The following is a 137,865-nucleotide window of genomic DNA, read 5'->3' as shown; positions in this document are numbered from 1 at the left end:
TTGCCAGTTCTGAGGACATTTCCTTTAGATGGAAAAGGAATATAAGAAGAAAATGGCCTTTCATTTTTGAATCTCCTTGTCCCAGTCAGACCATCCATAAGAAGAGAAGTCTAACCCTCAGGTAAAGGTGATAGCACTATTTATTATAAATAATAAATTTAATTCAGTCTAAAATTATAAGATCTGTAATGGTATTTGCATGTCTCATTTTATGACCTTTTCTACAGATGAAGAAAACCTTTCTGAAAAAGAAGGTTGCGAAAGAATCAATACCTGCTCTCCTAGGATCCCTTCCAGTTATCTACCTGCAGGATGCTGCACTGAACTGCGACTTTTCTTCAATGGTGTCAAGTATTGACAAGAGCAAGCTGTCCCATTGAACCTTTTCTCTAAAATCACCTTATAATTCTGATCTACACTGGAATTCATACCCCATCCAATAACACAGCCAAAATACACTCTAGAGCAGGGGACTGAGCTGCTGTGCAACAGCCCTGCAGGTGCACCAGCCACCAGACCAATGTTTGGACATTTGTGAACGTCTTGAGGAATTTCACTTTGCCATAAGAGGGGACAGAAGACTATGAGTGGAAAAAGACTGAGTCATACAAAAGTGGAGGAAGGTCCCTTCTCATGGAAAATGTTCGTCATTGCTGCCCTGCTCATTACAGGCAGTGAGGGATGACAGAACACGGCTGCTGCACGCTGGCAGAGACACAGAGATGCCTCAGCACCCAGGTCATGTGCTTTTAGTCACAAAGTTTCATTCACACACAGGAAAATAGAGCCTTCCTTGGGGCACTATCCAGATATTTGCCATTATTTTTCCTCTTGCTCTCCTCAACTCCAAAAATAAAACGTCACAGACAGCAGAAATCCTTCTAGCTCTGGCACTGCTGTGGGTCGGGGTAATAGGCTAACTTTCTTTTTGTATTAAGAAAATGAGAAGTTGGTAAAGGGGAATAAAAAAAAAAAATATGAGGGAAAGACGCCATTAGCCTAGATGTCTCTTGAGCCTGGAGACTTACATGCCAGTAATAAAAAGGGAAATTAGGCATTGACACAGACCTCAAAACACTGAGACAATAAAGAAAATGGGAGTTGAGATTAATTATGAGAGATGATAGTCTATTATTAAACCAAACTAATATATTTTATGGATGGATTATATAAATGAGACTATCCACCATTTGAACAGGAATTGCCCTTACACAATAGAATGATGCAGCAGGGGAGTAGACCCTGTTTGACTTTGGACCTAGATGAAATAGTTGCAGTGAAACTCAGCATGGTATGAGGTACTGAAGCACTATTGAAGATTCTGTCAATATTTTGACACATGCCACTTTTCATTGCCACAAGCCCTGGTCCCACAGATGCTGAGGGTTTCGCCACGGGTGGAAGGTCTTTGAATCCAGGCAGAGCTTTGCCTAAGACAGCAGAATGGGGTATGATATTCCTATTAGCTCTGCCTCACCTAGGTAGGCTGTATGAGACAGCAGCAACAGCTTCACTTCCCTCCACTGCCCTTCGCACTGTGCCCAGCCCTGCAGGTGTCTGTGCAAGAAGCAGCTTCTCCTGAAGCCATGACTGGGGACATCTCCATGCAGAGAAAAATATCGCTGAGCTTCAGAGCTGCCCAAGAAGGGAAGGGAGGGGGCTCAGCGAGGGCTATAGGGGAGACGTGAAGGTGTGTTCCTGGCGCCGCGGTGTCTCGTCATGGCTCTGCGCCTGACAGCTCAATGCATCTGCTTCCACTTCAGAACAATTTTCTGTCAGGTCGCTCCGCACCATTTCAGTGATAGCACAAACAGAGAGCACGTACGCCGCACTTGCCTGATCCCAGCTGATCCATAGAGGGCCTTCCCGCAGAGCCCCCAGCGCTGCCTCCCTGCCCGCGCTGCGCTGTGCCACCTGCGCCCTGCGCGCTTTCATCTCCTTAATTCTGCTCGCAGGCACTGTCTGCTCTACCAGATACAGGGCTAACAGCATTTCACGTGACAAAGTGCATGTCATTTCATACATCAAGATGCTACCTCACGTGATTCAGTTTGTTTACCTTTTAATCCTTTTATTGATTATTACTGGAAATTGCTACCAGAGCAAGGGTCTTACCAGGGTTCCCACAGAGTGCTGTTTGGGAAAGGGAGGCATTGGCACAAGTTTGCAGCAGCTTGAGTGGTTCATACAGGTGTTAGGACAGTTTTGTTTTATTTTTGTTGGAGTAGGCACCAAGACTTTCTCATTGTAAGCATGGCTTTGAGTTACAGGGTTGTATGTCATCTGTGTTTATTAATCCAGCTTTATCTTTTTAGTAGGAAAGATCAGTCTATTGCTATTATAAAAACTTTATTTTCACAATGAAAAACAAAATAAGTAATTTGAAAAAAAATAGAATTTTGACTGTATCATAAATTTAGCTCCATATTTTAGGGATTCTCTAAAAATTATGAAGTGATATTTTCATACTTGATGTACTGACCTGTCTTGGTCATCAGAGAAGCATTCTGGAATGTTAATGTGACTATTTCACTAGCTGGATCCCCTACAAGAAATGTTTTAGGTCTTTTCTTGTAATTAAAATCAAAAATCAAAATGGTTGGAGAGGAAATCATAAATATAATAACAAATATTTGTGCATAATTTTCATTGCTGTTCTAGTCTGACAGAAAATTTCAGCAGATAAAAAAATTTAAAAAGCTATATTCTATTGCTAATATTTTATTTTGATGGAAATCAGTCCTGTACAGAGAATTTTACTGTTCCATACTTCTTGAACTTTCCCTGACACAGTCCATATAGCAATATTGTAAAATCTGTGCTCCTTGTTCAGAATAAAAGCATAAATTTCACCATTCTTCCTAGTAAGTTCTCCAAAACAGCCAAAGACTTTTTCCAGTTTTCCCCAAAAGCATTTTCCCCTAGCACACAGGAGACAAGCACAGACTACCTTTCTGAAATACTTTAGTGTGTTACTAATATAAATTTGTAAAAAAGTCTAGTATTTCCATTAGAAAAAGGAAGGAATTTTCTGGGCAATATCAGGAGGAGAGATGGCTCCTCTTGACATCTGCTGCTGTATGGGAATCTCAATTACAGAAGGAAAGCCTGTGCCCATAGTGCAAGCAACCATGGTGCTCCTGGAGTTAAGTGAAAACACACATCAAAGAGGGGACACAGATTTTTCTTTTTACTTGTTTAGAATTAGCCTCATTGAAGATTTAAGGATTATAAACATGCTTGACTAAGAGTGGTTTTCTCTAGGAGTGGGGGGTGGTCACTCACCTACATGCATTATGGTAACAATCATTCCTCAAAACCAATTCCTTTAGGGGTTAGACTCTTTTATAAAGGCTGTGTCATCAGGGCCTTGGCTGAATAACTCTGTCTCTAAATCCATTAATTAGTGAATTAATCTCTCAAATATCAAATGATTTATTATCTGAAATCAACAGTCCATTGAGGATGCGTTTTTCCACAAACCTTTCCAGGGCTGCTTAGCAACCATCCCCATAACCCAGGTCCACCAGAGGCATTATACCTTGCTCGTGTGGGCACTTTAATGGCAGCAATTTAGCTCTGCAGGCCTGAACTTTGGTTATCCATTTTAAGGCCTTTGCTCTGTTAGCAGTTGTGTCTGCACAACTCGTTTGATTTAACTGGAAAGAGTGGAGAAAGGGGACAGGTACCATCAGCCATCTAATATTCCAGGACTCCAGGAATGGTAGAAGAAGCAGATTAGATAGATGCAGAACATGAGGGATGGAGCATAACTACTTTTTTTTAACCTCCAAAAGCAGCCCCATAAATGAAGTGCTGAATTCAGAGTGATGAGCTCTTCTTTTCTGGTGTTTCCTTAGGCCACACTCAGCAGCAGCCACAGCACCAGTCACAGTTATTCCAGTGTGAAGCCCTGAGGGAGCAACACGTTGCTGCTTCTGTGGATTACAGGCAACCACCTCCCAAAAGCCAGGACTAATCTGGGTATCAGAGTAATTGCACCCATGTGAACACTCTTCCAAAGACTTTTCCTAAAGCTTTCCCCAGCCAGCAGGTGTGTACACAGCACTCTGCTCACCATGAGTAAGCATCTCCAGCAGATCCAGCCAGGAAGCTCTGGAGAGCCTTTTGTGCCTCACACCAAATAACAGAGAGGTTTTAGCAGCACTGCAGGGCATCAGAATTAAATATCATCCCAAAGAACAAAAAAAGGAGCTGTCACAAACTACTGCAGGAGGGCTAAGTGATGTTTTTAGCTCCGGAGGGACATATATAACCCAGGAAGACTAATAAGCCATGAAATTAATTTCTGCTATTGCTTCAAAGTGAAGTGCCCTTCTGTTCATAAGACAGGCAAAATCAAGAAGAGTCACCCAGAGAGTGATTGTACTGTTTTTCCTTTTAGTACTTCTGTTTCAGGCAATCCGGATATCACTGAAAAATTACATTGTTGGGCACATTTGCTGAAAGTCTAGAATTCAATATGACAGGCTGGTCTCCTTCTCTTAAGTCTTAGAACAATCTAATTGCTTAATAGCTAAGCAACATGTTTAATGTTTAAACAGTAAATCCCCTCTTTAGCTCACTCTGCACCAGGACACTTAGTCATTGAATGATTTCTGAGGCTGTGTCCCCATGCTGGCTGTCAAAAGTAGCCACTGTTCTCAAGCTCAGCACCTGTCACTGCCATGAATACAGAAATACTAATTTAAATGTTTAACTTCGGGGGCAAAAAAAGTTAATGACTAAAAGAACACTTCCAGTGTTCTTAAAATGCCATCAACAACAATGAGAATTTTCCTTTGAAAGCAGAGTTTGATAGATTATGGCAGATATGATAAACATATTTCCTAACTCTTTCCCATGAGTTCAAGTTGGAGGGCTGAAGCTGGAGGGTGAAGTGATTCCTTTAGTGCTGTAACCCATATTTACAACTCTGACAACCTTTGAAGCATAGAGGTGTAGCCTCTGTTTGCAAAGGGCAAGGTAAAGACTGACCCAAAGCCACATTTCTGACTCACTCTTTGCCACTAGATTAATGGCACCAGTGTAGTGTGTTGGCCAAGTGTGGCTTTCAAAAATGCTGAGGAGTTGTGGATTTCTTCCCTGAAAAAGTTTCATTTACAAATAAACGCTACAATGTTTCCCAAGCAGTTCTGAATCACGCAAAAAATGTGTCCAGGCTGTGCTCAGTCTTGTAGGAAATCAACCACCACCTTTGTCTCAGCTAAGCACACAGCCTAACCTCTGCTTCCCTTTCACCAACAATGAGCTGGCTTGAAAAGGTATCGTAGGTCACATTTGGGCCCTTGATAAAGACTTCTCTGAGAAGACTCAGATCTTAAGCAGGAGTCTAGAAATGTCTTCTGGGATGCCTACAGAATACCACCCTGTAGCCATGATGAAGGTCGGTTGACAGCAGTGGCTGGAACAGCAATAAAATGGTGTAGGGAGCTGTTCATCTCATGGCCCCTTTCTCATCTGTACCTTGTTTCTGACATGCTCTTGTTTCTCCTCCTTATCCCAAAAACCCACCTGCAATATACAAATAAATGCACCCAGTGCTTCCTCCGGTCATCACTAGCTACAAGGAGCCATCCTTTAGCAAAAGCATAAAAAAATACCTTAGATTCTCTATCAACCTCAAAGCTGACTCTGTCTTGAGTGATGCTGTGTGTATCCCACTGAAGCCAGGGAAGAGTTCCTGACAGCTGAAGTAGCCCCAATACAAAGAAGGTGTTTTGAATTTTGAATTGCACTGAAAGGTAGTGTATGAATTGCTGCACTGGGCTGCCAATTAATTCTACACACTAATACTGTGTATGCAGGATTTAAATAGTAAGCATTTGTTATCTTGAAAAAAATTAACCTAGAATAGCTGGTTATTTTTATAGGCTGTATATAACTTTTCTGTTAGGATTCAGAAGGTTGCATTTCAAGAGTTGATTAATTCTTCTTTCCACTGGTTTGTGTTTTGTTTATCTCTACTCAATTTTCCATTACTTATTTCTCTTTATGCAGCCTACCCCATGAAGTAATTTAGCTGTCTTTTATGTTACCATATTTTCACTGCAGAAGGTTCATAAACCCTTGCAGAATCTGTAAGGGCTTATCTCAACTTCTTGGCTCTATGACCAATAGGCAGCTGGTGTGAACATAGGTTTTCCACTTGACTTGGTGGAGTTTGGTTTTAAGTTTTTTACAGAATGTTATGTGTGGTTTGTTTTCAAGAAAAATTAGTCCAGTTCATTGTTCCTATGATTCATGTGAAAAAATAAATCTTTTTCACCTCTTCACATAATCCTGTCCTTGGGAAAGCTAGCACAAAACAATCAGGTAAGAAACTAAAGAAAATCATTCATTCATTCAAGAAGACATATCATGGGAAAATCCATCCTTCCCACTGCTTTGGGAAGAGGAGGTGTGTTTGGTAGGAGAGCCAGTGAGTCTGTGAGAGTTAGAAGAAAGCCTCTGATTTGAAGACACCCTAAATTTAGTCAAAAGGACTACAGCTGTTAAATTCTGCCTCTGCACTCAAGAGACAAAGGTACAACATTAAGCTGCACGAGAAACCCTCCCCAGCCTGCAGCCTGCATTTTAGCACTTGTGAAGTGGAACAGCATCAGCCTGTGGGCTTAAGAGAGCAAAGCTGCAGTGCTTAGAGCACGCAGCAGCCAGGCAGCAAAATCTTCTATTTCCTAGAAAGAGGCTTCTCATTATTTCAAAGATGGTATTATTGGACCCTATGACTCATTTAACATTCCAAAAGAGTATCAAGAAATAGGTACAACATTTTCATTATCAGAGTTTCCCAAATGAAAAAAAAAAAGAAAAGTAATAGCAAAAAATATTTATTATCTTTTTAATATTATTTCTTTATTATTCTAAAACTTCTAAAAGAATTTATATGGCATTTTAAACTGGGAAGATGCATAAAGGAGCTTTCAGGAATGGAAAATATGGACCCTTCTTTGGAAAGCTTTGAGAAGAGTGGAAATTTTTGTTAATAAACTAATGATTGCTCACTGGTATAGAAACAAATTGGATACATTGGCATAATGAGGAAGATGTCAGATTTTCTTTGCCTCAGTGAAAGTATTTCAGTTTACCTTCTCAGCATTTGACAAACTTTTTAAATGCAAGATATACATAACATACCACTGAAAAGATCTGATGAACATTTTCAGTATTGGCAATCCTTTTGTAATCACAGTATCACAGTCTCCCATACCCTCTTCATCTCTCCATACCCTGGTTTTGATTATACTCAAATGCTAATAGTTTAGTAGAGAACAAATTTACTGCTTCTTCAATGACTAACAGACAGCCTCTTTTCCTTTTATATATATTTATTATCTATATCAATACATTTACACACAAGCACACATGCACATATACTTGCACATATATATGAGTATGATTTTATTTATATATCTTCCATGTAATTAGCTCTAATAAGCTGTCTCATGTTTGAAACTACTTTTCCCCTTTTCCATGAATGCAAATCTTGCAAATAGAATCAGCTGCTGTATTTATAAATCATTTCAGCTGGCATCAATACTTAAATGTTAGAGTTCTCAACTTAATTGCAAGCATTTAAAAGTGATAGAATACCAGTAGGATTTGATCCCACAATTAATTGCATATGGGCACCAAAATGTAAACAAACTTTTTGATCAGAGAAAAGGCTGCACAGGGAAAAAAACAGCAAACAAGCAAACAAACAAAAAAAAAAAAACTAGAAAGAAAAAAACTAAAAAAAAACAACAACAACAAAAAAAAACCCCTGTACCCTGAAGAAAACCATCCTAAGCACCCTAACAGAAAAGTGCAGAGGAATGGTAAAGTGTGTCCAATGCCAACAACAAACAAATCTGCTCACAGAAGCCATGTTAGGATAGCATTACTTTATTGAGAAGATTGTATCCATTTCCTTGTAATTTAACCTGCCTCTGATTACTTTCTTATGCAACAGTCTCTCCTGGAGCATTGCGTCATGGAAAAAAAAGGTGGAGCAGTTATATTCATAGTCATTAACTACCAGTATTTTTTTTAACTCCTCCTGCCTGACACTCCATCTATACCTTCTGAGGAAGGAACACCCTGCCAAAATATAGAATTAGCAAAATTTCTAACATGATTTGCAACAAGGTTTGTCACTTCTTGATACATAGGAATAAGTAAATCCTCTTTTCCATTTGCAGGTGTCTTGGGAAATGCCAGTTCTGAGGAGAGGAGCAGAGGCTGTGTATCTGTCCTGTGCAATTAACATTGGCTTGTCCTGTGGTGAAGTTGGCATTTGGTTCTCATCTCAACTAGACCAGCATGCTGGTGCCAGTCCTGTAATTGGCAGCAAACACCATCCCACAGTGTTTGAAATAAACCAGAGGAGTTGTTTAACCTTAGAGAGGGGAAAGAGAAATCTGTCTGACCTGTGTTTTCTACTGCAGAAGTCAAAAATCTTGAAACTCAAAGCCACATGAAGTCCAGTAGTGAAGAGCTAACAAATTTTTGATCCTGCATGCAGTCCAGTCCCAGCAGCAGGATTCCCAGACTGGCTCAGTACCACACAGTTGTGAGCAGATGCATTCCTAAGGCAAAATAGATGGGCTTCTTACATGAACATAGAGATGGAGCTCATGATAGAGATGATGATACAGCTGCTCTGATTCTAGATGCTCCTTTCTTAGAGCCCATGCAGGTATCTTGGTACAGAACCAGACTAAAAAGTATCAGCATGTTTTTTAGCAACTGCTCTCAAGTTCAGCCCTAGCAACACATGAAATGTGTTCAGATGCTGGTCTAAAAAAGACAAAAATCTCTTAGACTCCCTTAAATTCCTCAAAAAAATGTAATCATAATTTTATTTTTAGGGTGCCCTCATCTGTCCTGTAGCACGGGCATCTTGGGATCTATTTAGGGCTCCTGGAAAGCAGCAGGCACTTCAAAAAGGCCTTCTTCTTGCTACCCAGACCCATCAATCACTGCCTGCAAATGCTGCCTTAGAGAGCTGAGCACAAAAAACACCCCACCTTGATAAGCTGGGCACACATCTGAAGCCAAATGTGGTGAATTCAAATCCCACATTTGCCCTGAGCTACTATTAAAATGTCACAGGCTGGCCTAGGCAGGGTGCCTCCTCCTTCATGGCTCATTGCAAGTACCTCTTTTCCTGAAGTTTTTTTTTTACAGTGCTGGGATGGAATAGGAGTTTTGACCCTTGCTAAGAAACTTGTAGGTGTGTGCATTCTCCAGGTATTTTCCAATTTACTACTCACTAGAGGGGAGTCCTGGATGAGGGTTTGGAGTAGATGACCTCCAGAGGTCCCATCCCAACCATTCTGTGATTCTGGATGTTACCCATCACCTCTGTAGGAATTGCCTCTCTGTGAGGATTAGAGGAAGCCTTCTCTCCTGGGTTTGAGGCTCAGGATTCTCTCACCTGTATCACACAAAAATAGGATGAACAGAGAGATACAAATTGCCAAAATCACAAGGGTCAAAAGAATGGCAGGTTCAGATGCAGTTTTTGGAAACGGACATAATTGTTATGATTCAGAGCTGGCACTGAGCAGAGCAGTTGGCTTCCAACTCAGAAGGTCACTCAAATTCTGGGTTTGAACTGTCCAGTTTACCCTGAGAAATCATACCCAAATGCTTCTGTGTAAGGCCAAAACCAGAAAGTATGTAAGTCTGTTCACTACAGAAAATCAAGCAATTGACCAAACCAGCAATTACTGCAGGATCCAGATAATCTTTACATACAGAGAGGAGAAGTTTGGGGCTTTTTGAAGAGAAAATCCTGCTTTTTTGAACTCAGTTGCAAGAAAAAATCCAAAGCTAGATATGATTTCACCCTACATTATGCTCTTGCCAGTGTGGAGGTTTTTTGGTTATAGATAAGGATCAGCCAGGGTTTATTGCGAAGTTTATTTTGTAGTAAGCCTGTAGCAGCAATTAAAGTTCCAAAACAGTTTTCACATACTAGTAATTTAAAGAAAAGTACATCTCTGAAGATGTAATTTTCCATTTTTAATCTCTATCCAAAGATATTCATTAACTTTGAGCAAATTCCTGTCAAACAGTTATAATTGTATGAAAAAGATACTTTTGCAGATATAAAAAAAGATGACTGCTGACTTTTTCCTTTTTCTTCTATAAGATAAGCCAAGAGAGATGACCTCTAAAGACTGGTACATAAATAACAGCTCAGAAACTTGTTCATAAATGCACTATAAAATTAAAATGGAAAAGAACTAAATTATAAATCCTGAATGCTGGGTAATAAGAATGCACAGTTGAAAGCAGCAATAAGATATTTTGATTCCTTTCAAGTCATAACCTGCTTCCTAAAATGATATCTGAGGTCACAAAACTAATACATGTGAAAATGGAGCTCAGTGTTAGCTCAGATGTCAGAACATAGGTGATTTCAGCCTCAGTGCAAAAGTTGTAGCTATGCACAATATTACAAAAGTTCCTTTTATAATTATGTCAAGCAACATTAAAAAATTTCATATCACAAGGTAGGATAACAATTAGAGAAAAAAATAATTCTTTATATGGAATGGTTCTATGTGCTATTCTAACACAGAATTTATTTACTTAATATGTAAACTCTTCCAGGAATAGTCTTTTCTTGGTTTATATTTAGCATGGTGAGTGGGAATTTGTTGTCCTTTAACATGTAGAGGTCTGTGTAGGATGATAATATATTGAGGAAAATAAATCTTTGATCTAACCTAGCACCCAGGTATACCTCATATCCTGACTACTGTGAACAAAAATTTGTCATACTCATGCAGAGACAATATACAGACATAATTTCCCAGCAGCCAATTAAGATCTTCACCAGAATAATTAATTATATATAGAAGACACATCAATATTTCCTTCATGCCCGGCAGCATGTAGTTCTTAAAGAAGCAGCTATGAATATTTGGTTTTACTCTGAAATTTGTATAAAGACGCCATAATGTTTATGACCTCTATAACAAATGCAAACTGGGATAGGTTTTAATTCTTTACACTTTTTGTACCTTGATATTTTTAGACTGACAGACCAAGTAAACAATATCTAGTTAATGATATCCTATCATAGTGCATTGATCTATTATTTTGGGGGTTATATTTATCTATATCAAAATAAGATATTTCATTATGTAGCTTTTCTAGTATTTTTTATAAAAACCAGAATGAACTTGTATTTTTCCCTCCTTACACATGCAGAAATTATTCTCTACAAATCTTGAATGAGAATACCATAGTAGATACCAGTAAAAAGTTATTAGCAATATCCTTCTTGTGAGAAGGATGTTTTAGGCCCAGCAGTGGTTCTGTGAAGTATACTAAATAAAAAAAACTTCTCAGGCTTTGGTGGAGGCATTATCAAACTGAAATACCTGAACTGGGAAGAATTCCATCTTGGTGATGATGGCCAGACCTACCATAACACCTGACACTGCAGGAAACCGATACCAGTTTCTATCCCTGTGGCTCCTGGAGAAGACAAATAGTGTGGGCATCAATTGTTTACTGGGAAGTTTGGAAACATAAAATAATTTCAACAGCAGCAAGCCCTGCCCCTCAATTATGCCTCTGTTTAATACTGAGTAGTCCTTAGCAAAGGCCCAAGTCTGAAAAAATTAAGGACATACTACTCCTATTTCCACAAACCACTTAGCTCTTAATGGAAGCTTTCTCATTGATTTCAATAACTTTATTCATATGGGATGAATCCTTACATGTTTGGCTCTAATGAGACTCCTCCAAACCTTGAAGTTAAGCATTAAAGTCCAGATCCTTGTGGGTATTTACGTGTTTAATTATTTTCCTGTATCAGAACTAGCCCGTAAAGACACGTTCCAAATTCTTGGTCATAAAGGCATGACAGTTCCTAGATATTTCTTTCTGCCACAGGCAGCCTGCCAGCTGGGAAGCTTCTTTGCCTCAAAACTTCAAGAATACCGTGTGTCAGTCTGGCATGGGGAACTGGTCACTAAATTAAGATCACGTAATACATAGAGGCACAATGTTTTCTTTTGGTGATGTAAACTCCTGGAATGCACTATAGCACTGCAAAACCCCCACATCTCCCTTCTGTGCTACGCCCTCTGTCTTTATGCCAGTGGTTTTTAATCCCACACAAAAACAAAAAACCACTGAACAAATTTTCTAAAAATAATTTTAAAAAGGCGACTACTTTGACAGGGTTTCTGACTTCAGTGGGTGTTAATTGTGCATGTCAATCTTTTTCATATCCAGCCTGACAGTTGTTTCTTCTAAGCACAGTTGCTTTTTGTTCTCTTGATTTACAGCAGAGGATTTGAATGTGTCGCCTTTCCTTTTTTGGCTCTTTAAACACATTGCTTAATTCCATCAACAGAGGTCACTGCAGCTCCTTTCCTCTTTGGTGAAAGTGTTCCTCTTCCAGCAGATAAAGCATAATTAATGCTGTCATCTAGCAAAAGTTTAGTTTATCCATTATTTTAGAGACAGAAAAATTACTACAGGAAAATTTGCACATAGTGGAAGGCTAAAGCCCAACAAAATCAAAACAAACTAAAACAAAACCCCACCAATAACAACAACAACAATAATAAAATGAGCTCATTTGAGCTTTGAAACTTAACCTATTTATGGGAACTTGTTTATATGAAGTTTTGTGCTTGGTCACTACAGCTATCCTTCCTTACATTACCCAGGAACAAGACATGTAAATCTGATCTTGGCACAAGCTGTTCTATCTGCTCTGCAGCTCTTGGTAAAGCAGTATCAGGCATTTCTATACTATGGAAAAATAAGAAAAAAGCTCCTTTAAATTGCCAGGACTTTTGTCAGCAGTCATCACTTTCATTTGAATCTGTCTGCATACTTATGAAAATGATGAGGAATGATTTTGGAATATTTATCATTAAGCGGAGTTCAAGCCAAAGGGTCCATCTGAAGCTGCAGTAATGTGAGCCTTGCAATTTTCTATCACTAAAGGCATTGCAGCTGACAGAGCCAAACACACTTGCAGAAAAAGTCTTTTAGAAATTAAGAGAATATGGGAGTTGCACACAGTGAGACCCTGTTAAAGATATATATATGTATATCTACATATGTATATATGTATATCTATATCTGAGTATATGTGCTCTGTGTGTACATGGAGAAATAGCTTAATTTATTGAGGAGCAAAAGAAGATTTGTCTCAAAGATCAAGCAGTCATAATTCCTTTCTTTGAAAGGATGCTTTTCTTTCATGGGTGCCAAAAGGATCAGGTCAGTGGAATACTAATTCAGGCACAGTAAGCTGCATTCACATGTTCACCACTGAGGTGTCTAAGCAGTCACTGGAGTCAGTGGAGGCAGAACTGTTTTTCAGGTAGTGACCAAGGTAGCCACCCACATGTTCAATCTATTTATGCCCTAAATGCCTTTGGCTGCCTCGAGCAGATCCCCACAAATTTCAGTCCCAGGGGTTCTGTCCAGCTGCCCTAAAGGTGCCTAAAGGGGCCTCTCTAAGCTCTGGCTGCTGATCCAGGGAGCAAAGAGCTTCTGTGGTTCCTCTACCAAATGTGGCCAAAGATGGCTTGTGGCATCTGTATATGCCTTAGCCCTGAGTTTCTTTAGCCCTAAGAGATTTGTCCTAGTTCTAACACCTGTGCCAAACATCTCCAGCTTCCCACCTTATCAGAAGAAAGGGAAGAGGAGCAGCTTCCAAGAGTTTCTGTTCCATTTTCCAAGAAAAAAGTCTGTTTGCCATAGTATATTCACTTCCTACCCTGTCACCAGATTTTGGAACTAAGCAAAACATGCAGAACATACACAGTTTTTTGAAAGGAACAACAGTGAATGTACAAGGGAAAAATAAGTGGCAAATAATTTTTTTACATTACTTATATATTTTGTACATGGTTCTTAAGTATGGCAAAATTTTATGACATGTTTTAGGACATTGGGTGTTTGTAAGCAGCAAGTCCTCATGTCTGGCTTGAAGCAGTGCACAAACAATTTCTGTGTGAATTGTTTCCTTTTTTTTGTCGTGTGAGATGAATGAAAACCTTCAGCCTGTTCTTTTGTTCCGTTCTGTAGGTTTCAGTCATCTGAAAACCAAAGGGAAGTAAAGATAGACTTGGAGTCAAGGAGCCAAAGTTAGAGTAAGAAGAAAATGGTCCTAGGCTTAGTACCAAATAATGACTCTAAAAACTGGGACAGGTGCCAGCAGTTTAACTTCAAGCATCTTTTATGATAATTTTATATTTAGCAGAATGGGGTACTGATGAGAAAGCATTGAGCAGATGTCTGATAATCTGACCTGTGTTTGCACATGTAAAAGGGATGTTGCAGTTGACTAATATCTGTGCCCATAGCTCACTGTGGCTATTCATGACAGATCCTTCTTTTTATCTATGTTTCTCCCACAAGGATAGTTGAAAAATAAGTAAGGTATGATGTTCAGTTTGGATGTCTACTCCTGTACACTGCTGGTGTGGCTGCAAATCTGCCCTGCCACAGAAAACTCTGAGAATCAGAACTTGACATTGTTTTCTTCAGTCCATGTCACTTTTCTTATGATTGAAAGGTAGTCAAAATTTTCCATAAGGATGGGTGGACTAGAAATAAACAAGAATCAATATTAGCTTTTGAAATTTAACACCTGTGAAACCAAAGAAGGAAAGAATTGTGATTAACACTGAGACAGATTCTCAAAATGAAATTAACTAGGCAACTTATCTCAATAGACTTCAGTCATTTTAACTGGTTCTGAATATTACTCATAAACCTAATATCTTTAATTTTAAGGTTCTTAAGTATAGTGAGTTTGGCTAAACAGTAAATATAATTGTTCTACCTAAAAAGCAAACAAAATACAGAGATAAGGTAATCTGCTTTTCCACTCTCAGTGTTTGTGTTTTATGCACATATGTAAATAGAAAATTTTAAAAAGATTATATATGAAAAAGGAAGCCTACAAATATTTTTTTTCTATTTTCCAGTCACCCTCAGGCTTTTAAATAGTTTCCACTCATATATGACAATAAAATGTGAGGGTTTGGGATGTAAGTTTTTGGGCTGCAGAAAAATACCTTGAAAGTGTTGGTTCTCAAAACTGACACACCAGCAAGAAAATAAGGAACATTTCACAATTGTTTCATCTTCTGTTACTTATAAGTTGTGTTTTGCATCCACAGCCATTTGATGGTTTCCCCTACAGATATCACTGGTCCTCTCTCTTTGACTACCTCTCTCATAAATATGAATTTTATCCTTCTCACACTAAACATGATCATTATAAGCCTCTCCAGCCTTAAACTCTGACCTACTTTCCTGAATCTCATATAGCTTTCCTTTGCTGCTCTGAGCACATCTGAACTCTTGTCATTTAAGCCAGTGTACTTCCTTGGCACACACAGAGCACTAAATCAGTCCACCCAGAACTCCCACCAGGACATTTGCTATTTTCCTTCTGCTGCAGCTTCTTCTCTCTGGCTTCAATAGACACATGCCTGCTCCATGCACTGGGGTTTTGAGCTGAGCTACAAGGGAAGTTGCCTCCCCCAGTCCCTGGTTCTGCATCCTTTGCCAGTGTCCTCCTCTGGTTTGACTCAGAAACTCTTTTGGGTCTTTCACAGCATCCTTCCCTATCCTGCTTGCTGGCATTCTCCTGTAAGTAGCAGTTTTCCCTGTGGGTGCTGTACAGATGGCAGCATCCCTGACTGCTCTGGGGTGGGCACCACTGTCCCTTGAAGAGAGACCACAGCAATGCCTTCTTCCAGTGCACCCTGCTAACTTGGATGTAACATCCATCACAACGTGGATGCTCCCTGCACAAGCTGCTATCTTGTCCTGATTGCTGCCACCACTGCACTTGCTGCTGCATCCTTCTTGCTGAGTTCTCTAAGGGGGAGATTCTTCTTTTACTGCACATTCTTACTTGCCAGGGATATTAATTGAAAGGCAATATCTGCAGCAAGAGCAACAAGATCTAATAGTTAATTACACTGCACAATAAACACGAAAGTACTGCCAGCTCCTCACAACATATCACTGACCTCAGTAAATCCCTCCCTTTTTCTGCAATATTCTGTTTGAACATTGTTGCTTTTGCTCCTAAAATATGTTCTCATTATGATTGTTCTTGGCTTATTTTTCTCATTGATTAACAAGTTTTGTTCAGGTGTGAGGTGCTTTAGGCTGGGATAGAGTTAATTTTCTTCGTAGTAGCTCACATGGGCCTGTATTTTTGATTTGTGCTGGAAACAGTGTTGATAACAGGACGTTTTTGTTATTGCTGAGCTGTGCTTACACAGAGCTCTGTGTACACAGAACACAGAGCTGTTCTGCCTCTCACCCCACCAATGAACAGGCTGGGGGTGCCAAGACAGCTGACCAGGTGACCAGAGGGATATCCCACACTGTGTGGTGTCATGCTCAGCAACAAAACTGGGGAAATAGGAAGGAAGGGGAGGACAGTCAGAGTGATGGTGCTTGCCTTCACAAGTCACTGTTGTGTGTGGGAGCCTGGTTTTCCTGGAGATGTCTGAACCCCTGCCTGTCCATTGGAAGTGGTGAATGAATTTCTTGTTTTCTTTTTCTTGTGTGTGTGTGTGACTTTTTCTTTACTTACTAAACTGCCTTTATCTCAACCCACAAGGTTTTCCTCCACTTCTCTCCCCCATCCCATCACAGGGGAGTGAAGGAGTGATTGCATGGGGTTGAGCTGTAAGCTGGGCTTTAACCACCACATTACCACATTATCTCCTGTTTTTTCTACTGTGAAAGGTAAAGGCCATTAATTATTATTCCTTCCTGAAACTCACCTGTCCTGCCAAGGAAACAGTCCTAATTTTCTGAGCTCTTATTTCCTCTCTGGATTTTGAATAATATTCTTCACCTTCTGGGCATGGGTTTCCTGTGCCAGTTTACCTTAAATAAGTGTGGAATTTAAATTCCTGAGTAAACAGCACTCTACCAGCCTTAAAAAAAAAAATAAATAAATAAAAGAAAGAGGTCTTGAATTAACTCACCTTTGTAAATTATCAGCACAAGGTTCCTGGATGTGACCCAGGTTCAAGAGCTTAAGAATGCCCACACACTGGATTTAAATTCACACCCTAAACCATTTCAGCTTTCTTTATGGTGAGGCCTGAAAGCCTATAGACATGAATTAAGTTACTTGTAATAAGATATTGCTGTAGTTATTGCTATTTAAAATACAAGTAATGTGCTTCTTTCAGGAGAACTGTTTTGTCCACAAGAAATAACTATGACAAAAAATAAAATGTGCAACATTATATTTTGGAACATATTTTATATAGGCATCTGCAGCATTGCTTCTTGGCTGATGGCCAGCAAAGCCATTAACAGCAACTAATGGCACAGTAGGAAATTTTCTTCCAGTACTATTTACTAATTGCTAGGAATGAAAACTAAAAATAGCCTGTACAAGTTTAGGAGCTAGACTGCAAAATCTGAGAGCGCTCTTTTAACTTCTAGCTTCTCTACAGCTTTACACTCTCTGAAGTTCTGGGTCACTGATTTCACCAACAGGAAGATTAGGAATGAAGCAAAGGAGGGAGATTTGACTCCATCGATGCACTAATTCTCTTAGTATTTTATTATTTTTCTTTAGTCCTAATATAAGCCCATAATTAGAAACTGAATATTTTGCTCCCTGCTTCTGATGGTCAATTATACAATGCTCCACAACTTGTACAATATTTAAGGAATTTAGGAGTCAGTTTTGAGCATATCTGTCAAATATACACTGGCCAAAATGCACAGACTCCTCTTTCTCATGATGTATGCCTAGTCCCTTCCCACGCCATTCCTGACATCCCGTTAATCCTTGTCTCACAGAGTTTGTCTCTGTCCAGTTCCCCCAGACAATTCGTTGATTAAATCTTCTTAAAGATGAAATGCTGAATTTGCAGCTCACAGTAATTCCTCCATTAGAGCTGTCTCTTGTGAGCCTCCCTTGGAAGATGAGACACAATCCCTTCTTCATCTTTCTTTCAGATTTCCTCAGCTTTTCTGTCCCCAGGGATTGCCAGCAGTTCCTATCCCCCCACCAGCCAGTTTCAGAGATCCTAATCCCCACAACTCTGTGATGCAGAAGCAGGTTTCACACCTCTGTTGCCCTACTCCATGCACCTCTGTGGCCTCAGACCACATCATTTGGGTCGAATTTTGCCCTCAATTAAATATCATGTGGCAACTGTGTGGCTCACAGTGCAATTTAAGACCTGAGTTTGTATAATAACTCTTCCCCTTAATATCATGTTTTAATTTAGATTTATGATATGTCAATATAACTTACTGTAGGACTCAGATCTCGTGCAAGGCTTTTGTTTGAAAAAATCTGTGGAGCACTTCCTCCTTTGGTGGAGCTGGGTTTATTTGTTGATTTTCAGGTACAGAGCTGTATTTCATTGCTAATTCGGTATCGGTACAGAAGAAAAATCCTACCCTGTTTTAATAATGTACCACTGTTTTCATAAAAGGAAGTCATTTAATTTCTCTGGCACAGTAAGGAAATACAAACAAAACTCAAGTTTCATAAAGCTTTCTTCAGTTTCAGTGCATATGATTCATTATAACCTGCTAAGCATACAAAGAGCTGCAAACATGAGAAAATGGGGAAAAGGGCTTGTAGGGATCTCTTCCTCTGGCAGTACTTTTCAAGTTTTTTAGTTTAGATTCTACCTGTCCTGAATCAGAAAGCCTTTGTAAGAAATGTGAAATCATAACTTACAGAAATAGGTTCTTTTATGGACCAGGACATACAAGCAATAGTGGCAATATAAAAAAGAGGAACGTGCAAGTAGCACTGCTATCTCTGACTCTTAGAGTAGCATTTACAGACCTTGAGTTGGGCAGCTAAGCAAGGTCTGAGTGGAGGAGACAGGAGGAAACTTGACAAAAACGTGACTGAACTTGGTACATTTCTTAACCATAGATTTGACTTCAGTCCAGCTGTAAGGGTGGGTTTATGGACTTTTGGATTCATCCCTTTGGATAAAATCAGCTCAGCTACAGTGCTGAGACACAGAAGACAGTGGCAATGCTGCTTCTATTTTACAGAAGGGAACTTTTTCAGAGAAACTTGGTGTCTGGGACTTGACTAAAATTACTAAAGACCATACTTCTTGCTTCTCCTGCTGCTAGGGAGACCCACCATTGGGAGTGGAGCATGGGCACCTAGAGCCACTTGAAAGGGAGCTCCATAGAAAGGCTGGGAGTTCAAGTGCTGTAGTGCACATCCCTCTGATTATTTCTGCTTTCTTTTGGAGAAAATCTTCCCTGTACAACATATGGGAGGCAAACACTAGGCTTTTCTTTCCTGCTACACTGCAGGCTACAGGATTAGGCTCCCTCTACCTTTAATCCCAGTTTCTTGCTTCCCATCTGCATAGCTGGTCCAGGTGGAAAAGGGTGCATGCATTTGGGCACACAAGGTGGAAGTGGGGAATGGAGAAGTCAGATACTTCACAAGGAAGCCTCCCGCTTGCTGAATCACAAAAATACTGTGTATGTTCTTGCCATTCCATGCTTACAAATAAAATTCTGATGGCATTCCTGCCTGAAGACTCCTCTGGATTTGTACATACAAGGATACCTCCTTTATTAATCCAAAACAACTGTAGGTGAGTGATAGGAGCCTACATATAGAAATTGATTTAAGTAGCTGGAGCCATGGATCATCACAGTGGATGACTTTACACACTTTTGCAGAGCCAAAACCTGAGTTACCAAGAGGTTCCCAAGTGCTTAAAATGTTCACTGAAAATCCTTTTGACTTAAGGTCTTGCTTAGGCATCTTCAGTGACATTTACATGCCCTAAAAAATGCCTCTCTGTTTTTAACTCTTTCCTGGAATGCAGCTGATTCTGATCTGAAATCAAAAGCTCTATGCAAGTTGAGGTAATCAATGTCAGAGAAGCCTTTAGATATTTCTGGATGCAGACCATAGTATGAAACAAAGGCAGTGTCAGCTTCCAGCCACAGCACTTCAAGCACCCAACTACTGCTGTTTAAATCCACGTCCAAACCCCTACAAATATCACATTCTTTTCTTTCCTGCAGTGTTTTTTTTTTTGGAAAGAAAGCTTGATATTAGCACATAAGAATTTGAGTCTTCTCTGAGCCACTAAGTACCTTAATACAACTCTTGAAAGTAATACGAGAGCAAGCACACTGGTCCCCAGAGGAAAATCATAGCTTGGTTCATATAAAAGCTTTGTTATTTCTTTTGAAGCAGTGCACCAGGGGCCCTAGAGATGCAAACTCTGCTCCTCATATGACTAATGGCCTGGCTGGTGCCATTGTTTCTGTCTCTTCTTCTGATTCATACTGCTCCAGTTCTCTGACAGGGAAGCGAGCCTTTGGCATTGGAGCTGGCTTGTGTGCCCTGGTGAAACGATGAGGCCTGGCTGAATTTCCTCTGTGAGCTGGCAGGGTGGATGGAGCAGCTCGTCTGCCCAGGTGTGCCATTGGAATCAGCTCCTGGCCCTGCTTTGCTTCCAGTGGCCGTGGTCGGGGCTGGGACCTCGATGTTAATGGCAAGGCAGCATCAGAGCCACTCCTATGCTGATCTAAAGATAAACAGACAAATAATTCCTTTTCTTAAAGAAGAGAAGAGAGAAATGCCATGGTGTTGGAAAGGGTATAAAGGGTATTCAATACAATACCTTGGAACTGAAGCATTTTAAATAATTACTATAGAATAAGGAAGCAGTCAATAGCCCTATTTTTAATTTTCATCTCAAAGCTGATGTTTAAAAGATTTTCTTTACCTCATCTCAGCTCTGAAACTCCAGAATATGAGCACATTCACTTACCTTTTAGTGTCTCACAGAGCTGCCCAATGCCTTCACTGCAAGGATGAAGGGCAAGGGTGAAACGCAAGAGTGTTCCTTTATGTAATTGAGATTTTCCTCAAATTTCACAAGTGTACCTAGTACCATGGTTTAAAAGCATTTTTAAACCTACAGCACAAAACAAAAATGTGAAAAAGGATAAAATTCTGGTCCATCAAAAATCAAGTTTGTCAGTGACCTGTGACTAACAAGTGGGAAGAGAACGTTTTCATCTGAAACCAGGGGTGCTTTGATTACTTTGGGTGTGTCAGATCTGCTCCTACCAGCTTGCTTTGCCACAAGCACATTGTAAAAATTTGCCTGCAAGAGGCCAATAACTGGCATTCTCATCCTGCTGAGTTTATAGAATATGCTTTTTCACTTTCCTAAAGCCACTTGTAGTCTAACGACACAGTAGGAAAGTAGTTAATCCAAGAAACAACTCCTAACAATCTAAGCTAGGAGGGTCTGGGATATAAAGACAAAGGTCTATGAACAGTAAAATTAGTCCAAATCCTGCTACAATTAAAGTACATATGTATTGACTATGGTCACAGTTTCAAAATTTAAGAAATTATTGCAGATCCATAACTATTAAATTATTTTAAGCTAATGTTTATTTCACAGGTGGCACAGTGAAGCACTGCTGCTCATAGGCTACATGGACATACCACACCCCTAGCAGGATAGGATTTCTCAGATTTCCAGGGCTTCTACTCAGCCCTTTGGGAGCATCACTGCTACAAAGTATGAATGATAACCAAATAAATAATTCATAAAATCATAGACTTGTTAGGGTTGGCAGGGACCTTTAAGATCCCTTACTTCTGCCCCCCTTCCATGAACAGGGAACCTTCCACTAGACCAGGCTGGTCAGCCCCATCCACTTGCTCATGAACACCTTCAGGGATGGGGAGTCCACAATTTGTCTGGGCAACAATAACCTCTCTGGCCAGTTCATTTATATGAGAAAGAGCTGATAAGTGACTTAAGGATCTATTTAAGGTTATTTCTGAGCTTTATTTACTAAAATTTCTGCACATGATAATATATAAGACCTAAATCAAGCTTTCTGGAAGACATTTTTTCCAGAAGATCTTCCAGACATAGACAGAAGAGATGACATTTATCTCTGAAAATGCATGTGTGCAAATATGAGGTTGTCACTCTAATTCCCTACATACTGAGTACTTCTCTTCTTAGTTTCCAAGTGCAATTCATCTCATCCCAACAGTTTATGAGAGGACTTTAGTGTGGCTTTTTCCTGCTGAAGACACTTAAAATGGTGTTAATGCTACACAATGTCCCTAAGGTGGGGCCAGAGGCTGGACCAAAAAGTTTACTTATTTGGAGAGATTACAAGACAGGGCTTAAATTCAGGCCTATCTAATAGAAAAAAAAGTACTTGCATTCACTGCTTCAGGATTTAGCTCTCTTCCCACTAAAACAATACACCTACCTCCTATAGCAGCATTTGGTTCCTCCAAAGTGTCTGCAGTGCTTTTAGATCTGAGACTGCTCTGTGCAATACTTTAACTCTTTTAGAAAGATACATATCTCTTGTGATAATATCCTGATAAACAGGACCAAAAAAATCCCCTTGAGTAACATTTATTTTCCTCTCTGAGTAGATCCTATGGGTTTCCACTTTGCTGTCATCATGTGTGGATGCCCAAACAGGACTTTGAATGGAGTGTTTAGAGCAGGAACCAAAGACAGTGAAAGGAAGAGACTTGAGAAATCCAGGGAGAAACAAGTGCAGGAAAATACAGGAAAAAGAGGATTAAAAGGGCCAGTCAGTACATATGCCCAGTAATGCCCTGCACTTGAACAACACAGTCTATCTTGCTTTTTCATTTGACTACACTTCTGACTGCATTCCTCTATCAGCAGCTCCCCATACTGTGTGCTTGTGTGTGGGGGGGCCTGAGTGCCAGCAGATGGAGGGACTGGGGTGCATCTGTCAGTGCAAAATTGCTGGTAACCATCAAGCCAGAGTAGCCATTAAGTAAGGTAAGAGGCTTGGGAACTGCCTCTTGGATCAACAATAAGCCAGGAACAAAGACTGAGGAGGGCAGAAGGTCTGCAGGTTGAGTACTGGAGGGAGCAGGAGGTCCAGAGCAGTGGCTGAAGAGACCCTGGGATCTGTGGCTGGTTACTAGTAAGGCCATAATGTGGACTGGACACCAAAGAGACAGGGTTGCATGTGTGTGTCCCAGTGTGTGAAGCAAGAGGAGACCAGGGGATTCAGGAAGTTGCTCCAGGGAAGACTGGCTGTCCAAGGCCAGCTACTGGAGGGTCTTACTATACATGAGGTGGAGTGTAAGACCAAGTCTCAGTGTGTGTGCATGCATGCAGGTCTGTGTACCAGCAGCTGCTAGGGAGCTGTGTCCCCTAGTGCCCAAGTGCCACCAAATGTGCAGATGGAAGGTCCAGGGCCAGCTACTGAGCAGAGCATGTATCTCAGGCCAGCTACTGAAGATTCAGATAGCATGTATGTATTTATAATTTTTCCCTAACACTCTATCAGTCTCATCAGCCAGAGAGGGAACAAGGATGAGGCCATTGGTGCTGTTTGCGTTTGTGTGAGCCCTGTGCCATGGCTGTGCTACTCTCTGGGTCTGGCTGTGTGTACACAGGCACTGAATTTTGGTGCGGGGCTGCCTGTTGGGAATACCTGCTCAGTCTTGGTAAATGCAGGACCTGGGGGCACGGAGCTCCATCAGTCTCTGGGCTGGCTACAGGTTCAGCAAGTCATAATAATTTTGCATACAGCTCTGTCTGTGGGGCTGCAGGAAATGACTAATTTTTGTTCTTGAGCTTGGCCAGGTGAAGCTGCAGGGATCACAGGACTATTTGTTCAAGAGGGAAAAAGAGAAAAGCGGGAGGTGCAGGAACAAAAACAGAAACTGCTGCAGTAATGATCATATAAACAACATAGATAAAACAGAAAGGAGAGAAGGGTGTAGCTCATTTAAAGAGGCTGTAGACTTCCATGGGACTGTGCTTGTAGTACTGTTAAATCCACCAAACAACTGGCCAAGTTTCTTTTGCTACTGGAATAGGATACAGAGTAAAGCACTTCTATTACCTGTAAAAGTAACATGCCTGGTTTTTCTTCTAGTGGGCTGGCGTGGACCCTGAGGCAAGGAGAGGTAGCGTATTTCATTGGTGTTAACCTGTGTAGGAGACAGAAGTGTGTCCAGTGCCTGTGATTGCCTCCACTTGGCAGTTACTTTGTGAAACAGTAAAGAGTCATGGCAATATGCTGCACCTTAACAGCCAAATTTTGATAGGCATGAATAAGATCAATGCTTGGTTTGGATGGTTGAACTCGACATCAGCTCCAGTGAGAATATCTGTCTGATATGACAGCCAAAGGGTTTTTACCATCACCAGAGAAAAACATGTTCCTCTAAGGTTCACCTTTCTTATTTCAGGTGAAAAATTTGAATACAGCTAATCTATCCAACAAAAACTTTTTTTTCTTCCTTAACCATGATTTTCTCAGCTATAAATGTCTGTGCTGTTCAATGCCTCCCTTCAGTCAGACAAATCTCTTACTGATTGAGAACCCAAATCATCAACATGCCAGAGGCTTTGCATCAGGCCTTTGTTGATCACATTATACTTTGCACATGCAAAATCAATGCAAGTTACATTATTTTACTACACACAGCCAGAGTAGCTGATTCCTGACCAATGCATAGAGATGGGACACAAAAACTTTGCTGCTTACATACTAAGTGAAGCTCTTTCTTCGTAAGAGCTGCATGAACACACCAGGGAAATATCCATTTAAATTACAGCGAAGAGCACATTAAAGCTACTGTCTTGCCACATTTACAGAGAAGCAGAGGCATTTTTACATAAATGGTAGATGGATAACAGGTACCGGTCTACCCCAAGGCAAGCTGTTTCCCTTCCTGAAACTTTGCCTCAGGCTGTGTTCCCGACGGATGAGGATTTCTTGCGCTTGTTTCTCACTTGTCTCAGTAGGAAGATTGTGCCTGTTGTATGCTGGTGCCTGAAACACAAAATGCAGCCAGCTCACTCCCAGTGCATTTGCAATGTTAATCAGCCTGATCTACCACAGGGCCGAGGGGACATCCGCCTCAGCCCGGTCACCAACGCAGCTCGCTTTGGTATCACGTGGCAAAATGCAGCAGCACACAAATCTCACTGCTGCAGAGCAAGACGGGAGGAAGCTGAACACAGCTGTAAGTCTCAGGCCTCAAGGGCTGTGTTTTGATGCCAATTTTGATGGACTCTTACCTGCTCAAAGTGCAGGTGTATAAAATATACCTACCTAAGAAGGCTTAACATCTCTGGGCTTGTCCTGTCTTTGTCATCTCTTTTTTCATCTCATCAAGTGTAGTTGGGAGCTACAGATATGAGGCAGGTCCCAAGAAAGAGATAACTGGTTAACTCAGCTCTGAGCTTTGGTACTAACATGGAGTAAGCTGGAACAAGCTTCAGATGCACTCAGGAACAAAGAATATATCTCCAGAATGAGATGCACAACTGAGTTTCCTTTCCATATTTGGATAAACTACAAATTAATATTACCCTTAAACCGAGCATCAATTAAGACAAGCTTTTTAGTTTATCACATACATCTAGTGAAATAAAGGAAATAATTATCTGCCTTTAAGAGAAAAATTTACTGAAATTGATAGTCCCTCTTAAAAAGTAGAATCTCATCTCAGTTTCATTCGCAAGGGTCCTTGTAAAACTGGTCTGGGGAGCAAGAGCTTTTCAGAGCTGAAAAGGAGTATTAGAAGTGGCATTACTTTCCATCCAATCTTTCATTTCCAAAAGCACACCATTCTCAAAACTACATAGGAAATGACTAGCACAAATAGTCATTACTGTAATTGATTTTGAAGAGAGAGAGTTCATTTCAGTAAGCTAAGAGATAACTATATATGCAAATTGTTGCTGGTAAGATAAGAAATGAATATCATAAGGATAATTAGCCATGGCAAATCAAACAACGTTAGGAATGAATAACATATTAATAATGCCACATTTAAATGAGCAGGCCCTAGCATTTTCTAGTACATGTGTGTTACATGAGTTAGCCTTGTTTATCGGCATAATTTCAAGGTTACTGTAATGTATTCTCTCCCACTCATTGCTGTGGGCGAGCTCTCAATTGTCTATTCAGTGCCCGAGACTGGATTAAGCTGATACCATACCCTGGGTCACTACATCAGGGTCACTACAAATTCCCGCAAAACAAATCCCCGCTGAGGTATTATCACACCACTTTCACGGCGAAACAAACCACCTAAATGTGTAAAATGAAGCTCGGAGGACGTGGAAATTTTTTTCCTTTCTTTTTTTTTCCTCCTGCGGTGCGGGTAAATGCCGCTCCCACGCAGGGCTGCGCGGTGTTTGCCCGCCCGCCCCCGCAGCGCAGTTTCGCTGCTGCTGCTGCTGCTGCCGGAGCCCTGCCAGGGCCGGGCTGCGCTCCCGGGAGCCGCGGCAAAGCGGCTTCCCGGCCAGACAGCCGAGCGGCGAGGGAAGCCTGACCTCTACAGCTCACTCACAGGTTTTGCCCGGCTTTTCGCGCTGCCGTCAGCGTGAAAAGCTGATGGGAAAAAAAAAAAAAAAAAAAAAAAAAAAAAAAAAAAAAAAAAAAAAAAAAAAAAAAAGGCGCAAACGCAGCTTATTCCACCCTGATCAGTGCCCAAGAAGCCCGGGGCTCTTCCCTCCCTGCCCTCCCCGCAGGTGCCCCGGGGCCGCGGTACGGGGTGGGCAAACGAGGGCTGCGGCTCCGCGAAGAGCGCGGCCGCGGCTCGGCTCGGCTCGGCTCGGCTCGGCTCGGCTCGGCTCGGCTCGGCTCGGCTCGGCTCACACACCCTCTGTCGCACTTGGTACAGGTTGTGTGCCAGGACATCTCTCATGGCCTCCACTTCTGCCGGGGACAGCTTGTGTGATCGCTGGTTCCTGCCGCTCCTGTAAATAAAAGGGGAAATTAAATATGATATTAATGAGCTGATTAAATACTAATCCCATTAAATAATGCACGGACTATTTTTAGTGTTAGAACAGAAGGCTATGTAGAGCCTTTCAGTGTTCAGCAACACCTGCAAATCATCCAAAGATGAATTTAAAAAGGTCAAATTTTGTTCTTTCAATGGTTTTATCCATGTAGTGGGTAAGTCAAATTGGGCCCTAAGCCCTCATACAACTGGCAGCAAAATTCTTCTTTCTTAACCCTCCAGAAGGAAGTTCCTATTAAAGGATTAGATTAGGCCATAACCAGCTCAGGAAAGCATTGCAAGTTTCCTCCTCCGTCTGAACAAAAACCTCAGCAAGGCCTGGGCCTTGCCATCTTACTGTTTTTTACTCCTTTGAGAAAGTGAAGAAAATCCTTAAGAGCAAAGGAGTATATTAATTATGAAGTCTGAGAGACCTGCCCTGTGGTGAGGAGAACATATAGAGTTTCCTTGCTACTCAACCTGTTTCTCCATTTGAAATTAAAGAACCACCTAGAAGATAATCATCTTTGTGTCTTTAAAATCTTTGACAAGCCCACAGTCACTTGTAGCTGCCTGGCTTTTTCACTAGCAAAACAGTGGAGGAGGGCTGCTGTGAAATGTTATCAGGTTTCACTACATCAGTCAATCACTGTGAGAGTTAGTGTTCAGATGAATTCCCAGGAAAAGAAAGGGTAATAGATAGTGATCATCCAGGATGAATCAGTCTGAGTTTGTCTTCTTGTTTCTGAATTTTTCCTTTCTCCATTTTGCTTTCTTGCCTCTTAAAAAAAAAAAAAGAAAAGAAAAGAAAAAGTGATTGCAAGTGGTGTTTTTCAGTTAAGTGATGTCCTTAAAGTTGTCTGTAAATTTTGCAATTAAAAAATCAATTTTGATCTATGTACAGTATTGCCAGAGTTTTGTGTGCATCTATCTCACACTTCCTCTAAAATAAATTTAAAAATTTTAATGGCAAAGGACAATGTATTCAAGCTAAACTGTGATTATGATGTAAACATAGGAAAAAGGTTGGAATTTGCAGTTACATCTAGTTTAACAATATTACTATTGTTTTGTTCTATAATGTTTTGTTCTATAATCTACCATGAACATCTTGAAACCTTGTAGGACCAACATGAACTGCCTGGATTCTATATTTTACTGCCTCTTTCCATAAAGTAGAGAGTGATCCCTGGTGCCCTGGCCCCTGTCCAAAGCCCCTGGAATAAAAGAATTAATTCCTAATATATTTCAAGGTTTTGGAATGTGTTTTCATTCTTCTATCAGACTAAAACAGAGACCTGACTTTTTTTCTGTGAAATTAAGAGGGAAATTAGCAACAGGTTAAGGGTAGTATTAGAGCTAGGACTGGGACAAGCAGCAGGGTAAGGACCTCACTGAAGCATGAGTGACCCATCAGTCTGCCACTGAGGTGCTGGCAAGTAAGTGTGACAGAAAAGGGCTGCCTTTCTGGATTTGACCAGAAATCTCATCTTGTCCCTGATAAATCCTTCCCATCAAATGTATAAGTGACATCCATCAATTCTCAACAACTTCAGTAACAACATAGTTATTTACCATTAGGGAAAAAAGACCTTCGCCTTCACCCAATTCCTGGGCTGAGTGGGTGGGAGCATTGGTTGGTTGGTTCCTTTTTCCCTTGCTTTCAGCTCTCAGAGGTGCACTGAGAGGATCTGGGGATGCTACCAGTTTTTCAAGCTTGGGTGCTCTGCACCTTTACTCCCTACTGGGTGTGGTGTGTCTCAGACTGGGGCACAGCCCACGAGTGCTGCCCTCCACACAGGGAAACCAGACTCCTTGCTGCCAGCAGCCCCTACCTGATGTCCCTTTGGACAACAGGGAGACCCTAGGTACACCTGGGGATATATACACAAGCACAAGCCCTGGGGACTGTCATCAAGTATTGGTCTCTAAAATACAGGCTTGGCTCATTTGTGTAATGCAAATGGAACTGGAAGAGTTGCTGCAGGTGGCTTTGACATCACAGGGAAGAACTGCCTCCCTGCTTTGTGCATCACTGAATGTGTCCACAGGGTCTTTATACCTAACAGTTGGGAATAAACTGGGGAAAGCATCTGAACAGGGAAAAACTTGACTCCACAGGGGAGATAATCAGATTATCTCTACTTTTCCAGCTGCATACCTCCACATGCCAGCACAGAAGTATCCAGTTCTAAGTAGTCTCAAATCTTATTATTTTGCTCTTTAAGTGAATTAAATACAGTAAATAAAACTGTTTGAGTCTCAGTTGAGCTGGGGTAGCAAGAGAAAAAATAGCATGAATATAATCTATATTGTTCTGGAGCACAAATAAAACACATCATTCTTTTCATGGGATTGAAAATAACCCTACCCAACAGATAACAATGCATGTATATGGCAATAAGGAACAGATTGCTTTCACATTTTGCAGTACCTTGAGAAAGGGCTTTCAAAACACCCCAAACATGTACAGTATGTTACCAAACCCATAAAGTAATCCTTATTGAAACTATTTCTTTGTTCTTATTGAATCTTCCAACATGTCACAACAAAGAACAGCACAGGATATATATTTGTGAAGAAAAAGGTTATATTATGATATGCCATGAAAACTGTCTCTCTGTAATGACTGCCATGACATTATTTCTTTCTTCCATAGATATGGAGATACTTGATATTTGACACATTGATACTTGCACAATCTGTGTAAATTTTTTTTATATATTATATCTACAATTTTGAACTTTGTAAATTCTCCATTAATCTTCTCTTTTCCTGTGAATGAATAATATTATTGGGACACAACTTTCTCATAACTGTACCACCACAAATGACAACACAGCAGTTGGTTCTGATCTGTACTGTATTGATATATTCTAAGATTTACCAAAGTCAGTATTGCAGCAATATGAAGCCAGCATTAAGTAAACTCAGTACCAAACCATCTTTCTCTCTAATGGTCATATTTCTTACAAAAACCAGCCATAAACCCACAGTTTTGATAATATCTCTAGACTCCATTTTTGCCATTTCCATCCTTATTTATGAGGCTTATATTTTCCAAAATATCATAACCTAATGCTCTGCTTTCATTCCAGTGTGGATTCTTTTTGCACAATCCATGGGCAAATTTTCTCCCTCCACACTGAAAATACTTACTGTAAATTGGACACCCACTCCACCTGCAGGAATCACACCAGCATGAATGCAATTCTCTAATGCACAGCACTGGAGATCTGCTTTAGTTCATATAAAGTAAATCTCCTTGTGTGCATAAAGGGTGAAAAAACTGATCAGAAGTGTGAGCAAGAGTTTTCTCACTACTCTGGCACTGCTAATATTGATTTACACACCATACATTGGAATTTTATTTCAAATCTCCTCTTGTTCATGGCCAGAGTTTTGTATCTTCACTGAAGACAGGGACTTTGGGTACATGCTGAATCAATGAGAGCAATCAGACAATTTATAAATACATTTAGAAACCTTTTACACAGGTCCATTTAATTGCTGTGGGGAAAGACAGCTGTATTGGCTCAGACCAAAGATCCACCAACTAGCTCAATATCCTGTCTCCTGCAGTCCTCAACAGCAGACTCTTATCAATGAACAGAGGTGGGGAAACGTGTATTTTCCTAGAACACTCTCACATTAAGAAAGATCATAATGGTTTTGAGCCAGAGGCTGTTTTTCTGAAGTTGACACTTCATTTTTAAAAAGGCTTTCTCATCAGAGGATGATGCACAGCAAAATTCAATTATAGCCAGGGTAGAGATGGCAAAAATTAGTCCATCATATCAGCTGTTTATTAAAGAATATTTTTCAATCTAAATTCTCAGCTCAGGAGAAAATTTCTGAACCATGCTGGAACAATTTGTCTTATTTTCTCATTCCCTCAGGAAAAGAAGAGGGATGTGGTTTGATTGCCATGGATTGTCTATCAACCTTGCACATTTTCTCTTGGCTCAGAATGGTTAAGGGATTACAGCAGACAGAAAGGAGCCTGACATACATGCAGTCTTTTTGAATATCATCCATTCAGCAAAGAATAATTTGGAGAGAAAAGGGCTAGGTCTTACTGCATGCTGACATCAGTACAAGAAAGCAGATTGATCTTGACATGATTAAGCCAGAGTTTCAAGCAAGATTTTAATTTAACATCCAGTTGATATTTGAATTTTCTGTTATCGGGAGTGATCATCATTCAAAAAAGGTTAATATGCTGGACCCTACCTGGAGCTGCTGCAGAATGGAGAGTGGTTTAAGGATGCAACAGGAAAGAGCAGCAACAGTGGTCAGCAAGAACCCAGGAAAGAAATTTTGGAGGCAAGTGTCTGCAGCAGTACCTGTGCTCTGGACAGTGTGTTGCAAGGCAGGGATAAATACATGCATATCAATAACAGTATGCAGGATGAAAGATTTGTGCAACTTTTCTCCTAGAGGGTTGTTTCCTCAGTTCCCTCTGGAGATCCCATCTGTTTTTTCCCCTGGTCTGTCTGATGCTGAGTTACTGTTTGATAGAATCATAGAATGCCTTGCATCTGGTTCCAAACCCCCACAATGAGCAAGGGACATCCTCAGCTCTGTCAGGCTGCTCAGAGCCACATTACACCCGACTTTGAATGTTTCCTGGGATGAGGCATCTGCCACCTCCCAGAGCAACCTGTTCCAGAGTTTCACCACCCTCATCATAAAAAAATTCTTGTACCTAGTCTGAACCTACCTTCTCCTAGTCCTACTGCTACAAGTCCACTAAAACGTCTATCCTTATCTTTCTTGTAAGCCTTCTTTAAGTACTGAAAAGCTGCAAACAAGTGTTCCCAGAGCCTTCTCTGTCTCCTTGGAGAGGTGCTTAAGCCTTCTGATCATCTTTGTGGTACTCCTCTGGACCAGCTCTAACAGGTCCCTGTACTGAGGACCCCAGAGTTGGACTGAGCACTGTATGGTCTCACAAGGGCAGAGTAGCAGGGGAGAATCTCCTCCCCCAGCCTGCTGGCCATGCTACTTTTGATGCAGGAGGTGTTTATCTTTCTGGGCTGTGAGTGCACATTGACAGTTTATGTCCAGCATTTCCACCACAAGTATCCTCAAGTCATTCTTGGCAGGCTGCTCTCAGTGTTTAATTGCACAAATTTGTTTGTTTTGGAAATACCAAAATATGGCAAGGTGGTTTGAGGGATTGCAAACCGGACCAGCAAAAATTGCAAATGCTACAAAGAAATCTGCTCTCAGCAAAAATTCATGATTGGGACAATGGAGTCAGGACCTGTATGCTAAGCCATCCTGCAGGGATGGCAGGGACCTGGCAGGGATTAACAAAACCCACTGGCCAGGTAAATGATAAGTGCATCTGTCTTGAGCCACTACTGTGATTTAAAGCAACCAGAGTGGCTTCTATACGTGACTCATGATTCCTTTTCAGGACTGCCCATCATGGAAAAGAAACAGGAAATGTCTGTGATTTCAATTTTCACTCTGAGAAAAGGGCAATTATGATGAACACCAAATTGCACCTTCTCTTTTCATAACTGTCTTCTTTTTTCTTGCATTTCAATTAAGTCATGGAATACCTTAGGTACTTCCTCATTTTTGTTCCTGTCCTCCTGTCCCTACTCTGCAGAGGGTCAGGAGGCTGGTACTCACTGTAAAGAAGCAGTGGATGGTTTTGAAATTTTCATGCCACTCTCAGCCATCTCGATGGCCAATTTTATCTCCATCTTTTTGTACAATGACACAAGGCTGGATTTGGGCTGGTGTTCCCGAATTAAAATTTTCTTCAAGTACTTATTATCAAACTTCTTAAATCTGCAAAAGAGATACCAAAATCAAAGTGTAGAAAAGGAAGTATGTTTTCATTTCTGTACTACAAGCTGATCTTCATTCAAATGCATATATCTACAATTCAAAACTGAATACAAATTAGAGGCACCTGTGGACTCCTGAAGGCCTGGTGAGCAGAGACCTTTAGGGGGATATTTGGCATAGTCTACTGGTCCACAGAGATTGCAGAGCCCGCTAGACAAAAGAAAGAAACAAGCTGCAATCAGAGCAAAAAAGAGGGCTGCGTGTATGTTTGCATATTACACTGCCACATTTGTCAGAAAAGAATACGGCCAGTCTCCATGCTTTTGTACAAATGTTGCATTATAGAAGGACATAACAGCAGCAGCTGCTCTTACTGTAATCCTGGCCTATTCAGCCAGCCACCAATGAGGCTCTAAGTGGCCCAGCAGTTACAGTAGTTAGGGCCCATTACATTGCTGATAATTTTGAATCCTGACAATTAGAGCAGAGAAAATACATTTCTTTGTATTCTGAATAACAGAGAAATTGAAAGGACCCCAAAATACTATGTGCTTGCGAGCTGCAGATTGTAAAATATTGCTAATGTGTGGCATAATTTGAATGTGAATGTGTGTGGGTGCCTTGGAACAGGTACATGCTTTCAGGCAGACATTTAGCAGAACAACAGCAGATCTTCAGCAGAGCAACAGTTCTGTTTCTTTCAAAGGAACAGTTTACCACAGCCAGGTAAGGTAAGGTGCTCCACGATGCTGGGAACAGCACTACAGGGTTTGTATCTTTTTTTCCTTAGCAAAAGCCGTTTTTTATTCATTAATAACAGAGGAAGGTACACAAATATTTGCATGGGGATTACAGCTCTTTATGTTTTTCTGTGTAATAAAAAGCTTCCTGGATTTTCATTACTTAGGTAATTAATTCTGTACACAACTTTAAAGCTGCATACAAAAGTTTAGGGAATACTTTTTAATACAATCTTCTTATATTAAATGTCCTCAGACTCAGTGTGTTTTTTGAAGCTGTCCATGAACCAAAACACTATATTTATGACTAGTTCAGGGAAAGTTCTCTTTTCAGAGCTATCAGGGAGATATGGAACAAATGGATGGCATTTACTCAGAGATTTGTGTAAATGCAGCTATTTAAATGGATTTACTGCTCCAACAGAGATTTGTTCAGTTTGTTGACTGGACAGACAGTGGTGTGGTCCCAGCAGATGGATGTCCTAAAGCTATCTCTGTACTTAGAACCAAGAAGACATTTTAGATTCTGGGTATGTCCTAGTACATTATATCATTGCTTCCCACTGGGACAAGAATTGGATGCAAACCAGTCATCTTCTTCCCCCTCTGATTTCTGGTTTCCATAGGGAAGGACTTGCCACATGTCCCAGCAGACACCCTTGGCTGCATTACTGGAGTCCAATGCTGAAGGGTCAGACAGGATTCCAGCACAGAAGCCTAGGCATAACTAGGGATAACTTTTAGCCCATGGCATCACAATAAGATGTTTGGGGAAAGAAAAATCAGTCTTTTCCCTACTTGCCTTCACACACTGTGGTGGTGGCCAGCATGTCCACAGGACTCCCTTAAGGAAAAGGTAAAGGGAGCAGGAGATCTATCTCTTCTGGGCAGAGTTTGGAAGAGCTACAAAGCTTCCCAAAACCACCTCATCCTGCTTGTGGAAGGGACAATGCGGGTCCTGCATTTCTGAGTAAAGACTAGCTCTGCTCAGGCTACTGGCTGTTTAAATTCAAACACTCCCTTCAGCACTCTTATTTTAGATGTTTCTGAATGCAAAGACCTGTAAAGATAGGTGACTAATTATTACTACTACCAGCAAGGGATCCTTTTTGCTGTGGAGGCTCACAGCAAAAGCCAGCAAAGCACTGAGACCATGTATAGCTTATGTTCTAAATCCAGAGTTAAATAAGCATTTCCTGGGATCTCAGATTTATACCAAGGCTATGCACAGGCTGATATCTGCAGTGTGAGTTCCCATGCTATGTTTTTCTTTCTGAAGGCTTATCTTTTCTGCTTGTGCAGATCCAATTTAGCAGGCAATGTATGAGCATTGCACTCTCAAGAGTTAATGGTTACTCAGGAGTTCTGTGTCTAAAAAGAGATACAGCACATGACCCCAGCCTTTTGATTTCCTCTTCTATTTACCTACTATATTTTACCTGATAGATAGGTTATTTTATTATATTAGACTGCAATGAGACATACTTACTTATCTCTCAGCTGATAATGACTCCAGTGTCCACATATGTCTTCAATACCAGCCTTCAAGTGATCCATCAACTACAGAAAAAAACATGGAAACATTTTAAGTGGCCATTATGAAATGTTACCACAAATATGCACTAAGTGACATGATTTTGAGTTTTTTTTTTTTTTTTTTTTTAATTGGAGCATGTAAGTTAATTCTGAAAGCACTTACTTTTCTCTAAACTCAAGGCAAAGATGCCACTGTGGCAGCTTGGCTGCAGTGGCAGTGTTTCGATGGAGGCAAAAAATTGTTGGGTCCTTCTGGTCTATATTGAACCCAAAATATAAATTATTGGTTCTGTTTCCCCTCCAGGTTTCCCCTCCTCATGTGTGGCCTTCCTGGGAGAGGCAAAAGACCACGTAACAACACCTTCACCTTGACAGGTAAATTCTCTGAGGATTTTGCAGAATGACATACGACTGGGCACTGTTACCTTCTATTACTTTCAGTCTTTTTTTTTGCTTGTCCAGCACTATAGAGACAGAAAAAGGCCAATTCTTACAGACACATTGTCATAAGGGGTGGTTTAAAATGCAAGTTCTCTTCAAGGTTAAGTGTAAAGGTTCAGATAGTAAGAATAAAATTCACTTTAAATTCAAAATCAGTTCAGATGTTCTAATTTTGCTAATATCTCTTCAGCTTATATCTGTGTGTGTGTTTCATTTTAAGACTCAGTGTTTCTGTTGTTTTCAAATGTATTCCCTATTGTGAAATGAAAAAAACATACATAGGTTTTCTGTAATGTTAAATCAGATTGAACAACTTCCTGTTATTTTATGTAACAGTAATTTGGGAACTGAAGTAAATGTTTGAGAGGATAAAAGATCACTACTCAGAATAAATTGAATCTAAGTTTGCAGTTCAATGGTTCAACTCAGTTCAATAAATCTGGATTAAAGACTTTTAAGACTTCAGTGTCTGGATCTGGTCAAAGATGGCAACAAGTGTTTCTGACTAATCTAGCTAGGAAGGAAGACAAGTGCTTTGGCAAACATGACCTTTCTCTTTCTGTCCTCCCATGGTAAAAGTACCAATAAACAAGGGACCCAATACACCATGACACTTGTGGATGATAGTATAATATGATACTAAATATTAATATAAATGAGATGCAAGATCTTAGAAAATCATGCCTAAGTTACCTCCATACATTCTTAAAAGCATTGAGCATCCAAATGCACCAAATGCCAGGTTTCCAAGTGCCTCCCTCTTTCCAGCTCTTTTAGAATACCTGTTCCTTTCTTTTTGGGTTACTGATACAAAAAACTTACTCGCACATGAATTTCTTCATTGATAGATTCCTTTTTGTTCGTCTTTTTAACATCCAGATATCTGACCAATGGTCCAATTGTGATTCCCTGCATTTGGAATAATGAGTTGAATTGTTAATTATCTTTTCAGCAAAAGTGGAAAGAAAGCAAAAGGGGATAATTTTAATCAGTTAGGAAAGCTTGTCTTAGCACAGAAATGAACCATTATTTGTATGGAGAGCTACAGAAGAGAATTTAAAATCAAAACCTTTTTTAAAAGGGGGTCTTTTAAAGAGATTCTATTTATTGGCATATTCTAATAATGTAAAGTAACTGACTCATTGGCAATCATCTTCAAAAGAGGGTTCTTTTGAAAAAAATAATATCTTTGTGAGGTCTTGAAGTCTTAAAACCATTTACTTCAACATTTTCAGAATTAAATATTCCTACGCACCTTGCTTATCACAAGTGCATAGTGCTCCATTGGCACCCTAGAGGATCTGAGACCTTGGTATTGGAAAATGCAAAATATGGGATGCAGAGTTCTCTAGAAGTTTCAGTTCTTCCAGGTACAGCAGTAAGCAAGGTGGAATAACTCAAATATCTAAAGTAAACACCTATACTTACAAATGTGACTTATTCACTTTATTTTTTTAAATATTCTTTGACAAAGGATTTAAAAATATTTGTATTTGGTCTCCAAGACAGACAAAGATAAAAGTATAAAATTCAAAATCTGTCACAGAACAGACGTAATGTTTTCTGATCAGTTTGCAATACATCACTAATAAAGAATGAATCAGTACTGAAAAGTAAAGCTAAAAGACTTCTTAAATTGGAAGCACCATGAAATGCATGTGGAATGAACATAAATAATTTTCAATACCAAGTGCCCTCTCCCCTGAATATTTTAAAAGATATGTTTTCCATACAGAATTTTTGTATTACCTAAAACCTCTAAAAAAGTCTAATTACACAGTACATTGCTAAATCTGGCCCTAAAATGCAATAACTTGTCCTAGCCTAAGAGTGAATTCAATGCAATTTTCACTATGAAGCTTTCAGTCACCTCTAGTACATGAAAGTTGTCCATTAGGAAATATACATACTTGGATGAACACAGTGAAATATATAACCACAATGGTCGCAGTGATGAATAGGTTTTTCCTGGGGAAAAGATTCACTGGAAGCAAGAATGCAAGAGAAAAGCTGCTGGCTCCTCGGAGGCCGCTGTAAGAAATAATGAGTTGGTCTTTGAAGGTGAAGGGATATGTTCGGAACTTGTTACTGATGAAGAAGAGAGCAAACACACCTAGGAAGGGAAAAAAAACCCCACAGCTATTATTAATCAAGGAGGAAAAGAAAATATTAAATATTAAAAGCAAAACAATTGTTGTTTTGGGGAACTGTTGACAGGCACTTTTTTCTTTTTTGGTTTCTTGTAGCTTCTCCTTGACCAACTGCTAAATTTGGCTGGTGTGAAATATCTCCTATAAAATACTGCGGTTCCTAACAGCTTCAGGATTTAAATTCATTAACACAGTTTAGCAGAGAGATTAGGGGAAAATATTTACTTCCTATACTTATGTTGCATAGTTTCCTCCAAAGTGTTCTGGAGAAAAGAAAAACAATTGGATGAGAGTTTTCCCTGTGCCTTCCTTTGCAACATTTCCTGCTTTCTGCACAGTATCTGCCTAGAGTGTTTGAACAGTGCTTTACCAATAAGTCCTGTGGACAGGTTCACTGAAAGACAAAGAATAATAGCATTTTAAATTTTAATCCTTAGGCTTATTGTGACTCTAATTCTTTGTTTATTTCTCAAACTTCATTTTATTTTAATAAAATTTAAAATTAATAAGATAATCTGCACCTGTGTATGGACTGCAACTTGTCTTTATAGTGTAATTTTAGCAATTTGTTTGATTCACTTCTTCATCCTCCACAATATATATGCTATATTTTATGTGGAAACCATTAAATTACTGACATAAAAGCTGACAAATGCTGATAAGTGGTGTTATTTTACACAGCTGTCACTGATACACTCAGATTATTAGAGGTAAAGCTGGTAACAGCATCCTTTTATGTAGGTTGCTGGATATCACTTTATGCAAAACCTTTCTTGGCTACTTATAATTATGCTAGGCATCAGGTACTCAGAGTGAAACAGCCTATGTGAGGTATCAACCTAAGGCCACTTCTCTTTACTTTATTCAAGCTTCATAGAAAATGATATAATCATTTTAACACACAAATTTAGCAGAGAATGTTTTGTCCTTCCTCTGGAAAGCTCTAGCACTCCCCTTGGTGTCTGAGAGAAGGATGGACATGTGGCTGGAAAACAGCTTTTATACCAGGAGAGCAATTGTTTCTGTCTTAATTAGAAGGATATTTCAAAATGGAAAGCAAGCCTTTAAAATTTTAGAGACCACATTTGGTCCAGATATAGGAAGAAAATATGTAATTACTTCCTTTTTGCTACCACGTCCAGAACACCAACCAGCAGCCGTCTTATTCCTTCTCCCTTTTCAGCATTACTTTCAACCCATCGAAACTGTGTCTCACAATTTGTCTGACATTATCTATAAAATGCCCTGCCCATGCCAGAGGAATCTGTCCCACAGGTCAGGGAGTAGGATACCTTTGCAGGAATGGGACATACCATGTGCAAAAATTGAGTAATTTCATATGGGCACTACTTTTTAGCAGTTTAAAACTAGACTTGACTTGTGATTAGTAGCAGCGTAGTGCAGTCGGCCCACATGTGGTATAAGTCCCTGTTCAGGTATCTATCAGTGCTAATTTTCACTTTTCCTCTTTTCCTATGCCTCCAGCACTCCCAGCCCAGGACCTGTAGTGTTATAGCACTGGAAGTGTGATGATATACATTACCTAATTAATAAGTTAATGACAGTGTGTTGTGAAATCATTATGAGGCCCACTTACCCAAGGGACATATAGTAAATTAAGATATAAATATCTCTATAAGCATAATCATGACAATATTTTAATTTTGCTTTAAAAAAAAAATCCATTTTCACCCATATGTAAAGTCTGTACTTGGAGACTGGCATACAGATTTGTGTGAGGCTTTTTCCCCCTTTTTCTCTGTGTGTAGATTTGTGAAATTTGCTTGTCACTAATATAAACTAGTAAATTTGTTGTTAAACCAGTTGTGCCAGTCCCCACAGACTTTTCTAACAAAATTTTGTGCCAAAGATTTTTTCTCATAGATGAAGAGAAGGTTGTCTGCAGAAGTTTACTTACTCAGTGTCCGCCAAATGAGGCAGAAGAACAGAGTGAAGCAAATGAAGGCCCAGTTCCATTCATGGTTTTTCCCCACTGTGGACACTCCCATGAACACAAAAATCAGGGTCTCACTGATGCTGCTTAGCATCTTCATGAAATATTTTATTGTGGTATAAGAATTCTGGGAAACATTCTCCTCCACGTATTTTTTCATTGTCACTGCACATGCTGTCATCCTGTATCAAGCAAAACACAAGAAATCAGCCACGACCTGTTCTTCTTTTCAGTTCAGGACAACATCAGCCATCATTACCTGTACTCTCCACCACCAGGTTCTGACCTTCATCAAAACAAGCATTTTATTTCTTCAGTAACATCGGCTATTTCATTAGATAAAAAAGGATCTTCATTCAGATTTACAAATCTGTTTTACTTATAGGATAAAGGAAGCAAACTAGTCAGTCTTTCTGACAAGGAAGGGAGGGTATCACATTCCAGCTCAAAGTCCATTTTATCCTGAATGCCTAGCATGGAGCCACCAAGCACCAAATGTTTGTCTCAAACAACAGGCAGGTCAGTTTTGTGCCAGCCTGCAGGGGGATCAGTTAGAGAGACATAACCTGCCTCTTGGTGACATTCTCCCTTGAGGTGGCATGCAGATCATGATAGCCCCATGCCAGGGCCGAAGCTGCCATGGCTCCCTGGCAGCTGGCTGGCAGATCAGCAGTGCCAGGGCAAGCTTCAGGGCTCTCCAACCACAGCAGCCTATTGTGGCACAGCAGGAGAAAATTCAATTATCCTACAGAGGTGTCCTCCTCCCTCTAGTTACTTAGGGTGTGTGGAATGTGCCTAAGGAAGCAAGGAGATGTTTTCTGCTTCTTCTGATGCTTGTGTCAGAGGCATCAGCAGCCACCCAGCACAGACTGGGTGACAATCACATGGAGCAGCAGACTTTGATCAGCCCTACTGAAGGGGATTTCCTTTTCCCCTTTGCATTTTCTGTAGGTAACACACAGATTGAGTGCTATGCTAGTAACATATTCCATCACCTATCTAGTTTCTACTGATATGATTTTAGTCTCTGGGGGCCTCTTGTAATGATATTTTTCCAAACTTGTGAATTCAGAGAATGATGACTGTTCATTAGATAACCTTCCTCTAGTTTCAGTTCATTTAATTTCCACTGAAGAAATCTCAAGGGTATCCTGGTGGAGCTGAGTCATTTAACATGTCCAAGGACACTCCAAGACAAGGCCATTAGGCATTAATGATTAATACTGTTGACTTTCAGATACACATACATAATAGACTTTCATGATCCAAGTGAAAAATGAATGAATCCTCAATAATTCAGAAAGGTGGCAATGTTTCCATCTCTAAAACAAGCAATAATTTCCTTAATGAAGCAGTAAGAATAATAAATTCAAATTATATTACCATTCCTAAATTGCTAATAATTTCAGAACTCTAATGAAAATAAGAAGTGAAAGAAATAAAGAGCTATGTAGTCTTGTGCAAGGAGTAGGTGGGGAAGCAGTATTTTGGGCAATGCAGGTAGGAAGGGGTCCATATGGTTTTACTGTTCACTGCACAGTACATCTAATCCTGCTCAACTAAAGATGCCAGTCACCTCAATCTGAGAATATGTGTTGGGTATACAAAACATAGCACAAGACTCATATTCTTTGTCTAATTGCTCAAGATAATCAATATCCAGTTGAACTACTAATTTCATATGTTTAAATATTCAAATACTGCTTCCCAGGACCATCCTGCAAAGGTTATTTTTATAAAGGCAATTCTGGTGTGAAGCTGAATAACCCAGGGTTCTTCACCTGCAGAAGAGCAATTTCAGGAGCACCTTATTTCAGTCTTTTGACATTTAAAAGAGGCCTATAAGAAAGACAGGGACAAACTTTTTAGTTCCACCTATTGCAATATGACTGGGGATAATAGTTTTAGACTAAAAGATTTAGGTAGATTTAGACTAGATGTAAGGAAAAACTATTTTACAACGAGAGTGGTGAAGCACTGGAAGAGGTTGCTCAGAATGGTGGCAGATATCCCACCTGTGAAAACATTAAAGGTCAGTTTGGATGGGGCTCTGAGCAACCTGATCTAGCTGAAGATATCCCTGCTCATTGCCAGGGCATTGGACTAGATGGCCTTTAAATGTCCCTTCCAACCCAAACCATTCTGTGATTCTGTGAAATCAGAGCTTCACAAGTTGAGTTCAGTAAATGCACCTGTCTGGATATCAGCAGCCATATGTTTGCATTTGTTAAGTTAAACTGGTTTGTTCTCTATAAAGGGAAGCACTTTGTGCAACACGAGGTCATCCAAGGCCCATCATGAAATCTCAGAGTCAGCAGAGGCCACACAAAGCTGCTGCTACCCACCAGCTGTGCACTGATCCCAGCAGCCAGCAGCACCAGCTGGAGCATTTGGCAACAGGAGGTCTCCATCTCTTTATGCTTCACCCTGCAGGTGCCCTGTTTTGGGTGGTATCCTTGCAAGTCACTTGCCAGCAGCTTTCTCCTTAAGTCTTTCACTTCTATCCCTGTTTCTCTTCCAGCTCCTTTCCAGCTGCCATCCTCTTTCCTTCCCACAATTCTCACCATTCCTGCATTTATTCCAATCAAGAGCCTAACAGCTTTCTCTCTGCAGCAGGCACCCACACCATCACATACTTTGAGGAACATGTCCCCGGCATTACAGCAGTATCAAGCAATCCTGACCACAAAAATAGAAGATTGCCAGTATTCATATACATGACGATAAGTGTGCATGTGTAGGTGATGTTATCTTTCACCTGGTTTTCCCCCAGTTTCAGTCCCAGTGATGCTGTTCAAATGTAATATAATTCCAGTGAATTGTGTTAGGGAAAGAACTCAGATGGGCTTTCTTATATTTTCCATACCCACCACTTTATGTCTCTCTTAGAATCTGATGGTGAAGCTGCTTAGAAATAAATACAGATAAACTGATGTATTATCAAATCATTCTCTTCTGCTGATCTTATCAGAGATAGCAGACAGATGTTGGCAGCACAGACCACTTTGCCCACAACTTTCCAACACCCCTCAGTAGAATATCTGTGCCTACACTGGCCGTGGGTTTGCTTTTCCTAGTCACCACTGCATTTTACAGATCTCTAAGAAGCTGCGCACCGCCTAAGCCAGAGACTGGATGCCTGTGTTGCACCAACCTTGAGCAAACCACCACGAAACAAGGCCAGCTCCTCAAAGAGATCATCCAAAAAGCCGTAAGGAATACTCACGCCAGAATGCCAGAGATGTAAAGGGTTTCAGCAGACAAGTATGAGAGGTAGCCGAACATGAAGACCAGCAGGGGCTCGATTGAAGAGACGTTGCGGGTGAAACGAGTCATGAGAGCTGAGACAAATCCAAACACGATGCCAAACAAGACTCCGCCCAGCCCCACCACGAAGAAGCGCGCAAAGCCGGCAAAGACATCGATGGATTCAATTTCTTCATACCTGTGCATCTGGGTGAAGGCGATGAAGATGTTGTATAAAACCTACATGTGAAAATAACAGGACAGAGTTAGGCATCTTTCTGAACCTGGCACCTGTTTCATAGGTGAAGCAATGTGTGCGTGTTTAGTGTCTGTGTGTGCCAGAAGTTGCTTTAGACAGATCAGCGAAGTAACAACTGAAATTTCAGATGGTTCTTAAATCTCAGAAATAAGAGCCCATTAAGTGTCCTGAAAAAGAGAAAAAAAACCAAAAAAGAAAGGTAAGTGGCTGTGCAATAGTAGTAAATTACTGAGGGACCACATGCCATTGAATAAAAAAAAATAACTCACTTGTTTTTGGTTTGTTTGACAGTTAATTTAATTTTTGGTCTTTGTAGAAGAGGTTAAAAGCTCAGCTGGGTGCCTTAAAAACCCCAGGATTTACCCTCCATGTTCTCCTTCTGACTCAGGTTGGGGCAGTACAGGGACTAAGAGTCACATATTTTATTTAAATCCCATTTAGTTTGTCTATTGGATCAGACAGTGCACTTGACGAACTTCATCAGATGGACATGGGAATATTACATGTTTTCCAACAGCACTTGACCCATAAAAATCATGAAACATCAGTGGGAATTGGACTGGGAAAGAAAGATGGTAGCCTCAGTTTCATACTGTCTCTAGTGAGGTAAAAAAAGCCTCTCTGTCGTCATGTATTTGGAGCTTGAGTTTTAACCACCTCCCCAGATAACCACCTCCAAGTATGAACCAAATGCTGTGACACTCTAAATGTTCTAAAGACCCTGCAGATATACACAGTTTGACTACAAAGCTTGAAATTGCAAAAATTAAAAAAAAATAACAGATTAGAAGAAAGATTCAATTTAATGCAAATTATAATTTTATATAATATATTATATAATTTGGTCTGTAAAGATAATATCTTAGAGAAGAAAACTTTACCAGACTTCTATTACCAATAATTTCTATTCTTCAGAAAATGTTAATGAAAAATTTTCAGCATATTCCACTTTCATTTTGTCTTTTAGAAACTAATAGAAAATTTCCAGAGTGGTGTAGTAATAAAAAGGCCTTAGAGGTTGCTGACAATCAGTTAATATTAAGTCCTGTCAGATCTGTTTACAGTGAGCGTGTAACACATAAAAGTCACCTTTCAGTTTTGAAGAGAATTTGGGAAATAACTGGATACCAGCTTTCCAAAGCTGTTGCACTAAAGCATTAGTTCAAAAACAATAAATAGACCAAATTCATTTGCATTTTATGGGTTTCTTTGGTCTTTCTTCTTCATCTAGTTAATTCCAGTAGGTTATTAAGAAGACTAAAGCAGGTATTTGCAGGTAGAAGAGTCAAGCTCATTAGGATAATAATTACTGCTCAGCTACTATCCAATCTTAAATTGCTGCTGGGAACATATAACCTTGAGCTGCCACACAGTCTGTTCTCCAGGAGGCTTACTGCTAATCGTTCTGGGAGACAGACAAAGCCTAACAAAATATTTCTTTTAAGAAAATACCCAGAACTTCTTTTTCCTAATGCCAGTGTATGAAATTTGTGACTTCAGCCGCAGATAAGGAAAAGAGGGTTCATGTTTTCACAGTAAGCAAACCTCACCCTATCTACCCTACAGCTTTTCATTTCAGAGCCTGTTTTCTCTCTGTTTCCCTTTCTTGTAGACTTTGACCTCTTCCTAAGACTTGTGATTCTTTATAAATGATACCACAGCATGATTCTATAATGAGTTATGAAGAAAGATTCTCAGCAAATGACTTAATTTTTTTTTCACTTTCTAGCTTGTAAGTACCCATATGATTTAATTGCTTTGGCATAAAAATGAAAGTTATGGAAATATGATATCATTTCTATATTTTTTTTGTAATATTCTTTGTGGGAGTAAACTGGTTCTGTACCAGAACCTGCACTGTGTCATATAAGTAAGGCTCAGCTAAGTTACATTGCAGTGTTTATGCCAGGAAATGGATTACTAGAATTCTTTATATGTTAGGAAAGCCTGAATCAGATTAGGAGGCTTTTGTTCACACAAAAAGAAGAGAAGGATTGATAGTGGTCTCATGTAGCAACTCTGAGAACATCATGATCTGGTTTACCTGGGGAGGATTTTGTACCACTGGGCAGCACTCAGAACCACAGAGAGGAACAGAGAGCATGACACAGGGGACTCCCCAGGGACTGCTCCATGCTCCAAGTGTCTGTGTACAATTACTGCACACACAATCCACACCAGAAGCATTGGAAGAAGAGATTTTCAAGTGACTGCCTTAACCACCAACACAGGCTGTCTTGATAATTCTTTCTTACCACCCTGCTAATTCTTTCTGACTACTGTAGTTGGTTTTACTCTAATGGCAGTGGAACAACTTTTACAGCAAGAGAAGAGAATATCTCTATCCTCCTATCTAGCATCTCAACTAGTGATCAAGGTCTTTCTCAGTGACATCAGAGGCAATTTCAAATCTCCTCAAATAAAAATTAGTAATTTTACTTAGGTCTTCAACATGTATTAGATTTAACTGTTCTGCTGCTTACAAAGAAAAGGGGGTTCCATTAGAGAATATAGCCAGTGCCACTCATTTTGAGCACAGCATGACACATAGGTGTTCTCAGTATTTCTAAAATCAAGCCTCAGAGATGAAGCAGTCAGGGAATATTCCATTTCCTGATTCATACCAGTGGCTCAGCTCCTGTTTAGAAACAAAATTGTCTGTGTATATGTGGGAGCAGAGCTTCAGATAGCTGAAACACTTCGCAGCAAAATCAGAGTATTCCAGCTGAGCTCAGTCTTGAATAAGATCTGCACTGGATTTACAATACTCTTTTTGAACAGGGCTTTGAAATTCCACTAATGTATGATGTATCCTAGGTCCAGCCCTGATGCTGTCTGAACTATTTTAATGCTAACAGCCCACTCAGAAATAACTGGGGAAAGAAGTAATTAACAGGACTTGGAACTTTCTTTTTTCCATCCACAGACATGCCCTTACTAAGGAAAAAAAGAAAAGATACCAATGGGTAAAATGAGTAAATCATCCACTTTTCTCCCACCACCTTAAAGTCTTAACTTCTAGATTATAATTTTAATTCTACAGTCTGTTATTTTGTAATATTTTTTATATGCCAGTATTGAACTAAATGTATACTATATTGAACTGAATATAGGAGACAGAGCTATTGTTGCCCCAAACGTATTACACAAGTTGAACAAAACTCATACCAGTTTTTCCTGCTGGTGAAAAAAACGTTCAAGCTGATAAGCAGGCTGGAGAGTACCAGGGGATATTTGTATTTAAACAATAAAAATATGTATGCTTAATATATCTTGGTGATATTATCTTTTCTAAACACTTAGAGTTAACACAAATAAAACTGTTGAGAGAGAAAAAGAGGAAAAGGTAAGAGAAGACACCTGAGAAAAGTAGTTTTCAAGTCTTGGAAAAAAGTAAATGGGATATCAGAGAGGAGATAGTCACCTGCTGGACTCCATTCAAGTGACAAATACTTCAGTCTTCTTGAGCAAGAAGCCAGGTAGAGATTTTGAAAGCTCAGATGCCCAGAAAGGGGTGAATGGTGGTTGATGCAGAGGTGCAGTAGCAGGAGCTGACAAAGTGATGGCAACACAGCTGCTCTGAGATGAGCCCCAAAGATGAGAGTGGGGGGCAATGGGAACTCTCGGTGGTGCACCCAACATACAGCCCTTTCTCTTGTGTACTAACACACCCAGGGCTGCTGAGGAGTGCCTAAATCCACTGCTTTAACAGGCTTTCTGTCACTGCACACTTGTACTGTAACAGGATCCCGACTGGAAGCTCAGGTAAATACCATCAGGAGTTAGACACATGATAAACAGCTGGGAGAAAAGCAAAGGCAAGGTAGTGAGCCCATCAATAAAAGCATGAAACAAGATCTTCCAGTGTGTAAAAGAGGTATTACATTTTGGAGGTCAGTATTTGAAGGAACCAAAAAGACAAGTGCAGGAGATGGACTCATGGGGATTTTTCTGTTACAACTACAGCACCCAAGTATTTTGAATATAAATGAAATAACACTTGCCCCCGAGTTCTAAATCAGCCCCATATCTCTGATCATCAAGAGGAAGGATTTATGATCCTTAGGCTGTGCCTGCAAGAAATTACTTTGTTCCTTTTTCTTTCCTCAGTACTGGAAAACTGCACTTCCCCCAGGAAGCCTTTCAGGAGTGAACTCTGTACAGGTTTTACAAGTCTGAGTCGGGCTGTACGTGTATAGCAGTATCTGAATAGTTTTTATGTGTTTTAGATTCCTGTGATTTAAATTCTGTAAAGATCTTATCTAGTGAAACTCCTTAACTTGCTGTTAACTTGTACCATGTGAGCAGTCCTGTTGGTTTCTGAGCAAAAAACTTCCTGTTTGAAATTTCTTCCTTGAAAAACATGAATTTTAAATGCTCTTGTCACTTCTGCTTACAGCTAGAATTTCAGGTTGCTCCAATTTTAGCAGAACTAATGAGATAAGGGGGAAAATATTAGCAAAAGGAGCTTTGTAAAAACACTCTTCTCCTATTAAAAACAAAAAAATCCACAACAACAAAGAAGAGCAACAATAAAAACACAGCCAACCAAACAAATCTCTCTTATTCAGGAAACATTGTTTCTGGATATTTATGACAAGACAGCCAAAAAATTTAAACATTTGTCAGATGTCAATGTTTTTTACTGATAGAAACAGAGTTATGCAAAGTTCTTCGTGGCATTTGGAATTCCTGTCTAAGGTCTCTGGTGAAATTTCTGGAAGGGGCTAGAGGACAGAGTGTTGTCTCCAAAGCTTATCCACATCTGGTTTGCCTTTTTTTTTTTTTTTTTTCCCCCAGAGGACCCTCTCAGGTATATGACAAAGCAGGGTCACCTGTATTTCTACCCTTGCTGCCTCCAGTCTTTGGGCAGTACAATTTTCTGTTTATTTGCTTGCACAATGTCAAGAACATTCCAAGGTCCTACACTGATCTGACCAGAAAAATCAGCTGTAGCTTATCCATTCACTTCAGTGAATGCAAGAGAACATCTCACGTGTTTGTGGGTGTTTCCCTCTTCCAGCAGCTCTAAAATACATGCTTTGGAAAGACGTAATCTAAGATGTAATTTTTGCATGCATTAAAATCCCTTGTGTGGAATTGAGTGGAGTATTCGTAAAATAAATAATGTATTAGGATCTCCTGTGTTCTTGTCCTGTGCCCAGTAACCCTACAAGCCAAAAGGGTCCAAAGAGGGGAAGACAAGGAGCAGAAACAAACTCACCACAGTTATGCCATCATTTAGGAGCGACTCTCCAAAGATCATCATGTAAAGCTGCTCATTAACGGAGGCTTCTTCAAAAACTACCAGAGCTGCCACGGGGTCCACTGCTGAAATCATGCTGCCAAAGAGCAAGTTCTGCAGCAGGCTCAGGTCACTCAGGCCAAAGGCTTCGATCTGGCAGACTCCATAGAGGGAGAGGCCAATCCCAAACGAGCTCAGCAGAGATCCCAGAACAGACCACCAGAGAATGGATCCAAAGTTCTCAAAAAATGGTCGAGTTGGCATGAAATAACCCTCCTCCAGAATAATGGGTGGGAGGAGATACAAGAAGTAAATACTACTGTTCATCACTGGTGGAGACTTGTGATGGGAAGCAAAGATGATTGCTCCTACCAGTGCTCCAATGGCAATCAGGATGCAGCTTTCAGGCATAAGTCTTGGCAATCGGTGAAAGATGTGGAAACCTTGAATAAAACATTAGGGCATTGTTCAAGTTTAAATTAACCTCATGTCAGACAATTGTCATGCCTGTGTTTGGACACAGCCAGCTTTTGCTCTAAGGATTATGAAGGTAAAAGCAGGCAGTACTGTGCCCTTCAAAACTAAACATTCCCACACTTGTATCACTAAAGCAGGGCAAAAGTTTGACCATTATTTTTTCTCTTCCTGCTGCCCAGCTCCTGATGGCTGAGTAAGCCGGTCTGAATTTAAGCTCCAGTTCTGGGAAAGCAGGAACTTTTTTGAAATGATCCTCCACAATTTGGAGGAAAGGAAATATTCTTCAAGAATCCTTACTGCTCACCTGCTACTGGCTTATCTAGTCACTATACAAGGAACTATGTGATCATAATGTGAATGGGATGTGCCTGTACTAAAAATGTCAGGATTTTTTTTAAATTTACAAGTATGAGATTGAGGCAGACTAAGAAATCTTTAAATCTAAGCTCTAGAAGGTTCTGCCATGACTATTTCTGTGACCCTTGAACTATCAGTCTTCAAAAGCAAAGGAACATAATATTTGTTAAAGTTTCAATAATTTTTTTAGGACACAACTTTTTTTTACCAAGAGGTATGTTTATATCATAACTCTTCTCATCTACTTTTTAATTTAAAAATAATTTTTAAGTCCTCTTCCAATCTTACAGATAAGGGGATTGTTTTGCCTTTCAAGATCTTGGAACTGTTTCCCACCCTTACATCTTGAAATCCAGAAAGAAGACAATACCTGAACAAAACACTGAAAACTAACAGTTTGGAAATCTTCTTCCCTGGGTAACCAGATAATTCAGACTAACTCTTTCTTCCAAATATATTTAAAGTTACCAGCTCCACACTTTTCATCAAAAATAATGTTATTTGAAAACTCCCAGTAAAAGTAACAGGTCCACCTGGGAGGCATCACACAGTTCTTCTAAAGTATCTATTTCATGTTCAAAACAAGAATATTGTGTAGATGTGCCATATGTCAATTCCTGTGCTTTTATGGATGATAAATAAAGACTTTGGTCAATATTTTTAATATCAACACACTCTGCTGATGCCATAACAAGTTTTATTTGTGAAAATTTTGATTGTTATGTTACCAGTGAAGAATTAGATTGAGAGCATCAGCTGTAATGAAACTCACAAATCATGGATGGTGGTAATGATTTTTGTCAACTGGGTAACTATGACAGGAAAAATGTTTCTCTTCAAGCCACCTCCACAAAAACATCAGTCTCACCTACCAGCTTGTTCTAAGGAAGGGTTTGAAAATGTCACAAAAAGTTCAAAAGAAAAGGGATATTTGATGTGTGCAACTCTTCACATCATTACCATCTTCTTCATTTATTTGATATTGCTGCATTAATTCTAAATGGTCAAAATAAATTCAGCCCAGCCATGAAAATGTGTAAGACATGATGAGCCTTTTTTTACAATATTAATTACAGTTCCTACTGGGATTACTGCTCCCTGAGCTGCCTTTCCCCTTTCAGATACCCACATGGAGCTCTAATAGAAGCTAGATGCATTGCTATGTATTCAAAAGGTTCTTAGCCTACATCTCTGCTGATCCACACCCTCAGAGACTCTCATTCTCTCTCCCCAGCATTACTTTTCACACCAACTTCAAGGAGCAAATAGGTAAAAAAAAGACTCAGAGGGAAATGTTTCCTTTTATTCATTCAAAGGAAGAATGCTTTACACTTTTTCTCCCCAAAATTCAGTACACTTGAAGTCTCAGTCGGGTGTAACTGATTTCCACAGCTGTGTCAGGTTGCAAATTCAGGTATCTTGTGATCTATAAGGACTAGGAAAATGAATGGACAGCACTGTGTCAGGGAGCTCTGGTGCTATTTGCTACTCACAGCCCAAGAGACCTGAAGATTAGAGGTAATATGTTAACTTAAGTAAGATGGAATCATTCTAAGGTGGAATTTTGGCACTGCTGTGGTAGTGAACACACCTGTTCTTTTGAGGACAGACATTGTAAAATCAATCCCAGCTACAAAATGAATGAAAGTTACTTGGTTATATTGTGGATTTTTTTTTAACTTCTTTCCAAGTTAGGAGGACCCAAGATCCCATTTTCTACTTACCTATTTTTGCAAAAGAGGCAAGGAGGATCCAAAGGGTAACTTCGTAGGGAATTTGCACATAGTCATAGTCCAGTGTGAAAACATGCAGCCTCACGTCTTCAGAAGAGTCAACAGCACCACTGGATTCATGTTCATAGTGAAGCAAGGACCTCTTGGCCAGGCTGGGCTCACCCCCATGAGCAGCAGCAGCAGAAGAGGATACCACGCTCAAGAGCAGCAGCAGCAGCACGTTGGAAAGCTTTGCATGTGCAAGCATGGCAGAGCCCATGTCTGGGGCTGTGATTTAGCATATAGTGGGTTCATGAAGGTGTGCACAGTCACTTCTGGTGATTCACACTGCCCACAGCCACTTCTTCCTCAGGGCTCTTTCATTTGCCTGTTAGAGGTCATTTTATAGTCCTTATGTGCCTGTCCCATTCCTTGTTCTGCAGACTGACCCGGAGTTTGTGTGAAGATACCGGTTGTGCAGGTTCCACTGACCCAGAAAAACCTTGGCCTCAGCATTACCCTGTTGAGGAATAAAAGGACTTTTCCAACTACATAATTTATGCAGCCTCTCTGATTTTTCCACTGTCACATTAAAAAAAAAAAAAAAAAAAAAAAAAAAAAAGCCAACAAATCAAGCAAAAAAATCTATCAATGCTCACCCTTCAGGCAGCAACACAGCACGAGGGAATTGCATCGGCTGGGAGAGGTGGTGGCAGCCTGGGCGGGCAGGAGAGCCAGCTTCGTGCCTTCCTCTCTTGCCCTCGCTCCCCATCTGCCTCCCCAGCGCCAGTGGCACCCCGGGCACCACACTTGGCGCGACTCCCTGGTCCTGTCACACCTGGTAACAAAACTACTCAGCGTGTAAATAAAGGGACCGTGCAGGGCTCACGGGAGGGACATCTGGTGGGGGACCGCGCAAATTACAGCCTCGCTTGGAAAGGGGCTCCCTCCCTTAAACACTGCATGTAATCAGCAGGTAATATCAACATAAAGAGGAAGGGATGAGCCACACCACCTGCCTGAAATTGGATCTTGGGTTGTCTTGTATTTGGCATTTGTTTTACTCATACCAGTAAGGCACCTACTGGGCAAATACATTATCCCCCTCCCACTGCTCTTACGGATCATTATTTTGAAATGCCAACGTATTTTCTCCTCCACAAAAACTACCATGTTTAGTGCAAGGATAACAGGGTGTGCAAACAGTACTGTTAATTAAAAGCTTCTAAAACCTGTATTACTTATCTTAGAACTGAGTGCATTTAATTTACTGACAAATCATTCAAATTATTCAATGATTTGAGTGTGTTAGAAGGCAACGCAGATAGGGCAGATGATGAGAACAGATGTGATACCCCAAAACAAGTAGTTCTGAGGACCCTGAAACCACACTGCATGTGCTTGGGAGGGGATTCTTTCAAAGCAATTGGCCTCACTATTCTCTCCCTTCATGGGTAGAGAATATCTTCCACTTGACTTTCTGTGGAAGGGATCCAGTGTGTGCAACTGTGACGGTCTGTAATGCAAAGCAAAAGGTGATGGGGTGACAAGTGGGAAATTTGCATCAAAATTATAATTACCTGAACCAAATCTCCAGTACAGGTGGAACTTCAATGTCAAAATTCTCTGTGGTACAGTGTTAGAACCCTAGTTACTGAGAATTTTAGACTTTCTGTGCTGACAGGCACTGACCCCCACAAGAACACTATATTTAATCTGAAGCTGTAAAGAAAGTGTCCAAAATTAAATGATAGCACTAAAATTATAAGTGTGTAATTTGAAAAGAAGTGTGTAATATCACATAATAGAAAACTTAGAGTTTAAAATTTTATAATATAGTAATATATATAAAACAAAATAAAAGTTTCAGAGCAGAAACTAATCCTTCTTCTTCATCTTCTTTTTCATGGGTTTGGGTGGTATTGTGTAATTAAATGAAAAAGTCCACATATGAGCCACGAGTAGTTAGTTATTAAGTTAAAAGGAAAAATAATTTAAGTGTTATTTCTTAATTAGACAATTTAACCTTAAAAAACCTTGTAATGTGAGAGATATGGCTCCATTTCTTAGTTTGTTCAAGTACTGTGAAACTCACAGTTTATGAGACTGTAATATAAATAAAAACTAGTAAACATCTGAATCCAAACAAAAAGTACCATGTTACACATTTAATCCCGACCCTAACAAAAAAGAAGTCAAAACTCCACAGTACAGTCAGTGATGCCCTTTGATGTTCTACTTCTACATGAAGCAGTATTTTCTCTCAGCCTTGCAGCACCATCAGTCCTCCCTCGAAAACTTTGAACCCAATATAGCATTAGTTAAATAATGCTCAGAAAAAAAGTGTTCTTTTTTCCAGTATACTGATCCTGTTGACAGCAGTATTTCTTAGAATGCCTTTCCATCAGAGAATCTGACAGATGAGATATTCAATTAGCATTATAAAACGAGGATTTGTTGCCTTGAAGGCCAAATGAAGTAAGCAGAACCACAGAGAAGAGGCCATACCACTCAGATTGCTTAGTACTGACCATTGCATTTCACTCAGCTACAGACAGACACACAGACTGCAAGATGGTTTGAGAATAAGTGGTATCAGCTCTGGACAGTTGGCAGCCAGAGAACTGCAAGGGAAAGATTTAGAGACCCTGAAAGTCTACTAGTTGTGATAATCAGGTCTTTGATTTACACCTGCAACACATCCATAGTGCCTACAGGTTGAGTCACCAGCCCCAGAGAGGATCAGCAATGATCAGGTTCAGTGTCCCCGAGTGTGAACTGTTTTAGAACTGGTTGAATTCTTCCCCTCTTTGAAGGAATGATGGAGAAGCCTGGGATAAGCCTACACAGTGCTCCTTCTTTTCTGGATCCCTTTGGCATACCCAAAGGGATATGCTACAGCTGTAGCAGTCTCTCATGGTATTTCCTGACGTTCCCACTGGAGGAGGTAACTCACCTGAGGAATTTGGGTATGTCCCACTGGATTACATCTAAAAAATTAAACTGCAAGCTTCCTCTGGAGTTCCCTTTTTAAAATCTTTTTCTAGAAAACAAGTGTTCAATTATTCCAGAAAGAAATGCAGTGCAAAGAACATTGTATGTCTCAAAATAAGAGCAAAATGGTATAATAAAAATGGTAATAAAATATTAATTTATGAAAGATAGCTCACATTTACAGTTGTGTGCAGTGGCACAGTTTTGCTGTGCCCTGTCACACATCAGTCCTCTGACTGTTTCAGAGAAGCTCTTGCTGGCTGCAGTGACAGCTGACAGACCATACAGAAGAGGTCTTTGACAATCATGTTACCATTCCTGAGCCTGATGTCATCTCACTGTGAAATTTCTCCTATCTATACAGTCTGAATAACCTTTGGGAGAAGCCCTTGAGGCTGAAATTTTCCAGCCTCTTAGCAGTTTTCATTGGCATGTGGTAATGCATGTATTTCCAGAACTTCTTGTGGGGAGCAGCAGAAATGGAAGACTTCCAGGTAACGATTGGTAAAATCCGAAGTGCTTTCTTCACTACTGGAGGCAAAGTCTCTGGCTCCTGGAAATCCTGGAACTTTATTAATACCAGTTTGATCCCTCTATCTTCCAATGCACAGTTCACTGCTGCCTGCAGTTCGAAGATGCTTGGTCCACTGACATAGGCTGGGCTCAAAACAATTATTACCCGTCTGCTGTGTTTAATTGCTGTTACAACTTCATCTGTGTAGGCTGGAGAGGAAATGGTGAGAGTTACTGCATTCTGCAAAGGAGCTTTTATCTTATCACTTACTTTTTTCACAGCTAAAACCCAGAAATAAGGAAAGGCAAGAAGAGGAATGCTGAGTAATCATACAACACCTAGAAATGGGTTTGCTGTCAGGGGGTACCATGGCTGTTCTTATACAAGTGAAGAACACAACTTTCTGCTCAGGACACAAAGGGCACAGCTGAGACCTCAGCACATTTCAGCAAGGTCTCAAGGGATGCTTGGACTTGTCTTCATCTCTCCCACAGGGCTTTCTGATTACTGAGGAAGCACTGGCTGTAGTTGCTCAGAAAGTAACTACTATTTGAAGTCTTCTTTCCAGGGAAAGGAGTCTGCTCGCAAAGAAATTCTTGCACAAGAAGCTTTGTCTCAGCCTAGTAGTTCACAGTGACCTCACCCCAAAGTATGTGTGCATCAGGCTCAGGGACCAGACACAAAGATCAAAACGTTATGAGATCTGAACATAAATTCCACTACCTAATTATACAATTTGTTGCTCTGGTGTCTGCATAAAGGTGTTTTGTTTTTTTTTTAAAGTGAAACACAACTTTATAAAAACTGAAGATTTTCTATCATGCCCAGGGAACTTACCTCCTCCTGGAAGAATATCTCTTTCAAGAATACATAACTTATATCCATATTTATTTTCTAGCATATCTGGAAGAAGCTCCAGGGCAAATTTTTCCTCGCTAATTAAAGCAGAGTCACTTTCAGAAGAGTTTAGTTTTGCATAGGATACAAAGGCATCAAATTCTTTGCCATCTAAAAGAAATGAATAAATAAATAATAAATAATGACTACATACATTAACAAGTATGGCTGAAGCCTTCAGCTTCTTTCCTAATGCCCAGTTTCCATTTATATCTGTTTAAGTAGGCACAACACAAACCTGAAATTATGATGTGCTCATAGATTACAGCTATCCAGTAACCAAAGACAACCTTGCTGTCTCACTGTCTTGCAAATTTTGCAGACATATGCTACCAAAGCAAACAAGCAAGCTGGAGATGTTTAGTGCATGGTAGTTTCAAGATTTGGTCCTTTCCAGACAAAAGCCATGTGGTAGGGAATGATTCCCAATCTTTTCTCTCATTTGCCCAAATGCTGATTAAAATAACTTGTCAATGGCCAATCTTATTTTAAAATATAATAAAGCTTAAAGGAACAATGTTCTTGAATATTAGTTGCTTGCAAAAGCTATGCTGTTTTCATACACTGTTATGTTTGTAAGCATGGAGACTTGTGTTTCTCTGTTAAGGAGCAAAGGCTAAGTCTGATCAAAATATCAGCTCAGACACCAAGTACTGACCAGTTATTGAACTGAAGTCTCCTTAAAAGAACGTTTGTACAGTGCAGATGAAACATAGGTAAAGAATTTTTCTTAGCTTTGATCACCCTGGTAACAAGGTCCTGAGTTAGGTGCATTCTTAACTACAAGGCAAAAGTAAATTATATCTGCTGAATAAACTTTGAACTACACTTGAGGGAGAAGGAACGTAAAATAAAATAGTTTCTGGTGAAAGCAAAAGGCACAGTGGACCCAGTCCAGTTTCCCAGTTTCTCGAGGCATTTTCTTAAGTTATCCTAAGACTGCCAGGTATGACAGGGGAAGTACTGGAGACTCAAGCACTTTGGAATGGCAGGACATGGTCAGGCAGCCCAAATACCATCAGGCACCTATGTTCAATTAGCTGGATGTATCACATGTATCACATACAATGAACAGGAACCAGAAAGAAATTCCCCTGTGTAGAGCAGGGTGCTGCTGCAGGGTGAGATGAGATGCTCTCTGGATTCCACCACATTGACTGCACCTTCACCTTCACTGCTTGGGAACTGAGACACCCACATCCAGCACAGAGACCTGAGTGCTGAGTGTCATCACCCACATGCCTTGGTGTTGACCTCCTGTTTTCCATTCCTAGATGTTAGATCAGGACCACAGACACAGGGTAGAGTCACCAGGTTCCTACAGGGTCTAGAAGAGCCCATTTGTAAAGCAAATTGAGAAAACTAACATGGATGAGCTGGGGCTGAGCACTTAAATTCAGAACCAGCACACAGCAGAAGCTATGTCATCAAAAGAAAACAGAGGTGTGCAGACTCGGTCTGGAGGCCAAGAATGTTATCAGACAACACATGTTGCATCTCTGCTCCTCCCCTCTGCTCCTGGACACACTTTCAATCACATCCTTCTACTGGTGATAATTCTTGTGATAAGCTCTTGTGATAATTGGGGAAGATGATTCACTTTGCTGGCTACACACTCTCTTTTATTGAGTTATTTTTCTGCCAAGCTGAGTCAATTTAGGCCCACAAGAGTGGATCATCAGGAGTAGAAACACAGGACTAATGTGGGAATTAAAGGTGGGCCAGAGGTTCACTAGATTTGTTTAGCTGAACTTCAATTCATTTATACCCTAAACTGAAGCTCCCTTGAAAACAGATTTTAAATAACAATAAATTGCACTACAAGCCAGGTATTCCTCATTTCACCCACAGAGGTCACTACAATCTTATTAGACCACAGCCACTAATAAACACACGCCTTTATAACATTACTATTACAATAGCAAGTTAAAAATAAATACCAAATAAGCCCCATTATGCCATATTTTCACATAATTGCACAGGAAAATTACAAGCTGAGGAACTTAGGGTGCTGTATTTAAGATGCTGAAAGTGTAGGAAATGAAGAATACCTGACTTCAGCAAAGGGATGGCATATGTTCTATAAATGCTAGTATCAAATCTCCTGCATTATTTCTTTCTGCACGTGGAAGAAGGCAGGAATTTTGAGATATATCTGAATTGGCTAAGGAGGCCAATTAACCCCTGAGGAGTTGTAGTTCCTCCCTCCACAAGGTCCTGTACAACCTATATTGGCTCTGCTTTGAGCAGGTGCCCAGGGTACCTTCCAATCTTGAAGGATTCTTCAATTGTCTGATTCTGTGCTGAGAAAGACATGAGAGAAGAAATTATAGAAAGGAAGAAACAGCAAAATCAAGTCATAACTGCTGCTTTGCTGCTTTATGAACAAGTCCTTTCAGACCTCAGGTGACTTGATGTGCATCCATGAAGTGAGAAGGACACAGTCCTGCAGGTGAGAACACAGTTTCCCTGGGCAGAAAACTCTCTGGGTATGCACGGTTGGTCTGCACACCCCCTGTACCCCCATGCTGCACAGGGAGCTGTGTGCACGAGGTACCTGAGAGGCAGGGGACAGGCAGGGGACAGGGGCTGTCACGGTGGAACCCAAAGGTGCCTTCAACTTCAGTACACAGGCCTTGGCAGCTCTGTGTCTGTCCTGCTGACATGCAGGGTGTGCTCTAAAGGGACTTTCCACAGGTCCTTAAATCACTTTGTTACCAGATAGGGGGGAAATTTTGAGTGGTTTCCCAAATTGCTTTGGCCAAATGCTTTAGTGCCTGTAAAAATGTTTTCCAGAAGGGGAGGTAATTTTCCAATTGTGCATGCACTTAGAGGTATCTAGATACAGTTGTTTCACACTCACATATAAGATATAAATATAAACACAAAAACAGGCTCAGACACCCCTATCTCAAACTGCATCCAGAGGCAAGAATTTTTAGAAAAAATTTCTCAGGCACAAATGATCAGAATTCTTTCAACACATTTAAGAAAATCATACCTTGAGTTCTTTGTAGTAGTCATAGTGATTCCTAACATACATTTTTACTCTGTCTACTATTTCAGGGACCTGTTTTAGCTGAGGTGGTGGGGCCATGCTACTACAGAGACTGAAAAAATCAAAAGCTAAACACTCAGGTCCAAATTTCAAGTAGTTTCCAAAGATTTTAGAAAGGAAATAGGAATACTTCCCAAATATTCATTTGTCAACTGGTGCCCTTCATCATCTTATTTATCTCTTTTGCTTATTCTTCTGAGAAACTTTTTGGCTTCAAGTTAAAGATACAATAGACCCTGGAGTCCTTCACCTTGTTATGCAAGGTCATTTCATTCTTGTACAAAGGGGTTGTTTTAATTTTTCCAGAGAATGATTGTGAAATGTTGGAGATGCAAAGTTATTCCCTGCATATGGACTACCAAAATTCAGCTTCCTGCTCTTATCTTCTATGGGTAAATTAGGGTAAAAGTCTAACTGACATTTCTGTTGGTGTCAGATATTTCTTTCACACTATATGACTTTTTTGTTCCATCTGCATTCACTGAGCATCATGCAAGGTTTAGTAGAATTTTTATTGGCTCAAAGAGAACAGAGTCTTTAAAAGAGCTTAATTAAATGAGTAATTCATATCAGATTATCCCATATGGCAAAAGGCAGTAGAAAAACTGGAGCAAATTCAAATTAGACAAGGTTTCTTACCTTCTGTACTTTTGTTGTGGACCAGATAACTTCGATACATCAGCACTATTTCAATCCAGTGCTGGTAAATAAAGGCAGTGCACACAACAAATGCAAATAGAGTAGAAAAGGCACTGCATAGTACATATAAGAACAACACTGCAGGAAGAAAAGACCATGTCATAACTTGAGTTTCCAAAATAATATTGACACTTAGATAAAAAATCAGTCCAGAAATGGGGACAAACAATCTTACAAAATCTTTTTTCTTATCCCTCTGGCAAAATTTAGGGAAGTCAAGATTTCATGTAGCCACAAACCTTCTCATAGAATTTCAGTCTCCCATCAGTGTCCTTTATTGCATGGCATCTCTTTGGTGATATGAAAGGCCAATCTATGACAGAGTGCTCAGAGAAAATAGTCTCTGGTACACTCAGCAATGCTGTAAATAGCCATCACCTGAGATGGAAAAGCTACATCAGAACAGACACAGCTGCACACAGTGCCCTTCTGGCAGCTTCCTGTTGCATCCAGTGATGAACCTCCGCTGTGAACTATGGTTTAACACTTTAATTTCCACACTGATTCAGGTTTGGTGCTTGAAAGTCTGCCACAATCATATCAGTTATGGTAACTTCTCAGAAACATGCACACTAGTGACTGGGAAAATAAAGAGAAATATCCTATGGAAACCAGGGAATACTGCTGCTTTCAGCAGCCTCTCTGCTTCAGTTTAGTAGATTGCCTATTAATGCTCAGAGATTGCAATCTCTTCTCCCTTCCAGTTACTCTCCAACTTCCACTTGGCTCACCTGCCTGCAGTAATTCCCCAGATAGCCCTGCTCTTCTGAGTAAGCCTCAAAATACTTGGCTTTCAAGACATCTGACAAATCAGGCTTTTCCCACTCAGGTTCAAGAAACTTCTGCTGCTGGCTAAAAGCCAGTGTCAACGGGGAATTAATTAGCAGCAGTAGAGTAAATCAAAATGTGTCTTCAGGAGTAAATAGTCACCAGCTGATAGCTTTACCTCTCTTCTTTCTTTTCAGCTGGATCACAGCAGTGGCATTCCCCACTGAATTCTCAGCAAAGCATGTGAAGTTGCTTCTGAGGTCTTTTTCAGTAACTTCTTTCAAAGTTGCAACGTGAAGAAGTGTGTGCCCCTTCAAACGTTTTGGATAGATGCTAGAGAGGAAAAAAAATATGCATTTGCATGATACCTTTGCTGTTCATTCAGACAACTTCCCAATGTCTCACACACAAAAACAGAAGAGCTTGCAACTTGTTCATCTTGAACTTTTAATAGTAATCCAATATTCTGGTTTGGAATTGCTTTATACATGGTAAGAAAATACTAACTAACATCATAAGAAAATACTTTGATAAGCCTGAAGACTGAAAGGTTTATCCTTAATTCATCTACTCAGCAAAATGTTTACCACTTGCCTAGTTTTCAATACATTGTTACCTTTACTTCTATAAGATTACTTGTGATTTTCTAAGATGTAAGATATTCACCTGGCAGAAACGCAGAGAAATGAGACTTCAAAAAGGAACCCCAAGAGAGAACTAGCTGGGCAAAAGACTGAGCAGCTCAGCCTCTTTCATAGGGGTAAAAAGCCCAAGGCACACAGAATAAGACAGAAATAAGGGACAGAAGTATAGGAAATGACAAGGTAACTGAGGAATCCCTTCAGGGCTGAGTGAAGGATATGGGAAACTGATCTGCATCTGCAATCACTCCAGAATACCCAGGGTTTCTGAGTTTCAGCATTCCCCTTTGAAAGCCACAAGTATAAGCATCTCTGGGTCATCCCAAAGGTCATCTCACCTCGTGCCACTGAAAATGACAGTGTCCCATGGCTCTACCTCTCTACCTCTGCTACCTCAAGATATGTAGGAGTGAGCATAGGCAAGGATTTAGCCAAAGTCTGTTGGGGGCATTTCATTTGTTTATGTTTTAAAAAATAAACAGAAACTCTACCCATGAAAACAGCTAAGAACTTGCTAACAAGAATACTCCAAATCTAAACATTCTCAAGTAAGGAAATTGCAATTTCCAGTCTGCCTCATGACTGTGTGATATATCATAATTCTTTTTTTTCCCCCATATGACTCCTATTATGAACTTGGTTTTAGCAGTGACAGCAGGGCTTTTGCTTCCCCCAGTGTACAGAAAGTTTACCCATAAAGTTGACTCAGGGCTGTGTGGTGAAAGACAGAGTTGCCTGCGTTGCCTCTACTCTGCTGCTTGCCCAAGTGAATGAAAACAGGAAGGAAAGGGAAGAGTAATCACTATAGGGGCTGTCCCTAGGTCACAGGAAACCTTTCCCCTACATGTTTCTTCTCTGCAGGGTCTGGTTAATTCTCACCAGGGAGGAGTCCCAAAATTCAGCATCCTGAAATTAAATGTGCTGCAAGCCCTCAGCCTTCTGTAACACCCCTTTGAGACAAACAAACTCCCTTCAAAGTCCACAGTACTGTTTGGCTGATCTCATTCATTCTCCACTCAGAGGCAGCTTCCAAAGGCAGATTGTGTGAGCTGCTAGCTAGGCACAACAGAGACTTTGCTTTCAAGAACACTTGAGAACAAGATCACTTCAAAACAACTGATGCAGGGACAGGCAACCACGAGCCCTTCATGTTGAAGCTGTCTGTGAGCTAAAGTTTTAAGAAGAGCTAAGATTATGCAGAGTTTGAGTTCTTGATTTTATGGCCTCAATATGTGCTTCTGTATGTAAAGGTCACATGCCTGTCACTTGCTTGTGGCATTACTAAGTGAAAGAAAAGAGCCTTCTAAAGTTTTTTCAATAAAATGTATTCAGTAAAGCTGTTATAGAAGGACTTTTAGAGCTGCTTGTGGTGGTAGTGACCAGAATATTGGAAGGGATGGGGGAGGAGGTTCTCACATTGTTTCCTGATTCAATTCCTCATTTACATTCTCTTCGTTGTTCCGTTTCCATGTTACCCTCATTGGAGAAACTGCTTCAAACCCAAACTGTACACGACATTCCAATTCAAGTGGCTTGCCTGGAACAAATGAGCACAGAAAAAACATGCCTGCAGAATATTATTCTCTTAAATAGCCTAGAAAGCAAAGCTGGTTTGTTTTATCAAGATCTGTCATTATTTATCAATAACTCATTTAAATATTTTCATTTGGTTCTAGAGGAGGAATTGAAACTTACCAACTTCTACTTCGAGGATCACAACACCATTGGGATACAAAAGGTTTGGTGGATGAATAGTGTTTTTCGCTGCAATTAACAAAATATCATTAAGTATAAAGTTATTGTCAGTGCAGAAAACCAAAGAAAATAACTTAAAATTCAAATTTTCAAGATTTAGGTGGAATTTAGACACCAAAGTCCAAGTGGAGGACAACAAAACTTGTGTAACTACTCAAACACCTGCTATCTCATTTACTCTGAGGCATTGTCCTCTTACATCAGCTGAAGAGCTTAGCAACTAGTCTGCACTTTAAGTTATTTAGGATTAAAAAATTAGGAACCCCCCTTGCAAAATCCCCTGAAGGGTGCAATCCTCACACCAGTTCTCTGTCAAACCCTTTTTCATGCCCAGTAAGCACAAAGAGAGCCCATGCACATCCCATTCACAAGCACAGATACCAAAATATACCAAATTGTACCAAAACAGCCATGTTTTTCAGAACTCAGGCTGCCAAAGGGCACAGATAATGACAGCCAGAGGTTGTACACTAAAACCCACAGCTCTGATATTCTAGGAAAGTCCCATACTGCAGGAAATGGTGCCACATAACACCTTTTTGTTCTGGGTTGGTTTTTTGGTTTTTTTAACCAGGTCACAGCAGAGAAATAAAGCACAGAATCACAGAACAAGCTGAGCTGGAAGGGACACACAGGATGAGTTCAGCACCCAGCCCTGCACAGAACCCTCCCCAGGAATCACACCCTGTGCCTGAGAGTGTTGCTCAAACACTCCTTGAACTCTGTCAGGCTTGGTGCTTTGAGTACTTCCCTGGGGAGCCAGTGCCCAACCAGCCTCTGGATGAAAAACCTTTTCCTAATACCCAACCTAAACCTCTCCTGGCACAGCTTCAGGCCATTCCCTCGGGTCCTGGCGCTGGTCACCACTGAGAAGAGATCAGTGCCTGCCCCTGCTCTTCCCCTCACACGGAAGACTTCCACTGCAGGAGGTTCTCCCCTCAGTCTGCAAAGTTCTAGGGTAGGATGCATGGGGTGCCTTTTAGGTGTTTTTCTGACTGCTGTAGAAAGTGAGGGAAAAGAACAGAGAAGGACGCTGAATGTGTCAGCTCAAATACAGTCAGATCAGAATAAAAGCAGAGCTAGCCCAAGCCTGTCTGGAGAATTATGAGGGTATAAAGCCAGAAGGAAGAGAGAAAGAGCAAGAGGTATTTTAAGCCACCACACAGAGATCTCAGAGATTGGTAAGACATGGTTTCCTGTCCGGGTGGGATGGATACATTTTTCCCTTGAACTCTTAGAGACAAATTCTTAAAATACCTGGTGAAAAAAGGATCACCTATTTCAGAAAAGTACTATCCTCATTAGACCATGAAATGTCAAAGGAGTGTTTCTTCACTAGACCACAGAACCAGGTTGCCTCACTTGACACATTTCTTTTGCTCCCTAGATCCTGTTCTCCCTCTCACAGAGTAGTCTACCTTCCACCAGGATGCTGAGGAATAGTCCTGTGCTGTTTTCATACAGAAACAGCTGTACTGCATCCATGCAGTTCAGGATATAGAATAGATTTATACTTTCCTACAGGACCTACTGCTATTACTATTGCATGTTCTAGTTGGTGTCCCAAGGTATCCTCAGAATACCTGGGAGAGGATTTGAATGATCCTGTAGCTAATGCAATCTATGGGTTTTTCAGAACAAGAGCTTGAATAAAAAACAGAAATAAACATAATAAAGAAAACATACTTTACTTCAGGCATTTTATTCTGGGTTTTTATACTACTCACCAATGACTTCTACTGTTGCTGCTGTTCTCACTGTCCACTTGGTAATGTTGTCAGACAGAGTGTAATCACACACATATATTCCAGCATCTTTGTCATAGGTTGGATTCAGGTAGATTTCATTCTGCTTAAGCTTTAGGCTTGGTCTGCTTTTCCTGTATTTTATCTGGTGACCATCCTAATGAAAATAATATCTATGAATTAAAGTTGGTTTTTTCCTTGCTGCTGTTGCTGTTACTAAATTATGTTTTAATATATTTGGACAGGATTTTCATGGCAGAAGGGCTAAACCAAGGTCTTTCCACTGAACCACAAAATGGGTTTTAGGAGTCTGAGGACATTTATCCATACTAAAAAATATGTGAATAACCTTGATTTTTAAAAATATATTTAAAATTTATGGTTGATGCAAAAATATGAAATCATGAAGCTGATCTAAATTAAACTCCTATTACTAAAGAGTGGCAAAAATGATCACTTTTTTGATTGACTAGGCATTTTTTGTTTTATAAAGAAATAATTTTGAAAGCATTTTCAAGTTATTTTATGAGAAGTAAACCATGAGTTTGGATGGTTGAGCACACTGTCACTACTTTTAGAAGCATGAAAATCATCTATTTTTGAAAAGCACAACTGTTTTTCAGCATATTATATTCATATTCCATCAAAACCAGCAAGAATTTTCCTTAAATCAAGTTCCTGAAAAAATCCAGTAACACAAATGTGAAGATGTTCCTCAACTTCAGTGGGCTTCAGATCAAGATGTAGGTAACGATAAACATAATTTAAATTTTTAAAGCAAAGGCAGAATAGCTTTGCCTAGATCATAATTCTACTTGATAGAATAAAATAATGTAAATAATACCTGGCAGGAAAATGCACAATTTCAAATTTTAGTCATTTTCCTATCCCCATATTACCATCCTTACAAATACTGAATCAGTAGTGGTTCTGTAGAATTGTGTTTCATTTAAAACAGGAGTCTTGGAAAGAAAATTTGCAGCATTATTCTTAAAATAATTTTGTGTCTAACAAAGCCAGTTTTTCTTTGTTATATTGGGTATTTTCAAAATTTGAAATGTCAAAACAAAACTTAAAATGTTGTATTTCAATCATATCAGTGTTGTAAGAAAACTATTTTAATTCTTAATTACTTCAATTTCTTAGCTGAAGAGCAAGGATTTCTTGGCTTCTTTGCCAATATAATAATATTTTGGGTGTGGCAAATTTCTTCAAAACTCTTCCTTAAATACGTGATATATATCAGTTCAAGATTCTACTTTTGGGTTGAATTTCTTTGGCATTGCCTGCCAAAGAAGAGTTCAAGAACTATGGCACATGACATTAGCTAGACCTGAAGCTCCACCTCCTCTCAGCGAGACTGACTCTTACCTTGTACCATTTCACATCTGGCTTTTTAGTGTGGCTGTAACATTTTGTCCCAGGACAGGTTATTGAATTCCCACTGCCAGCAAGCAGATATAGAATATTTGTGTCATAACCTGCACATTTGGCTGCCTTCTTTGTTTGAACATCCAAAACAATTTTGAGACATGGGATTTTTCCCCTGAGTGATGAAAAAAAAAAAAAAAGGAAAACATTTAATACAGAAACCAAAGCAAAACAATAATTCCCCCATAGAAATAGAAACCTTTTACTCTTTTACTCCATTACTTTTTTGCTCCATTCCTTACCATATCCTACAGATGTACACTCCAGAAGCACTGTCCCTTATTGGTTTAAACCAAAGTGCATCCCCTTGGAAAGTCAGATTTGAGCTTTCCTTGATAGCCTTCAGTGTCTCTCTATCTTTCTGGTGCCAGAACCATTTCACCTTATGTTGATTTAGAAGTGAGTTGTTATAAATGTTGGTAGCATCTCCATCTGGTAAAGCACATTGTAGAACAAACTCCTCACCATTAATTGCACGATACCATATTTGAGGTTCAACATGGGAACATCCTGAAAAGCAGGACAGTAAGATATCAGTACCATCTGAAAAAATGCAAAGTCATGGTGAAAAAATTAAAAATAAAAATTAGGAACAAAAATAGAACCTTACCTTTCTTGTGTTGAATATTTCTTTATGTGATCAGAACATGGACTAATAAAAAATAGGTTTTCTTAAATATGTAATTTGCTGATGTTCTTGAAAATTTATTTAGAGGCTTCCAAAGTTTATTAGGCCTTTTTTCAAAAGCTTAATGTGAAGAGTTTTTGTGATGTGTAGACTTTTGCGTGCGTGCTAGCCTGTTAAACCTCAGCTTTGTAGAAAAGCAGAGGCAGCTCTTCTCAGTCTTGCCACATTAATGGAGAAGGGACTGACATAAGCCTGAGGAAGCAGAACCTGCCCACCACATGCCCTATTTAAGGTAAGACTGACAAACATAACTGTCTCAGTGATATTTATAAATATTTATCCTCCTATGTTTCAGTAACTGTCTCTAAAATCACACAATTTTTTTTAATTCTGAAAGGTTTGGTCAGCCATCCTAATGCCCACCCTGCCAGTCAGGCTGTTGTGTCCTTTGAAAGTATGGCAGGATGTCACCCCAGCAGAAGGGAGGTCATGAAATCTGTTCCTCAGCTGTCCACCTGGGAAACTCTTTATAGCTTCATTTTCTCTCTGTGCACTAAACTGGGTCAAGCTCCTCTAGGTATATTGTGTGTGTGGAAGGCTTTGATAAATCTCTCTCTTTCTGCTTTTGTCTTCCTTCTCCCCATTCCCTGCCTCACTAGACCAGACCCTGGAAACCTAAGTCATGGATACAATTCATTTGTTTCACTTAGGTCTCAGAGACTCTGCTTTACATTTATCCTTTTCATTGGGGAACTGATTTTTGAGTCAAATTTAGGGTAGCTTGTATTACCAATACTTCAGAAAGGCTATTCTCTTCAATTGCAGAGAGGCTATTTGTCCGACACAAGCATGTATATGTGCAGCAAAAACTCACAAAAACAAGGAAAAATTAAGATCTCCTTTTCTAAGTTTTCAGAAAGCACCACAAACACCAAACATCACTGGAGCAGATTCTTACCTGGCAAGTTAATATCTCTAACTTCTACCCCACTGACAAATAGTGTTGGTATCCAGCACAAAGTGAGCATTATTTTCTTTATCAATTTTGGCTGATATTTAGAGGCATTTTCTTTAAGAATCATCTTGCTTTCTGTAAAAGAGGAAAACAGGGGTTTTCTTGTAAATAAGAGTCCAATAAAATAGATAATAGCATATTTCATTTTGCACCTCTGTAAAACTTTACAAACATTATTTCCTGCATATTGTGTTTTTTAAAAAGGAGGTTTGCAGCACTTTTCCTGCTCGCACTATTTCACAGAAATACAGGATGGATAACAATGCAGAACTCCATCTCTGGAGTGGAAATGCTGATCCTTCCTCCTTTGTTAGGAGCATGTTCTCTAAGATGAGAGGTAAGATAGCAAACATCATCAGCTAACGATGCCTAACAGCAACAGAATGAGACAGGCAGGAATGGCACCAAAAAATCCATGGAGTGCTGTTGTACCTTGAAGGTCAACAGGCCCATGTTGGATTCCTTTGGGATTAAACCAAATCTGAAGATGTGCTGCAGCTGCAAACAGCACTGAGCCCAGGTGACTGGAGACCCATGCAGAAGTAAAGCCCTCAAAGCATGTCCTGTGTGGGCACGTGTCTTTGGTTCTCTCTTTCACCCAAGAGATGTGCTCCTAGTGGGCTTTGTTACCAGCCAAAATGGGCATACTTAGGATGTCTACTAGGGCCAGCAGAGCAACCTAAAACCCTTTCTCCTCCTCCGTGGTGTACCTGGGTGTGCAGAACCAGTCCTCACTTTTGCACTACAGGGCTGTGCTGCACTGCACAGCTGTGGCAGAGCCCTGCTGAGAAGGGTGACATCCACACCAGCAAAAGGGACCAGCTCTGTGGGCTGCCCTCTGGGACTGGGAACACTCAGGGGATTTAGAGTGGGTCCACAAAACACTCAGATGCATCCAGGCCCCTATATGACAGTACCCTGTACAAGGTGAAACCCCAAACCATATTGTTATGTTTTCCCTCTTCTACTAAGAAGTGTGATCTGCATCCCATAGCCTTCTCAGCCACACTGAATATGCCCAGTGTGCATACTCCACAGCCATGGCTTAACCTGGGTATTTAGTAAGGACATACCCAACCCCTGTGACTGACATGTCTGCAGCATCTGCTCCAGGAGTAAGGGGCAGTGCCTGGTTCAGGAGCTAAGTACTTGCTGCTGTTCAATTTGCACAGCTGTGCTTTGTGCAACAGAGTCCTCAAGGGTTTTTTTTCCTTTCCTTTGTCCACAGAGTGATTCTGCATTTGCAATGCTGTCAGAGAGGCACTGAGTTAGCCCAAGGGAAAAGCAAGAGGATGGGGAAAGGCTAGTCCCTTGTCTGTTGGCACCTCATGCAAATCAGACACTACTCATACTGGTTAGCATCAGCAGAGCCTCCAGTGCCCACTGAGATAGAGAGAGCTGATGAGAACTCCCACACTGCACTTTTCCAGGCAGCTGTTTTGTGTAGAGGGGAGAACTTTTACTCACCAGTCTCTTCAGAATGTGTCTATTTCTTGCAAGTGAATGGAATGATCTATTTTTTATGCTCAGAGGCCACAGGAAGTAAGTTAACTCATTTGTCTGACCTCATCCTGGTGGTTTGTCACAGGTTGGCTGCTAACTGTCATCACCCCACATATTTTTTAATATCATCCTGAAACTCCAAGTCTCTATGTATGTCTCAAAAAAGTGAGTTTGCTACCAGCACTGGGAAAAAGCTTATCCAACTTTTATCCAACTTTTTTATCCGCTGCAAGAAGATCAATGGATCCTGACTCTTGAATCTGGGTTTATGACACCTGTGAAGGTCTTGCTCAGGGCATTCATTGAGGCTGCATCTCTAGCCATGTTAATTCGGTATAAAACCAAGAGTGGTGTTTTGAGTTATGTCATCCAACAGCCCACGTGGCAAAGGCATGCTGGTGCCAGAAGCAATCAGGACCCAAGGGCCTTTGTGTGGTTCAGTGCTGTAGTCCCTTGGGCAGGTGAGCAGGTGTTGCTGTTGTCAAAAGCAGAGGAGCAAGCACTGATCTCCTCATTCTCATGACCAGTGACATGACTCGAGGAGACAGCATGAAGCTGTGTCAGGGGAAGTTCAGGTTGGATACCAGAAAATTGTTCTTTACCCAGATGGTGGTTGGGCACTGGAATAGGTTCCCCAGGGAATCAGTCAGAGCACTAAACCTGACAGAGTTCAAGAAGTGTTCAGACAAAACTCTCAGGCACGTGGTGGGATTCTTGGGGTGTCCTGTGTAGGGCCAGGAGTTGGACTCGATGATCCTGATGGGTCCCTTGCAACTCAGCTTATTCTATGATTTTATCATCTACTTCTCTGTTCTCTGCACTCCACTTGACCCCGGGCAAATGGTCCAGTCTCTCTCCTGTGACAGTTCTGTTCCTTCCTGACGACTCCTTAAGCCACCTGTGACTCTGTTAAGCCACCAGAAGCTATTTGAAGAGTGTCTGAACTGGCACAGGATAAGCAGTGGAAGTGTTTACTTCCCAGGTTCCCATTTGTGTGTAACTGGGGACATACAGGCCACATGTAGTGAAAGTACATGAAGTGACTGTTCACAAAGCACTGAATAATGCCATTGATGTACAATTTCTTTGTCCTGCAATTTGCTGCCATACTAATGATACCTTCCTTAAGCTCCAAAAGGTCACCACAAATGGGAAAGAAGTGCCAAAGGGAAGGCTGACTAATGAATGTTGGAGTTTTGGTTAGCAATCTTTTCAATAGCCATGGGAAAATACACCACTGCCATTTTGGGAATTTTTCAGTTTTGGTTTTGGGGTTTTTTTTTTGCTAACTGATAGCATTTTTATTAGACAATCATGTAATCTTTGCATTTTTTTAGTGTTTAAAAAGTATGGTAGGACGTGAAATTAATAATTGTCGTCTTGCAAGTGTGCTTGACAGGAAGAGGGAAATTCTCAGCAGAAGCAGACAGCAATCACCATTCAGGTGCATTAGCACTTCAGGTGAACTCAGATAATTTGGTGACTGGGTTTACTCAAGGACTCATTTCTCTTTATCAGTATCTACCAGAGAAAGAAAGGCCTCTACTCCAGGCAACTTGTTATCAAAAGTCTCTCCACCTTCTCCTGCCATGTACACATCCATATTATCAAATCCTTTGTCTAGGGATTTAGGGTGCCGCTTAATTGGAAAGTATTGCATGTGCAAAGGAAATTAGTGCTATCTTCACATCATTTCTTGTGCTAAAAAATACAAGTGAAAAATAGGAATTGCATTATATTGCCTATGTTTCAACTCCTAAAGGACTGTTTGAAGAAAAGAGTAAATTTCTATTTCATAGAGTTTTCAGAGTATCACAGAATGAGCTGAGTTGGAAGTGATCTATTAGGATCATCAAGTCCAACTCCCAGGCCTTTTTGAACTCTGTCAGGCTTGGTGCTGTGACCACTTCCCTGGGAAGCCCATTTCAGTGCCCAGCCACCCTCTGGGTGAAAAACCTTATTTAAGATACAGTCCAAACTTCCCCTGACACAACCTCAGGCCATTCCCCCGGGCCTGTCACCATGGTGAAGAGACCAGTTGTACACTGTGATGAGGTCTCCTTTCAACCTCTTCTTCTTCAGCTTTTTACATAAAATATAAGCCAAAAAATCAAAATCAGTTTTTTGAGTGTTGTGCCAAGTTTCATGATATCTCTGAAGTCTAGTAAAGAGTGGCATACCACAATCCTCCCATCATACTATTCTGATTCTGATGAAAATCACTTCACCATCAAAGCTATCAATTCCTGTGTCTTGTATTCAATTTATATCAATGGAAGGGCAAGCATAATCTGATTCTAGGACTAAGATTAGTAATAGCCACATAGGAGGTGAAGAAAGCTTTACCTTGTCTACAAAATGGAAAAAGATATTTATTGAAGCTACTTACTTAGACACTACTGTTAGCCTGACCAAGCAGTTAAAGCAACTTTACTTTAAAATGAGCATTCAAAGGCAATAAAATGAACTCACCTTCAAGAAGACAGGGTAGGGAGGACTAAAATCTAAAGCTAAGACATATAATTAAAAAAAAAATTATCTCAAGATCTTACTTGCACATCCTACCCAACATGAAAAGAATTGTGGTTAGTTCTAGCTGTGCACTGTGTTGAGTCTGTTTCCTTTACAGGAATTTCCTCTACCTCACAGTCATCATCCCTTCCTTTCTCAGTTTAGTTGCATTATGTTGAGAATTTCTGGGTCACTTTCTTGTAAAAAAGAACAGGGGAAACACCTCCTAGTAAGACATCAAAGCCTTTTGGATTCTAAAATCTTCTATTTGCATTGCGAGCAAAATTGTGTTGGACTTTTTTAGTTTCCTTCATTTAAGAAGGGTAATGTTTCTTTTTTTTTTCTTTTTCCATATGCTGCTTTTAGACAGCTCACAAAAATCTGTAATACCTGAGATCTACAAGATTATTCCAATATACAATAATATTCACAGCAAGAATCGAGTTCTCCTTACCATTAATGTCCCCAGCTACCTTCCCCACCCACTGCAAGTGGGAGCTATTACCTCCCATCTGTGTCCTCCTAGTTCAGCCTCACTAATTAGCCAAACACAGCCTTGGCAGAGAGGGAAGAGAAGCCCTGATGAATCTGAGCCAACTGTGACTTGCCCCCCCTGGACCTGCTGGGAAGGCAGGGCACTTCAGCATTCATAGTCCCACACAGTCCTGCTCCTCTTTCAGGCTTCCTGCTTGGATGTAAAACTCATAAAAGACCAACTGCACAGTGACCCAAACTACACAAAAGCATGTGAGAGCACTTTGCCATCAATGCAGATCCCAATGATCCCTATTCCAATAGAGGATGTGTAAATGTTTGTCCATCAGTTTGCAACAGACTTATTTCAAGAACAGTAGGACTTGTTTCTCTTTTCTTGTGAAGTTCTCTATCTTTACTGCACATTGAGTCAATCACTCTATTTCCACAAGAAGGTTAGAAAGGCTCTTTGTCTCAAAGTGGGGGATTTCAATGTTGCCTCTGTTTATGCACACATTCCTTTATGCAATGACCAGTATTAATGCTTGATCCTGTTGGATTCTGAGCATTTTTAGCTCTCTGCTTATTCCAGACCTAAGCCCACTGATGATCAACCTTGGTGATTGTCTCCTAAACTATAGTCAATGTTTTGAGCATTGAAAAATAGATGTTTGATTTCTAAATTTAAAAAGGCTCCAATTTATCTCTAGAAAAGAACTAAACTTTTGAAGGTGTCCTGTCTGACGGAAAAAAAGCACTTTGTTCCTTCTTCACTTAAAGGAATTACAGAGTGCAACACAGCTGAAGTCAAAGCCCTTCTTCTTTCAAACTCAGATTACCAGAAAACAAATGGTTCTTTCACAAAGATGCATCTTAAAGACATAAAATATACTCCATTCACTTTAAGTATAAATTGTCATAGTGTCCAAGTAATGAGGCTTACCACAAAAAAAATTAAACATAACAGTCCAACTATTATATCAGAAATACATTTTAGAAATGCAACAGAAGCACCAGTCACATAGAGTTTTGAAAGCCCCAGTTCCAGAAGTCTGAGTGGTATGTCATACTGGTTACCACACTGGATGAAAATCTTACATATAGTACCAAATATTTGTCTAAGCCTCTTCTCCAATTCACCCTTTTGGCTTCTGTAAAAATAATAAAGACACTAAAAGTCAGATTCCACTTGCACTTCCAAGGTTCATATTTATCTTTGACTGCAAGGCAAAGTGCATAAAGAAGAGGGTAAAGGACCACTCCAGAATATCCAGAATATCCTCCCTGCTTCTTCTCTCTCCCCACCTTCTCCTCCCTTTTACTCACTTACCCTCCCACTCTGCTAAAATTTAGCATATTTTATGCTATATCTCCAGAAAATCTTACCTCTCCACCCCTGTGGAAAGTCAAGTTTGGGGGTTTTATCTTACCTTGTCTATCTCACTTCTGCTCAAGTGGGGAAAACCTACCATCTCAGTGTGTGTGCAGTGTAGTCTTATAGTGCTGAAAAGATTAGGGGTTTTTTTACTGTTCTGGAACTATTCTGGCTTGGCACATTACACATCACCTCCTCCTCTGCCCAGCTATGGTTAACATCTAGTGGGTAAGAAATTTTCCACTCCAATAATCTTCTACAATGAGTCAGTGGTGCTGGTTCTGCTGTTGCACGAGGTGTCTGGACAATGTTCAAACACAAACCTCTGTCCATTTTGTACCAGTTTATGCACCTTGTGAAATAATACACAGCCACAGGTGGTTTCTGGAACTTGTGGGTGATTGTGAAATAAAGGAAGGTGGTGTGACTTGCCATCAGTTTGCTGCACTACAGTGAATTCTGCCTTGGGCATCAGGGACTAATGTCTAGAGCCACAGAGGTACTATGAATATACAATAACTGAATAGCCACATGCCAAAAGAAGAAGAGCAAAGCAAATTCTCACCATGCAAGCCTTTCAAAAGTTTTAACTCTCATAATTCTTTGCAGTTAATTAGAAAAATTGTCCAGCACCTCAAATTCCATGACAATTCCTTCTTGCCTTCCGTGATAGCCCAACCTGCTTACTGCAAGCCAAGAAACATAAACCTGACAGAGATGACCACTGCTGAATTTTTAGTTTTCTTTCAGAAACTTACTGTACTCCAGCTTAAAAGTAGTCAGAGTAGTTTCTCCCTTACTCTCACAGGAGACCTTACTCTTATAATGGCTTTAATGCCTATCATATATTTATTCAAGGACACATCCTTGTATTCATATTATTCCTTAGCTTGAACAGCTATTCTTTCTATTGCTTTTCTTTTCCTGAATGCATTTGGTAACAATGCTCCTATTCCTTTCCCTGGTCATTTTACCAACCTAGGCAATTAAACTCTTCTAGGATCCCTTTTCATGGCTCCCCTGCTGACCCTCAATGGCTCTGCTTCACAGGTCTCAAGGTCTTGTTTCACTGGAAGTAATTCACTGGTATGTGTTTTTCCTCCACAATGCTGGAAGCTGGAGACAGTCCTGACATTGTCACAAGTTTTCATTTCCAGTGTATGATTCCTTCCTTGAAGATGAAGTTTTGTTGCTAGTCCATAAAGGCAGTATCTTAAAATATTCTTAATGTACAGCTTATCAACCCAATATACACAAATAGAGATGTTGCTGTCACAGCTGAGAGCTAAATATTTACTTTCAAGTCTCCTGAAAGAGGAGGTCTCGTAATGAAGTCCTCAAGAGATCTTTTTGCTAGTGATATTCAGATAATTCCTAGTATGTACTGCCTGCTCTTCAAGGCTAGACAGTTACTTCTGAATTTGCCCAGCTGTTTCTAAGAAGTCAGATTTGTATAGCACTACAAGTAGCTTTGGAACCTCTTATGGAACTGCATTACTTCACCACAGTCAAAATCCCTAAAATTTTCCTGCAATGAATAGAAAACAATTTTATAAGCTTATAGTAGAATGAGGTCTCCAGCACACCACTGAAATTGGCTTAATCATGGCAGTGGTTGAAAGCAATACAGCAATAACCCATAAATCTATTTTATTTTCTTTGAGAAATACCTTAAAGCATCAATGTGCTGAACTCTATTATTTTTGCATTTGATAGGTTACAAGCAAAAAATATATTACACTGGACTGTCTTTCTGAATTACACACGATTTCTCAACCATAGAGGCCAGATGGGAGATCAAACAATAGGAGACAAAACTCTGTAATGACTTTTTTATATATTTAGCTGACAAAACAAACAAACAAAAAATGCTATTGTGGCCTAATTGCAGCTGCTTTCGCTGAAATTCAAAAAATTTGGATTGCTCAACTACAGGAAGCCATAAGTTGTGGATACTGCAGAAATCTTGGTAACTGCTGCTTCACCCAGACACCCAACCTAATTCTAGTTCAGAAAATTGTTTCCCAAAAAATGCAATCACATTTGCTTTTTCAAAATATTGAATGCTTTTTAAGTACATCACAAGCATCTCATCAGGAAAGGCAAAAAACATTCTTAAAGCCTGCAAGCCAGTTTCAAACATTCTTAAAGTCTGGAAGCCAGACCATAGTTGTCTCTAAAAAGAAAGTGACTTCTTTTTACTTTATCTGAGAAATCAAGATAGAAAAGGACAACTTCAATATATAACCACATTCTAGAGTAACCTTCCAGGTCGGAAACACACATCTATCTTCATAACTGCTAATCTCTATTTTCTATCCATTTTTAATTATCTGAGGAATCAATCTATGGCATTCTTGATGTGAAACAAAATTCTGGACCATTTTGCATAAATCAACATGGGGTATTATGTACTCCTTTAAGGTCTGAGATGTCCAGTGAACACTCACTTCACCCTGCACACACAGGAATTGTGTTCCCAGAACCTGTTGTAGAATCTTTATTGGTGCTCTCCTTTTTTGTGATTGCTGACTGCAATCACTGTGTTTACCTTCAAGTTCAGTAAACACACTGGTAACAACTTGTTTCTGCAGGCATCATCAGTTGCTTTCCAACAGAACCAGCAAATCTTAAGGTTGCCCCTGTCCAGCCCTTCTGCAAACCTCCTGCTTTCATTACAACCTGGAGAGTGGATTTGTCCTTATGCTTGCATTTGGAGTGACACAGCTGCTTAGGAGGGGGAATTTATTCCTGTTTCACAAGTTCTATGTCTCCAATGTCTCTAAAGAATGCAGATGGTCATGAAGGAACAGAAGCACTTGTAGTAGGAAAAACACCCTTGAACTGCCAAACCTTTTGCAGTAATGGCCCTTATACAGTACTGCCCTACAGCAATGATACACAGTAGTCCTAATTCTTCCTACATTTATGTTACAATTATCAACAGACAAGAAGAATTCTTTGATTCTGCTTTGCTTCCAGCCTGTGTTGTGTCTGGTAGAAAGCAGTCAACCAGCAACACAAAGAAAAAGCAGACACAGACCATGTTCTCACAGCCAGTTACTATGTTATAGTACATGGAAAGAAAGACAAGAAATTCCAAGACTGGTGGCTTGCAACAGCTGTCTCCTTACTGATCCAATCTGTCTTCTCCTCAGGGAAATTACATATTTCAAAAGCTCTTTTGGATTTGGCTTTGTTTTAATCTTCCTAAATGACAAAGGAGACATTCATTGTTTGTGGTCTAACCATGCTTGCTTTTCTTGCATCTTTTCTTCATGCCCTAAGCTTGATTTTTGACCCTTGCTTGTGATGGTGCATCTCTCCCCCCAGCCCCTCAGGTCACACTGTGAGCTGATGTCATGGTTTAAGCCTGGCACAATACCAGTGCCCCCATGAGAACACCTACTTCCCTGGCACCTACTGTGAGATATGATCAGAGACAGAGCAAAGCAGGCTCCAACTTAAGGTTAAAAAGAAAAAAAAAGCATTTATTAACCTACAACTACAAAGGAAGACACACAAAACACAATAGAACATAAGATGAAAACCTTCCAAAATTCTTCCTCCTCCCCCCACCAAATTTCCAATTTCATTGCCACCCTTCAGACAGTCGATTCTCAGTCTCTTGAGGAGAGAGAAGTCCCTCTTGCGCCACACGCCTTCCATGTCCAGTGCTCTCACCACTGCACATGGATCAGAGCTGCTTCTGGGGTTTTTCATTTTAAGGATACTTTGACCAGTTCCAAAGGGAGCACAGTCCTTCTCCTTTTGGGACACCTGTCCCCCCCAAATTTCACCCCCTGGGGCCGAGGGGTCTCTTGAACAGAGATCGTCTTCTTCTTCTCTCTTCTTCGAGACGGAGGGCACCACCACCACCCTCCTCACCCGTCGTCTCTGTTCACTCCTCCACATCACTGCACTCTCTTGGCACTGAGCCATCGCCTCCCCCTAGAACGCAGTCTCTGTGGCACAGAAACACCCGTGGTTCTGCTGTGGCTACACAAGAAAAGTCCAGCCCAAAGCCACTTCATCATCTCCTCCCACCTAGAATTTTCCTCAACATCTTCTCAATCTCAACATCTTCTCAATCTCATCAACTTCAGGAGGACTCAGCTTTTGCAAGGTTCTCATCTTCCTCAAAGGGGTTAAAAGTCCCGAGCTCTCTCTCTCTGCCGGTTTACTTCGTCAACTCCCACGCCTGTCTGCCCTGCTGGGCACCCCCCCCTTCTCCTTCACGCCGGGCCACTATCACAGCCGCCACAGGCACCGGCTCTGTCTCTCTCTCCCTCGCAGGGGGGGGTGGGGGAATGGAGGATGGCTGCCCGAAGCCCTTGCAATGTTCTCCTCCACCCTTGGGCCCAGGCCTGTCCTACCTCTCTCTCTGGCCACATGGCTCCCCTCCCCCCCTGCCCAGCCAAAGGAGCTGGGCAGGGGGGTCTACTCACTCTCCAGCGGGACTCCAAGAGGAAGTTCCCTTGGGAGATCACAGCTTTTAACCCCTGTGTTCTCAGAGGCGTATCCTGCCCTCAGTGGACAAACCAGGTGCCAATATTAAATCTGAACACTGATTGGATTGCCCACACCATCACAAAAAACTTCATTTCCTTTCAAACCACGACAGCTGAGAAATGTGAACATTTCTCAATAGGCTTTGGCCTTGAACTGCACCAGGACTGAGCTCTCTTGAGAAAAGTTTCCAACCCAAATTGTGGCTAGGCTGGGATATTGCTATGACTAAAGCTCACTCTCTTGCAGCCCTATAAACAGCAGTCCTAAGCAGGACCTTTGAGCTCTCCAGGACCACAGTGGGCTGCAGCCAGCACCCTCCCTCTCAGAGGCACTGAACTCCAGCTTTGCCCCACTTGCAGGATCACCAGACAATGACAGATCCTGGGCTGACACCCCCACTGCTCGAGGCTCAACCCTTTGCCCATTGAGAAGATCCAAAATTGTCTGATGGGAGCACTTCATTGAATTTGAGGGGCATTTTTCACAGGGATACCTGATATATATTTCTCCAGGTCTGCGTGCATGTGAGTGTGAATATTTTATAGCAAATGTACTGTGAGTGTTGCTCTCCTAAAAGACTTAAGTTTGTAAGCTAGGCTTGTAAATGAGTTACTGCTTTGCTGCAGTAAATTCTATATAAATCTTTTGTTAAATTGTTTAATTTAAGCTATTAATTAAGTGCTGTTAAATGCTGTTGAACCTTTAGGCCTAAACTGTCAAGACTGGCTCAGTTTAGCTGTGGCTCTGAGCCTTGTACCTAAATGGGAGCTCCTTCCTAATTCCTTTTTATCCCTACCATTTCCTACCCTAGCTTTTTTCTTCCCCCCACTCCCCCTCCAGCCTCCTCATAGAAAATTTTTGGGTTGATTTTGGGGTTAGATTGATAGATTTTAGGTTTTATTCTGATTTTTTCTGTGTGCTTTAGCTATCCAGTAAGTAGTAGAGTGAACCTTGCCAATGAATTTTTCCTCTCTTTCACTTTTATATTAAATCTGCTTTTGCCAATACATTTGTCAGTGATTCTATCAGCAACCTTAAAAAACTCATTCATGATATTACTTGTCTAGCTGCAGCAAAAATGGAAGCCACAGATATGGAGAAGGAGAAATTTAGTTTTATTAAGTGCAAAAGTGAACAAAAGCCACAGTACAAAGCACTGAAATGACCCATTACCTCAAACAAAATGACCCATAACCTCGAACCAACTATCATATGAATTCACTTCTACATGATGAGGCAAATCATTACAAATACAGTCTATGAAAGTAATATTAGCAGTTCCTTTTCTCTATGGACTGGCAAACAAAAATCAGGGATTTCCAAGGTATGACTAATGTCAGTAATTCAGGATATAAGAGCAATAAGAACATCTGGCATTAGTATGAGTATGTATATCCTTAATTTCCCTTGTCCTCCTTTACCACTGCATCATGGGCAGTGAGGATCATCATAAAGGGGCTGTGTCATGACACCTCTCTGTGCAAAAACACTCCCCCTTTTACAGATGCTGAGTCATTCAGCGTGCATCTGCTTTGCTGGCATTCAAACAGCTTGGGAGTTAATGCCACTTAGCTTTCAACCTTCCTTAGGTAAAATCCCCTGTTATTCTGTGAAATCTCAGGGCAGTGAAATACACTATGGTGTCACAGGCTTTAGGGTACCTCTTCATGAGGTCTAGCAGGTATATGCAGTTATGCTGTCTCTCCAAGCTGAGATGAGGGGGCATCCATGGCTAATTCAATTTCAATTTATAGTAGCTGATTCTCATAGAGAGTAGGCTTGGTGCAGAGCTATTAACAGACCATGGGCACCATCCATAGTCACATGAGCGGTAAAACACATTTGACCTTTAATTTGTTAGGCAATACGTTGATGAAAGTATATTAAAAACTACCTGGCTGAGGAGAAATTTTAATTCCTCAGTTAAGTATTAGGAAAGTCACCAACATTTCTGTAAGATGTTTGGCCAGAAAATTGATGTGCCTACTATGTCTGATGGCATTTCTGTGCTGGCAGAAAATGTCAAAATTTATCTCTGACCAGAAGACATGGGAAACACTGGTAGAGAAGAACTGACTTTGTGAAAGATCTGAGATTTGGAAATGTAAAAGCACACATCTCCGGAGGAGAAATCCTCATCAGTAAAAGCTTACACCAGAGAATGTCTTTTGCCTATGAACCACATTTACATAGCTCTTTAGTTGTCTGACAGAAAGGAGACCTCCTAGAACTGATCTGAAAGTCACCACAGATGTTTGCTTTATTTCTTTGTTTCTTTTCCATCTACCTGGTAACCTGGCAACAGTGTTGTCTCCATCTTGGAAATCTATACTTAGCCTTTTCTTTTACCTAAACGTCTTCCAGAAACTATGCATGATTAAAGGATATTTGACAAATACGTTTAATTCCCATGAAACTTGAGACATTGTCATGACACCCAACATTCCAATTGTGTTTTCAAGAGCACTGAGAAGGTAATGGAGCTCCCCCACCTCTGTGAATTAGGTGGCACTGTAAAAGAGATGCCTTCTCAAAACCAGCAGTAATGGCATGCAAAGCAATGACAAGAGTGGGCAGATGATCTCCTAAAAATCTGCCAAAAAGATCTCCTAAAAATTATTCTCTCTTGACTTCTCCCCACTGATGCTAGGAGGACATATGGCTCCATTTTATCCAGGAATTTATGTCAGATTGGAATCTTCTGTCAGGCAGCTAATAATAAGGGAGGATTAGCACAGTTTTGAATAGCTCTTCTAACGCTGTTTTAAAAAATAATATTAAGACAAGAATTCCAAAGGATTAGGAGTGCATATACACAACAAAGAACTCATTTTTCACCTAAATCCCCTACATGCAATAGCTGAAGGCAGCTCAGGGTATAATGGAATTATATATAATGGTCTGTTTTGAAGGGACCATGGTGGAACATCTGGTTGGACCTCCTGCTCAAGCAGGGTCATCCCAGAGCACATTGCAGTCAGTTCTTGAATATCTGCACTGAGGGAGGCTCCACAACCTCTCTGGGCAATTGGCTCCAATGTGATAGCAGCAAACATTAACAAAATACCATTATTTCTATCCCACCTCCCTCTTCTCCCTGTCAAAATGAGTATTTGCAAACTTCTCAGTGAAATAGGATGCAAACAGTCTTTATCATTCCTTCAAATGATTCCCAGTCGTAGAACATGTACAATTCAGTAGTAAATTCTGTTAAACCATCCGAAACTGCCCTACTTTTTATAACCTCTCTTTTCTCTCTGTTGGTTTGGATTTTTTTCTAGTTGATGTTGCCCAAAGCCTGCATGCCAAGCTCTTTAAGGCAGGAGCTGTTTGGGTCCATTTCCAATCCTTAGAAAATACCAAAATACAAAACAAAGTGTATCTTAATAATAAGAGATTGCAAGTACTGATTTATTTATTGAAGGGCCTAAAAAGTATATGCAAGTAAAAATAGTATCATTCTACATCACTGAAAATCATGAAATAAAAATATTTTTCATTGTGCTTTATGCCATGTGGTAAGTCCTAAGCAGAATGAAACTTCTGCTCCTTGTGCAGATTGCTGAGGAAATCTTCTCTGGGATAGGATTTATGAATTGGGGTTAACATCCTCCCAGCTGCTGCAGTGACTTCTGCATTTTTCTCAGATGTCAGAGCTGGCCTCTTAATCAACTATTTCCCAAAATATTAGTTTATTTAGTTCTATTAGTTAGCAAAACACACAATTTTCTGCTACTTCTTCAGTCTCCAGAATTGTTATACGATTTCATTAAAGTCACAGCCCTCAGTCCAGGGTTGAGCAGCTTCTGAGGCTGAGTCAAGATTACTATAGTGCCCTTTGGTCTTTGTCTTGATAGGCTTTGCTGGCATCAGGTACCGAAGGTTCTTCCAAAATCTGGAATTCACGGGAAGAGATTTATCTTTTCTCCATTTCACCACCCTCTTTGATGGTAAAAGGGACAGTGATTCTGGCAAGAAATTGTAGTCACTTATAGGCATGTATTCAATTAATATGATCTTAATTTTCCTTTCAACTAGTGCTTTATGCAGTCCACTCTCAAGTTCATATATGGCTCTGTCAGAAACGTAGTTCTGGCTCAGTATAATGATTAATCTTCTGCTTTTATCAATGAATGAATGGATATCATCAACAAATGCTGCAAATTAAAGATAAATTTATTGTTATATTAAATTGAAAGGATAGGGACCAAATCAACTTATCTTTTTAATTCATGTATGTACCAAAAGTGTCCCTCTTATAAAGCAACAGCACGTAAGCATCCTGTGCTTATGAAGAGACTAATATGTATTAAATATTAGGAGTCTCTCAAAATTAACTCAGGTATAGTGAAAGAGTGTTCTCTAGAGCAGACATAAACCTACTTATAATCTCCATCTACCCTAGACTGCTGTCTGGCAGTAGTCACATGGACAGAAGGCAACAGCAAAATTAGGTTTCCCCTAACCAGACATCTCTTTGCTCTTTCCTAATAGATACCATTGGAGTGATTCCACAGAAAGACACAGACAGCAACTTCTCTCCAAGTGTTTTTTAACCCTGGGGTCACACCTTCCTTTATGACACCAAACACTCAAATCTATTTCCAGTAATCCTGGGTTGAGAAGACCAGCATGTGATGACAAAAGGAGTTGTTCCAACTGTGTTTTAGATTGATGACTTTCGGTATGAAAAGTGATGAATGAAAGTGAATGGTGATACCCTTTAAATATCAAATGGAATTTGCATGAACAGCTTCCAGTACTTGTTTTAACGCCATGGGACAAAGTCTACATAAACCAGAGATCAAGAAAACATGACTTGTAGAGAAAGGCAAAGCAAACTGAACTAACAGAACTAACCAAATGAAGAGAAAACTAAGGGTAAAAGGAGGCTGTCAAGGGTATTACAACACCAAAGGCTCCTGTACAAAGAAGGAAATATTCTATTTTTTTTGTGTTCACATTGGATCTGACCAGAGAAAAGGAAATAATTTAAAACTATTGAAAGAATCAGACTGCACACTTCTGTAAACAATTTTTTAACACTTAAAGAAAGAGAATACGTTAGAACAAAGGGCTTGAAAGAGCTGTGGCTTCTCTCAGGATAGAAAAATTTGTCAGGAATGGATATAAAGAGACAAGATCCTGCTTAATGAAGGAGGCTAACTGATCCTATTGTTATGTGGTTTGAACAACGAAATTCCATTCCTCAGCTGGATCTTTGGACTAAATGTAAACTCATAGTACCTTTTATCCAAGCAAAAGGCAGATGCCAGATACATCCATAGGCCAAACAAAATTCCATTTCTTATTTCTATTTTGTTATGGCACCCATTTCATTCAGCAAATGGTTTCAACCATCACACTGAAGATACAACAAACACACAAGTTACCTAAGAATAACTAGTACCAGAGTCAGCAGCTGCTCTGTGCAATAAATGTGAGTTCATTCATTGGCCCTTGGCAAAAGCTGAGCAAAAGCACTATTACTGGGAAATCTATATCTTCTGTGTCCTCACCTTAACCTTCTTGATGCTTGCTCTTTGATTTTTTCATCTTGATTCTTTGTAATTAGTGATTTATGTGTGTGTGTGTATGTAAGGGTATATGAATTCCTAAATATAACTATAAAACATGTAAAATAATTGCAACCAAACTTTGCATGCACACAGTCCAGATTAAATGAAAAATGCAACCTTTCAATGCACAACATGTGACAGAATTCCTTCAAATTATGAACTTCTACCTTTGTGTGAAAATGATGAGCCTATTTAATGAGAAAAATATTCAATACACTTACCTCCTCCAGGGAATACATCCCTCTCAAATATGCATAACTTGTACCCAAAGTTTTCTTCTAATATCATGGGCAATACCTTCAAAGCAAATTCTCTCTCTTCTTCAGTAGGAGAAACACAGTCTTTCAGGTAAGACACAAATGCATCATATTCTTTTCCATCTGAAAATAAATCAACAGTTGTTGCCTTTTTATCAACCATTAGAAATCCAGCAACTTATTCACCATTCTGGTTTTCAAACTTAGTGTCTCCATGGTAAAGCATCTAGAAATCCCTGATCTTTCTTCTGAAGACTCTGAAGAGTCTTCAAACACTCTCTGTCAGATTAAAAAAACTGTCCGGAAGAAATTTAAGGCTGATACAAAAGATTCTGATTGCATTTGAAAAATACTTGAAAATATTTCCTTTCTATATTAAGGTGCTTTTTAAATAAAATCAGATTATTTAACCAATTAATGTCACATCTGTGAAAATCAAGATATGAAGGGAAGCAAAAAAGGTATCTGTAAACTGAAAAAATTGCTGTTTAAGTGATGCTCCAGATTTCAACATTTATTGTACCTTGTGTCAAAGTATCAAGTGGACTGGGTACCAGCAAAAGTGAGAACAAACCAGTTAATTATTTTTCTTATGGGGCACTAATGTACAGACAGAAAATCAAGGACCAGTCCAGAGGTCAGGTCCACCACACTGCCACAGAGCAGCTATCAGGACGGATACACCAGCACAGGTGGCTTTGCTTCTTAAACTGCACTTCTTTGCTTCCCTTTCTGAATACTTTACTGCATGTAGTTCATAAAAGAGAGCACAAAGTAAACACTGTGAAACCCCACACCTTCAAGAGCTCTAGGAATAGGAAATCTGCTGCCTACTATCCAACAGGCAGCTCCTCCAGGGCAGCATAGTCCAGGTTCTCAGAGACCCTCCCTGAGTGAGTGAAAGTCACTGGGATAGCTGATATCAACAATTAGGTTATAACACTGGCAGGCATGAATTACATCCACCCATTATCCAAAAATCTCCAACCATTGCAGTTTACTCAAGTTATATTCAAGATGATTCAGAGAACAAGAAAGGCCAAGAAAATTAGACCCATATATACAGCAAGTTTTGTCACCACAATTTTCAGAAAAATTATTCCTAAAATTGAGTAATTGTCAGGTTTGCTTGCTGTGAAGGCCACAGAGCTGCTGCCTGGTAAGACACTGGTAATGTGCACTCCTGCTCTCCTTAAGTGCATGTAGTGATAAACCCAACATGCAATGGCCCCTACAGCCAAAGAAACATTTTAAGCTTCACCTCGCTGAAGAGCACCAGTGAGGTGAAAACAAATTTGTGTCAGCCTGCCCATCTGAAAACTCCAGAGTGTTCATCTTCATGGATGGAAAACTGAAAACCTCTCCACCCCTATCAACTTTTGTGATGAGGAACACAGCAGAGCAGAGCCCATCTGAACAGCATCCAACCACATCTCTTCCACTGCTTGCTCCAGAGGCATCTTCTTCACTGTGTTTTTCTCCTGCATTACCACATACATACAACAAACACACGTTAGCACCTGACCATCAAGTTCTCTTTTATATATTCTTTGTTTCTTCTCACACCACTCCTGGATTTAAGATATTTTTTTTATTTTCCTTAAAGCTGATTCCTTCATAGAACTGCCAGAAAGTATTTTTCATCAATATGCTTATTTCAATGTCAGCATTAGCAAAGTCATACCTCCAGCAGTATCATCTCTCCTGCAAATATTTCTGTAAAATAGAACGAAGTCGACCCTAAACATCACAAACACAAACACCACAGCTAAGGCAACAAATGGAAATAGCAGAGCCAGGACCATTCCAGTGGTAAATACATGCACTGGCAAGTCTTGAATCTTCCCTGTAAGAGAGAAAAAAAGCAAATTACAGCCTTAACAAAGAGTATTATCTAACAAGATTACTGTATCAAATACTGATGGCACCTAAAAATCACCTCAAAAAATCCACAAAGTTGATGGGAATCCTTTCCTGCTAATGCTTCAAGCACATATGCATGCCACTCTAAGATAGAGAGAAATTAGAAAACATGTTTTACTGCAAAAACAGGAGAAACAATCTTGGACACAATCACATACAGTTAATTTGTGTGTGTGCAGGGTATGTGAGATCACGACTGACATTACAGATCCTCACAGATGTACAGCATCCCAAAATGATGGTCACTTGCTTTGTGAAGAGTTTCCTTCAGGTTTTTGATTATTTCTCCTTATTGTCTACCTTTTACCCCTCTCTCAATCCCATCCATAAGTCCTTAATGTCCCATTTCATCTCTTTGGCTACGATACATTTGCTTTTTTTTCTCTAGTCTCTTTCAGGCCTTTCTTCATTACTCATATTATTATTATTATTATTATTATTATTATTATTATTATTATTATTATTATTATTATTATTATTATTATTAATCTTTGAAGGTTTTAGTTCCAAATACAGATTTCTAACACCTAAATATTTGTGAAGTTTTTACAAAGACATTCTCAAGACATGCCCATTGTAGTCTGTATTTCTTTTGCTTTGAACTCCTCCTGTCCCTGTCTGAGAGCAGGAGGAATCACCCAGGGGTTGTTAGGTCCAGCATTAGGTGTGTGAGAGCCTTCATAAGCAGACAGTATTTGGAGTAGAGTTTTGAAATGCCCTCAGGATTGAATAGGCTGATTAACAAATTATTTCTAGATGATGCCATACCTTTCTTCAGTCTTACTATTTTTGTCTGTGTGCTTTCATCAGCTTGCAACATGCAGGTGAAATTGTGATGCAGGTCCTCTTCTCTTACTTTTTTAATCCGTAGTAGCCTTGTGATATAGAACTTGTTTCCCAGCCTGCAGCAAGGAATGGTGTTAGCAACACTATCTGTGCAAAACCTACAACCACCTGAGAGGCAGATTTTGAGGAAAGGTTTCTAGAGAAAACCCTCAGGGTGTGGTTTTTACTGAATTTGCAGTCCCACAAAGTGTAGGACATTATCACATACTAAATGCAGCATTTTTAGGAAACCTACTGTAGTGTTTTGAGTTCTTCTTCACATATTGAAGGTTCATTCTCAGGGATACCTGTGCACTGTTCTGGGAATGTTTGGTTAATTAACCAGTAGAGGCTGGCATCTTCTTGCATATAATCCCCCAAGGAACCTGTGCAATTCAATATCTCTTCTTTACCTACAAAAAAAGGCATAACATGGGAAGATTTAGTGAGAAGTAGTATTCATGTACACAGTGCAGTAAAGTGTCAGCTTTCCAGGAAACATATCCTATAAGCTGTTCTCCTTCCTAAATTTTGCAGCCCCTGCTTAATTTTTTATAGGTGTTACACCTGCACTGGTGATGGCCTCAGCAATCATGCACTGCTGCAGAGTGACAGTCATCCATTGCTTTTTTTTTGAGATTAATCATCAAAGCCAGGTGGGTTTAAATAGACCTGAGAATTTCAGGCTTTAGAGACCTAAAGGGAATTAGTCTTGATGATCTTTATGAGTGCCTTCTATTTGAGATATTCCATGATTCTATAAACCAGACTGTGGTCTGCAGTCTGAGAACAGAAGAGAAAAACCTATCACCAGTGCTCCAGGGCCAGGTAAAAGTAAGTAACTGGTAAGGGGAATTACAGCCAACTAATTGTAATAGGGAAACTATATATGGTTACTGAACAAAACCACAGCACCTGCTGAACATGCACAGAACAAATTCTTATCTCACTATCACAGCTGGAAATTCCTGAATACATTAACAGGTCATTTACTCAGTCAGCTACTTGTCCCATTTCAAAGCACTAAGTGTAACTGACAGGAACCACCCCATAAAGCTCCAAGAGTTATAAAAAATTGCAAAACTAAGAAGGCAATTGTACAGTTGGAGAAAATAAGGGCAGAAGACTGTGGCTCTGGAGAGTGAGATTTTTTAAATCCTGTCAAGGGAGGCTTGACCTGAAGCTAGCTGCAACCACAGTTTCTGGGCTATTGCAGCATCATTTCTAGGGAACACATCTAGAATGCTCTTTATTAAGCCAGGAAAACTGCAGGTTATTCCTTCTTCAGACCATTATGCACAAATACTTTCCAGTAAGCAAGGCCTACCCAACAATTCTGTAAGAGCACACAAAGCTTCTTAAGTCTTATCAGATACTTCTAGAACCTTCAAAGCAAGAGCCAGCTGAAAAACTGTCCATGGCAGATTCAGACCTGAGAAATCCAAATTACAGTTGCACAGACCTAACCTAGAATCACTGGCCTTGCAACTCGAGCATTTCCACCCTACACAGCAGCTATTTGGAGGCAAATATCATAGAACAACATCCTAAACAATAATAGCCTTTAAAGATCATGGACCTGGCTCATCCTAAATTCCCTTCACTGTCCACCATGCCATCTGTCTCATCACTCAGCAGGTAGTCCAATGACCTTATCAAATGATCTGATAAAGGCAGATAAGGGATGGAAGACAGGTAGTTCACAAGCATTTGATGCCAAACCCTGCTGACTTCTAAGGGCTGGGACAAGCACAGTAATGAGGAGGAAATGTGAAGGAAGGGTGTTCTGGGGGGTTGGAAGGCATGGGGCATCATAGGATTGGGTACTACCATTGGGAAAAGGACTTACCAAGTAGTATTGATAGAAAGGAAGAAAAATTAGCATCTGAGGTGCTAGATGAGTAAAAGAGATGCAGGTATGAGCCACAGAGGAAGACTTGGAAAGGAAGGATTAGGTAACCAGAAGAGAGAAGCCCTCAGGCAGGGGAGGGGAGAGGAGAGGAAAAAGACTGGTAAATTTCTGTTTTAAAAAGTTAATTACAGCCTCAATCACAAAATACTGGATCCTGTCCAAGGCTGTGTGAAGTCTGCTGATCATTTTATCTAACCTACTTCCAGGTAGAAGCACAGGTAAGGTCTCTTGACAATTCAGATGTACATGCACACATTTCCAGGACTGTCACACCTCACACTCCTCACTTCCCTGAAGAATAACATTCTCAACCACATCAGATATCAGCAGTGCTACTCATTGCTGCTGTTCACTGAGTAAACCATACATCTTTTATACATTCCTTCATGGGGTTTGCCATCCACAAGAAAAAGCCATGGAGAGATGTTTTATCACAACCACCACCTTTTCTTGCAGGTTGTATCAGCAGCCTCAGCTTCTGCCTCTGTGAAAGGGTACATTTAGTGCACTTGTACTTGTGTATCAGTCATGGAGTACGCCAGGCAAAACATTACCAGATGTGAGGTTAGATCACATACAGCATGATGCACAGACAATTTTTTTGATTACACTTATCCAGACCATCAACCCTAAAGAAATCAGAAAAAATCATGTACTTCAAAGATTTTTGTAATAATTTCATACCTATTTCTGTTTCAATTTCTTCATCACGTCCAACTATCTCCAAAGGGAAAGCCTCTGGTCCATCTAAAATAGAAGTATTGTTATTGAAGTAATGCCTCACTTTCATTCTTCCCCAGTAAAAGTTACATAAATGCTCTATATATAAAATTAATCACAAACATTCCATTTAATTCACAGAACAATATCTGGGTTCTGGTGTTACTGAGCAGCTTAAAACCCAATATGTCTTGTTGAATTTTTTTCACATACATATATATACAGAGTACAATTTGCAATGGTTGCAATGGCCCTCTTGAAAAAAAAAAACCTGCAGGGAAAACATACTAAATGCATTTTCCAAAACTGGTAGTATCTCATTTTAACTTCCACTTTTTTACTTCTCAAATTATTCTGAAGTAGTTCAGGTTAGCAGACTTTTACCCCTGGTATATATTTATCAAATGACAACTGCAACTTAAAATAGCCTTAGTAAAGTGAACCAAAAAGTATGCTTCAAAATTTTAGAAAGCTTTCTTACCTTCTTCTACTACAAGTTTGATTGTATTTGTGCTGTGGTATATCGTTCCTTCATGACTGATTAAAATTTCACAGGTATATATCCCAGAGTTCTGTACTGTTAAGGCTCTAAAATTTAGTTCCCTCTCCGTTTCATGTTCATAATTCTTACAGTCCTGCATCAATAAAACCAGAAAATACTATTCTGCAGCAAACATGCATTCAAAAGAAATTAAGATTTTTTTGAAACAGTGTCACCATCACCTTTTCACTATCTCAATGACATGTGTCTGACCCAAAAGAGGTGCAGGCCCAATTTTCATTCATGGACACTTAAATGCAACATTTGAACATTTGAACATTTAACCCATTAGAAGTTGATAATGCTGCCATTGAGGAAAACATAACAACTTGTGGCCCTATCCATCAATGGTCCCATCCTCCCAGGCCTAGAAAGACAAGAGAACAGGGCTGTAGCTCATTCTTTCCAGGCTACTCCAGATCCCTGTACTAAATCAGTCAAAATCCCTCCCTGAAACTGATTGATATTGGGGGTGAACAGGGTCTGTAACTCCAACCAGGAGACCTGAGAGGAATAAGGAGCACATCCCAAAGAGATGATTTGCCAAAAAAGAACAGAACTGGATCTGTTACACACTTAAAAACTGTCCAGAAACAGCGAAATTGAAAAGTTTGCAATCACTTTGCAAGTACATGCCAACTGTAAAATAAAAATCTTGGCATCTCATTTAGCATCGGTACAATATCTGTATCAGCAAAGCAGCAGCTGGCTAAACCAGCTGCTGCCAAAATCAGCAAACAGACATGCACATCAGATCTTTTATCATTCCAAACTACTAGTTCCACAACTTCTGAAACAGGTATTTTTTTTTTAACAAATTGGAAAGCAGACAAAAGCTTTGGTTTGTGTATCTGTCTAAAGTTTTCCCCCTAATCCCATGAGAAATTAAGACTTTACAATGTTTGTAGATAGTTCTAAAAATTCGTTTGCAATTAATATTTCCTGCAATCAGATGTTTTGTTTCTGCAGCCAATGATTTCAGTGACACTGCTTCAGCAATTACCTTATACCATGTTATGCTGTCATTTTCATAGACAGACAAATCGCTGCATTTCAGTGAATGACCAGTTCCAGCACTTTTAATTTCTGTAGTTAAATGATTTTCATTGAAACAGCTGCTTTTATTTCTTTCAAGCACATTCAGAGTCCACTTTTGAATTGTGACATTTTGTTTTCCATTGCTAAGAAAAAAAATAAAGCAAAATCAGTTTTAGGAGCTTTCTAAAATAATGCAGCTTGGTGAGTTAAAAAACACAAATAAATTCTCAAATACATCTGTTGGGTAAAAGTACCTCTACAGTGAGCCAGTTACTTTTATTTCCCTTTATCACTTTCCCACTCCCAAATAAGTGTAATTTCCTTTAGCCAAACAGGTTCCCTAAACTAAATGCACTATCAAAAAACATTTGAAAATACAATTATATCTATGGAACATGACAATATATGCTACATTGACCTGAACAAGGTTGCAACAATCTGTGACATCATCCATAGTTACATGAGAGCATCAAGGAATTTTGGACCTTGAATCAGCTGAAGATTTTGCAGGTTTAATTTCCTATGTACCAGAAAAATATATTTGTAAAATTAGAAATAAGATAGGTCATTTTTATTATCTACTAGGTTCTATCCCTATATTCCTTGAAGAAATCAGATTATAGCTGTAATTTCACTGTTTGATATATCCAAATACATGACTACCAAGAGAAAGGAACCTGAGGAACTTTTATTTGGCGGGGTTAGAGCTTAAGAGAAAGCCATATGCTGCTGTCAGTTAGTGGGTGAGATTCTGTCAGTTAATGGGTGAGATTCTGCAATTAGTGCATAGAGCTCTCATTTGTTTTCTGAGCAAGCAGGGCCTGACAAAGGAAAAGCAACAATTCACAGAGAACTTCCTTCCAGTGTCAGTCATAAATATGTTTGAATCTTCCTGCCTCCAAGAAAAGAAAAATAAATTTCTTCCAGAACTGCAACTAGTCAAGAATTGTATCAATGAGAAAGTCCAAGAGGACAAAGGAGTTGGAATGGAGAAGCATCCCTGGTGAGTACATCAGCTTAAACACCATTCTTGACAAGTCTTCTGAGTGTACAAGATTCAGAAGAGCTATTAGGACATCATTTTTGAGATGAATTTAGACCAAGCCTTAGGTTGTTTCTTTTCTGCTTTTTAAGCTCTCCAAACAAATGTATTTATGCATTCTGCTCACCTTCTTTGCATTGTAGCCCTTTTTCAAGCTACACAGGTTCTCTACTCACTTGAGATGTTCCTTACTCCTAATTGAAATTGACTCTTTAACCCAAAACATGTTGGTTTTGGTAAATCAGCCAACTATGCTGTCACAAACAAGAAAAGCCTTCCCAAAACTTTTCCAGTAGGGATGAGCTCTCGTGGGTATTCACAGTGGGTGGAGCTCTTCTCACCTATTCTTCAACATCTTATTTACACATTTAAATCAGAGCTACTAATCACAGTCAGCAGTGGGACCACATCAGAAATCACCCTGCTACAGTGCAGTTTATAGGATCTATTTTACATATTTTGTTTAGGACAAGATCACCAGTGACCCAGAAAGGCCTCTCCCTCCCCGACAGTAAAGGTACCTAAGATAAGTTTAGGTGTGGACATAAACATTAATTCCAATTGATTCCAGTGAGTCTGTGTGTTTCTTTCACTCTACTAATCTGAGTACTGTCAGAGAATTAATTACAGATCTAGCCATGAAATGATTTTACTCTCTAGATGCAGCAGATGAAAGAAAAAGGTCCATAAAGCCACCTGTTACTGTTACTCCACAGAGCACTGCTGCTCCACAGAGGCTTTCTTCTGTGATCCTATCTGGGGAAACCACTCAAAGTGGATCAAGATATTCTACCTAATGAGCTAAAATCTGGCAAGGAGAATGTCCCTGGAAGGTATTAAAACCATACAAAGATGAATTTTTTCATACACAATTTCTAGCTGTCTGCCATATAGCATGGTTTTCAACACACACACACACAAAAACCATTTAGTTGTAAACATTTAGTTGTCTTTTTTAAACTGCTAGTGTCTGAATTGTTATATATTTTAATCATTATTTTGACTTGTTGAGAGTCTCCAGTGACATTTTGTCGGGAACAAAACTGTTTCTGGTTTAACAGCTTTTCAATCTCCCCCCGCCCCAACAAACCCACCAAGAAGGAACAACAAAATCTAGCTTGACTCAGAAGATTATACAGGGAAGTGAAAGCCCTTAGAGAATATAAACCAAGCTTACTGGATACATAGCCAATTCTAAGTAATCCCTTAGCTATTTTACGGCAACAAGCCAGTGTTAGATCGATATTGCAATCTTCTGCAGAAGCTGTCACTCTGCTTTCCAAACTGCAGTATTAATTTTATATGTATCCTCCCACGGCTTTCAGTTGTTCTAAATATATTGCAAAATTGAGCAATATTTGGGTTTTAAAATTTATCATGTGTTTACCATGGTTCTCTGCAGTTTTTTGGTTTTTTCAGGAACCTCTAACTTCTCTCAGTTTCAAGGTTACCAAAATAGAGCAACCTGATGACCTGCTTTTCTGTATTCTGTTTTTCTCTTTGATAGCCAGAGGATACAGGCTATAAAAAAAACCCCATACAAATTACAAATCTTTTCAAAGATCTCTGACACAGATTTTGCTGCTTACCACACTTACTATAAGTACAATTTTTATTTTCAAGAATGTTGCTGAAGATGGATACATTCAGGCCCATAGGTGATGTCCATTGATTCCTGAATTTGTATCCTAAGTCTAGTGTACCAAAAAACACATGTGAGCATGTCAACACACAGATATGCACACTTCAGCTATCTATGTATGTCTCAGCAGGACACACCTGCTTTAACTGTAAAACTTCTGATTTCTCTTTAAGCAAATAAAAAGTAGTTAAAACATCATAAAACCATTGTTACATTACTTTCACCTCTTGCTTCTTACATATTGTCAGTTGTAACACATCAGGAAAAAAAAATCCTACATTTAATTATTTTGCAAAATCTGTCAACATGTTGTCTTCTTTTCTTGAAAATCTGCAGTATTTGTAATTGTCACATTGTTCCCTGAAACTGCCTAAAGGTATAAGTATTCTGAAAATTATTTCCCATGTAGCTTACAAACACCTAATTCTAAATTAAATAGTTGAAAATTAAAAATATAAATAAAAATATACCTAGCATATCTTCTTTTAAAAGTAAAACTTTCAACCTAGTATAAATATTCTGAAATTAAAGTAATTCTACTCAGTCATTCTTATTAAATCTTAAACAAGTTCAGTAGCCCAAAACAGCCCAATTTTTTTCCTTACAGAAGCTTCTAAAAGTCCTCTGTCTCTGCAGAAAACAGTTTTTCCAATAATTTTCTGTATTTACTGAAATATATCTCATTTAATATGCCTGACAATAGTGAGAACCATCATATAAACTAAGCCCAAGATCCCATTAAAATCCCATGAAAAAATCCCCTTATGCCTCTTGTTCAGCAGTGAGACCTGTGAAGAGCTCCCACGGGAGGATTGCCAGAATCTGGCATCATTCTGATCCTGACAGAAAAGGAGTGTTCATATGGGCCTAACAGGAAGAAATTAAAAATTTTTAAAAATGAAAAAAAAAAAAAAAAGATGCTTCAGAGTAAGAAAATTTTTCCTCAAAAATATTTTCTTTCAAAAGATTTTTAAAATGTAGCAGCTAACATAGTTCTAGAAGGCAAGACAAAAAAGGAGAAAATCAAAACTCTCAATTCCGAATGAATGCTTTGATGTAAATTTGCTTCTTTCTTAAGCAAATGAGTAAATCAAGAAATTTTATAAAGGATTCTGATATTTTTGTGTTTTCCAACAATTACTCATTTTAAAAACTTTATTCTAATAGTTTTACTTCCATTCTTTTCTTGTCATCTCCTTCTGTATGTGAGGCTGTTTCCTTTGGTTTTGAGGTTTACACTTGTTCATAGTAATTCTGTAGAATTCTTGTGATTTACTGTGGATTTACTGTCATTACCCCACATTCTTGAAGTAATCAGAAAACCACAAAGATCATGAATTAAGGCTGGGGTTATCACAGCTCTCTTCTCTTTTGCCCTTTAATGAGTATTTAGGACTCATTATGGCAGTCTCCTTCGGTAGCCTGGCAATTCAGGTATGATCTCCACCCACCTTTCCCCATGGCAAAATTAGTCAGTCTGCATTTTGTGATGCTAATTAGGTGGCACTGGAGTGAGTTTTTAGATTTAATAGCTTTTGTGTGAAATGACCATACAGAAAACTGATCAACACAACAAAACAGCACAACAAACTAGACAAACTACCATATTCATCATCCCTAAAGGAAATTCTCTTGGACTTTACATAGATGAATAAAATTTTTCTCAATATTTACCCTTCAATTAAAAATATTGTGCATTTCATATACCATGAGTCAGTACTTTTTAAAATAATATCAGTAAGGAGATTAACTGTAATGAAGAATTGTAACAGTAATACTTGGAAGAATTAAAAAAAATAAGTTTTCAGCTTCCAAATTGACTTGGAAGTTAACAATTGAAGTCTATCTTAGAACTGTAAACTATCAAACCTGAGTCTTGAGATATTTCTGGAAAGATGTGGAGAGCATTTTTCAGTATCCACAGTTCCATACCCTTTATAAACCTGGCTAGAACCTTAAAAGTATTACTTGGAGAACAGCACAAATCATTACATGCAAGGTGATCTTCTTCAAATTAATCATTACTTCAACTGTAAATGCTGAATAAGGGGTTTGTCATAAGAACTCAGTGCAGCAAACCTTTGATTTTATCCCTTTCAAGGTGTACCAATGAAGATTGCCACCAAATAACAGAGGCCCATCCTTATTTCTCCTTTAACCCATGCTGTTGTACAGCAGTAAGAAATCAAATCCAGTTATTTCATTTGTTCTTTGAATGGCTCCATGAAGGCAAAGGTTTGCACAGACACCAGAATTCAGCTATGCTATGTTTAATCTTTACTATACAGTTAGATGATTTGGCAAGCCCCATAGCATGAGATCCACTCAATACAGCAAGCAAGAACAAGTCTGGGGAAGAAGACAAGCAAATGTTTCCTTTTCCTTGACAGTGGACAGAAGGGTTGTCTGACACTCATTTTTCTTAGGTAATTAATCACAAGCCAGCAAAAATGCTACCTGCCTTATCAAAAGGTTTACAGAACATTTAAAAGGCTGACACTCCTTACAGGTATTTGTAAATATTGCAGGTCTACTTTGATAGTTATTGTGAAATGAAGTGGGAAATGACACTGCAGTTAGAGCAGTTCCCTGAGCCCCTTTTATATGGATGCCACTAGCTATGGAAAACAAAACAAAGAAATCATCTTCATCATAGACGTGCACAGGCAAGACATTTACCCATTGTGTTGTGTACCCACCTGTGAATGACAGAGTAATTCCCAGAGTCGCTGAGTTCAGCTGGCCAAAATTCCAGAAAATTCATTTGTGAAACAATTCTGCCTGTTCCCTTTATCTCTTGCTGCTTCCCAGCACTCTCTTTGTACCAGTTGGTTGTATATGCTTCTTCCTGAAAATGTTCTTGCCTCGACTCAAGATAACAAAGGAAAAAATATTCCCCTTCTAGAATATCAATGGAGGCACGAAGGGGACACAGCTTCTCTTCAGAGAAAGGGGGGAAAAGGTATATTAGGAAGCCATTATCTTATTATTTCAATATCTTATTATTATTGCATTAGCCTGACTTTAAAATGATTTGCTTACTAATGGCATTTTATAAAAAGACTTCTTCCAGCAAAATGGTTTGGCAGCATTTATGTATTCATTCCTGCAATATTTGCTAAAAATCTCAGCCTTTTCCAAGCCTTTATTCTATCCTACCAAATCAACACCAGAAGGAAAAGGGGACTGAAAATAGAAGGGCATTTCCCAATCTTTATGATTCTTTCACATGAGTTCCACAGAAGAATCACATTGGCTCAAAGGGTAGAATCTGGACCTACTGTACATTAATGCCACAAATGGAAGAGGAGAGGAGAAATTCTTCACATATGGTCTCACTTGACAAATATATTTGAGATAAAAGCACAGATCTTATAAATCAGCATTTGCATTTCCTTATCTTCTTAATTAAAACTGAATAATTATGTAGATATATTTCTGAAAAACTTCAGATATCTTTGGAAAACTGCCTTGGAATGAGATTATGTATGAAAAATTTAGTCTTCAAGTCTGCCTTTCCAAACAAATTTCCCAAATTTACTTTTGCATACAGAAGTTATTAAGAGTACAGAAAAGGAACCATGATCAAGGATTTAGAATCAAGAGTAAAATCAGCCTTCAGTCTCTCTCCTGAGATTCTCAGAGATTATTGTTGTTTAGCAACTATTGTCACCACACTTCTGAATGGCACAAAAAGAAGCAGACTCTTTCTCTTCTTTGCTATATCTCTTCATATGGTTATGGCACATACAACATCATCAGGTTTCTCCAGGTAGCATCCTTCCTTTTTCATTTCATAGTTTTGGTGTTTAGGACCAAATTTCCCAAGTCTGGAGCTGGACTGTAATTACCAAACCTTTAAGTTTTTGTTCTTGGCTGCAAAAAACAAAACTTGTCCTACTCCAAGCAGCTGTCAAGAAGCTGGCACACATTTTGAATGTTCTATTATTGAATTAGAAGTCTATAAGTCTTCAATTCAATAAGTCTTCTTATTGAATTGAAGACTTTTACTTACCAGTGGCAGATTCCATGATCAACATTACCAAAAAAATCATCAGAATCATTTTCTTGAGTTGCTTCTATCTTCTTCTCCAAAAAAAAAAAAAAAAGAAACTGAATTGCTCCTGCTTATTCTGAAAGCCTATTAAAAAATGAAAAAAAAACCAAGATTCACAGTTCACCGCAAGTCCACTGAAACAGATTTCTTTGAGCATGTGAGCAGTGTAACAGCTGTTGCCTGCTGCTGAAGAGGGCTTTCCAAATGGGAAGATACATATTTTTATCATAACAGCCATTTTCATACATCAGGTAACATATCTAGATTTTTCTCTGCAATTTCATACCAAATTCAGAAAGCACTGCAGGATTTCCTTGTTCCATTTTCTTATTTAATGTATGCAGTATTTTGCAGTATTACAAGAGCACTCAAATCCCAAGCCAGCAGATACCTACGACAAGACAGGACAGTGGGATTTTTTTTCCACAAAGAGAATAAACTTTGCAAGACTGGACCTTGAAACAGCCAATGGAAACTTCCCTTGCCTTCAATGAGAACAGCACAATGCTGTAGATTGGATATTGATGGCTGACTTTGAGCCTGTTGGAAAGCAATGAGACATGCAATTTCTTTCACAGTTTGGTCTGTGGGGGCAATAAGCTCCAGCTGAGAGTGCTAATATTTCCACTGAGGGCGAGGACAAGAAGCAGCCTATATTCAGTTGCTTCATGTGTAGTCAACTGATTTCAAAGGCAAGTGAAAAACACACTAAGTAAGGCTGGCCTGGAGCATATTCTGAGGTTCCTCAGAACAGCAGCTTAACTGACAACCAAAGACAGAGCTGCTCCTGAGTCTCAGCCTCTGTGAGATACACAATCAGCTCAGCTCAACTCCTGGATTCAAAAGAGATAACCTTGCTTAGAGTGACCCAAACATGGATGGATAGATGAGACAAGAAACATTCGAGATGCATTTCAGAGATCTGAGAGATCTGCCAAAAAAACCTCATTAGCAATCCATTTCTATTTTATTGGGTAAACCTCATGCAATTTGAGAAAACCTTAAGAGACTACCCTCAGACTTAGAGTCAGAAAGTTTCTGTGACCTGAAGATTCTGGAGGCAGGAGGCTACTGCATTTCCAGCAGTATTGCAGGACACCAGATTGGGTAGCTGCCCTCCCTCTCTTGCATTTCTTCTCAGTTCTTTACAAGTGTGCCATCATCCCTTAAAGCACTGCAAGGAGATGAAGGAAGTGTTTCACATCCCTTTTTCAGACGCCTGGTAGGCGTCCCAGATTTAGAAAGCTAAAAGAATCTGGATGGTGAATACTGCATCACACAATTTCAGTTCCTTATTACACATGGAGATTGAAACTCCTACGCTTCATAAGGAAAGAAGGGCCTCTCTCTTTAATTTCTTGACTTTTGTTTTCCTTTTCTATCCTATCACATTCAGAAGAAATACAGCTGTTAGTGACTCCAAGACTATGATCCACTACATAAAGATAGAATCATTGAACACCTGATCTTTAGTTCTAAATCCACTTCTTTTTTGGTATGTCACATCAGCACACAGTGGAAGGTTGGTTGAATGCACACAGTATAATAGAAGCAACTTAATGACCAGGTTTGAGATTCATGACTACTAAAAATCAAGACACAAGACCTTAATCTTACTCTCCCATTGCTGCTGAGCCTGATCAATTTGTCTGAAATTGTTCTACTGTAGGCTAAAAAAGTTGGGCCATACAGTTTGAGTACTCTTCAATGAAAAGTTAGGAGGGGGCAAAAATGGTGAAAAAAATTAAAGTGCTTTTAGTGAAAGTCAGGTAATCCAGAGAGAATCTTTGAGAAACAGAATAAGATTTTTAAATTTTCAGAAAAAATTGAGACATTTTAAAGTAAAAGTAAAGATTCTCTACCTAATAAAGGAGTACAGAAATACTAATGGGCAAAATTCTAAGGCAATAGAGGGAAATGACAGTTTCAATGAAAATTTATTAAATTACAAGTTTTCTATAAGGCTCAAAGTGACAACAGCTTTAAACATTTTTTTTTATGTTTTATACATGTTTAAAACCACTGATGGAGTTTTAATAATAAAATATGGTTACTAAAAATGCTTGTGCCACTGTGAAACCAAAAAAAATTTCAAACAACCCAAAAGTTTAAATTCTGTAAAGTGGATCACCAACGTCTTGTGAATTAGAAAATCATGCACAATTAAAATTATTCCCCACTTTTCAAGAATTACAGAAGATTTTTGAATGAAATTGGGCTGATAGATAGAAGAGATTGATCCTCAATTTTGGACAAGTAACTAATTTTGATCAACACTTTTGGAAAATTCAATTTGGTCCTGAAAGGTTGTGACTTTCTTTTTAAAAAAAAGCCACAACAGGTTTTTCTGAACATGGGACTGTTCTAAACATCATCTGGGGGCAAGGAAGGAAAGCACTAGTCTTTCCTCTTTAAGAACATCTTCTTACAGAATTTAAGTGTTTTTTAAGCATTACCACACAGTGCCATAATTTCTGCAGCATTGATGAAGAAAACAAAAATATTTAGCAAACAGTTGTCTTAACCATACTAGATCCAAGCAGCATTCTGCCAGGATTGCAGTTTCTTGGTAAAAATGAAAATCTGTCTTAATTTCAAAGAACATAAGCAAAGCTGTTTACTTACTATGCAAGTCTTGACAGGCGGAAAGTGGATGGAGAGGGAGTCTTCCAAACTCCAGAGAGTTGCAATTTGAACTTACAACTCTTCTGAGCCTCATTCATCACTGAAACAGAGTTGTCTCTCTCAGCAAATGATTCAATACATAGTTTGAAAAACCTTCTGAAAAAGGAAAAGAGAACTGTTGATTGCAGGAAGGAAAACGAAAAGGGAGATGGGAGAAATTCATTTTTGCTAGCATTAATGGAAAGTTAATAGCAAGTCTTTAATATTAGTATTTTTAATAAGGCGTTTGAGAGCTGATGCACAAGTGTTTTAGGCATAATCTTTTGCCCCTACCACTTACAACAGCACTGAGGGAGCCCATCCTCTTCCAAAGACACCCAGGTGTGAGGGAAAAGGCTGTGGAGAGCACAGAGACGGCGACAGGGGCTGTATGTTGAAATAAGCCGTTTTCAGGGCTAAGCTGTTTATGACAGCTGGATAATACGGAGAAAATACAGCGTGGGCCCTGGACAGAGGTGTCCGAGACAGGCGACTCTGGGCAGCGTCGGGCAGTGCCACCGACAGGGAAGAGCGGCTGAGTGGGAGAGGGAGAGGGAGAGCGCTGGGGACGGGCAGGGATGGGAACGGGCAGGGCTGGGGTCGGGAAGGGTTGGGGACGGGTAGGGTTGGCGATGGGCAGGGATGGGGATGGGCAGGGATGGGGATGGGCAGGGATGGGGATGGGCAGGGACGGGAAGGGCAGGGTGCCCCGTAGAGATCTCCGTCCAGCGAAAGAGGCTCCCCGCACAGCCGCCGGGATGGATGCCGTGAGCGGGGCAGGCTCTCGGCTCCTCGGAGCGGGGGGGAAGGAGGTGTCCGCGCCCAGCCTTGGCCTCCCCCGCCTCCCTGCCCTACCTGGCTGCAGCGTGGCAGGGCGGAGCGGAGCGGAGCTGCCCGGCTCGGCGAGGGGGATGCGCTCCCAGCCGGCCCCCGGACACCCAGAGGCGCGCCCCGCCGGCACAGCGAGTGATGCTCGACTTTTTTAGGAGGCGGAGGGGGGTGGGGTGTGCGTGCCTCTTCCCTCTCACAACCTTTCAGGGGAAGAAAAGGCGTAAGGAGGTGATGCCTTCCGCTGTCTTTGGCCGAAACGCCTCTTCCTCCGCTTTTCCGCTGAACGCGCATTGTAGAAGTGCGCTGGAGGTAGGGCGGAGTGCTAGGAACGAATATATTGGGCTGAGTACACCAAGTTTTGCCTCTGCTACAGCCTCCTCCCCATCTCTCTGCCTGGCTTGAGAATGAGGTCGTGCAAAGAGCTGACACTGAAGGCTGATATTCTGCAAAGACCTCAAAAGACACGCACAAAAAAAAAAAAAAAAAAAAAAAAAAAAAAAAAGTTGTTATGTAGCTGTTCTTCATAAGTTTTTATGAGAACATCTCCTTGAAGGGGACAATAATGGAAACTCTCAGGACATTAAACATTTTGTAGCTCCATTGCCGCAAAGTGAGTGTAAGTATTCACTTCTAAAAAAGCCATCATGCTTAGTTGAGTTTGTTTGTTAGCCAAATGTTGGTATATCGGAACTGTGGTTCCATCAGGGGTTCTGACAGGCATATTTCTTTTTGAGTCCTGTTCCTCGGCAAATGCATGTTTGCTGTTGTTAATTCCATGAATGCTTTATCTGCTAAGTACTGGGCAATGATTCACTATGCTTCTAAATAAAGTTAGTTTGATAACAGCAAGGAAAAAATCATTCCCTCAGGAATCCTTTTATTTGCATATCACCCTTTTCATCTTCAGAAATTTGCTTGGTGACAGCTACATTTTGGGGTTTTTTACCTGGGACAACTGCTAATGCAAAAGTTCCCAATTTCAACAGGAGGGGACAGTTTGGAGGTAAAACAAGCAGGTTAAAACACTTAAAAGGAGGGAGGAATTACACAGAGCTGGCTTTCTTGCATATTTTTCATTGCAGAGGTGAAGGGAAGAAACTTTGGAGTGTTTTACTGTCTCACCTCATTTGTTTTCCTCATCACAGAATGAAGCAATATGTCTATAACAATTAGACCTTTGCATAATGTAAATCAGCACAATTTCAGGAAAGTAAGCTAAGGATCTAACTAACTGTAACTGCTTTAAAAATGTGTAGAAGATACTTTGCAGTGCTTTTGGTTTTATGACTTAGTACCTGATTTTAAAACCTAAAAGAAAGCAGATAGCATAAAGATGATAATGATTTTATATGACAGACTGGAAACTATTCAGCAGCCAGCAAATAAAATGGTAAAATAAAATGTCATCAACTTTTTACTTACACAGTCTGTCTTCATAGTTACAGTTTGGAAACTTTTTTTTTTACTCAGTCTTTTACAGCAATATTTTCCATGAGCTTTTTTCACATTTATTTGCTTTCATATTCTTTTGAAATACTCTCAAGTTTCGAGCTTTAATCTGCATTGCAGAAAATGCTGTGTTCAATTGGTCCTTTCAACCAATGTCATATGAACATATGTGAAAGGAGAATAAACTTTACACTTTTTAGTTCTCTGACTAATACAATTTTAATGGAGAAGTCATAGTGTGGTAATAGATATGTAACTTGACTAAAAATAGCTACATCTTAGATTTTAATTTTGAAAATGTCATGATGAACATGAAAGTTTGCATTAAGATTGGAAATCAGATTTTTGAATGAAGCTCTGATGACCTGACCAGTTGACAATCAGTTAGAGAAGACCAGTTATTTCACAGTTTTTCACATCTTCCATTCCATCCAACATAAACTATATAGAGGTGCTAACTGAAAAAACTGAAACTATTTCCATCATAAATTGCAATACATCCAACTCCTGCAACCACAGTTTTAACCTGCTTGCTCTTAGGTGGCAATAGTCCTTCTTAAACTTCATCTATTATCTCTATATACAAGTTATGATAATTCTTAGCATACATTAAGCCATGTTCAATAGTTTCTCAGAATTGTCTTCCCCCAATGTCAAAAAAAGCAGGTTACAAACTGCTAATGTGTCTGTAAGAGCCTCATATGTTTCTCAGAAATTTTAAAATACAGAAGTTGGACATTTTCAAACATTTCTCCGTGTCACAGCATCACAGGATAATTCAGGTTTGAAGGGATCTCTGGGAGTCCTCAGGTCCAGCCCCTCTTCAGGGTGCACACAAACAAGACCTGAACACTTACAAGGATGGGAATTCCACAGCTTCTCTGGGCACATGCTGCAGCTTTGGAACATGCATATGGTGAATTTTTTTCCCTAATATGTAATATCATTTTCCTGTGTTCTACTTAGTCCCAGTTACTTTTTTGTCCCATCTTTGGGCTCATTTGAGAAGAGTCTGGTTCCATCCATTCTCTCTGTCTTTTTATTACATTATTGTAGGTAGAAACAGGGCCTCTTGTCCTCTCCCTGTATGATCTGTGCTCTTGGTGGACCTCAATATGTCAATACCTCCTCACTTGTGCTGAGGAGCCCAAAACTTGACATAGTGCACCAGGGATGATCTCACAAATGCTAATTCAGGGGAATAATCACTTTCCACAACTACATTCTCACTGGTAAGGTGCAGAGTACTGTTGGTCACCTTGGTCACAAGGACACACTGCTGAACTGTGTTCACTTCAGTGTCAACCAGGACATCCAGTCTATTTCTGCAAAGCTATTTTGTTTTAGGCTGACCTCCAGACTGCATTGCTGAATGGGTTTGTTCCATCTCAGCACTTTGCACATGCCTTGGATTGAACTTTTTGGGTTTCCCATCAGTCCATTTCTTCAGCCTGCTGCTGTCTAAAACAGCAGCTATGCTCCAGTGGGTCACCTATCCCTCCCCAGTTTGATTTTCTGTCTGAAAATTCATTGGTTGTGCATTCTGTCCCAAAGTCAAGGTCATCAATAAGGATTCCTGGTGCCAATATCACTCCTTAAGGGATGCCTCTAGTGATTAGCTGAGGTGAGCTGAGGTTTTATGCTGGTCACAACCTGTCAGTCCCACAGGTCCCACTGTTCTTCTGATCACTTGTGTGGATCTGTCTGTCTAGCAGAGATTGTGTCAAGGACCTTACTCATTACAAGATGTACAGTATCCAGTGTCTGAAACACAGCTGGATATGCATGATTAGTGTCTAGAACAACAGCTGTAGTTTTTCAACCCTTTAAAGAGTGAGGAACATAAAGTTGTACATGTAATTTAATATGCTATCAATTTTACACATCATCTTCCTAACAGGCTTTGTCCAATGCTCTAAGAAATTCATGTTGCATAACAAATAATAGCTTGCAATGAAAAGCTTGCTCTCAAAAGCTTCTAAAACTTTCCTTTAAGTGGTAAGTCTCTTGGGCTTCACAACCATGTGAACTGTAGGAACATCAAATCTCAACCCTACCAGATTTCTAGCTGGTCAGAATCTCTGGGTGCCTGTTCACCCACAAGAGGGCGGGATGACTCTGCTCTACTAAGAAGTGAAAGCAAATCTGCTCTCCAGAGTCCCTTGAGGTGCCAAAACCACAGAAGCACAGAGTAGAAACAGAAGAACGTTAAACTCTTAAAACTCTTTGTGGAAAATATAATTCAGCAACTAAATTGCCTTGATGCTGTTTAATTTAAGCTTAAAGCATCCAAACTGAATCTTCTATAAGCTTTCTATGTTTATTCCTATGTTATAATTTCTATGTTTATTTCTTTCTATGTTGAAAGAATTTTTTTTTTTTTTGGGGGGTGGGGAGGGAACAGGGCAGACTGTCATTCTGTTATTCCATGAAGGCAGACTTCTTAGTGTGCAAAAAGCCAAATTTAATTTTAAAAAAAGTTTTTGAAAATCCAGGTTGCTTGTAAGTTGCGTACCACAGAATGATTGAGGATAGAAGACACCTCTGAAAGTTATCTAGTCAACCTCCATGCTTAAGATTGGCCAGAATCAAGCCCTGGAGGTTTTTTAGTATCTCCAAGACTGGAGACTCAAAACTTCTCTGGGCAACCTGTGCCAGTGCTGGGTCACCCTCACCATAAAAAAAAAAACAAACCCTTTCTGATGTTCAGGTGAGGAACCTCACCAGGCTGAAGAGTCCCAGCTCTCTCTGCTTCTCTTCACAGGAAAGATGCTCCAATCCTTTCACCAACCCCATGGCCCTTTGCTGTGCTCACTCCACAATGTCCCTGTCTCTCTCCTGCTGAGGAGCCCAGAGCTGAACACGGGACCCCTGATGTGCCCTCAGTGGTGCTGATATTTTAATGATGCTGTAAAAGTATTCCACAGTTCTTTTTGTGCTTTCTCTCTAACATTACAAATATGATAACATCTACATAATATATCCATTTTAATGCATATCTCATATTTCTTCACTAAACACTAAGGAATTTCTTTACTAAACACTAAGGAATAACAAAAAAACCTGTGACAACTGCAGCATTTTTTAGTCATTATTACAGTCACATACTCACCCCCTGGTACTGTAAATGTTCTTTGCCACTCTCTGAATTTACTCCTTTTCTTTCTGCCAAGGCCATTTTGTTCACTGCTAACAAACCATAATAAGAATTATTTTCCTTTTTTTTTTTTCTGGGCTGACCATGAAACTTGAAAAAATGCAGCATCACCACTAGAGCCATGTAGTGAGTTTGTTTTTCATCACCCTAACTACCTGCCTGGCTAACAGAGGTCAATGACACATCAATATATTCCAGAGTAATTTCTTTCATTGCTGATCCTGTACACTTCCTCATTTTACCTTCCCCTCATCTCTTTCCAGCTTCAAAAGTCATCCAAAAATTACTTGTCATCCTTTCTTTACAAGCCCAGGACTCAAACTGTACTAAAAACTTATACTGTGATAATCTTGGAAGTGAATATTCTGTCTTGCTTAGTAGCTTATGTGTAAAAATCTTCATAGTTTATAGGAACAGGCTTTCCTGCTTTTACATATGCCTTAGTGTTGGTATGCTCTCTGTGGGAAGAAATGGTACTGTAGGAATAAATCAAGTCTCACACTGGCATGAATCCATCTTGTGGGGCCTCCACAGAGACAGTAAGATTTATCCAGAGGTATCTTTAGGAACAGGACCCAGCACTGAATACAATCTAATGAGGAAATTACAAAATGCAACATTTGAGGCTTTTTAGTTGTGGTGAAGTGAGCAATGAGTGAATGAACACTTGAAAATACAACTCATTAGTGAAAAACTGTCTAGTGTGCCATAGATCTTTTAACTGAATGCTGAAAAATATCTATACATATATTTTATGCACATTTTTTCTACTGCAAATAGCTATCTATAAGTCTGAACATCCCTATTCAATAAAAACTTAGAGTAAAAGGAAAGAACTTGCTTGTTTTTAATCCTGGACTTGGTAACAATGAGTGTTCTGCATCTAATTTTCACTTTTTAAGCCTATACTGTAGCAAGTCTAAAGCTGTAAACTAAGCCTTCTCTGACAGTAAGAATATCCTGGGTTTGAAAATCTAAAAAGAATAAAGTTTGCAGTGATACCTGTACTAGGATACATCTTGTTCCCATTCCCCTGAACTAGAATTTGCTCTGACCTTTGCATTTAAGGTTATTTCCCATCAAAAATAAGAAAGTATAACTACACATGGGTATAAATACACTACATCTGGTTTCCTATCAGAAATATAAGAAATTATAACTACACATGAGGCCAAAACATGGGAAAAGAGTGGATGATTCTTGTTATAAAAAAGCAGCCTATTTTTTTCAGTTAAAAGTAATGTTGTCAGTGTATCAAAAGAACATCCTAAATTTTAATATGCTATTTTTATCTGGAGATAATATTTATAGTAACAGCATTGTTATTGTACCTGAAAGATTTCAAATTTCTCCTTTGTGTGAGATTCATTTTAATATATATATATATATATATATATATATATATATATATATATATATATATATATGTAAAATATTTTAAAGTCCATATAAAATACCTTTATATGTATCAGTGCATTCATTTTCCTTAACAATGCATGTAACATATATATATATATATATATATATCAGTGCATTTATTTCCAGTAACAATGCATATAATAATTTTATATAGAGATACATAGATTTATCAGTGCATTTCTTTCCCTTAACACTGTATTCACATCAGTCTCAAAAGACCCTTTAGTGAGGCAACCATACTAAGGAAAAATAAAATTTCATCTTGTGAGTATCACTATTGAATCAAAGGAGTAAGTGTCAGAAAATAAAAGTTAACAAAAGAATAACATTATACTTTCGACTTGCAAAATACACAATATACTTTGTAATCAAATAATACAGAAGGCATTTATATTTTATCAACTGCATAGAAAGATGAAGTCAACCTGCAAGGCACTCAGTTATTCACAATCATAACTTTCTGTTATATATACAACTATGTATAGAAAGAGTAAATGTACATTTGGTTTTCTGTGACATGCAAAATTCTCCACAAAATCTAGAATTATTTCTTTACAGAGCTCTCACACCTGTAAAATGTCCCCTCAGTTTCCTAGACCTCTTCCATCAATTTACCCCATCATTACTCAGTTGAAGGACTGAAAAAAGTTCAAAAAGCACAGCCAGACTTCCAGACTGCACAGTCATGTACCTTCTGAAAGGAAAACCAGCTGTGGGCTTGTAGTCCCTCCTGGTGGTGCAGCATTGTTCTCCAGGACTGTTCACCTGGTGCCAGCCAAGTGTGAGGGCCTGCCTGTCAGGGGCATATGGTACCTCACCTGTTTCCAGAACTTAGAACTGGGGGACTGTGGGTGCACCGTGTGCTCCTCTTCCCATTTGATGGTGCCTTGCTGCTTAATAATAAACCTAAGAGATTCCTGAAGCTTCCCATAAGTCTCAATTTTCTCCATTTCTAGAAGGATCACCTTTGTGTCATTTTGAATGAGAGCATTGTATAAAGCAAGGTGTTGATCATAAGCATCTTCTTTAGAATTAACCAGCTGGTGTGTCAGCAGGAGCATCAGCCTTCTGCTCTTTTGCATCCTTGTCTCAATTGCACTGGCTGCATCTAGCAATGTACAAGAAAATTATGACAGCGATATTATTTTTAAAATTCTTTTGAGATGGGACACTCCATTTTCATTGCTTTGTAACCAGAAATAATTTCTATCTCACTTAGTCTGATACAGTTTGTTTATTTGAGAAAGACTTTATTCCCTAAACCCCTCGAAAAGACAAAAAAACAACAGCCAAAGGCAATGGGGCAGGGGGAGAGAAAAGCAAGAAGCCCAAAACAAAAAGCTTTCATTTCAAATGGGTTTTTTAGTTGAAACATAAATATAGTCACTGTTTTTAAGTATTATTAGGAATTTTTATTCCAGTGACCTAGGGTCAAATTCAATAGATCTGACTGTAACAAAATTGTGTTTGATCAACAGTCTCCATGTAAGGAACTCTGTTGTACCAAGTTTCATGCCTTAGAGATGATCTTGCAATCGCTTACTAGTGAAAACTAGTCATTAGGAGACTTTTGGGTGACCTGTGTCTAAGAGGTTTATTTCCAGGTGGGGTTAGAGTTAGTTATAGTGAATTGTCCTGAGTTATCATGTGCTAACTTCTACACTAATCTGTGAATTGTGTTGGCCTTCACCCTGCAGGGGTAAATCCAGACTTTCAGAGCATCTGTGTGGCAGCACAACTGAAGGTATTTGAATTTCCCACTGCCATGTTAGGGAGTGCTGATCAGTGCTACTGTCACTGTGATGCTGGGCCAAAAGAGAGGAAGTGGGAGCCCAGCTGAGGAAATTCAACACACCAGTTATTTACCAAACCAGCTGATTTGCAGATGCATCAGCCAGCTCCATGTATACAATCTTTTCCTTTGCTGGAGGCTGCCAGACCACCTCAAGTGGTGTAAGTTTTTGCCATTGACAGTTTTGTGAGCTACTGTAGATCCTTGTGCTGGATCTGGGAATGGTCTGGCTCAACAGCTTTTGCAGCTTTTCTTTATCTTCATTTTTCCCAAGGCCAGACAGCCCTTTCACAACTTTCCAGAAGAGAACGACATCAAAGATTTCAGCCTGAGCTCAGGGCAGATGAGGGACACCTGGCCCAGTGCAGATGATTTCAGAAATGTGAAACAGAAAATGCACCAGCTTAGGCTTCATGCCTGCTCATTGATAGAGAGAGAAGATCCGGTCTACAGAAGAACCAGGGCACAAGATAAACAGAGAAGTCAGCTCTGGAGGAGAGCAGATAGCACCTAGGTGGCAGCAATCATATGTAATAGTGCAGAGGGTGCCTATATGGAAATTAGCACAGATTAATTAACATGATTCCATCCTGAAAGACAATAAAGCATTCCAATTCTCTCCTGAACTAATACTGGGAATTGTGTGAAGGGAAAATAGAACATGTCAGTGAAAAGAAGCTGAACTTCTAGTGATTCTAACACCCTCTTAAAAGGTTGAAAACTCCTGAGTGATAACAGCAAAGGTGTTTCCTCAGTTGAGTTTGTGGGTTTGGCTGAGCTTGTGGGTTTCTCCTCTTCCTTGTCTTGTAGTCAGCCAAGCCAGCTCATGCACGGTTTGGTTGTGGCTTTGCCCAGATAATGCCTGCACACAGTTAGATTTTCCAAAGAGCAAGTGTATTTTTAATAGAGTCACACTCAGGGTCATGTTTCCTGTGCGTTCCAAAACGATAAGAAGTCTGTGCCCCTTCTTAGTGGCTTGCTTTCCCTAGCACACTGGAAAGCACAGAGTGCCCTTGTGACACCTCGCCTGAAAGAGCAGACAGATGGCTGCTGAGGAGATGAGTTTCAAGGTCAGGAATGTAGAGTAACCTTCTATACACCTAAAAGGAACTAGAACCACTATTTGCTCAAGCTTGACAAGTAATGCAGTGCATTACCAGATCTGAAACTTACCTTCTCCAGGATATATATCTCTCCCATAAATACACAATGTATATCCACATTTATTTTCCAGAATATCTGGCATGATTTGGTAAACAAAATATTCCACAAAATTAGCTTCACTGGTGTGGTTTTTGGGGTAGATAACATATGCATCATATATCTTTCCATCTATAAGGCAAAACAAGAGGAAGGAGTATTGTGTTAACATGGATTACAGCTGTCTATTGCAAAAAGCAGGAGAAAAATAAAAATACCTGTCACTGAAATAGATCTAAGAAGCAGTTCTGGCCAATCTGAATTATGTATATCATCTAGAGCATGTTTGGAAACTAAAGACTGTGCATATTTGGTGTTTTCCATGCTCAATTGTTTTGTCCTGTGTGTTTGTAGCTTTGGAGAACCTGACCTTTGTATTGTGAAGGTTCTCTTCCAAAGTATATGCAGTATGATTTCAACTGATTGATGCACATTAACATGATATAGCCATGAAGCTCAGTATTTGTTATTTCAGTGATACAATTTGCTACTAACAGGCTTTTGTCTCTCAGCACAAGGGATTCCATTTAAATTCTCCCATCTTGAAGACTTTATTCATCATTCCCACAATGTATCATACTCCTGAGTGAAAACCACACTTCTTAGGAAACAGTCTTACAATCAGAGCCAAATACAAAATCTTTATTTCATTCCTTGCTTAATTTCTCTAAATTATTAAGTTTTCCATGACAGCATTTTTATTCTAATCCCAAATGTTTCTTTCCTTCTGGTGGAAATGGCTGTATCCTTTCCTTTGTTGCTGAGGTTCTTGCTCAAACCATTCTAACGATAGATCCAATGAGAAGCAGCTGAGTGAGCTGGGGTTATTGAGTCTGGAGAAGAGAAGGCTCAGGTTTGACCCTATTGTTCTCCATAATGTCCCAAAAGGAGATTGTAGCCAGGTGGGGGGGGTGAGCCTCTTCTCCCAGGCAAGCAGCAACAGGACAAGAAGACACAGCACTAAACTGGAGCAGGGGAGGATTGGGTTGGACATTAGGAAGAATTTCTTCATAGAAAGGGTGATTAGGCATTGGAATGGGCTGTCCAGGCTGGTGTTGGAGTCACCATCCCTGGAGGTGTTTAAGGAAAGGCTGGAAATGGCACTGAATGCCATGGTCTAGCTGACATGGTAGTGTTTGGTCACAGATTGGACTCGATGATCGCAGAGGTTCTCATTGGCTCTGTGAATCTGTGATTTTGTGATTCTGTAATAATAATGAAATGTCCATTTCCAGAGACTGATTAATTTCATCATAAAATATACTTACATGGAAACTGTCCTAAAAAGCACACTTCTTTCCTCTTTAATGAGAAGTACCTAGATCAGCTGTAGATATCTACCATGCAGACATCTGTGGTAAGAGTCAGCTCCAGATTTTAAAATTGTCCATTTAGCAGGATTTGGTCTCTTAAAAACATGTACTTCATCATGTCCTTTGGCACTGCCTGCCCTTCAGCTGCCCCCTGCAGAGGGTTTCAGTCTCACTGAAGCCCTAAGGCAGCCCCAACAGCACCAGCTGCTTACAGTCAGTCAGCTGGACCCAGCCACAGATCTCCATGTTTCATGTCCAAGATGGAAACTTGCATGTGTGCGCTTTCATTTCATACAACTAAATGCAGACATCTGAATCTTGAGCTGAAAGCAGCCACTAAAGTTAGATGGGATGTATTCCTCCAGAAATGTCTTCCAGACCACTGGTATATTTCTTTTTGGCCTACAAAAACTGTGTTGCTCTTACATGTGCTTTTATCACTTTTGTTACCAGGTTTGTTCCTTTGCATTAGAGGGCACATAACAAGTACAGTTAATAGCGCTGTAAATCAGGTTTTCAACATCATTCAGTATTTTATGACAAATACTCTCATTAAAAAAACTACAAAACCAGGACTGAATCTCTCTTTTAGGTAATTCAGTGCTACAAAACCCAGGAACCAAGGGAATGTAAAGCACTTGCAGAGCTGTGTATGACTTCTCTTTACTAAAGGTGTAAGAAAGAGAAGAATCGGGCTCAGATGTCATGAGTTAGCAACTATCAAATAAATTACTTTCTCTATGATTTGCCTTTTCCTTTTTTTGAACATTCTTTCCCAAATCTTACTTACCATCCTTGACTGAGTAGGGCTGGAATATCTCCCGATACAGCAGGACAATATCCACTCGGAAGGACTGGTAAAGGATCACTGAGAGTGCTATTGCACCTAGCAGAATTAGAGATCCTGTGATCAGGAGGACATTAGGAAGAACCTCTGCAAAGTAGAGGAATATCTTGTTAGCCACAGAGAAGTTAGCCAGTGTTCTGAAGCTCATATCCTTACTTCTGTTACAGCTTTCAGGAGCTCAAAACAGAGATCAGAACATTTTTCCTTCCCCAGCTGGCATAGCCAACACACAGACCCCTGAAATAGAAGCATATTATGCAGTATATAATTAATATTCACTTTGTTCAATCCAGATCTACCTATGCTAAAAACCACAGCTGACAATGATGTTTAAGTACTTTGTGACTTTTAAAAACTGGTAATAACACAAGCATTTTGTGATACATCTAAGCCTACGCATGAAAATCCAGAAAAGGACAAATGGAGGCTTCTGGCATGATTGCACAAACAGGATACAAAGAGCATGTGCAAGTAATGAAATCTGCAAGATAAGAACTAAGATAGCACTAGTCAAGCAGGAGAACAGAACATGTCTCGGTCACAGAAATAAAATAAACGATGCTGAAGTCAGAAGATGTTCTCTCCAGCCTTTTCCTTTCAAGAGGGTCAAGGAGCATGTAATAGCAATGATGAGTAAGAGAAATTGGGATAGAAATGAGCCACCCGCTTTAGTTGCAATTTCCATCATGGAAGAGCTCTGATCGAGGATAGATTAAGTCTATATATATGGAAAAATTTTTTACAGTGAGGGTGGTAAAACACTGGAACACATTGCCCAGAAAAACTGTGGATGCCCCATCCCTGGAAGTCTTCCAGAATAGCTTGGATGGGGTGCTGAGAGATTTGATCTGGTGGAGGGTGTGCCTGAGAAATTCTGCTGAAAAGGTATATAAATGAAGAGTTTACAAATAGAGTTTACAATTTTCCCTTTCCTCTGGTAGGTCGTGAGGTAAATTTAACAAGATTTTCACACTCTTTGCATTTCTTTCTTTGGAGTTTAAAGGGAAAAAGAAATGGTAGGCTTGTGGTGAGGCTTACCTCACCAGAACTAGATCAGGAGAAAACACCTTCCAATAAGACTGGGCAAGAAAACAACCAGTTCTTTCTAAGTGAAGTTTAGCCATATTTTTAACAGTGTCACATGATGCCTATGAAGAAACTTCATCCTTGTTGGCCCCTTTAAATTTTAGCATTTGATCCATTTTCCTGCTCAATACACACACACAAAGTAAGGAAACCCCTTTCACTACCTGGAGGGGCTGACCCAAGCACCAGAGCGTGATGTTGTTTTTTACTGATATATTTGCTGACAGTGTGCTCATCATAACATTACAATTATTGGCATATTGCATTAAGTCTCTGTAAACACCTGGAGAAGAAACAGGTTCCAACTCCAACTTTAGCAATTACAAACCTAAAAAAATGCTGTTTATATGTACACAGATTAGACCAAGGCTGGAAAAGAAGCAGTGTGCCCATGCTTCTGTCAGAGGAGACCCCCACAGAGGTGTCTTCCTGGAAGAGCAAGTTCAATTCCCAGTAATGCTGGCTTAGCCTCTAATTTCTCTGGAATTAACTAATGAACATTCACTAATTTAATTCACTAGTGAGCATTCAGCACAGTGGGGGCAAGTGCCACAAGCCCCTGAACAAGGCTGAATAGATCCTGTTGTTCCATTTGACTCACTTGGCAGCTGAGTTCATGAGTAAGCCACGTTCTATTTATATTCCAGAGCAATGGGAATACAGAACTATCAGCTCACAAGGACTAATGTTGGAAAGGTCAGAGAAAACATGTCAGAAAGCTACTTTTGAAGGAGTTCCAGACAAAATCCAGAAGAGCAGCAGTTTTTTCTATCTTCTCTGGTATCTAAGGTGGATGCACTTCCAGACAGTGAAGGCAGAGATCTGAGTCTAGAGTTCCTCTCCACATCAGTCTACTAAATATGAGCCAAAAGGTTAGCTTTAGCATGAAGCATCCTTGAGGAAGAACAGAGATGATGCTTTGGGCTGAACTTTATCTCTGCTTTGAATGACTGTGTAAAAAAAACATTAACAGGATAGTAACTAGCAGACGCAAGTTGTGCTGTGAGAAACGCTAAGGAGCAATCATATATTTGGAATTTTTTCCCTGTTAAATACAAACATACAAACAAAACAGAAAAAAAAAAAGAGGTGGGCACATCTTTATTACAAGATGAGAGGCACAAGTGAATCCTATAGCATTTTTATTATTCTGAGAAAAAAGAGACATTGCTTTAATAGAAATATTGCTGAGCTGTGAGAGAACTGAGTGAAGAAAACTAAAGCAGAGCACAGCCACTTCTGGACATAGCATTGCTGACACCAACAATGCTGAGAAGCAGAGGCAAACACCTTGTCAACAGCAGCAGCAAGGACAAGGGCACAGATATCCACACAAAAAAATGTAGCAGTGAAAGCAGGGTCACAGCCAAGAGCTTTCATGAACATTTACTGAAGACCTATGAATAAAAAACAAAATAAGATTTGTCTGTAGCAGAAATTAGACTCAATAATTTATAGGCTGAATACAAGATATGCTGTATGTTCTCCTTCATCTAGTCTGTAATATGGAGCCAACAAGGGACTTGTATTAATACTAATAAATACTAGTTTATTACTAATTGTAATAAACTTATGAGCAGAAACTGTTCCTCAGTTTCCTTCCCTGTCATTGCAAGTGCTCTCCCACACTCAGACACTTCAGTGCAAAGCTGGTGTACTTCCAGCTTCCTGAGTGATGCTGCACTCAAACTCGCCTATCCAACCAAAACATCTCCTGCCATCTTCCTGCTGGCTGCTATTCTCCTGGTACAATTCACCTACATCTCTCCTAGTCTAGGCTAGCAATGAAAACTTGTCTAAGCTTTGAAGCCATGATCCTGTAGAAAGTCATGAGCAGCTGGGAATACAGCAGGACATGGGTCTGTGCACACCCTGCGATCACAGTCCACTGGATTTTACTCTTCCCAACATTCTCTTATAGAAAACTGTTAAAGGTCTTGACATTTACTTCCAAAATCCTTGAGAAAAGAGAGTAGTTTTAGATTACATATTAGGAAGGAATTCTTTCCTGTGAGGGTGGTGAGGCACTGGGACAGGTTGCCCAGAGAAGCTGGGGATGACCCATCCCTGGAAGTGTTTGAGGCCAGTTTGGATGGGGCTTTGAGCAACGTGGTCTAGCAAAAGATGTCCCTGCCCTTGGCAGGGGATTTGGAACTAAATGATCTTTAAGTTTTCTTCCAACCCAAACCATTCTATGATGCCATAATTCTTGGTGGTTTAGTATGTCTGAAGGGATGAAAAAGGAAACAATCACAGCTGCTTCTTGAGCCTTCACAGAAAAAATGGCATTTTCCACCATAGGAATCTGATTCAGAGGTGTTGGCAACAGTTGGCTTAGGGATCTGGCTATCCCTATTAAAAAAGAAAATTCCCATATGAGCTAAGGATTATCTCGGTCCCCACCATTTATTGCCCTGGATTTTCCTTCTCTTTCAGGTACTGCTAGTACCAGGAATTTAAAAACAAAACCAAGGGATAGCCTTTGAAGTGCTGGTCACACCTCTGTGTGGCACAGAGGGAACACAGTGACACCAGAGAAGATAAAGAGTGATTTTGAAGAGGTGATTTGCACGACATGCAGACCAAAATGGGCACTACAGTGGATGTACAGTGGATGCAGTATAGTAAGGAAGGCAAACAAACTGGCAAACCAGCAGCTGAAACCCTGATATTTAAAGTTTGCCTATTTTCTGCCATACTTTTACATTAGAGACAATAGTTTGATTTGTCACAGCAGAGAAATACCCCAGAAACAGGATGTTCTTATCACAGAGCTGATTCAGTCATGCTCTGCATATTTCATCTCTTGCTGACACTGTTTGAATAATGTCCCACTCTCTCCACAACCCCAAGGACAAGGACTCAGCCACAAGAATTTTGCAACTGGCTGGAACATGCAGGGAAGAAGCAGGCTGGTTTTGCTTCTCACTAACTGAAACTTTTTTACTATCTGAAACAAATAATAAACTCACCAGCATATTTCAAACTAAATGCAAATTGTAAAGAATCAAAATGAAAAACTCCTACCCTTAGATTGCACTTTGAGTTGTAATGTCACTGTCACTCTTGTGTTGTACATTGTGTTCAATGCTATACATGTGAAATTTGACTGCAGATCCTTCTGTTTTACTTCAGTAATATTCAAAGTGGTCTCTTCATAGTATACTTGCTCATGTCCATGAAAACTAATAGAAAGAGAAAGAGAAAGAAAGAGATGGTACCATTGGTTTCAATGGCTAGGCACAGTTTGTGCAGAAGAAAGATTATTCTGTGTTATGTGCACTTACAAATGAGTTTCTTCATGAAATCTTGAGAAAACCAGGCTTTCCACTGGGGTGTTATCCACATCCCATCTGACAGCAGCCAGTGGCTGTTTCTTAATCCCCAGGCGGGCCCGACATTTCAGAGACAAAGCAGCACCTAATCAGGATACAGAGATGTAAACATTCCTTGGTGAAAAACAAGGAAAATTGTATTTTCCTCATTGCATCTTTTCTTACAAATCTTCATACAACTTGCGAATTTTGTCATAACAATTTTGACATATTTTTTCTGAAGTACTGCTGACAAAATGATACATAGAAGAGACAAAAAGAAATAACAGGAATTTTTCAGCAAATGATCTAATAGCACAACAAGGATTGCAAAAGGAATTATTTATACTTATTATGATGAAGGCAATGTACCCTTCACTTGTGATGCTTGACATATATAATCAGCTAGTGAGGAACATAGAATGGATATGGTGGTTGGCACACAAATGTAGACAGAAATAACCTAATTAAATTTCAATATATATTATTTTGCATAAGACTTTTGTGCAGCCTTATCTTGGATTTTATTCAAGCTGGACAAAAGTAAAGTAAGCCAGTCCAAGCAAAACTAAAACAGGAAATTACTTATTAAATATTTCCCATTAGGAAATATTTATTCCAAAATAAGGGTCACGTTGCACTGAAAGAAAATATAATTTAAACATTTTAAATTGTTTCCATGTAAGTCTGCATCTAAGCAGGTCTTAGATAAGAATATTAAATCTTATGGTTAGATCATGAATTGGTATTAGGGAGCATAGGGAAATCCCTTCATTTTTGCAAACAGGAGAGAACAGAACCAGGACAGCAATTGGGTTTCAAATGCAAAGTGAATTTTCTCTGTGTAAGCACTGTCAGAGTGACAGGCAGAGCCCACAGAGCAGTGGGCTCTGACCATCTTACTAGAGAAAGCTTGTCCTCGAGCAGAGACCATCTAATTTCTGAGCAACAAAACCACTGGGGGAAAGAGGAATAAAATAATGGGAATGTGAGCCAACTGACAAGTCTCTGAGCCCCAGCACATGGCACAGACAGGGCTGTGGACCCCTGCAGTGTCTGCTGCCTGAGCAGTCTTGCTGCAGGACAGAGCAGAGGAGTGGTAGGTACAATCCCTCCTCCCACTGGACCAGCTTCACCCCACTTGCCCTGGCAGACAGGCATCCTGGATTACCTATTTAGATTTTAGATGGATTTAGTCTCTTATGGAGAGCTCCACCTTTCTCACTGACTGCAGACAAACCCCAGACAGCTCTCACTCCTACCAGGAACACCTTGTCCTGATGGTGCAAGCTAACCAGGATAAATGTGACCCCCTGAGAACATCAATAGCCCTGAACAGCAGGGAGTCAGGAGCAAGCCCTACACCATGGGCTGTCCAGCTGCTCTGTCTAAATCCACTGCTGGGTCCTGTCCTTCAGCCCTCCCAGATCTTCCAAGCAGACTGGTCTGATCTCTGTTAGCCAACTTGGATATGAGACAGGCAGTGCTCCTCAGCCTCAGAGCCAGGAACCAGCTCCTTGCTCTCCTTCATTCCTCAGCAGAGACACAGGCACTGTCTCCACATGGGGACTGAAAGCAGCAAGGAGCAGCTCTAGCCACAAGAGTTGTCCATCCTTCCCTCTTAGGGTTACCCTCAAGCAGTGCTGAGGGATTCAGCCACAGCCCTCTGAAGTGGATGGAAGCTGTCACCTTTCAGCTGAGATGTAATGATTCACTTTGTGAATAATTCTACTCTATCCCAGTGAGAGTAGAACAAGTTAATTAAATCTTTTTAAACTCCACTTAATGCCTAAATAACCCATCAGTTATATCTAACTTCACACCCCTGTGCCTGGAGAGAATTACATATGGTAAATATTATGGAGCAAAACTGTGATGAGAAGTCCCATCATTACATCTTCTTGAAGATACACACGTTTTCTAGACCATTACAAAATGTTAATTTGAAAACAAATCAAAATTTGTACTCACCAAGCTCTGCTTCTATTATATCTTTATTCTTTGGAAATATGATTTGAGGTGGTAGAGGTGAGTATTTCACTTTAGAAATTAAAGAGGAAAAGAAAGTATGCATTAACAAGTTGTGAAAATGCAATTTGTAAGATAAGATTTGTAATCTGTACAATAAATATTTTATGATCACAAAACAGAATTGCAAACTAACAGTGTTTCACATACCTGTGGGGTTCATCTGGTTTTATTCCTACAACCAAATATCTCTGAGGAGTATGTACATGTTAATATTTTCAGTATTTTCTCCCCATCTATTTATTTATCTTTGTACATAGAAAGTAAGGAAAAAAATTAGGTTTTGAAGTACTGTTTTAGCTGCTGAGAGGGGGGAAAAAAGCAAATGCTGTTACAGGCTTGTGTTTTTCTCCACTGTTTTGGAGTTTTTTGAGATATTTGAGATATTACTCCTATCCATTATATGAGATAGCTAATACATACTTTGATGCAGTATCTGAACTCTAAACATATTGCTTTCTAGCCCTTTCCTCATTAAGCTTTTCCATCTCAAGGCACCTCTGTGAAACACGTATTTCCCAAAAAATTCTGTAGGAACACTTTTTAGTCCCTGCTTCCCAGACTGACTGGATATGAAAAAATGGAAGCCAGGAGAAAGCCAGTAACTTCCCAGCTGTCTGACTGTGCTAAGTTCTTAGCTGCCAGCATTCAGAGGCAGAAACTCCTCTGGATCAGCATGGATCTGCGAGGCAACAGGAATGTACATCATAACTCTCTAATATTAACAAAACAGAACGGTTCCCCTCATCACAATATGCATTTTAAGGCCTGATAAAAACTCAAAGAAGGTGTCGTTAAGTACTTTGAGTTTAGAAAAACCTGGAGCAGACATGCCAGACCCAGCCCAGATTTCACATGTTATGTTGTCATCTCTTATTTCTGCAATGATTTCAAAGAAAGTTAGATGAACATCAAGATTTGTCTGGATGTAACAAAGGGCTTTTATAAATTTGAATGTCTTTGGGCTAAATAAAACCCAGAAATTTTTGTTGTAACCCAGGAAGAACAGTATTCCAGAACTGTTAGAGAAGTTTTGATGGAAGTACATTCAAACAAAAATTGTTAGGCAGAGAAGTGTCATGGAAAGCATGATTGTGACCATGTTGAGCAACAGGTAGAAAAGGAGGAAAAGCACAACATTTCCCAGCTCCTGAACTAGGTCTCTGCTCAAGCTGTCTTTTGTCCAGCTCAGAATAATCAGAATGAACTCTGCTACTGAGATCTGGGCACAGCAGCAAAAACTGCATCCAAGGCTCCCACGCCCCAGGTCTGCATTCTGCCCACAAGCTGTGTGCCAGCCCAGAGCAGAAAGGCCTGATGCTCTGCAAATGAACAGTACTTTTTAAAAAAAAAAAACAAACCAAGTAAGTAAACAGCAACAAACAACCACGTGAGCCAAACTCAAGCCCTCCACCACCCCACAAGAAAAGGATTTTCTGCCTGTTTTTCTACTCATCTGATTACAGACCTGAAGATGCATTTTGAAGTTTTGCAAGTTGATGCAATCTGAAACTATAAATTTCTCTGTGCCATCTCCTGAACACCATCCAAATACAAAGCCTCCCTGAGGAGACTGCATCCCTGAGGCAACCCAAAGTCCACACATCTCAGTCATATTGGCTATGTTCAAAATCCCAGAGACATAGTAATCACTGAGATCCATCCATTTTCTATTTCTAGATATTTCTTGTTCATTTTGCCTCATTCAAGACGAATTTAAAAGTTGTTTCAGTCATACTATCAAATAAATGTTAGATGGTTGAGAAGGACCAAGAGGCATTAAGGTGGAGGCCATCAATACATGACTGATCTAGCGATCACCAGACAGCCCTCACTAGCCACAGATTCTGCTGCCCTCAATAAGTAGGAAGCAGAGCATTGTGGCATTCCACTGAGGAGATCCCTCACTTCAGAAATGTGCTACCAGAGAACTCTATCAACCACAGCATCTAACCAGAGTCATCAGAATCTTTTAAGCAAAAAACTGAATGAGACCAGGTCTGACTTTACCCCATCTTGCTCTATGTGGATGACCATCCACAAAATTCATCTAATAAAGCTGATGTAATCTTAAATAAGATGATAAAACAAACCAAGCAAAATGCTTTCTCTTTTTAATGTACAAAAGGAATTTCCTTTGCTCTAAGTTGACATTATTCTTTTAATCTTAACAAGCTACAAAATTACTGTCTTACCCCCACTTATGAAAATTCTTGTCGCTGATACATTAAATACATTTCCTTTATGAGTATAAATAAATTGACAAGTATAATAACCATCATCCTCCCTTGTTTGATTCTCAATATAAATATATTTTTCTTTCTTGAAGTATCTCTGTCCCTGAAGAGGTTTGCAGTCCTGGAAAAGAAAAATATGTTTGGTTGCAAAGAGCTTTTCGGTATTCTGACCTACACAGGCACCCTCAGGGTTTTATTTACCTTATACCACTGGACAATAGTAGCATTCTTATAGTTATCAATGGTAGGACAAACAATTTTTCCTCTTCCAGTGTCATTTGGGTAACGAATCCGATTTGGGAAACATTCTCCTGGCTTGTATGAATGCACTTGCACACTCATGTTGTATGACTTTGTGTGATTATTTGACCTTCAAAAATGGAATAAGTTATGTCAGTGCTTGCATTTTTACATGGAATATATCAAAGTTTATAACAAATGTGTGTCATTCTATAAACATGTGGATGATTATCATAGTTCAGCAGCAGCTCTGTTTTATTGATCTGCCATAAAAATAGCAGTTGCAGGGTGAAAACTTATTTAAAAAGTCATCATGTCCAAAAATTTAATTAGAAGACATTATCAAAATATATGTTCTTGCCAGTCTTACACCTTCCACTTTCCATGTGGCACTTACAAATGTGTGGTACAAGTGTAGTTTCCAGAATCCTCTCTAGAAGTTGGCAGAAACCAAAGAAATTGTTCTATGGAGAACACTCGTGATCCCTCCTCTTCTGCAGGAACTCTTTTGTGAGTGTCCATGTGAACCCAGGTGGTTTTCACAGATGAACTCCGCGTGGGACATTTTATAACTAAAGCCTCACCTTCCATAGGATCAACTGCAAACGAACAAAAGATTAAAATCTCAGATAAATTAAACCTTTGTCCACTGAGACAGCGACCTTGGCATTCCTGGATCAGTGGCCCAGTTATGTCCCTCTACCCTCCTTGAGCTTTTGGAGATGATACACAGCCAGCTTATTTTCCCTAGTTTTTCAATAAAAATTTTGTTTACCTTGAGTTAGGAAGCCATCTGTTCCCAAAAATAGTAACTAATGTGGGGGGCACAAATAAACAAACAAACAAACAAACAGATCCCTGGGTTCTAAGTGGAGACACAGTAAAAAACAAGGACTTAATTGAAAAAATAGTGATTTCTTACAATAAGCTTATTATGTAAATCTTTGTCTAAAATACTGTTTTTATTCAAAAAAATGAACTAAAACAAAGAAAAATACTGGCTTTAATGTAGTTATCTTTCCTTACTTCAGTTTAATGAATATTTATTTATGCAATAGATTAGTGCTTTTTTTCCTGCCTTTTAATACAGAGAAATGAAGTCTATTTTTTTTCCCTGGAAGAAAAAAAATCATAGAAGAAGGAAGTCTGTAGATTAGATCCTTAGGAAAAATAAAAAATAAAATAAAACCACAAAAAAACAGCTTCTCTCTGAAGTTCATGAAAGTGGGGCAGGAAAAAAATGAAAGCAATGTGATAGCCTGAAAGGAAGAATCTGATGAGAAGGTGGGAAGGTAAAAAGATACAGAAATAGCTGGGACAAATAAGAAGCTTAGAAAAATAAACCATATGTGCTCACACATAAGAAAATCTGGGAATCTGGGAATAAGACACTTTTTTTTTTTTCAGCTGAGTATACTTCTACTTTTGAATACTGAAATTGGCCCAGAGAAAGCAGAGTCAAGCAATTTTGATAAATATTTAAGTGCTCAGGTACCTGAATAGTGTACTGGCCACTGAAAACAAACATTAATCTAAAAGTTAAATTGCATTCTAAGAAGCAAAAGATGGGAGTATGAGAAAGGATGGTGACAGAACAAAGATTAAGATTGGCAGAGGAACTCCAGTAGATAAGGGAGCATGAAAATGAGAGTAGATAACCAAACAGCTAACCAAAATAGACAGTATCAATCCAAAATGACACTTTGCAATGGTGGCTTTAGATATGTAGGTGCACAAATCAGGCAGCAAGGGTCTCTACATGATGAACACTTCTGCTCTGGTTCTTTCTAAAGAAGTGGTCTATCTCCACTGATATTGTCATCTCACTTACTAATTTGAGGCTCCTATTAGTATGAGTAAGCCCAACCCCATAATTTTAACAGTTTTCCCACCCACAAGCTTTGCAAAGACCCTGGGATATATCAGCAGGGTCAGAAAAGGCAACATTGCCCCACCAAAGGTGGAACACATTGGAAATACAGATTTCTTTGAGGAAAAATAGTGTGGAGAGGGAAGACATTGAAAAAAAAAGGACTCATCTAAACTCAATGCAATTTATTAAAATCATTTTGGCAAATTCTTCAGCAGAATTTGGCATCTTAATAAATCTAATTTGCTTGAATCTTAGCATTGCTATTGTAAAATTGACAATATGGAGAAATATTTAGAGATCATATCTTACAGAATTTTTCAGACAAATGAGCATCTCAGCTCAAGAATAGTAGTACATGAGTGCTGTTCAACACTGTGTCCCTGGTCAGCATTATATAGCTGAGTCACTAGAGCTGGCCCATCAGAAATATTTTACTGCTCTGGACATTCCCCCTGTGCAGGGAAACATTATTGTTACACTGCATTTTTCAATTAACACCCCCAAATTCAGGGCATTAAAGAGCATTTCTGTGGAGGACAGCATCATTTACACCCCAGATTCTGCAGGGTGCACGTGCATACACGCTGCTCAGTGCATTTAAAGCATGCTCTTGGAGTTTGTGCCCAGCTGAAACCTGGAGCACCAGCTACTCTCAAATTCTTTCAAGACCCTTTTCCTTCTGCTTGCCAAGTGGGAGAAGTTGAACCTAGTCTTGCTGTCATAGAAATGGACAGTGTTTGGTGCATTTTAATATACATTAAAAACTAGATTTTTAGTTGTGATTTCTGGCTTGAGGTGAACTCACTAACTTAGGCTTAAAAATAAAACCACCAATTTGGAAACAGCCTACGCGTTTGTACAGAACAAACCTTATCAGAAAGTATTTTTAAAATGTGACTTACATGTTTCAGATGTCACGGAAACCGAGAGGAAGGTAGATAGGAGGATCAAATCTATAAGCCCCATCATATTTCTAAACTAAGAAGAAAAACATTGATATCTTAGAATATACTCTGACTGTATCAATAATGCTGTATCGATGTACATCAGAAAATTGAACAGAAAATGATATCATGCAGTGATAAACTGCATCTTGTGAGCTGCTCTGTACAGTGTGTGCAGCAGTTTTGCAGCTTTGAGGTGATGTTATTTGTTCTATCACCATTGAAAGTACAGTTATATCTTAGTTTAGTGGGAGTCAGGGAATTACTTTGTCATGGTGCTCCGCAGGCAGAAGCCTCTTTTAACTTGCTTGCTTTTTTTTAAAAGGACAATAAATGCACATTGGCATTCTCTGCACAGTCAAGTGCAGAGAAACTGTACCCCAAATTAGGAAAGGACAGATCCTGGGTTTGAAAATGTATACCCTGGTTTTGAATTAAGGTTATATACAATCAATTGCTTAGGTGCAAAATACTTTTTTGTCTTTTTATGAAAGGGGAGTTATCTTCAGTCGCAGCTTCTCTAGGTAAGTGTCGAGCAGTAAGGTCAAAACCAGGTGAGCCTCATAAACAATGCTAAGCTGAAGGGGAACTGAAGAAATGGACTGGAAAGGTAGGTAAAGCAGCATAATATTGTACTTAGCTAACAGCAGCAGGGCAGATCTTTATCTCACTTTTGTTTTCATCTGTCTAACTGATACACACCAGCTGTAATTCGTGATGTGGCTCAAGAGCTCTCCAGCAAACCCCTTTATTTAAAAAACCTGACCATTCTATCATGGGCATTAAGCTGACCTAACCCAGGAATATCTCAGGAGACAGGAGGCATGCAACCCAGCTATACTAGGTAGCTATAAGCATTCTACTTACCATGAAAAAGCCTTGAATGCAGCTCTTCACTGAAGATCACAGAGCAGTGGGTTCTATTGTCATGTACGAGTGAGCAGCAGCCACTGGGTCCTACAGGCAGTAGACAAGTTAGTTATTTTCAAGAGAAATCAAGTCAGAAAGAAAATACAATTTATCTTGCAGATAGCATGAGGGAAGTAGTAAAAAACAGGCAAGAAATGTTAAGTAATGTCGTCACACTTGCTGCAAGGAATTTTTATTTCAGTGCCAAAAATTTCCAGACTAAATAAACATGGACAAGACTTATCAAGTCCTATGTTTTTGCCAAGTCTGAAATTCAGAGCAAACTCAGTTTTGAGCTTTCAGAAATATGGTCAGCTTTGTATTGATATGGAAAGTTTCCTCTTTTAGAAGGTTTAATGATATCCAGAGGGTTATTCTTAACCTCTAAAAAAACAATAACAAAAGTTAGGGCTCAAAGAGAAAAGTATGAGAATTTCATTGCAGGTATTGTGCAGGGATATTCACAAATCACAGGGAAGATGAAGTTTAGACCAAAAAATGCAGCATCCCAGCATTAATGTCACAGCAAAGCTGCTGCCATGCCTTTTGCAGGAAGTGAGTGACCAGTCAGGAGAAATATTATGTGTGAGGATCTACTTGCTTTCATTATTGCTGGAGAAAAGCACCACTACAAGTGCAAATCTACTGACTTTTTTAATTTTAGGCCAGGTGAACAGATTTTTATAGGGTGCTTTTCAACACTGACATCAAGAGTTTTGCCCAGGAAGGAATGAACAAGGTGGCCCAGAAGAGGGTTCATGAGTGACCTGGGACTGGAAAGACCCTTGGTAGGAAAACACACGTCACAAAAGGGCACAATGAAATTCACAACATCAGCACAGCAAAGCATTCATCTTTGTTCATCATTCAGAGCTTGAGGCTTGCTCCTAGAAGTCATTTCTAACACTAGCAGGGAGCAAAAATATCCAGAATATTCCTTCTCTACTGGAAGCCTTTTCCCACTAAGTGTTTGGTTTTGTTTCAGCAAATGATTTGCCCCCAACAAGGTATGCCAGCAGTTATATTAACTGCCCTTCTACTTTTTAGAGCTATCTTAAGTGAGTGATACCTCAGCAAGATGACAAAAGCTAAACTGGTTGATTTTTAAGGAAAAATTATTTCATAGACTAAGTTTGAAGTCTTTCTGAAATGAGGGGCTTTGTCTCATTTGATATTTTATTTGCAAGTGTTTATTAAGAATTTAGCCACAAGAAATACCACTGTTTGAGACACTGAAGTCCCTTATTGCCAGTGCTATTGCAGCCCTAGAAATGGAAGGCTGGTGTTCACCAGAAAGTTGCAAGGAGATGTGCTTTCACCATTTTTAAGATACAACTTTCTCTAGGAAGGGAGAGTGCCAATTACTTACTCTCACCAACTTTTCTAACAAGCGCCAGAATGATTCAGGAGTGAGAAATTCATAATTTCTTATCTCCATACTTACCAGTTGTTGCAATTAGCCTTCTGTTTACTGAAAAAATGTCTTTGAGAGACCTTACACACACTGGGCTACCCGCCTGCACCAAAAGAATGCAAAATATTTGAGCTGAGATGCTCCCACCAAATTTGATGATTGCTTTATTGAATTTCCCTCCATTTTTAAGTTGCTGTGTACCAGCAGTAGTTCAAGAAGGATCTGGGGGTTGTGTGTGTGTACAATACAGAGGGCTCTAATAAAAGAGGAATGTTTCCTGAAAATCCAAAGAGCTCATGTAACTGAAAAAGCAACTTGATTCTGTTTGCATTTTCCAAAGTAAGCAAACACCAAATTACCTCAATATGAACTGAAACAGAGGTTGAAGGTCCAGACAGAAAGCAGCAAGAGAAGGACTGGTTCTGCAGTGCCTTACAGCTCCTTCCTACAGCTTCAAATCACTGCGTGGTAGGAGCGCAAGCCTAAGCTCTGTAAAAAAAAAACTTCAGTGTGCTGCTGGAAAAGCACTCAACCCAAAATTTGGGATAACTCTCTGCATAAGTCAAAGCCTGGTTCCTAATGATCCACTGCCAAAGGAAGGTGAGAGAAAGGGGAACCCCCTGTGTGTGTTGCAGAAGCAGTGGTCTGGGGGCTTAACTCATTACTTCTCTGAAGGCAACTTTGTTAGTAACATATTTCTGCTTTCCTTTCCAAAATTCTATTTTACAACAAAATGTTTATAATACTGTTTGTATAAGTGACAAAATTAGCATTCTAGCATACTAACAAAACCTGGAAATAGGATCTTAATTTCTACCCAAAAATTAACAGACTTTACAATGTAAAAATACCATGAAAGAGCAGTGGGATTTTTTTACTGATAGATAACACCCATACACCTTTTGGAAGTGATTTTCATTCTTCTATCAAACCAGAAAATCCATTCTGAATAAAAATATTCTATTAAAATTGTAAAACTAAAACTGAACTTATTCCAAAACCAGCATTCACAAGGGTTAACAATTACACTCGTTACAGGTGTAAAATTTAGGAATTTCAGTATTAAAGCATAGGATTTCTAGAATTGATATACATATTATTCTTAAAAATTGTTTTTAAACACAAAATACATAAATATGCTAAACTCTGAAAAATCATTTGGGGAGTAAAGACTTTCTGTGTCTTTGACTAATTAGTAAAAATATATGCCAGGAAACTGATGGCAAAATCCATTTCTAAATACACTCCCCTACAAGGTAAATTTTTGTTAGTCTCAACACTATTTGTCTATCAGGAAGTCTAGCCACTATTTTAATCAAATATTATTTCTCGAGATAAAGAAGCACATAAGTGAACTGAAATAAACTTTCTAATCAAATACTTCTATCATTTCTGGTTAAATGACAATATAAAAATTTGACCTACCATTTGGAAAGTTCAGAAAGCAGAGAAGTGGCTTGTTCTCTGTGGATGGATCTTTTGCAGAGATTTCTCTGCTAATCTGGCACCAGATATTACTGTGAGCTCTTTTTATCTGGCTGGGGCAGCTCCTATCTGTAGCACCAAGGCACACAGCACACAGCTCCATTCTGAAACACCTCCCACTGAACAGAGTAGAACATGTAAATTACTGTAGCAATTTAAATACCTATAAGAGATAGCATCTCATAGTTCCAATTAATCAGATACCTTTCACCACTAGCACAGGTTTTTCTTTATTCCTTTTTAGCACAATTATAGTGCAATAAATCCGCTGGCTGGGAAGCACTGGGAGAGAGGGGACACTCAGATGGCAGAAGGCACTTTGAAACAGATTTTGCTTGAAAACAAGTAACAGCTTTGCGTGGTCTAGTCAAGCAGCAGCTCCCTGAGAACAGCTTGAAAAGTCTCTGGAGAATCAGGAACAGTTTTTAATGAAGTGAAGGAAACTGCTTCACTGAAGCTAAGCTGATCAAAGAAAGTGCTGAAAAAAAACAATCATCTGCACCAACAGCTAAATCAAGTCTGTGAGGGAAAGATTTTATCCTATGTTCATTCAAACTTTTGTTTCCCTTCCCTGGCAGAGTTGTGCATTCCCTTTGTTCCTTCCAGTGTTCCTGGGACTCTACTGTCAGTATGCAACAACTCCACATCAGTACACAAAGATGTAGCAATTAGGTGCCAGTACACAAAAACCTTACCTATGTCACAGCCATGGTCTCCCCAGTTCTTGGACTGCATTTCCTTTGAAGTGGTCTGGGGGTTGCACTTCCCATAGGACAAAAAAAAAAAAAAAAAAAAAAAAAAAAAGCTAAAAAAGAAGCCAACCAACCTGCAACAATGAAATCTCACAATGTTTAGGTCAAACAGTTCAGACTCCTACCTTCAAAAGCTCACAAATTGCTCCCTGCTCAAGTTTGTGAGGCTTCATCAGAATCAAGGTCTTTCTCATTTCCTGATGTAAGAGACTTTGGTGAAAATTCTGGAGTAACCATCTGCATTCAGTGGTAGGTTCAATACCCTCCAACCCCAACATATCATTTTCATCTAGGAAAAGGTTAAATATATTCAGGTAAAGCTAACTTCAATTTTCTGGGCACATAAAAGGTTATCCTATCACAAAGTCCACTGAAACTTGGATCAGAGGTGCTGATATTGTTGCTCATGCCTCAGAAGAGCCCTTAATCCTGTAGTCTCTTTCCCATGCCCAGCTTGTTCCCAGATCATGGTGCAGATGGGAAACTGAGCTCCTGGCTAAAGAGGATAGTTGCCAGCTGAGCAAAACCATTCTGTAGCTTTCATCAGAAACTAAAATCAATGCTGAATGCCTTGTAACTTAAGGCCCATTCCTAAAACAAAATCCTACTGATAAGTGTATGGAAAAAGAGCTTACAGAAATACCTTGAGATTTCTTTGAGGGGTTAATTTCCCCCCTGGCAGCCTGTATGCATAGCACCACAGCAAACAAGGAAATCAACTGCTCTCAAAGCAAAGAGATAAGTAATGGCTTTGAACTGGAGCAGGGGATAGTTAAGCACAACTGCAGAAAAATCTTTTAAAAGGTAACGTAGTGAAGCACTGGAAATTTGCTGGGAACTTAGTGGAGCTGCCACTCAGTGTTAAAGAAAAATTTAGTGCAGGTAACAAGATGAATGTAGCTGGCCCCACAGGTCCTTACCAGCATCAGGAGTCAATGATCCAGAGATTCAAGCATCAGTGGTTCAATGACTGTTTTGCCACGGCATGAGTGTATGAACTTAACTCAAATGTGTTGGCAAAATTACTCCTGAGAAAAATATGCAAGCTAAAGCCACACAAGATACAAAAACTGAAAACCCAGACTGAATGAAGTTACTGACATCTTAAGAGTTAGAAGTTCAAGCATGCAAGAGGAAAAACAATGAGATTGAAAAAGATAAAGTCCTGAGATAAAAAGCAGAGATAGGGAAACAGAAATTCAGCACCATCAGAGTTCACTTTGCTCCAAGAAGCAGTGCTTAGCCTAGCAGCACATCAGCCCTGCTTGCCTAAGCCAGGAAACATTTGCTGGGTATGTTTCTTGCACCCTGCTTGCAGACTGTCAGTGGACACAGTAGGATAACACCCAGACACAAGTGACCCTAGCAGGAAAGGTTTCACTATCTCCATTTATTGAGGCCACCCCAGGGAGCTCTGATGGAATTGGCACCTGGTGGGATGGCAGGATGCTGGGTTATGCCCACACCTGTGTCAGGTCTAAGGTTTTTGGCTGGTGTGGATCCATCCTGCTGAGGGTTCAGGGCTTTTCCTGTTCATCTGTGTCATGGTGCCCTTCTTGTGGCTAGCAAAGACATGTCAGGCTTTGTGTGAAAGGGAAATTAGAAAGATTTTTCAAGGCTTATAGTATTCTAATAGAGATGGACTGTTTCCAAGGAAAAGGTTTCCCCCACCCTTTATCATCATCATGCAGCCCTAGTACCACCCACATTGTGGATGATGGAGGGGCTGGTCCCCAAATAGCTCTGGTGGTTCCTGTCATTGAGAGGTTTGAGACAGCTACCCCAAGAAGACACTGTTGGTGGATACATTCCTAACCAGGGTGTATTGGTTTTGGCAAAACTTGGGAAGGTACAGAGGTGACTTCTGTGAGAAGACCCCCATAGCTGCCCCCACGTTGAGCAGAGCCACTTCCAGCCAGCTCCCAAAGAGACCCACACTGGCCACCCCCAAGCTAATCTGCAGCACTGGCAAGTACTCCGTGGGACCATATTTGAGAAAAGGTAAAAACTGCTCCACAGAAGCTCTGAGTGAGGGCTGAGACAACCCTGCAGTGAGCAAGGAGGGGGAGGAGGTGCTCCAGGTGCTGGAGCCAAGATTCCCTTTCAGACCATGGGGAAAGTCATGATGACACAGTTTGTCCTCCTGCAGCCCATGGAGGATGCCACAGAGGAGCAGGTGGCTGTGACCTGAAGGGAGCTGTAGTCCACGCTGGAGCAGGTTCCTGGCAGGAACACAGGCCACAGGGGAGCCCATGTAAGAGCAGGTTTTCTGGAAGGTGACACTCACTGGAGCAGTCAGTTCCTGAGGGCTGCAGCCCATATAAAGACCCCCACTAGAGCTGTTTGTGAAGAATTCTAGCCCATGGGAAGCCCCTCACTGGAGAAGTTTGTGAAGTGTCTCCTAAGAGAGGGACATCCCCTTTGCAGTAGGGGAATAGTGTGAGAAGGACGAAGGAACAGAAACAAAATGTTACAAACTGACCACAACCCCTGTTCTCAATTCCCCTGTGTCACTTGGGAGGAGAAGTAAGAGACTTGGAAGTGAAATTGAGCCTGGGAAGAAGGGAGGGGGTGGGAGAGGATGGGATTAGTTTGGGGTATTTTTAACTATTCTACTCTGTTAATAATTGGCAAATTAAAAGAATTTCCCGAAGTTGAGTCTGATTTGCCTTTACTGGTAAGTCATCCACCTGTTCTTTTCTCAACCCACAGACTTTTTGCAGTATTTCTCTCCCCTGTCCTATTGAGAGGGTAATAGAGCAGCATGGTGGGGTCGTGGTGGCCAGGCAAGGTCAGCTGGCATTGCAGGCTCCCACGCAGCAGTAAGTGAGGGCATGCATGCAGACAGCAAAGAATTAATAAGAATTTAAGTTTTACAAAGCCATCAGTATTTTTACCCTACTCATCTCACTCCTTCATCCCACCAAGCCAGAAATCTTAAGTATCTTATAAGGTTTTCAAACCTACTGTAGCTGCCAGATAGGGTATTAAAGTTCAGAGGATGTAAAATTGAGGTGATTATCTTGAAGGAAGTAATTGGCTAAAGTAACCAGAATCATATCTGTGCTTTTTTATGTGGATGGCAAGTATTTCCCTTGGCTTGCACATTGATACATTTCTTGGTATTCTGTTTGATCACCAGCAGTTTATAAAAGATCTAACAATGACAGTTATGTTTGTCAGGCCAACCAGACAAGCAAAAACCATATCACTAACAAAGCCTTTGTATTTTAAAACTGGTTTCCTTTCCTTTAGAAAGAAATTCAAAATTTCTCTGCTTCATGCCTTGCCCCAAAACGAAAGCAGCTGCACTGTCATCCCAGAGGGTGTGCACGCAGCCAGCCAGAATGAAAATAACAGCAGCTGTTCTGAAAGTCTGAATGTCACCAGGCCACCAGCAGGATCCCCATGGGAAGACCACAAACCCTACCACAGAAAGGATCTGTGCGGCACATCTGTTGCTCTTATGGAAATTAAAACACTTTGCTGAGGCTCCAGAATCTTCCATTCCCACAGGTGGTCCTGTCCTTAGATGCCAGAATGCCTTACAGTACAGAGGTGATGATGAGTCTGAACAGGCAATTATCTTTGGGCAAGAAGCCCATCCTAAGTTTATACACAAAAGCCTATCCTAAGTTTATATACAACTCTGAAGTAACCATCACTCTTGTGTCCAAATAACTTCAGGGCAGAAACAAAATGTCCATAAGTGAAAGATACCAAATTTTAAGTTTAAGAGGCCAGTTCTTGATGCAGCATCATAGACTCATTCCAGACCTCCCAGGTCCTTACAGCCAACACTCCCCTCAGAGTGCATGGGAAGCTAACTTCCTTCCACGCAGCACCCACTCCATTTTTCTTTGCTGTGGAAACAATTATTTAGCACATCATTGTTGTTCTTATCTGACCTCATCCCTGAGAACAAAGAGGGGTTTTTTCCACACAATTTCTTAGGAAGACATATCTACAAATACATGACATTCTGGAAATTGTGACTTGGATGCATAAGACAAAATTGTTATTGATTTACACAACTAAAATGAATTTCAATTCTCTGAAAAGTAACTGAAGATAATTTCTTGACAAATTATATTGTTTATAAAGACATCTTACTAAATAGTCTTGTTTGCTCCTTAATGTATATGAATTACTGGAAGTTAATGTCTTACTGAGAGAAGAGGGTCATGACATACTGACAGCATGCAAAAGCAGAGCTTCAGTTATAAAAATAAAATTTATGATACCACTACTTAGGAAAATATTTTTTTTCTCTAGGTTATGGACTGATTTTTGGAAGAACTGTATTTCTCTCTTTTATTATCTAATTGCATTTATCAGATCTGGCTGCCACTTAGAGTTTGCATTCCCTGAAAGTTTAAAGTATTTTGGAAAGAAAAACAAGGCTTCTCATAAAAATGAAATATCACCCAAGTCATTTTTTTCTACAATAAAAAAAATCAACGTATTTGTTTGTTTTTGTATAGTTGAAGCACCAGGCATCCAAACACCAAGGACTCTTCTGCTAGAGTTCAGAAATTCTTAGAGCACTTAATTCTTAGGACTTTGAGCACCTGTCAAGACAGGGAGGGCTACAAACTTGAAATCTTTCTCTGGGTCTGGCTTTTGGCAGATATTCACATGGAAATTAGAATAGACTATGTCAGAAAATGGGCTGTTAATTGCACTCTATGCTCCCAGTTTGGCCAGCTTTAAGAAATTCTGCCAATATAGACTGTTGCCTGCCTCTGTAAAATGTAGAGATACCAAAGAATGCCTTTTAGCACCTATCACCCCAGATTTCAGGCTTGTTTCTCCACCATGAAAATAGAAACTCAACATAATCTGTTTTCCCTCACTAACCAAGAATCCTTTCTTTATCAAAAACCTTCTTACAGTTTTCCGCATGATTTCCTGCAAGTTTTCCTGGCAGATGAGCTGTTCCAGGAGCTAATCTTCTTTTCCCATCAATATAAAATGAGCTATTTCTTCTTATCCATAGTCACCATGCCTACTACCACCACATAACATGGTCTTGGTGTATACATTACCCACTTTCCCATTGTCAACCAGGCCAAAATCCTAATTTCTGTAGGATTCTACATGTAAAAGAACCTATATGTAACTTTGGCCTGTTGCAAACACAGGCAGGTCTTCACCAGGACTTCTTCACAGATCTGTGAATCTTTGTTCAAAATTTGTTCTGTAATGTGCCTATAAGAAGCACACATTGCAAGCAAGACACAGTAGAAACTCTACCCCATGTGCTTTCCCCATAGGATGTAGGCATTGTAATATAGGCAATCCACAGTTCTACAGGACAACAACGCTGAATGATGGAGCCAACAGAAGACAAACATTGTTTAAAGTAATTTATTCTTCAGATTTTGGGTCTGTGACTTCTGTGAGGCAGTCCTCTGAGGCAGTGGAGCCCAAGTTCTTGCCTAATCCATGAGGAAGTTAACCCACAGTTAACCCAATGCCTACACTACAGATACGAGTCCTCACTGAGCATTCAGCCAGATGTGCAGGTCAGTCCTTGGCTGTTTCATATCCAAAAATGTCAATTGTAGGCATCTGTGTTCCACCTCATCTCCATAGCCAGCAGCAGAGCCTGCAGGCTGCCAGCAGCTTCTGAGGAGCTCAGTGCTTCCAAAGAGCTGAAGGTTTCAAGCACTCCTGCCCAGCTGCTCTCAGGGTCCATGACCACAGGCCAAACTTCCTGAAGTTATCCTCTGCAGCTGGCAGCCTGCAGAAACAAGCTGGTCTGAGACCTCCCACATCAGCAGTGAGGAGTGTGCTCTGCACTGTGTGGCACCAGCAGTGCACCTCTCTGTCCTCCTGCACCACACCTCAGCCTCACCTGCCAGAACCCGACACCTATGCTCTCTACCTACCCCCCCAAACACACCAGTCCAGGACTGAGTCTCCAGGATGAGGCCCAAACACCGGAATTTTCCTAGATCCTGTGAAACTAGCTGAAATGCTGGTCAGTTCTGTAGCAGAATGATTGCTTTGGAACAGTAGATAAATTTTCTTAGGAATTGCTACAAGATCAGGTGTCCCCTAGCTTTATTTGGTTTCTTTCAGCTGTTGAACTGCACAAAGTCCTATTCTCAGGGAAAGAATCCTACAAACACATACAAAGTGATCATCTTTCTCTACATAGAAAGGACATCTTGAGGTAATTTTGGATTTTCTCTGAAAAAAGCCTGATGTTTAGAAGCTACCAAGAGGGCAAAGAGATTGTGAAGAGTTACTAGCAAAAGAACAGAGAACAAAACAGGAAATGTTATTATACTGATGCAACACATCCTTATCTTGAGCACTGGGTGCGATTCTGGTCTCCACTGACAGAAAAGATATTGTAGCATGAAAATAAGTTATTAAAAAGAGCAGTAAGGGTATCAGAGGCAAAGAGGGCTTTTGCTACAAGAATAAACCAAATTGTCTGTCACTCAGTGGCTGAGAAAGGAGAGGGCTTTCAGCACCAGGAAAAATTACACTGGAAACTATTTTTCAGTACCTCTCATGAGAAAGGAAACAGGGAAATGATCAGACATACAGTTAAAGCAGAAAACACTGCTCTTTCACATAAGTAAAACCTAAAATTAATTGCTGTGTGAAGTTTTCAGTAAATGCACAGCTGGTTTCAAGAAGTGTGACTCAAGGAGAGGCACTCTGATCACCATGCAAGGTGCTGTTGGAAAAGCTGCTGAAACTGAGGCTGTCCATCCCTTGTGGCTGACACTGGCAGAGTTTATCATCTCTTCTTCACCCATTATTGATGGCTTGAGCTTCTGGTTAGCAATAGGATAAAGACCTGGGGATGGTGGGTGGGAGAAGCTGTGCATGCTGGTATGATAATAATTACATAAACAGGGAAGCAGAAGAAATGCAAAAGTGTAGATAACTCTCACTTGAGTTTAAATTCCTTTTTTGTTTTTGCCAGTTATTCAATTTCACCTCACAAGAACTGTGATTAATAATTCTGCTAAGAGCCAAAACAGAATTTTTTTTTGCATGAAAACCTGGAATTCCTGCAGTCTGGAGATTTGTTCCTGTAAGGTCTCAATTGTGCTTTTGGGAAAGGTTTGCTCATTTCCTCCCTTTTGTTCTTACTTTGGAGCAGAAAAACCTTCTAAGGAAGAAAAAAAAAAAAAAAGGCTCTCAACAATAAATTTCTATTCTTTGTGGCTCAGAAATACAGAGTAATGCAGATATATGCAAATATGCTTTTCCTGAGAGGGGACAATCAAACAGATGAATTTTGAGCACCAAGAACAAATGTAAAGTGGCAAGATTTTGCACTTCTAAGCAAAGAAACCTAATGTTTTATACAACAGACAAAGAAACATAATATTTTATGCAACAGGCATAAAATATTATGCCTGTTGCATAAAATCCCATTCCAAACCCCAGTTCTAGCAATGTGTCAAAGCCTTTTTGGGAAAGAGGCTTTCTGGCAGTCTCTTCCTCAGTGTTTCTTACTAGCCACTAAAGTCCCAGAGCACCCCACAGCTCTGTAGAAACCTCAGTGCCCTCACCTAGGCTGGACATTAGGGACTGTGGTCACCCTGCTCAAGCAGCACTTCTCTGGAGCCATGGTCTGCTGCCACAGCCACCACCTCACTGCTCCTCACTTCACCCTCTGGGTTCTGCTAACACTGGGACACTCTGCACCTTGTGAGTGCAGAAGGAAATGAAACCTGCCTCGTGCTCAAATTGCCAGTGAGATATGAAGGAGCTGCTGTTCCACAGAGGCAAAGTCTAGACTGTAGACACATTGCACAGCTTGGCAGGGCCACTGCCTCAACTGCAGGCTCTGTTTGCATTAAAGAGAATTTGGGGAAAAAAGGTACATGCAAAAGCAGCAGATTTGGGCATTTCTAGGTCCTTCCACTGCTGTGGAAACTATACCTCAGTGTGAAAGAGCAACCATGTTTCACCTCCTTTCTATTTACAAAAGAGCAGCTGAAGCAAGTAAGTGTAAAAGAAGGAAATTTCAAGTATTCTTTGTTTTATCACCCAACATGGACATGCTGGTATCTCTCAGGGTACATAAACATCCCTAATGCAGAAGTAAGTAACACAAGTTATGAAGGAAATGGAAAAAATGCATGAGTTCAGTGAATGTTCATCCTGCAAAGACTTGCAAATCATGGCAGGTAAGCCCTCACACACTCTTGATCTCAAAGTGGGCACTGTGTACTGCACTCCCAAGCAAGTGCAGGCAACCCTGAACGTTTGCTCAGATAACTGCACAAGTGAGGGTCACACCCTCTGTCCAGAGCACTGATTAGCTCAGTGAGGATCTTGAGGCTCTTGCATCTTAAAAAAATTTGCCTGACATGCTCAGAGGACATCACAGAGCTGCACAGTAGATATCACATGGGTCATAGGCTAGACCAAGCCAAGGGAGCTCCATACTGCCTCAGCAGCCTCAGTACAGACATTCCCACACTGCTGCAGAGTTCCCAGGACAGGTGGGTGACATGGAGTTGGTTGGGTCAGACACTGCTCTCCCAGACAGTACCAAGACTCATAAAATAAAAGTGATTTAGTTGTTCTCAGACTGAGAACAATCCACAATGCCCAGACAAGGCTTTCAGTCAGAAAATTAACCAGAAACCAGAAGACCCAACTGCTGAGGTCTCTAAGTATAGGAGTGTGCCTCCTGTTGATGGAGTGACAAAACCATCCTTTGTGCCCTCAAAAAGGAAAGAAGCCCAGAAGTTTCTCTCCTCGATTAGGTGAAAAATACACCTCATAGGCCTAGGGGACTTCATGTCAAATTTAAGGATAGCTAATTGGACAGAAGCCAAAATGTCCCACCTGGGCAATTAACTAGAAAAAGGAGTGAACAAAGAAACGAATCGCTTTTGTAAGGTGTTTTACCAGGAGCAAGAACGTCTGGCACCTAACTCGGTTTTCTATGTTTGTTATTTTGCCTTTTATTAAACCTTTTTGTTTCTAACACTGCAACAGGAGCCATCCTGCTGATTTTTATGCCTCCTAGGGTAGCTGAGCTGTCTTGAGTGTGTTATAGGCCTCCGAGAGTTTATTAGACTGGGCTCGAGGAGGTTACTAGGACATGTAAGGACATCTACATCTGAGGAAGAACACTCCATCCTGTCTCCTGAAACTGGGATGCTACCTGTTTGGAACTTATAAGTCATGAGGAAAACAGAGAACAGCCAAGAGTGAATTTGGCTCTATCCATTTAGGGGATAGAAATGAATAAGAAATTTATATTCTGAGGCTCTGACTCCTTTTAAGCAGGTTAAACTCTCATATATTTGCTTCCAAGAAGCAAATCTGTACTACCAGGTACAAGTTCAGCCAGGTACCTCAGAAAAAGCAGAAAGTGTCCTAGAAGAAGCTGGGGGAGCACATTTTTCTTCATGGCAAGGGAGGTCACCAGTTTCCTAATGACTGCTCTAACCACAAGCCAGTATGAGAATGAAGAACTGAGTGGGGGTGCAGCATGCATCCAGATTTTTTGTATCATCAGAGCTGTTTCTGCTCTGTTAACATCTATTCTCAGAAGACAGATGGCCAGCTTACACCATGACTGGGGGTGGAATTAAGTATTTCCCATTAATTACCTCTAAATTCAAGAGTAAGGACTAATCAAGAGGAGCCAAATAAGAAAGTAGAACTCATTCTGGGTTTCTTAGAGGCCCTCAGCTTCTGCCCCTAACCAGACTGGACCATCCCTCTCCCTTTGGGAGTTGTGAGTATGCCTAAATTCATGCAAAGAAATTGTCCACAGGCACTTTTCTACTTCCACAGGATATCCCAGAAGCAATACTGTGTTCATGCAAATTAATTTATACTATTTATTTCAGACAACCAGAAATTTTCTGTATGAGAGTGCTTGTGTGGAGAATCTTTCCATAGACTCTCCTCCTGCTGTTATCACAAAGCTTATCAATACTGGCAAATCAGCAAAATGTTTCTGTCAAGTTAGTTCCCTGCCCCAGCAAAACCTCAGGTGTCAGATCTGACCTTTGGATAGCCACAGTTTGAATTTTAAGAGCTCAGCAGAAAAGGCAGTCTCTCATAAAAATATAACCAGAAAATTGATCTTATCTCTC

The 137,865-nt window shown here is 39.9% G+C and overlaps 4 protein-coding genes across 7 annotated transcripts; all 4 read right to left on the bottom strand.

The window, feature by feature from the left end:
- Positions 1-19,853: 19,853 nt before the first annotated feature.
- Positions 19,854-51,047, bottom strand: SLC9A4 (solute carrier family 9 member A4). Its single transcript, XM_018908923.3, has 12 exons — positions 50,771-51,047; positions 48,192-48,655; positions 42,689-42,948; positions 39,427-39,644; positions 37,269-37,471; positions 36,181-36,267; positions 34,871-34,941; positions 32,480-32,641; positions 26,714-26,810; positions 24,742-24,873; positions 23,938-24,025; positions 19,854-20,582 (listed from the first exon to the last, which is right to left on the bottom strand). The coding sequence occupies exons 1-12, from the start codon at positions 51,036-51,038 to the stop codon at positions 20,284-20,286; spliced, it is 2,349 nt and encodes a 782-aa protein (XP_018764468.2). The 5' UTR covers positions 51,039-51,047; the 3' UTR covers positions 19,854-20,283.
- Positions 51,048-53,871: 2,824 nt separating this feature from the next.
- IL18RAP (interleukin 18 receptor accessory protein) lies at positions 53,872-66,970 on the bottom strand. Its single transcript, XM_018908922.3, has 10 exons — positions 66,847-66,970; positions 65,503-65,770; positions 65,201-65,375; positions 63,812-63,986; positions 62,025-62,093; positions 61,746-61,866; positions 59,867-60,021; positions 58,861-58,998; positions 55,104-55,274; positions 53,872-54,475 (listed from the first exon to the last, which is right to left on the bottom strand). Exons 1-10 carry the CDS (start codon positions 66,968-66,970, stop codon positions 54,105-54,107), a joined length of 1,767 nt encoding a protein of 588 aa, XP_018764467.1. The 3' UTR covers positions 53,872-54,104.
- Positions 66,971-78,426: 11,456 nt separating this feature from the next.
- IL18R1 (interleukin 18 receptor 1) lies at positions 78,427-100,493 on the bottom strand. Of its 3 annotated transcripts, none has more exons than XM_030234988.2 (12): positions 100,334-100,493; positions 99,440-99,595; positions 96,773-96,898; positions 95,457-95,697; positions 90,039-90,216; positions 88,976-89,129; positions 88,459-88,521; positions 86,119-86,275; positions 85,806-85,939; positions 84,799-84,960; positions 83,079-83,237; positions 78,427-81,435 (listed from the first exon to the last, which is right to left on the bottom strand). In XM_030234988.2, the coding sequence occupies exons 3-12, from the start codon at positions 96,819-96,821 to the stop codon at positions 81,035-81,037; spliced, it is 1,698 nt and encodes a 565-aa protein (XP_030090848.1). In that variant the 5' UTR covers positions 96,822-96,898; positions 99,440-99,595; positions 100,334-100,493; the 3' UTR covers positions 78,427-81,034. The 3 variants fall into 3 exon arrangements, with proteins under 3 accessions (XP_030090848.1, XP_030090851.1, XP_030090853.1); XM_030234991.2 differs by lacking the exon at positions 100,334-100,493 and adding an exon at positions 99,780-100,311; XM_030234993.2 differs by lacking the exons at positions 78,427-81,435; positions 83,079-83,237 and adding an exon at positions 83,248-84,595.
- Positions 100,494-106,510: 6,017 nt separating this feature from the next.
- LOC103812364 (interleukin-1 receptor-like 1) lies at positions 106,511-127,116 on the bottom strand. 2 transcript variants are annotated; one of them, XM_009085420.4, is made up of 13 exons: positions 126,957-127,116; positions 125,891-126,020; positions 124,076-124,165; positions 123,167-123,242; positions 120,789-120,990; positions 120,353-120,521; positions 120,110-120,272; positions 117,858-117,926; positions 115,860-115,992; positions 115,600-115,757; positions 111,430-111,573; positions 109,300-109,458; positions 106,511-107,442 (listed from the first exon to the last, which is right to left on the bottom strand). In XM_009085420.4, exons 3-13 carry the CDS (start codon positions 124,076-124,078, stop codon positions 107,096-107,098), a joined length of 1,623 nt encoding a protein of 540 aa, XP_009083668.3. In that variant the 5' UTR covers positions 124,079-124,165; positions 125,891-126,020; positions 126,957-127,116; the 3' UTR covers positions 106,511-107,095. The 2 variants fall into 2 exon arrangements, with proteins under 2 accessions (XP_009083668.3, XP_030090493.2); XM_030234633.2 differs by lacking the exons at positions 125,891-126,020; positions 126,957-127,116 and having other exon boundaries at positions 124,076-124,246.
- Positions 127,117-137,865: the final 10,749 nt, after the last annotated feature.

The sequence above is a fragment of the Serinus canaria genome, chromosome 1, assembly GCF_022539315.1.
Source record: "Serinus canaria isolate serCan28SL12 chromosome 1, serCan2020, whole genome shotgun sequence".
Classification (NCBI taxonomy): Eukaryota; Metazoa; Chordata; class Aves; order Passeriformes; family Fringillidae; genus Serinus; species Serinus canaria.
The sequence above is the reverse complement of the archived record's forward strand: the minus strand, read 5'-3'. Positions and strand labels throughout refer to the sequence as shown.

Coding starts and splice junctions, on each gene's coding strand:
- SLC9A4 (XM_018908923.3), bottom strand. CDS start 51,038: ATGGGCTCTGCCATGCTTGCACATGCAAAGCTTTCCAACGTGCTGCTG. Junction 37,472..39,426: donor CCTCATTTGGCGGACACTGA/GTAAGTAAACTT, acceptor TTCCCTTCCTAG/GTGTGTTTGCTCTCTTCTTC. Junction 32,642..34,870: donor CATTATCAGCTGAGAGATAA/GTAAGTATGTCT, acceptor TCTCTTTTGCAG/ATTTAAGAAGTTTGATAATA.
- IL18RAP (XM_018908922.3), bottom strand. CDS start 66,970: ATGATTCTTAAAGAAAATGCCTCTAAATATCAGCCAAAATTGATAAAG. Junction 65,771..66,846: donor TAGAGATATTAACTTGCCAG/GTAAGAATCTGC, acceptor CCTGCTTTTCAG/GATGTTCCCATGTTGAACCT. Junction 61,867..62,024: donor GATCCTCGAAGTAGAAGTTG/GTAAGTTTCAAT, acceptor CATTTGTTCCAG/GCAAGCCACTTGAATTGGAA.
- IL18R1 (XM_030234988.2), bottom strand. CDS start 96,821: ATGATTCTGATGATTTTTTTGGTAATGTTGATCATGGAATCTGCCACT. Junction 90,217..95,456: donor AATTACTCTGTCATTCACAG/GTGGGTACACAA, acceptor TTTTTTTCTTAG/CAATGGAAAACAAAATGTCA. Junction 84,961..85,805: donor AATAGTAAGACTGAAGAAAG/GTATGGCATCAT, acceptor TCTCTCTTACAG/GGAAGATTCAAGACTTGCCA.
- LOC103812364 (XM_009085420.4), bottom strand. Junction 120,991..123,166: donor TTCCGTGACATCTGAAACAT/GTAAGTCACATT, acceptor GTTCGTTTGCAG/TTGATCCTATGGAAGGTGAG. Junction 115,993..117,857: donor TATAATAGAAGCAGAGCTTG/GTGAGTACAAAT, acceptor TATCCTGATTAG/GTGCTGCTTTGTCTCTGAAA.